The 144,179-nt window shown below is 44.4% G+C and overlaps 5 protein-coding genes and 1 non-coding gene across 6 annotated transcripts; 2 read left to right on the top strand and 4 right to left on the bottom strand.

Annotated features, from left to right (window-relative positions):
- The first annotated feature begins 21,877 nt into the window (after positions 1-21,877).
- Positions 21,878-26,203, top strand: LOC127569235 (EEF1A lysine methyltransferase 3-like). Its single transcript, XM_052013710.1, has 3 exons — positions 21,878-22,045; positions 23,713-23,824; positions 25,791-26,203. The coding sequence occupies exons 1-3, from the start codon at positions 21,878-21,880 to the stop codon at positions 26,201-26,203; spliced, it is 693 nt and encodes a 230-aa protein (XP_051869670.1).
- Positions 26,204-65,444: 39,241 nt separating this feature from the next.
- On the bottom strand, positions 65,445-89,838 carry LOC127569157 (EEF1A lysine methyltransferase 3-like). The gene is made up of 5 exons (XM_052013582.1): positions 89,833-89,838; positions 81,161-81,382; positions 80,007-80,118; positions 72,396-72,788; positions 65,445-65,575 (listed from the first exon to the last, which is right to left on the bottom strand). The coding sequence occupies exons 1-5, from the start codon at positions 89,836-89,838 to the stop codon at positions 65,445-65,447; spliced, it is 864 nt and encodes a 287-aa protein (XP_051869542.1).
- Positions 89,839-89,842: 4 nt separating this feature from the next.
- LOC127569090 (EEF1A lysine methyltransferase 3-like) lies at positions 89,843-102,791 on the bottom strand. The gene is made up of 7 exons (XM_052013462.1): positions 102,771-102,791; positions 99,939-100,043; positions 94,752-94,970; positions 93,788-93,899; positions 93,054-93,443; positions 91,311-91,438; positions 89,843-89,962 (listed from the first exon to the last, which is right to left on the bottom strand). The coding sequence occupies exons 1-7, from the start codon at positions 102,789-102,791 to the stop codon at positions 89,843-89,845; spliced, it is 1,095 nt and encodes a 364-aa protein (XP_051869422.1).
- A 2,402-nt stretch (positions 102,792-105,193) lies between these two features.
- LOC127569030 (EEF1A lysine methyltransferase 3-like) lies at positions 105,194-110,458 on the top strand. The gene is made up of 3 exons (XM_052013334.1): positions 105,194-105,325; positions 106,655-106,766; positions 110,061-110,458. The coding sequence occupies exons 1-3, from the start codon at positions 105,194-105,196 to the stop codon at positions 110,456-110,458; spliced, it is 642 nt and encodes a 213-aa protein (XP_051869294.1).
- Positions 110,459-129,500: 19,042 nt separating this feature from the next.
- Positions 129,501-137,752, bottom strand: LOC127568935 (EEF1A lysine methyltransferase 3-like). The gene is made up of 3 exons (XM_052013238.1): positions 137,628-137,752; positions 132,185-132,296; positions 129,501-129,901 (listed from the first exon to the last, which is right to left on the bottom strand). The coding sequence occupies exons 1-3, from the start codon at positions 137,727-137,729 to the stop codon at positions 129,501-129,503; spliced, it is 615 nt and encodes a 204-aa protein (XP_051869198.1). The 5' UTR covers positions 137,730-137,752.
- Positions 136,446-136,517, bottom strand: trnaf-gaa (transfer RNA phenylalanine (anticodon GAA)). Its single transcript has one exon. It is a non-coding gene; the product is annotated as a tRNA-Phe (tRNA).
- Positions 137,753-144,179: the final 6,427 nt, after the last annotated feature.

The following is a 144,179-nucleotide window of genomic DNA, read 5'->3' as shown; positions in this document are numbered from 1 at the left end:
CTTCTCATTACTACCATCAGGGAGGAGGTACAAGAGCCTGAAGACCCAAACTGAATGATTCAGGAACAGCTTCTTCCCCTCCACCATCAGATTTCCGAACAATCCATGAACCCATGAACACTACCCCTTTATTCCTTTATTTAGCATTATTTATTTATTTTTTCTAATTTATAAATTTTTATGTCTTGCACTGTACCGCTGTCACAAAACAACAAATTTCATGTCATATGTCAGTGATATTAAATCTGATTCTGATTCTGAGTTCAGGAAGGACCATGAGCCGAACACCTGGGAGGATACTTAAGGTCCATGTATTGAGTGCTTTGGTACATATTTCAGATTGGAGTCTTGTCAGGCAATCATGAAGATGGAGGGTGAACTGCTCATCTGCAATCCATCAATGTGTTAAAACTCGTGCACAGACAAAAAGTAATATTTTAAATTACCAATGGAACATTAGCAGAGACACAAGAAACTGCAGATGCTGGAGTCTGGAGCAATAAACAAAATGCTGGAGGAACTCAGCCGGCCAGGCAGCATCTGTGGAGGCAGAGGGATGGTCAACCTTTTGGGTCAAAACCCTGCATCAGGATTGAGAACATGGAAGGAAGATAGTATAAAGAGACAAGAGGGAGGGGTAAGTCATGGGCTGGTAAGTGATAGGTGGAACTAGGTGAAACGGGGAAGGGGGATAGAGTTGAGAGAGAGGGGCTGGTGAGTGATAGGTGGAAACTTCCTCAGCATAGTTTTTTTTACCTAAGGGCAGGTGGAGCCAGGTTGTGGGAGGGGAGGGTAAAGGTAGAGACAGATGCAATAAGGTGATGTGGAACAAGAAAAGGGAGGGATATTGGGCAGAAGGGGAGGGGGAATGGTGAGTGGCCCAGGTGGATAGATGTGTGGGTGATGGACAGATGGAAATGGAATATTAGCCATCATCTTGAGGCTTCTAGTATTCAAAGAGCGGAGCTTATGATGGAGTTGTATAGCTCCCTGGTTAGATGGATTTGGAGAATTCAATTCAATTCTGGATGCAGCCCTTCAGGGGACAGGGTGGGGGGAGGAGAATATACTTGCCCTAGAGCAAAAATAGCACAGACTTAGAAAGGTCACGAACTAAACTAAAACCATTGGATTATTACAAAAAGCTGCATGGTGATTGTTTCCCTGGAGAAGAAGATATTGGAAGTTGATTCCATTGAGAGGGGTCAGTGACTTTTTTGACTGCATGTTGTGTTCAGATGTCAAAGGTGTTGTTCTTGAACACTGCGTTATGGTCGGTTCAAATGTCATCTTGGTACTGGAACTGAAGTATCTGCTATCAAGCTTGTTAAATACAAGCCTTACCAGCTTTCATTGAGGGAAGTTGCACAGCCAGAGCTTATACCAAATATCTCTCTCAATATCTATTTGGAGATATGAATAGGAATGGATACAAAGCATGCAGCCATTTGTACCTGCTCACCGTTTAGTGCAAATAGGGTTGAATTTTTTTACCCCCACCTTCCCACATCCTTTGATTTCCTTATTATTGAAAAATCTATCTATTTCTCCATTGAATATGATCAAAGACTGACCTTTTACTGCCCCATGGGGTAGAGAATCTATGAATGAAGAAAGTTCACCTCAATTCAGTCTTAAATAGCCGCTCTGATTCCCAGTTCTAGAATTCGCAGCCAGGATGAAAATCCTCCCAGAACCTATTCGGTCAAGCCCCTTATGAATTTTACATGTTTTAAAGAAATAGCATTTCATTCTCTAAATTCTGGGAATATAGGACCAGTCCTTTTTGGGGATAATCCATCTATCTCAGGAACACCTTAGACTCCCTTTGAAGCAAGTCTAACATTCCTTAGGTAGGAAGATCTAAATTGTGTATTGTTCTGTAGTTACATTCTTACTTACATTAATGCAGTAAACATTTCTTTACTCATACTACAATTCCTTTATAATAAACATATGATAAACAAATTCAAGCAACATTTTAACAGCAGGTGTAGACCAATCAGCCTCTCGTGCTTGATCTAACTGTTATCCCCCATCCTGAAGGAACCTTTCATCTGTCTTAAATGGATATCCATTTATTTTTAAATAGTGACACCCTTTTCTATATTAGAACCATAGTCAAATGGCCTACCGTACACATGCCGACCTTTTTGCCCATCTACGCTAATCCCATTTTCCCAGATTCATACCATATCTTTCCATGCCTTGCCTATTTGTGTCTATCTAAATGCCCCTTAAACGGAGTGATTGTATCTGATTCCACCATCTGTCGTCGCAATGTGTTCCATATGTCATCCACTCTCTGTGTACATAGAACAGTATAGCACAGGAACAGGCCCTTTGGCCCACGATGTTGTGCCAAATTAATTAAGCTAGTAATTAAAAGCTTACTAAACTAGTCCCTTCTGCCTGCGCAAGTCCATATCCCTCCATTCTCTGCATATTCATGTGCCTATCTAAGAACCTCTCAAACACTTCCATCATATTTGCCTTTACTACCACCCCTGGCAGCTCATTCTAGGCACCCACCACTCTCTGTGTGAAAAAAAAACTTGCCCTGTACATCTCCTTTGAACTTACCCTCTCTCACCTTCAATGCATGCCCTTTAGTATTAGATATTCCGACCCTATGAAAAATATACTGGCTATCTACTTTATCTATGTCCCTCATAATCTTATAAACTTTTATCAGGTCTCCCCTCAGCTTCTGCCTTTCCAGAGAAAACAACACAAGTTTGTCCAAACTCTCCTCATACCACTTGCCCTCTAATCCAGGCAGCATTTTGGAAAACCCCTTCTCCACCCTTTCCAAAATCTCCACATCCTTCCGAGAATGGGGCGATTAAAACTGAATGCAATACTCTAGATGCAGCCTAACCAGAGTTTTATAAAGCTGCAACATACCTTCCTGACTCTTGAACTCAACTGTGTCAAAGACTTTCCCCTCTGATCCCCTTTGTAACTCCTTCCTCTCACCTTAAGCCTATGCCCTATTGTTTTTGATACCCCTACCATGGGAAAAATATTTTGATAATCAAAATAAGATTAATATCTTATCAGAGGTATTAATCTCTAATAATCTTATACCTACATAGACAACACCACAGGTCAGGATTGAACCCAGGTCACTGGAGCTGTGAGGCAGCAGCACTACAAGTTGTGCCACTCTGCCTCCCAAAGTGCAAAGATAATTGTCATTGTTATGTGAAGAAAATACTTAGGACAAATAATTGAATGTTAATTTTTACATCTAGAGAACTAATGTACAAGGAGATATATATTATGTTGCAACAATACAAAACCTCAATTGCACAGCAACATGAGTATTGTGGGCAGTTGTAGGTATCACTTAAGAAAGATGTATTGTCTTGGAGGAAGTGTAGCATAGACTAACTAGAGTGCTATTCAGTCTTGAAGGTTACAAAGTGAAGTTGTACAACCTCCTCTTTTATCACTCAGAATTTAGAAGACCAAGAAATGATTGACTGAAGTGTGGATAAAATGAAAGAGAACTGTTAGTATTGATAAAGAGAAATTTCTTCTCCTGGTTGGGGAGTAGAGAGCTCGGGAGCATTGTGTAAAGTTTGTGCCACACACAGAGAGTGGTAAAAGAAAGTTACAATTCTCTTCTGCAAATACTAGGTTAATTATTTATATAAATGATTTGGATGAAAACGTAAGTTTGTAGATGACACAGAAATTGGCAGAGTTGTGTCCAGCGAGAAAGGTAGTCAAAGGATTCAGCAGGATATTGAACAATTGGGATTATGGGCAGGGAAATGACAGATGGAATTTGATTCAGACAAGTGTGAGGTGTTGCACTTTAGGAGGTCAAATGTAGGAGAAACTTGTACAATTGATGACAGGGCCCTAAGAAGTATTGATTCACAGAGGGATCTTGGGGCAGAAGTCCATAGCTCCCTGAAAGTGGCAACGCAAATAGATAGGGTAGTAAAGAATTTGTGTGACATACTTGCCTTTATCGGTTGGGGCGTTTAGTACAAAAGTTAGGAAATCATGTTGTAGCTGTGTTAAACTTAGATTAGGCCACATTTGGAGTATTTTGTGCAGTTCTGGTTGCCACATTACAGGGTGGATGTAGAGGCTTTGAATAGGTTGAAAAAGAGTTTTACAGGAATGTTGCCTGGATTAGAGTTTTAGCCATAAGGAGAGGTTGGACAAACTTGGATTGTTTTCTCTGGAGCTCCAGAGACTGAGAGGCAACCTGATGGAAGTATATAAAATTATGAGAGTCATAGATAAGGTAGATAGTCAGAGTTTTTTACCCAGGGTGGAAATATCAAATACTGGAGGACATACACTTAAGGTGAGAAGGGGAGCATTTAAAGGAGATGTGTGGGGAAGTTTCTTACTCAGGGAGTTGTAGGTGCCCTGCAATGCACTGCCACGGGTGGTGATGGAGGAAGATATGATTGCAATGTTTGAGAGGCATTTAGACAGGAGATATAGACCATGTGCAGGCAGATGGGATTAGTTTAAATTGGCATCATGGTCATCACAGACCTCATGGGCCAAAGAGCCTGTTCCCGTGTTATAATGTTCTGTGTCCCAATTGTTAAGTTTAAATTTGAATTTGAAAACTTATGTTGAGCAAAGAGATGAGGTCTTGTTCTTCAAACACCCTTTTCCTCAGTGAGATAGACTGTGCTGCCACACTGAAAGCAAAGGTGATTGTCAATTGTCATTGTCAATGTCTGCCTTTGCTTAGAGGTTGATCTGGAGATACAGGAAATGGTTCACACTTTCCAGGGCCTTACTGGAGGGTTTTGATACAGCACTAAAAAAGGTACTCTCTCTTGTAAGAATATTGTTTTGAGAATGGACTTATTTGAAGTTCATCCAACTTTGTCACTGGCTACACATTCATGGCCACCAACTGCATGATTAGCAGCTAACAGTCTAGTCAGTGATACAGATCCTGGCCCTTGCTCCCAACCAGATTGTTGCAGTTGTGGACTGAATTGTGTATTCAATGTTATCCTTACACATTGCCAGTGAAGAAACCAAATGGTTGCAAAGTAAATAGGGCAACACGGTAGCATAGCGGTTAGCGTAACGCTATTACAGCGCCAGCAATCTGGGTTCAATTCCCACCGCTCTCTGTACGTTCTCCCGGCAACTGCATGGGTTTCCTCCGGTTTCTTCCCACATTCCAAAGACGTATGGGTTAGTAGGTTAACATGAGTGTAATTGGGCGGCGCGGGCTCGTTGGGCTGGAAGGGCCTGTTACTGTGCTGTATAAATAAAGTTTTAAAGTTTAAAATATAAACAGAAATTCTCAACCTATCAGACAGCGTCTGAGGAGAGAAAACAGAGTCAATGACCTTTCAGTAGAACTGAGAAAAGTTGGAAACAAAACAAGTTTTAAGTTGCAGACGAAGTTGGGGAGGGGGTGGCGGTGGTAGCCGGTGAGAACTAAAGGGAAGGTCAATGATAGGGTAGAGAGTGGGCACATGGTTTTTCTAACTGAAAGAGGGTGATGGAGGCTAATGAGTAACAAAGGCTAGACGTGGAGGATGTGTGAATCCAAAGGGTAGATGTGGAGGAGATGATTGAAACCTGAAGTTACCATAAGTGCAGAGATAAAAATTAAAGGAAAGGGAAGTGACCTGTTTTGTTTGGTTTTGAAATATTCACAAAGCCTGCTCACAAACAAGAACTATATTTCAACAATGGAATGAATAATAACAGGAGAAAGATAATGGTTGTCTTCTCCCAACAGTGCAATTAAAGCAAAATCAAATTGCTATTTATCAAAGCATAGGCTAGATAAGTATACTGAACAAATACACACTACTCGGGCAGAGCAACATGTAAATATTGTAGATAACAAAACCTGATAGGGTATCATTGATTTAGGCTGCTCACAAAAAAACTTTTAATTACATTAAACGTAATTGAAAGCCCTGATCTGAATAAGAAGTTATATTGTTATAAATTGAGTTGCTTATTGTAAAGTTCCAGTGACAGTCACTGACATGAAATGTTACCTTGGTTTTCTGTCCATAGATTCTGCCTGACCAGCTGAGTGTCTCCAGTATTTTCTGTTTCAATTTGCAGAGTTGATTACATTGGTTGTAAGGTCGGATTGCGGAATGTGCCAAGTGTAGTCCAGCATAGGAAAATTCTTGGAGACTTTTGTTCCCAAACTTCAGAAATAAAATGAATCTCCCAAGCCATTTCTCATTGTGGTAATTATGCAGACATTACAAGCTCAGGCTTCAAGACTGGTGTGCTGCATAGCCAGGCAGACCATTGATAAAGGATCCCTATAGATAGTTCTTGTAAAGCATTGCAAATAAGCTTGCTAACATGAAAAATAATTCCACAATAAAAAATCCAACTGAAAAATGGAAAATCAGATGATACTGCAGGGAGGAGCATTTCCTCAAATTACTGGGGAAAAAAACCTAGAAACCTGATCAAGTAGAGTTGCTAAGGCTTCATGGAGGGAAATCATTTCTGAGAAAAGTGTTAGAGTTCTTTGAGGAAATATCAACCAGAGTGGATCAAGAGGAACCAGTAGATGTTATATAATTTGATCTTTAAGAGGTGTTTGACATGGTTTCACACAAAAGGTTGCTTCACAAAATTGAAGGTAATACATTAGTATGCATAAAGAATTGGCTAATTTGCAGGAAGCAGTGAGTAGGGATAGGGGGTTATTTTCTGAATTGAGATCTGTAGCTATTGGGCTGCTATAGCGCTGGGACAGTAGCTTTTTGCAATAAATATTAGCACACAAATTTGGAAACACATTGGTACTTCTTGTGTCTCCTGTACACTACCTGAGCTAGTAATATCTGCGTATTTGCCACAATATGTATTAATGATTCAGAGGAAGGCCCCCAAATGTACCATCGTCAGGATTGTGCGGGGTACAGAGGTGACTGGGAAGGCAAGCAGTATGCAAGATATAAACAGTTTACAGCAAGACATGAAGAGTGAGCAAGAAGTTGGTAAATGAAGTATAATGTGGGAAAATGTGAAGTTGTTCACTTTGGAGATGTGCAGAAAGCTGTAGCGGAAAAGGGATTTGGGAGTGGGGGAGGTGGTTATCATACCTGAAGCACAGAAAGGGAAAGATAATGGAGTGCTGGATTTTATTTCAAGGGAATTGGAGTATTAAAGCAGGGAAGTCCTACAGCAACTATACAAGGCACCAATGAGACCACATATATAGTACTTAATTACAGTTTTGGTTCCCCTTATTTAAACAAAGATCATGGAAGCAGTTTGGAGAATGTTCACAAGGATGATCCCAGGTATTGTGGGATTGTCTAATGAGTAAAGTGTGAACAGGTTGGGAGTTCAGAAGAATGACAGATCTTACATAAGAACCATATAAGATTCTTAGGGGGCCTAGTGGTTTAAATGCTGAGAGGATATTTCTCCTCAAGGGATCATTTTGGACCGGAGGGCAGAGTCTCAGAATTCCCTATTAAGCCTGAGATGAGGAAGAACTTCTTTTTTCAAAGAGTGGTCAGTCTTTAGAATTCTTTGCACCATGTGATTGAATCTTTAGATATACTCAAAGCTAAGATAGATTTTTAATCAGTAGGGGAAGCAAGGGTTATGGGGAAAGAGTAGTAGGGAAGTTGGATCAGCCTGATCTTATTAAAGGGGGGAGCAAGCTTGAAGGCCCAAATGGCCTAGTCCCGTTCCTATTTTTTTGTAGTCCTATCTGAAATAAAAACAAAAAAATGCTGGTGATACTCAGAAGGCCAAGCAGCATCTATGGAGAAAGAAAAAAGGTTATTGAAGAGCACATGCAGAAAATCTGAAATAACAACAGAAAATATCAGAGATTTGTGATGAAAAGTCATTAACCTGAAACATTTGTTCTATTTCTCTGACCTGCCGATTGACCTGCTGAGTATCTCCAGCATTTCCTATTCAAACCCCAAATTATTGAAAAGTTGGAAGATAGAGTAGTGGAAGGAGGTCCATGAGGATCATATGGGGACTTTTTTTTAAGTATACAGGTAAGACTGTTTAAAGAAATATGTGATACAAAAAAATCTCTGTATTAAAACCACAAGTCAAACTAATTGCAAATGTTAATGCTGGACAAACATTTGACGACAAGGGAAATAGAGAGCCGTGCTGATAGAAGAAGATGTGGGAAGACAGAAGGAGGTTTGAGTGGAGTATAAATACAGGGATGGAGTGGTTTGGCCATGTCACCTGTTTCTGTGCTGACCATCCAGTGTAATCAATGTAGTCTGATGGGCCAAGCTTGAAATCCAAAGGGGAGATAGTTAAAGCGGCTATAAAATAGCAAATATCATCAAGGATTGGCATCATGATAATTACTTAAAATAAAACAGGTTAGTCTGCCACAAATCAGGTTGATGGAAACAAAATACAAGAGGGATGAGGAATACTTTTCACTAATCTTGTTGGTGGAAACTGAGATCTCTCTCAGCAGGGGCAACTGGTTTAGACACCCGGGGTCAGAAGGATCATCATTGGTGCATCTGCCAAGGGCAATAGCACGTTTCTCCATGGGGTATCTCCTTATTAAATTGGCAGTCTGTACCATGGGATTGTAAATTAGTATCTGGGAAAGTTGTAAATCTGTGAATTTCTGGCCAGTTATAAGTACAGGTACCAATGCTAATTATCCTATGCAAAGCAATTATCAAAACTCACTGCTAGGGCCTCAATGGTATCATGAAATGTTTCTCAATTTTGTTACTTAGAACCAAAGAATGTATGTTGCCTATTGTTACCACTGCTCATGCCAACATAGTAGCAAGAAAAATTCTTTTGAGGGTATTCTGTGCTGCAACGCAGCAGATAACTGATAAATGATCTCAAAGGTGGCTGTAAGAACTGCAGAGTTGGGATTGACAAAGGAACAAATGACAATTTCAGCAGCAGCTGAGCTGAACTGAGCCAAAGACATGTTATGGAAGACAAAGTACGTGGTCTTGGTGATAGAGTGGATGCTATCTCTCCAAGACAGAAAGGAGATTGTTAGCCAAGAGCCCAAGAGGGAGGGAGTAGAGTCGGTGGGTAGGAAATGAAGATTCCAAGCATTTATTAGAAATATTAGCTGCTGGACAGGAATTGGACAGATATTTTAATGCTGATATTTAAAGAATCAAGTTGGTCAAGTTGTCATTCAAGTTCAGGGATGCCAGACTTGGAAACTACATGAATCCTAATGCACTGTGCATGATGGAGTAAGCTGTATGAAAGATATAAGAAATAGAAGTGGGGTAGGCCATTTGGCCCCCTGTATCTGCTGTACCATCAATTAGATCATGGTTGATCTTTCACCTCAATGCCACTTTCCTGTACTAACCCACATATCCATTGATTATATTAATATCCAAAAGTCTATCAGTCTCTATCATTAACATACTCAGTAACTAAGCCTCCACAGCTCTCTTGGGCAAAGAATTCCAAAGACCATCTAGGTGAAGAAGTTTCTTCTCATCTGAATAGCTGACCTCTTACTTTGAGTGTGTGACCCACCTGGTTCTAGACAGTCAGATTAAGGGAAACATCATTTGTCCCTGTCATGCTGTATAAGAATTTTATATGTTTCAATGGGCTCACTGTTGTGGAGGGTGCAAAGGAAGGAAGTTAGGGAGAATCACACTTGTGAGGAGGTTCAGAAAACAGATCAGATGAGGGTGATACATGTGTTGGGAAGAGGATCATATGGTTGGGAAGGAGGTGTTGGGTGAGATGATCACTTAGGGAGGGTCAGGAGGGGTAGGGGCTTGGAGAATGGAAAGAGGATTGTGTCGGGGAAGATCAGGTAGATGATGGGGTACAGCATGCATAATAATGGAGATTGGCAGATAGAGTCTGAGAAAGATATAGCATGGAAACAGGCCCTTTGGCCTATTGAGTCCACACTGACCATCAAACCATCCATTTTTATGCTAATCCTGCACTAATCCCATTTTATTTTCTCCCCACATTGCTATCGATGCCCCATAGGTTCTACCCCTTATTTACACACTGGGGGAAATTTATAGTGGCCAATTAATCCATCAACCCACATGCTTTTGGAATGTGGGAGGAACCCAGATCTCCTTGAGGAAACCCACATGGTCACAGGAAGGGCATGCAAACTCCATACAGACAGCACCTGAGGTAAGGATTGAACCTGGTGCTGTGAGGAAGTACCTCTACAAGCTGCCACACCATGCCACACCTAACTAAGGGGATGTGGCTTTGCTGTTGCTGTTTTTTGAAGGTGGCATAGACTGCAAACATGTGGTAGTAAGGAGGGAATGAATGTTTAACTATATGGATGTGTTTTGCCACCTGTTGGGATCCAGGCATTGCTGATAAAGGCAACATTCACTGTCCATCCTTAATTACCCTTGAGAAGGTGATGGTGAACTGCTGCCTTAAATCACTGGTGAAACTCCCAAAAGTGCTGTTTGACAAAGTTCAAGGACATCAAACCAGTGATGATGATGAAGTAACAGGAATATATTTCCAAGTCAGGGTAGGGTACAGCTTGGAGGGAAACATTTAGCTGGTGGTGTTTCCAATCAAGCTTGCTCCTTTAACTTAAATCGTGTCGACCTTACCAAGTATTGTTGGATATGCATGAATTCACAGGAATGGAGAGTAGTCCATCATATTCCTTGCAAGTGGTGAGAAGGTATGGGCACTCAGGAGAAAATCCACTTTCTGAATACCCAGGAATACCCAGTCTCTGACCTGCTCTTATAGCCATTGTATGTACATTTCTGGTTAATACACACCACCAGGTTCAAGAACAGCTACTTCCCTTCAACCTGTTCGGTCCTTGAACCAACTGGCACAACACTAATCACTACAATTTCGCAACACTTTGATCACTTTGCACTAAAATGGACTTTGCTTATTTGTTCTAATTGTGTTCTTTCTTGTAAAAAATTTGTTTATGTTTAGTTTATGTTTTTCTTGTGAATGTTGCTTATATGATGCTATGTGTCTGTGATGCTGCTGCAAGTAAGTTTTTCATTACACCTGTGCATACATGTACTTGTGCATATGACAATAAACTCAACTTTGACTTTCACTTTGAATAGTCACCCCCCCAGGAATTTTATAGTGATGCCATTGCAGGGGAAAGGACAGTTAGATGTTCCCTTGCTGACGATGTTCATTGCCAGGCACTTGTTTGAAATGAGTGTAATTGCTACTTCCCAGCCTAAGCCTGAATGTTGCCCAGGTCTTGTGTGCACGGACTACCTCACTGAATGCAGCTGAAGACTGTGTGATCATCAGTGAATATCTCCATATCTGATGTGGGGAAAGCCATTAATAAACCAATTGATGATAGCTGTGCCCTGATGAACTCCTGCAGAGAGGTACCCATGTTGAAGTCATTGGGGCCCACCAATCAGAACCCTTTTCCTTTGAGCTCCTTATAACCAGGTACATTAAGAGTTTACCGTGGGTAGCATTGCTTAATGAGATAATTCAATGAATACAATTGAAAATTAATGAAGTGCTGATGCTGGAAATTTGGAATAAAAAGCAGTAAATATTGTAACTTCTTAGCAGGTCAGGCTGTTTTCATGAAAGGTCATTGACTTGAAATGTTGACTCTTGTTTTTTTCTCTCTCCACAGATGCTGCTTGACCTGCTGAGTGTTTCAGGTATTTTCTGTTTTTTTTAAGATGCATGAAGGCAATGTTTTTCTTGACATTTAAATACTTGTGGATGATGTGTATGTGTCATCAGTGTGCACTTGTATGCACTTGCAGTGTACATGTACGTCCATATATGCATCTGTGCTCTGAGCTACGCAGCAGAACCTGGTCTCCAATTGTCTCGATCCTCTTTGCCATTGGCCCAAGACCTCACTCTGTCTAAACCATGTGGTAGCTGTTGTGTAACAGCCACACCATGTTAAAAGAATTCACACACAGGAATCTCCCACCCTTCAGATATGGAGTGGAAACATGACATCACCAATCCCTAAGAATTAGAGATGGAGAACTCAGTGCAGACCTGAAGTGGAACCTGTGATCTACCAGCTCTCTGAGACATGCCACCACCCCGGAGTTACATTCCCACTGGGCCATTGGTGGAGCTTTGGCAATATTTGGGATCATTGGACCAAGGATGGTGGGTTGAGTACAATGGTCCCCATGATGTGGCCATACAGTAGATTTCATCATGGTTTTCAAGTTACTTTAATTCATTTATTCTGGTACCAGTTGTGTCAGCGGGAAAGAGCAAGAACACATGAGATGTAAGCAGACCCACCAGTGCTGGTCTTAACCCACTGAGAAATACTTAAGAAGCTCCCACTGACAATAAACCGCAGACACCTTCCTCTATCGTTGCAGGAAATTATTTGTAGTCAAACCTTGCCCATATCTGCAGTCTTTGGTGTCCACAAGCTTTGTTTCTACCCTCCACATCTGCTCCTTTGTTTTCTGGGGATTGTTGTTGTGCGGCATTTTGAGAAGAGGTCAGACTTACTTGGAATACAGACTGAACTGGAAGTAAGCACTGGCATTCTGGGAATATCAGCAGCCTTCCTCTGTGTATTCCAGGGTTAGAATTGAACCCAAGATGTAAAGATGGATTCAGGAAAGTGAAATATTTTGCCTGGCAGATGTTTAATGTTGTACATTATTGTGATTTCTCTAGGCAAAATCCTGTTCCAACCTTTGTAACCAAGCAGTGGCAAGGAGGAAGAATCCTCCAACATTACTTTACCTCACCATATCAATGTACACAGCCAAGTGTACTGACTTAGCTTCCCCTTAAAAGCATCCAGACTATTTACCTCTGCAACTCAAGTTCACCAGATTGATCCGCAGGATTCTGGTGGAGGAGGGGTGTGTATCTCTTGAGATTAGAAGAATGAGAGATGAATTCATTGAAAATCCTGGGCTTGACAGGGTAGATGAAGGGTTAATATTTTCTCTTGGTGGGGTGTGTAGAACCGGGGGTCACAGTCTCAAAATAAGATGCAGGCCATTCAAGACTGAGTGAGATTTCTTCACCCGGAGGGTAGTGAATCTTTGGAATTCTCTGCACAAGGAGGCTGTGGAGGCTCAGTCACTGAGTACATGAAAGACAAAGAACCAAAGGAGAGTTTTGCCTATTAAGGAAATCAAGGGACATCAGGTTAGTGCAGGAAAGTGTCACTGAGGTAGAAGATCAGCCATGGTTTTATTAAATGGTGGAACACCAGAAGAGGGTGAATAGTTTAATATTTTTCTATTGCTTCTGTTTTTATACCAATGACTGGTCTCAATAGAACTGAGTGTCAATGTTCATGAATCCAACTGCAAACTTCAAAGAATTAAATACAAAATATTAGCAAGACAGGTGAAGTTTCAAGTGGAACTTTGAACAGTTTATTGAATACTGGACCAATGCTCTTGAACATATATGCAAACTGGAGACACAAGAGACTGCAGATGCTGGAATCTGGAGCAACAAACAAACTACTGGAGGAAACCTGTGGGTCCAGCAGTATCTGTGGGGGGATTTGTTGACCATTGACGTTTCAGTCTGAGACCCTGCATTGGGACTGAGAGTAGAGCGGGAAGGTAGCTGGTATAAAGAGTAGAGGGGGAGGGGTGAGACAGGGACTGGTAAGTGATAGGTGGACTGAGGAGGGGTGAAGAATGCTGGGCAGACGGAGACAGGTCTGGAAGAGGGAGGGTAGAGCTGGGAGATCGAGGCAGGTGGGTGATAAGTGGAAGCAGACAAAGAAACAAAAGGCAGATGGGGGGAAGGGAGGGTGAAGATGGAGACAGCTGCTTGACAGTGAAAAGTGGGAACACAAAGCAGCTACAAGTGGTGCAAACCGATATGTAAGGTAAGGAGTTATTAAGGGAGAGATGAAGGTCAGATGGAACAAATGGGGCAGGGGATCTGTGGAGCTGTGTGAGTAGGAGGTGTATGCAAACTTTTGACAAATATATCAATGCCTCATGAACACAATCCTTATATTACTCCCAAATTGTTTTAATTTTGTCTGTCTAGTGAGCATAACTGGATATATCTGGACAACATTACCCTCCAGTTTGAAGAGTCACCATGTGTTTTTTTCCCAAGGTTATGTCAATACTGGATGCAACAAAATGATCTTCCAAATTTCAACGTTAGGGACATGTTAGAGACTCTTAGACACATGAATGATAGAAAAATAGGGGGCTATGTTGGAGGGAAGGGTGAGATAGATCTTAGAGCAGGATAAAATGTCGGCACAACATTGTGGGCCAAAGGGCCTGTACTGTGCTGTAGTGTTCTATGTTCTATGTACAATAAGACTTGACTTCACAATCTACCTTGTTATGGCCTTGCACCATATTGTCTACCTGCACTGCACTTTCTCTGTAACTGTGACACTTTACTCGGTACTCTGTTATTGTTTTACCCTGTACTAGCTCAATGTCTGTATAATGAATTGATCTATCTGGACAGTATACAAGACAAGTTTTTCACTGTACCTCGGTACAAGTGACAATAATGAACCAATTCTAAATTCTAATTCTAATTCATTCTCAGTCCCTGATGTGGTTGTAACTGATGCTTTATTATTATCTTAGAGTACAAACATATGACTCTTTTCAACACAACCAAGATTAGTACAGATCCAGTGGAACAGATGTGGATGTGACTCCTGACAACTTTTGGCACTAATCTGGTATTACTATTGACAGCACAGGCTCCAAGCAAGAAGGGTTTACAAGTTACTCCTCCTACTCCTTTTTTCCCTCTAGTGTAGCAGTTAGCATAACACTTCACAGCACCAGTGACCTGGGTTCAATTCCAGCCACTGTCTGTAAAGAGTGTGTACATTCTCCCCTTGTCTGCATGGGTTTCCTCCGGGTACTCCGGTTTCCTCCCACATTCCAAAGATGTACAGGTTAGGAAGTTGTGGGCATGCTATGTTGGTGCCGGAAGCGTGGCGACACATGCGGGCTGCCCCCAGAACACTGTTTTGATGTACATGTGACTAATGATGTTGCGACTAATGTTTGATGTGTGTTTTGATGTACATGTGACTAATAAAGATTTTTTTAAATCTTATCTCTTATAGTGTAACATGTCAAACGTGTCCCAGTGTGCCGGACCCATATCAGCCACAATCGTAGTACCTTATCCCATCTGTCCCATGTTCACTCTATCAGAGAAATGCCCTCATTTCTGCCCACATTTTGCTGCTACCCAGACTAACAATTCTTTCTTTCTCAGGTCTAGTGAGGGGTCCTCAACTGAAACATTATTATTCCTTCCACAGATGCTGCCTGCCCTACTTAGATTTTTCATCATTTTCCACTTCCCATCATTTTTCCCCACACACATATCCAGCCTGCCGGGCAATTCCACAATCTCATCATTAACAATGCATTACACAGGCCTTGTAGCTTAACGCGCTGGTAACTGTCCTCATTAAGCCATTTGAATTCATCCTATCACAGACATTCCCTTTGTTCTACATATTCCTCCCCCCCCCCCCCAAACTTCCCTGAAAACCTATTTGTATCTTTCTTTTACCCGGTTCTGAAGGGTCATAGGCCTGAAACCAAGACTGTTTCTCTTTCCACGGATGCTGCCTTCTTGCTGAGTATTTCTGGCATTTTCTGTTTTTGTCTCTATTTCCAGTATCTGCAGTTTTGTTTCAATTTTCTTTTACAAGCTGGTGTTCTTAGGAAGGTAAAGTTGACTGTAGATTCCACGTATTAGGAAGAGAACGACTATCTTCTGTTTCAAAACTCGTGATCTTTAAGCAGATGTAGCAACGAATGGACGAGTTTAATATCAACCGGCGCTCTGTTAACCTTGGCGGCATCACACAGCCGTCGATGTATGTTATACATTAAACAAAAGCAGGTTGCGTTTGAAATGCACTTGACTCCGTGATGAATGAAATGGCAAATACTGATTTCCTGATTTTCTCTGTTTCAAAATAAATCGAGATTTACGTCTTTAAGAGAGCTTCGTCAACAACCAGGAAAAGGCTCTTCGGTCCACGATGTCTCTGCTGACCATGATGCCAATCCAAACTAATCCCATCTGCCTGCACATGGTCTGTATCTGTCCATTCCCTGCCTGTCCATGTGCCTGTCTAAATGCCTCTTAAGCATTGCTGTTGCATTTGCTTCTACCGTTTCCCTTGCAGCGCTTTCCAGGCACCTACTCGTAAACTACTTACGTTAAGGACAGGTAGGAAGTGTTGTATAACGAAACTACGTGGATATTTCCTGCTTGTGGCCACAATAGTCTTTGTACCACTTCTGACGCTTTGATAATTTGTATTGAGTTGGGGTATTTTGTAAAACGTTTTGCATCACAGTACAAAGATTGAAGTTATAGCACAAACTGCAATCGCACATCAGCCGCTAGAAGGAATATTGGTGTTCACTGCAATAAACGAAACGCTTTTTGTTTTAGTTTCTAGTCTGTAAACCTTTCACCCAAGTATAACCGAGAAGGCATGCAGCAACTCCAGAACTAAAATCGATGTAACTAGCAATGTTATTCTGGGGCGGTTGATTGAAGTAACCGCTTCCGTAATCTTGCTATGGCCGTGTCTTATTCTGGCTACCAGCAACTAGCTCTTGTTCCGCTCCCTTGCTGTGAGTTCGCACCATGCGAGGAATGGCTGATCCCAAAGGTCCTGCTTGACTTGTGTGTAACAGTAGCCGAGTCGGGAATCGCCTGTTAATGATCATTGCACCCGGTGGAAATTAGAATCAAGGAAACCGGCGTGAGGCTCCCGGAGTGGAATATGTTGGCAGAACTCCAGAGGATCCCTTATGCCTCGTTTCACTCTTTTTGAAGGATTCTACATTTTGAAGGAAATGTTGAAGGATGGGCTTTTACTGTTAGATTACCAAAGGACATTACTTTGTTTAAAATATTAGCAACAAAAGATAAAATACTGGTCTGTTTCCTCTGTAAAGTGTGCTTGGTCGAAATTAACTGATCCAGACTCTTGAAGGATTCTTGGCGGGGATGAGGCCAAGTTAGAGATAGTTGCCTAACTGTCTAGTTGCCTTGTAAACGATCATGCGCAGCAATAACTTCTTCGAACCACGGGGAGCAGAGGGTGGAAATCCATTAGCATCTTTGGTGACAGCAAGGTTATAAAAGGTTATATTAGCAAGATGGGCGCGAAACACCAGGCACAATTCAGAAGGACAGCAACATTAGCCCTTAATCCCCGGTGTACTCTAATGAGTTTCGAAATATGCCATTAACCAAGCTGTTATCGTGTCCAACTTTAAAACTTGCTTTGATGTCAATAAAGCTAACGAATAAAAGGGTCTGAAGCTAAAATGCACTTCGCTCTCGATTACTCTAAAGGAAATTACATATACTTAATTTGTTTACCTCTCTTCTCATTTCCAGCTATCCATTTTTGCACAAATGGGCCCGAACAGTTTGCAGACCCAAACGCTGCACCGTCCTGTTCCCTTCTGCAAGATGGGACGTGGAGGACGGAACAGAGTAGCGTGAAGGAAAAAGATCAGACCCAATTCACTCGACTTCAGCTTTTATTCGGAACGTCATTTTTATATTTTTCTTAACTTAAGAACACTCCTCCATAATGTTGTTATATATTCCCAATTTCTCCTGTTTATCTGCCTTCTGAATAATTACAATTCCTCCAATATTATCATTTTAGTGAGCACTCGAAGATCCTCCTGTAGCGGAACCGGCATCTCTGTAACATCTCCAAGGCTAATAAATATTTGAGTCTACATAAGGTAGGTGAATAATTGTGATGAACTGCCTTTGAGCTGAAACGTTAACTCTGTTTCTCTGTCCACAGTTGCTGCCTGGCCTGCTGAGTGTTCCCAACGTTTTCTGCTGATGCTTTGGACAAATGTCACATTTCTTTCCTTTATAATTGAAACAAATGTGTCGTGTCTATCATTCGATATTGACAACGCTCTCCCTGTACCGCCAGTACTTCGGTCTATTGAACAAAGTGCCCTGCAGCTCATATATCATGATTTGACTAATGACTGTCACAGAACGTAACTCAGCTGCACCCACATCAGCTGATTGCCGATATAGACAATGTCTAGAGGCGCCGGGTTTTCAACGTAGATTTGAAAGACTTCCACGAAGTTACTTGCACAATCGCTTTCTCCAGAATTGAGGGAATCATGATGATAATCGCTGCGGTGACGGCTCACCTTCCGACAGGTAAGGCATTGGGACTGTTGCGATTCTCTTGGTTAACTAATACTGACACCACTGATTTTTCAAATCTCTTATTTCATATTTTAACTTGTCTGGCGATTGTTTTCCTGCAGCTGTCGAGGGCCTGTACTGAAGCTCCCCATTCAGTGTCAGAACTGACCATATAAGAACAGAAGAAAAAGGAGCAGGGGTCGACCGTTCAGCCCCTCATCCCTGCCCTGCTATTCCATATGATCAAGTCTGATCTGCACCAGGCCTCATCTCTTTTATGACAGTTTCCCAGGGCCCTGAATTTCCCAGTCTTTCAAGAACGTATCTACACCCTCTTTAAATGCCTTTAGTGATGTAGCTTCGACAGCCTCTGGGGCAAAGAGATTTACCGCAATCTGCGAGAAGTTCCTCTGCACCTCAGTCTCAAATGACCGTCTCCTTCTCTTAGAACTATGTTCGAGATCCTCCTATGACTGGACATCTACCCTGTCATGTCCACCTTAGGATCTTATATGTTTCAATAAGACAACCCCTCATTTTTTTTAAACGCCGATGAATACGTGTCCCTTTTTCTAGCCGATCAAAATAGGACATCCCAGGAATTAGCCTAGTCAATCTCTTTTGGACTGCCTCCAAAAAGGGGATCAAAACTGTATGCACAGAGCAAATGAACAGCAGAAACTAAATGGCCCTCAGCAAGGAAGTTCTTGGAGTTTAGATTCTGAAACCTCCTCATTCCACATCCAATAATGAAGGCTCACACAATGGTTTTGCGCAGAAGCAGAACCTCGGGGTTGGTACCAGCATGTTGGAATGTTATCCATAGAGGTGTAGACCCTACATGCTTTCAGGACCGAACATCAACACCACCCCCCCCCCCCCAAACGCCCCCCACCCCCGCCCCGCGAGTAAACAGCCATGGGGCGCAATGGTTAGCGCTAGGGCCTTCGGTGGAGTAGCGAAGTTGGGAGCGGTTAAAACAATGCACAGCCAAATAGCCTGGCGAAACAATGTGTTCAAATGTAATTCTTTGACTAGGAGCACCGAGTTCTGTACTTTCCTTTCTCGTTGTGTAGCACGGAATGCTTATCAATTCGCTACAATTCGTGTTGCCAATTTGTTTCTCTATGACCTTCTTCATACAAAAGACTCAAGGCAAGATGCCCCGCCTTTTACCTCGGTTCCACATCTGACTGACCATGTCTACTGGTGGGCCCGGCTATCGTATGTGCATCATTAGATCGCAGATCTTGCAGAGAAGAACACGGCCATCTTGGAGTACCAGACCTATCGCGTTTTATTTGTTTGACACCAGTACAATAACAACGTAAGACCTCAGGTCATGTTAATTCCCATTATTTGTCATTTTGTAGATAAATCATAATAGTTAATTAACTTGTGATTTTGTGACTGTGTCATCAGAGACGAGCTGCGGAGAGGTTGCAAACGAAAACACTGCAAAAACATTCAATTGAAAGACAAAGTTGACCTTTGAGGGATAGTTTGGAAGTTGGATTAAGGTTGGGTGGGGGAGCAGTGGTGGATAGCGTTTGGGATTTGCATCATTACTGGAGTGTTTCATGTTCCTTAATATGACCATAGATCTATAAGAACAAGCGGGGAATGTCTGAAAATTATACTAATATCAACAAATCAAATGGAAATAATTGCATTCGGTGGTATCCAAGGATACCAGCTATAAACTTCCTATAAACCAGAACCAACCAAAGTAGGAAGCAATAGTCCTGCTGTTCCCATCCATACTCTTTCTAGTTGTCTGTGTACATTCCCTTCAAAGTGTCACCGTATTACAGTCGGTGAAATCTGGAAACAAAAGCTGAGCGTGGGGATTTTCACCAATCTGGTAATAGTAACATATGATGCAGAAGCAGGAACAGGCCAGTGGGCCTGTCGAGTGTGCACCGCCGTTAAATAAATCATGGCTTCATGGCCTCAACTCGACTTTCCACCCTCTCCCCTTCCGCTTGGTCTTTTGCACTTTAAATGTCCATCCATCTCACACTCCAATATATTCAGTAACTCCATCGCCACACTCTCTGAAGCAGAAAATTCCAAAGGTTCAGGACTCTCTGAGTGAATAAATTCTTCCCCTTTTTTCCCCTGACACTATGCCTCCTACATCCAGGTACCCCCATTAGGGGAAACATCCGCTCAGCATCCACTCCATTACTCCCCCCCCCCCCCTCAGAATCTTCTATGTTTCAGTCGGATTGTCTCTCGTTCTAAACTCAAATGAGCGCTGTCCAACTTGTTCAACCATTCTTCATGTCTCGGTTCCTTCAATCCAGGAATCAAACCAGTGAAACTTCGCTATACTACCTCCAAGAAAATAAATCGTTCTTTCAATATAGAGACCAAAACCGTACGCAGCACTCCAGCTACCTTGTAAAGTGGCATCAAAATACCCCTACTTTTCCAGTCGTGCCCCTTGAAATAAAACCCAGTGTTGCATAAGACGTCGTAATTATTTGCTCTGCCCGCATATTCTGGTTCATGTAGTGGGGCCACCAGTTCCCTTTGCACCGCAACATTTTGTACCCTCTTTCCATATAAACAATGATCTGCTTTTTCATTCTTCCTTAAAAATGGATAAGTTCATATTTTCCCTTCTGTCAGCTTCTCGTCTACTCACTTAACGAATCTATATCCTATTTTATGGAAATCGTCAGCAACATTCCGAGATGTTCTCGTGGTATAAAGGCAGAAGCCTGTTATTGTGAGTTATTGTTGTTCGTTAAAGTGATAGCTCGCCCACGCGAGGGGTTCAGACTTTGACTCAGAAGAGTGTGGATATCAGCCCCGCCGCTCAATCAGAACAATTAGAGATAGGGTGTTGCAGTTTGAAATATTTCTCTTTACAATATTTTTATTAAATCCATGAAAAAAAATACATAGTACATGCATCAAAAAAGAAAGTAAAAATACTACTGAATACATTGTAATAAGTCGTACTTAGGATTACAATACTCTAAATCAATAATCACGTATGGTAGTTAGTTAATAAGGAAAGAAAAAATTGAAATATTTTATTACAAAAAAAATCTACCCCCACTACCAAAACCCGAAGCTGTTAGATAGAAGAAACAGCAAGGAAAAACCTTGAAAAAACGTAACAGTGTCAGCCAATATCTGCATTTTAGTCCCCAAATCAGAGATTTTGAAAATAATTCAAAAAGGGTCCCCACAGGGTTTGAAAGTCTAGGTTAGATTCAAAAACTGAACAACGAATCTTCTCTAGATTCAAGTATGACATAACATCCCGTAACCATTGAACATGCGTAGGTGGAGTAGCTTCCTTCCATTTAAGCAATACTGCTCTCCTGGCTATAAGAGATATTTCTTAACATACTTAAAGTATATCCACTGTTGAGAGTCGAGCTGCTTTCTACAAAAGTGCGGACGACTTTTATTCTCGATCATACATAACATTCTTCCATAAACCCACACCACTAAAACATGATAACCTTGCATATTGCTTTTTGCAAAACTGTTAGTCCAATGTGCCTAAACTGCTAGAGCGACTATGTATCATTGGCCGTGAGGAAACTTGCTGCTTGCGGAAGACTAGAAGGGGGCTATATAAACGTCAGTTCAAACATTTTCAGGAAATCACTTGTGCTAATTCCCCGCTGGGAGCGAATCCCATTGCAGCTCCCTAAGGATCATCGGGTGAAATTCGGGGATTATAAAGATGACAGCAATCCGGCGATTGGAGCCCTCCAACGACGGCACCTCAAAGGAGGGAGTTTCTGATTCCACAATCATTTTTGAGAACAAATACGAGTTCTGCGGATACAATTTAAAGATCGCTCGTTTCATCAATGCTAACCTGGGCTTTTCTGCCTATGTCTGGGAAGCTGTAAGTCAACTAATTAACTGGAGCGAGGCAAAGACGGCGTTTCACATGCGTTGTATTTGCCAGAGAGAGGGAGGTCAAAAAGCAAAACAAAATGCAGACGCCGAACACCTGAAATAAAAAATAGAAAGTACTGTAAACACTTGACAAGTCAGGCAACGTCTGTGAAGGAAGAAACATTAGAATGTGTAGGCAGAACTCCATTTCAGGAAGATGGATTTTCGCCTGAGATGACATCTGTTAAATCTGTTTCTCTCTCCACAGATGCTGCCCGGCCTCCAGGGTATCGCTAGCATTTACTGCCTTTGTTATGTATTGGATAGAGGGAACGCGCGTTGTACTTTGTCCCTGCACCCCGCTGAAGTTCGTAATCTTGCCCCATCGCTGAAACAACAAAAGGGGTCCCGGGATATATCACCAATCCGGCGCGTCCGCTCTCTGTCTGGCTGCAGCCTGCTTTAGTCTCACATATTTAAAACAAAGCAGTGGATATTTTTGCGGCCCCAACTCTTGGGTTTAGGTGGGGATGGAAGCTCAGAGTGGGTGGTTAAATAAGGATTGTCAGCTCAATGTTTTATCCCCTTCATCGGCTGTAGGTTCCTGAGCCCTGACCTCAGTAGCAGCTACTCCTTCTCCCTCAGTGGTCATTATACGCGAGGAGTATGCAGAGGGGCGGTGAGCAATATTGCTCAATGCACCCGACCATTGCCGAGAGTGGACGAAAGTCATTCAATGGTTTTGCCACTGTGGCTGGAACGGTACAAACCGACATCAAAAGAGGGAGTTTATAGTACTTTAAGATCGGTACCACTACCAGCGCTGCATTTATACGCATGTCGTTGCTGCACCTGTGCTATGGACATACAGGCCACCCCCGGGTTACGAACAGAGACACACGAGACCGCAGATGCCGGAACCTGGAGCAACAAACACTCTGCTGGAGGGAATCAGCGGGTCGAGCAGCATCTGTGGGAGGAAAGGAATTGTCGACAATTCGGGTCCAAACCCTGCATCAGCACAATTCCTTTCCTCCCACAGATGCTGCTCGACCCGCTGATTCCCTCCAGCAGATTATTTGAAGCACCGGGTTACGAACGCCTGACTTATGGACACCCCTACATTCAACGAGCTTCCATAATATTATTAAATTCAAAAGTCCGACGTTATTTCTTACGTGTGGTAAATCTAGTCTCCCCTCTCTTTCCACTTCTAGTAATTGTTTTTACTTCTTGTCTGTCCTATATGTTTCTGATGCCATCCATTACACTACTGTGGAGTGTAGTTACCATATCGACTGATTTTTGTATTTTTCCGATTTACGGACAAAATCGACTGATGGACATCTGTAAAAACCGAACCCATTAGTTACCCAGAGCGACCTGTGTAGATAAGTAAACTGATTGGACTGCGGGTAGTTACTGGTTGGGTGATCCATTGGGGCGGCGGTTCAAGCCTCTTTCGAGGGCCAGTTGCCTCTGCACAAGAAAGCGCAATCAACCCGACCGAGTGCTTACTTTAATCTCTTGAGAGAGCTCGAATGGCGACAGTGCGCTGTCGAGTCCTATGTCTCTATAGAGATATTTTGTTGACTTGTCCTGCCCCTTGTTAACAGTAGCCGCCGGTGTCGCATCTGTTCCTGAATGAGCCTATTCCGTGTTCCACTATTTTAGGGAGTCGCTCTTTGCCGGTACTTTGAGAAGCAGAACGCCAGTTTTACTGGGAAGAGAGTGATTGAGCTGGGATCGGGCACTGGAATCGTCGGGATTTTAACAACCTTACTTGGTAAGTGAAAGGCAGGGAAATGAGCTGAAATCCAGTGCCTCCTGATATTAATAAGGAATCCGGATAATAATGACAAGCGTAAAGGATATCGGGAAGGGGTGTTATTGTCCGGGAGTGCCGAAGAACGTTGATTGAGCTGCTTCGCCGCTGGTAAACGTGGTTAGTCAGAAAACGTAATAAAGCTTGAAGGATGCCGCCCTCACCTGGATCTTTGCCTCTCCTCTCCTATACAACAAGATCGATTGTCTATGTCCAAGAGCAGTTCTCCAGGCGTCCTGCCCAGGCTAAAATTCAAACAACGCTAACCTAGACTACTTAGCCAGTTTTTTTTCTCTTGTTATGAATATGACCACTTATTGCAAATTAGATACTGAGCGGACTCTAATTAGAGGTCTATACTAGAGAAATAAAGGACTGCAGATGCTGGAACCTAGATGAAAAACACGACGATGCTGGAGGAACTCAGCAGGCCAGGCAGCATCCGTGGAGAAAAGCAGGCGGTCAATGTTTCAGGACAGCACCCTTCTTCAGGACTGAAGATAGGAAAAGGGTAGCCAAATATATAGGAGGGAAAAGCAGAGCAGTGATAGGTGGACAAAAGAGAGGAGGTGGGGTGGGCACAGGGTGGTGCTAGGTAGGTGCAGGTAAGAGATAGTGATAGGCAGGTGCGGGGGAGGAGGGGCGAGCAGATCCACCGGAGGATGGGTCAGAGAGGGAGAAAAAGAGGCCAGGAAAGGGAAGAAGAGAAGAAGTATGGGGGGTGGGGTTGTGGGGAAGGGGAATGGGGATTACCTAAAGTTGGAGAATGTGGTCCCCAACTGGGTCGAGAGAGCGCGCACCCACATCTCTGCCATTTCCCGCACCTCAGCTCTCAGCCCCACCCACACCCCCAGACTCAACAGGGATAGGTCCTCCTTGTCCTCATATTTCATCCCATTCTCCGCCACGTCTGCCATCTCCAACGGCACCCCACCACCAAGTATATCTTCCCCTCCACACCCCTTTCTGCCTTTTGTAGGGACGGCGCTCTCTGCGACTCCCTCGTTCACTCTTCCCCACCCCCACCCATCCCGTTCCCTCCCGGGAACTTTCCACTGCCCCCGCCATACATACAACACCTGCCCCTACACTACCTCCATCCAGGGACCCAAACAGTCCTTTCAGGTGAGACAGAGATTCACCTGCACCTCCCTTAATATCATCTACTGCATCCAGTGCTCCAAGTGTGGCCTCCTCTACATTGGTGAGACCAAACGCAGACTTGGCGACCGTTTTGCAGAACACCTGCACTACGTCGGTAACGGCGACCTGCACCTTCCCGTTACCAGTCACGTCAACTCCCCATCCCACACTATCACAGATATGTCAGTCCTCAGCCTCCTCCACTGCCAGGAGAATTCCAAGTGGAAAATGGAGGAACAGCACCTCATTTTCTGTCCTGGAACCTTGCAGCCTGAAGGTGTGAATATTGAATCCTACCACTTTAGGTAATCCCCACCCCTTCCCCACCGCCCCCACCATGCTTCTTCTCTTCTTCTCATTCCTAGCCTCCTTTTTTTCTCTCTTCTTACCTTTGACCCATCCCCCGGTGGATCTGCTCTCCTCGCCTCCCCTGCACCTGCCTATAACTATCTCTTACCTGCATCTACCAATCACCACCCTGTGCCCACCCCACCTCCCCTCTCTGCTTTTCCTTCCTATATATTGGACTCCCACCTTTCCTATCTTCAGTCCTGAAGAAGGGTCCTGACCCAAAACGTTGACCGCCTGCTTTTCTCCATAGATGCTACCTGGTCTAATTGGAGGTCAACCAGATTGCCAAACTATTTGGCCTTTCTGCTCATTTTAAGATAGTAAATTACCCCATTATTTCCCGAAATAAGATTCAACACTGCCCAGCGTTGTGTATATTATCCTCTCTGTAATCGAGGATAATGGATTTTTCACACTCTCTCTTTCTGGTCAGGTGGAGAGGTCACCATGACGGATAAGCCGAACATCCTGAAGCAAATAGAAAACAATGTCTCCATCAACATCCCCTCTGCTTGCAGGCACCGTGTAAAGGTCCGTGCCCTGACCTGGGGTGAAGACCACACAAGCTTTCCTACTGATTATGACTTCATCCTGGGTTCTGATATTGTTTATAGCTCAGTTAGCTATCCGGCACTCATGGAAACATTGCGACATCTCGCCAACCAAGGAGCTACAATTTACCTCTCTTCTGAATTACGAAAGAGGAATGGTTCTCCCTCCTTTCACAAGGAGGTTCTACCTCAGCATTTTAATTGCCAGGTGGTTGACAGGCTAGATGATAAAAATATCATTGTGTATAAAATGACCAAAATTAGTACAAATCCTGGGGTTGGATGCTTAATTTAAGTTAAAAAAAACTCTGCTTCTCTCATCTTCTTCCAACTTCTTGCTTTTAAAAATCAATATAACTCATATTCACTGAAGGACCCTGTTCAATTTATTTGTTTATGGTATTGTTCTCTTTTTGCCATTTAACAACACCAGATGTTGATTGGTCTCGATGTCTTGGCCAAGTGTTTGTTTGTTCTGTATGGTAATTCGAGTTAAAACACACAGTAACATCCAGAGCAGTTACTCAGGATCTGTCGGGAGCAGTCAAGTGGCCAGGAAACAGATGATTGTAGCCACGTGTCCTAATACTACTCCAAGTGAGTCCACTCCCAATTTATGTGATTGACTCCAGCTGCATTTTCCCTGCGGCTCTTAATGATTAGTTTGGGGATTCCCATTATTGTTAATATCGATAAGTAATATTCCAGAGGTGGTTCTCCTGGTTAAACGAGTTCCTACAGTTACGACCAATTGATTTCTCCTGCGGTAGTCAGTCTGTTCTCATTCTACACATCATTTTCCCAGTTGGATGTATTGGATTGTTTTACCAATCTTGTTTTATTGTTAACACGAACTGTGACATTTGAACAATTAACATGAAGTATTCATCCTTCTTTACAATGCTTCAACAATGACTTTCCTTCAATCGCAAGGTCAGAAGTAGGGGTGTTTGCTGATCATTGCGCCATGTTCAGCACTATTCATGATTCCTGAGACAATGAAGCAGTCCACATCAAAACAGAGTGAGACCTGGACGATGTTGAGGTCTGGGCTGATCAGTGGCAAGTAACATTCGGCAGCATGTGCAGCCAATGATGACATTCAGCAAGAGGAAATCCAAACATCACCCCCTGATATCCAATGGCATTACCATCACTGAATCCCCTACTATCAATATCCTGGGGGTTACCATTGAACAGAAACTAAACTGGAGTAGTCACGTACACAATGTGGCTGCAAGCGCAGGCCAGAGGCTAGGAATCCTGCGGTGAGTAACTCACCTCCTAACTCCCCAAAGTCTGTCACCATCTGCAAGGTTCAAGTCAGGAGATTGATGGAATATTCTTCACTTGCCTGGATGAGCACAGCTTCAACAACATTCAACACCATACAGGACATAACAGCCCACTTAAAAGGGACCCATCCACAACCATTCGCCCACTCCACATCCGACGCACAGTAGCAGCAGTTTATACCATCTCCAGGATGCACTGCAGCAACTCACCAAGACTCCTCAGACAGCACCTTCCAAACCCACGGCCTCTACCAGCCAGAAGGACAAGGGCAGCAAAAGCATGGCGATGCCACCAACTGCAAGTTGCCCTACAAGCCAATCACCATCCTGACTTTTAAATATATCACCATTCCTTCACGGTCACTGGGTCAAAATTCTGACAATCCCTCCCTAATAGTATTGTGGACGTATCCACACCCCAAGGACAGCAACAGTTCAAGAAGGCAGCTCACTGCCAGTTTTTCAAGGACAGTTAGGAATGGGCAATTAAATGCTGGCTCAGCCTGCAAAGCCCACATCAATGAATTAAAAAAAACAAAGGGGAGCAGATGAAGTTAACTGCCGTCTTCATTTTCCTATGTCCTACCGTTAGAGTCAGTCCTCATTTATGAGGGAGGATGGGGAAGGAAGAGAGTGGTTGGGAATCTCCCTTATCTATCCCAACATTTGTCCTGAAAATTACGGTAGAAACTATGTTTATGGTTAAAATTGTTATGATATTGTGCGTATGGCAATGTTATATTCAAAATGCTCTTGAAAAATAAAAAGGTAGCAACTATTGTTGAATTGTCTAGTGCTTTAAACTGACCCCAGCTGGTCAGAACCCGATGTAATACTTCCAACTGTAATGCACAGGAGAGTTCGGCCCTGCACATATTCCCGTTAAAGTGAGAATGTGTATACCAGCTCTCGAATAATAAACATCATTACAGTTCCATAGTTCGCTCATGTGGGCAGGGGTGCTGTTCATGGGTTTGATCATTAAGGGCCCGGGAAGAGGTAAATGCCGGCTCCAAAGCGGCTTCGATTTCAAGGCGGACGTTCTCCAATACTGACAGGCAGTAGGAAGGGGGATGACTATCACTCTGCTTCCCACTCCCTGACGTAGTTTGTTATTGTTCTTGTCGGCTACTTTACCTCTTGCCTCAGCTTAGTCATTCAGCGATTGACACACAACAGGACAAGGATACATTACTGTGCCCTTGAATTATGTAGCAACTTCTTTCTGACTTCTCTATTTCATTCATAGCAGGTTACATCTTCCAACAGCCTTCCCCTTTCCATCACTTCTCATCCTGTACATCTTGCCCGAACTTAAAAAAACCCCTACTAATTTCCACCCGACCGTCGCTTCATCTATCTGTCCCTACCCTTCCCCGCTCTTCCTTTAAAGAAAAGTCAAAGTCGAGTTTATCGTCATATGCACAAGCATATGTATGCACAGGTGCCATGAGAAACTTAATTGCCGCAGCATCAGAGGCACATAGTATCAGATACACAACATTCAAAAGAAAAAGGTAAATTATTCAAGAAACAACACAGTTAGAACAACATTCTAATGTCCATTGTAGTGCAACATTGTCAAAGTGGTCATAGTGTTGTTAAACTGAGGTAGTGATTAGGGTCGTGCTGGTTGGTTCAAGAACCGAATGGTTGAAGAGAAGTAACTGTTCTTGAACCTGGCGGTGTGGGACTTCAGACTTCTGTACCTCCTGCCCGATGGTAGCTGTGAGACGATGGCATGGCCCGGACTGTGGGATCTTTGATGATGGATATTTCCCTCTTGAGACAGAGCCTCATGTAGGTACTACCAATGGAGGGATGTGCCACTGATGCATTTGGCTGAGTCCTCTACTCTCTGCAGAGGTAGATTGGTCATCAGTTTGCAGTACACGTTGTAGTGTGAAAGGTCATGTCTGTCGTGTGACGCCATCGAGTACTGGTCAAAAGCGACATCACCCTCAATCAAGGTCTGGCTCCACCCACTCGTTAGTACAGTCTTGACAATTGGTTCCCGTACACACCTTTGGTACCTGGCCATGACCTATTGGACCTGTTGAAGGACCTGAGCTGGCTCCACCCAGCTCTCCAGCACTATAAAGAATGCCACATGTGCGTGGCTCTCTCTCTTTTGATTGCTGCAGGAGTCAAAATCACACTGAGGGAGAATTGGTAAGAGTGTGCAATTCCACAGGGGTTTAGGAGCATCCTAAGTAGATTCCCGGTAACATAGAGCCGATGCTTGTCCAGATTCAGGGGGTTCAGGCACCATATTGTATTTGCCCTGATCGTTTGTAACTAGCTTGCTCTGTGTGTGTGTGTGTGTGTGTGTGTGTGTGTGTGTGTGTGTGTGTGTGTGTGTGTGTGTGTGTGTGTGTGTGTGTGTGTGAGTGTGTGTGTGGTGTGTGCACTTCACCCCCGTTGCGACTCCCCCCACGTTTTGCGATTACCCATGTGTGTGTGTGTGTGTGCGTGTGTGTGTGTGTGTGTGTGTGTGTGTGTGTGTGTGCATCAGTTCCCGTTCATTCTGTTCCCACGTTTGTCTTTGTGAATAAATCGTTTTCCAAAATCCATGGACTGTGTCCAGTGTCCTCTACCTTTGAGGCCCCAAAGAACCTTTTCTCACAACATTTGGCGCTGCGAGCAGGGTCCCAAAGGTCTTGGCTGGACACCGACGCAGGTAGGATGTTCTGGTACAAGGGAAAGAAGGCAAGTGTAGGCACTGAGGAGAGGATTCCTGGGTGGACCAACGAAAGTGAGGGACTTAGGAGCTTGGCCGGCATGCTGGCAGACCACGGTAAGCCAGTGGACTGAGCTGAGCAGTTAGATCCACGTGGTAAGAAACTGGGGCACCACATGGTGGCCCTCCTCCAGAAGTTGGTGTTCCCCAGAGCCAAAGGGGTGCCTTCTGGCTCCTGGCATCCCTCCTGAGATGCCAGGTTGAGATTACTAGCCAGTTGCAGAGTACATGTCTACAGAGGGAAAAGGAGATAGAGACACTCTGGCAGCGATGCTGTGCACTGCAGGAAGCAGTTCAGTCTGCCCAGACCTGGGCCAACGACCTCGAGGCCAGGGGTTCTGAGGTCACCTGCCGGCTGATTCAAGTGCAGTAGGTGCAAGCTGCCCACAGGTCTGGCTGGTAGCCAGACCCATTTAAAATCCGAGCCTTGGTCCAGTGAGGCGACAAGCTGGATGCATGGCTGGGGGATGGGGACATATGGATAGACAATGATGAGGAGAGAGTACCCAAAGAGCCCAAGCCCCATCATACTCGTCCCCTGCCCTACGCACCCGAGCCCCTGAAGGCTCGACCAGTCACCACGCAATCCCAGGTCCGCCACAGAAGGGAAGGGAGTCAGGATGGGACCTCCTGAGACCACGGAGACCCAGGACTTCTCTGTTAAGGAGCTCACCCAGCTGGTGGATCGGTACCGCCAGCGGTTGGGCAAACAGCTCGCCGCATGTCTGTTCTGGCTGTGGGATGAGGGAGCCCCCAACATGAGCCTCTCTCACCAGGAAGCAAGCACCCTGAGGAGCTTGTCGGACCAACAAAGCATTAATAGCCTGCGGGCACCACCGGGAGGCATCAGGGACACAGCTACCCTGTGGGATCGGGTAGTGGCCGCCGTGAGGGCCCGGTACCCTGCCGTCCTCGAGTGGGATCTGTATGGGCAACCACAGTGGAGCACAGTTAGTGAGGGTACCAGGGTCATCAGGGAATGGGCACTAGTGACTGGCATTTACACAGGGACGGGTGACCTCGAGCTGTTAGAGAATACCACAGTGACCAGGTACCTGGTCGCCACCGCGTGCCCCTACCTGAGGTCAGTGGTCCTGCCCCTCATGGGACCGACTAGCAGGAAGACCATATGGGACGCCATCACTCTCCTGGAAGGGCTAGAGTACATGGAGCGGGGGAGCACCCACACAGATCCATAGAGTGGAGACGAGGACTGGGGACACCACCTCTCGTCTCACGCACAAACAGTTGTACCTGGGCCTGTTGCGCACAGGGGTTGACCATGCTGGCATAGATGGGGTCCCGACCTCCGCTCTCCATGCACGATGGAAGGAGCTCTGTGGGGAGAAGCACGGCCAGGGGAAGACCCATGAACACCCTGGGGCCAAGTCCAACATGGGGATACCCTCAACTGCCGGACCACGTGGGCTGCCCCCGCAAACACCGATACTGCCTCCTCCCCTCCCCCACCTGAAGCAGCCTTATCTGCCCAGGCTCAGCTCCGGGACCTGCTGCGACAGGAAATGTCCCACTTCCACCAGCAGGAACCTTCAACCACGGGGTGGCAGCCCCCCACCCCCCTCCCATAGGATGAAGGCCAGGGTCCCCAGCGCATCTGCTCCATCACCCTCCCATGTCCGGGTGACCTGAGGCCACACATACCCATAGCAGTACACTGGGGAAAAGGGAACATGCAGAGGTGGATGGCACTCATCGACACGGGTGCCCAGCACACCATCATCCCAGGGAACCCCGCTGCATGGAAGGGGGCACAGATGCAGAGAGAGGGGTCGGGGGGGTTCCCTTTTACTCGCGAAGGAAGTCAGGGTCTGCATGGCCATCGGGAACCAACCTCCCCGAACTGTAACTGTTTTAATCGCAGACTCCACTGAATGCATATTGGGGATTAATGGCTTAAAGTGACAGTCCCCAAACACCAACCGAGGCAAGTTCACTTTTGGAGTCACCCAGGCTACAGTGGTAGTCGGGGCGGCCAAGTGGGAACCGGTTGTTATTCCCCCTCCCTCCAAAGTCATTTGCAGTCGGCAGTATAGGATGCCGGGGGGACACCAAGACATCACAGAGGCCATCCAAACTCTGCTGCAGGAGGGAGTCATTAGACCCGCAGCCTCCCCTTTTAATAGCCCCATCTGGCCCGTCCTAAAAAAGAACAGGACGTGGCGCGTGACAGTGGACACTTGAACAAGGCTGCCCCCCCTCGCGTCCACGGTACCCAACATATTCACTTTGTGGAAGATATCTCGGGGCGCCCAGACAAACCGTGGTATGCTGTTGTTGATCTGGCTAATGCATTTTTCTCCATCCCCCTCCACCAGACCTCCCAGGACCAATTTGCATTCACCTAGGACGGGAGACAATACACATTTCAACGTCTACCACAAGGCTACATTCACAGGTCCACGATACGCCATGGGTTAATCTCCCGGGACTTGCAAGCCATTCAACTTCCCCCAGGGGTGTCAGTCGCCCATTATATAGATGACATACTTTTGCAGGGGCCTTCAGAGGCTATTGTCTCAGAGGCTCCTGATATGCCAATATCCTCCCTCAGAGAGCAGGGCTGGATCATTGATATGGAAAAGATACAAGGCCCAGCCCAGAATGTATTGTTCCTCGGAATCCAATGGCACGCAGGCAAGAGGGACATTCCTAAAAGTTTTTTTATTATAATTTATAAGTTTTTTTAATAAATTCTCATCGGGAATGGGGGGGTCAGGACTGTGCAGGCATGTGACGTCAGCAGGTAACGTGCGGGCAGTTTAAAAAGCAGGTAGAAAATAAAACTTTGGAGGTTTCATTGGTTTCGTTTCAGCAGGCGTTGGGACTTCGGAACAGATAAGTTTTTTTTATAAGCTTTTTTTATTATAATATATAAGTTTTTTTTAATAAATTCTCATCGGGAATAGTGGGGGCAGGACTGCAAAGGCGCGTGATGTCAGCAGGTAATGCACGGGCAGTTTAAAAAGCAAACTGCCATATCCAGCGGGCAGCGTTGGAGTGGGCAGCGGAGTGAGAGGGAGCAGAGTGATTGGGCTTTGGCTCAAGGGGCTTAGGCATAAAGGGGCGAGCAAAGGTAGGTGACTTGAGGAAAGGAAGGAGTATGAGTGCAGTTTCCTGTACTCGGTGTCAGATGTGGGAGTTTCCAGAGTCTCCCTACCTCCAGGAAGGCTACATCTGCAGCTGGTGTGTTGAGCTGCAGCTCCTAAGGGACCATGTTAGGGAACTGGAGATGCAGCTCGATGACCTTCATCTGATCAGGGAGAATGAGGAGGTGATAGAAAGGAGTTATAGGCAGGTCATCTCACCGGGGCCACAGGAGTCAGGCAAGTGGGTCACAGTCAGGAGGGGGAAGGGGAAGAGTCAGGTACTAGAGAGTATCCCTGTGGCTGTACCCCTTGACAATAAGTACTCCTGCGTGAGTACTGTTGGGGGAGACAGCCGACCTGGGGGAAGCAACAGTGGCGGTGTTTCTGGCACAGAGTCCGGCCTTGTGGCTCAGAAGGGTAAGGAAGGAGAGAGGAGGGTACTAGTGATAGGGGACTCTGTAGTTAGGTGGGCAGACAGGCGATTCTGTGGATGCAGGAAAGAAACTCAGAATGTAGTTTGCCTCCCAGGTGCCAGAGTCTGGGATGTTTTGGATCGCATCCAAGATATCCTGCAGAGGGAGGGAGAACAGCCAGAGGTCGTGGTACATATTGGTACCAACAACATAGGTAGGGAAAGGGATGAGGTCCTGAGAAAAGACTATAGGGAGTTAGGAAGGAAGTTGAGAAGCAGGACCACAAAGGTAGTAATTTCAGGATTACTGCCTGTGCTAAGCGACAGTGGGTATTGGAACAGAATGAGGAGGAGGTTAAATGCGTGGCTGAGGGTTTGGAGTAAGGAGCAGGGATTCAGATTTCTGGATCATTGGGGCCTCTTTTGGGGCAGGTATGACCTGTTCAAAGAGGACGGGTTGCACTTGAATCCCAGGGGGACCAATATCCTGACGGGGAGGTTTGCTAAGGCTACTGGGGGGACTTTAAACTAAAATTGTTGGGGGGTGGGATCTGAACTGGAGAGACTGGGGAAGAGGTGTTTGGCTCTCAAATAGAGAAAGCTTGTAGTAGGTACGAGAGGGAGGACAGGCAGGTGATAGAGAAGGGACATGCTCAGACCGGTTTGAAATGTGTCTATTTTAAAGCAAGGAGTATTGTGAACATGGCGGATGAGCTTAGAGCTTGGAACAATACTTGGAGCTATGATGTGGTGGCCATTACAGAGGCTTGGATGGCCTGGGGACTGGAATGGTTGCTTCAAGTGCCGGGTTTTAGATGTTTCAGAAAGGACAGGGAGGGAGCCAAAAGAGGTGGGGGAGTGGCACTGTTGATCAGAGATAGTGTCACGGCTGCAGAAAAGGTGGACGTCATGGAGGGACTGTCTACAGAGTCTCTGTCGGTGGAGGTTAGGAACAGGAAAGGGTTATAGGCCGCCCAATAGTAACAGGGATATTGAGGAGCAGATAGGGAAGCACATCCTAGAAAGGTGTGATAATAACTGAGTTGTTGTGATGGGAGATTTTAATTTCCCAAATATTGATTGGCATCTCCAGACAGTGAAGGGTTCAGATGGGGTGGAGTTTGTTAAGTGTGTTCAGGAAGGATTCTTGACACAATCCTTGTAGATAGGCCTACAAGAGGAGAGGCTGTGCTTGATTTGGTATTGGGAAATGAACCTGGTCAGGTGTCAGATCTCTCGGGGGTGAGCATTTTGGAGATAGTGATCATAATTCTATCTCCTTTATGATGGCACTGGAGAGAGAAAGGAACAGACAGACTAGAAAGGTGTTTGCTTGGAGTAAAGGGAATTATGAGGCCCTCAGGCAGGAAATTGGAATTATTAAATTGGGAACATATGTTCTCAGGGAAAAGTACGGAATTAATGTGGCAAATATTCAGGGGATATTTGTGTGGAGTTCTGCATAGGCATCCAATGAGACAGGGGAGTCAAGAGAGGATACAGGAACCATGGTGTACAAAGGCTATAATAGATCTAGTCAAAAGGAAAAGAAAAGCTTGCCAAAGGTTCAGAGAGCTAGGTAATGTTAGAGATCTGGAAGAGTATAAGGCTAACAGAAAGGAGCTTAAGAAGGAAATTAGGACAGCCAGGAGGGGACATGAGAAGGCCTTGGTGGGCAGGATTAAGGAAAACCCCAAGGCATTCTACAAGTATGTGAAGAGCAAGAGGATAAGAAGCAAAAGAATAGGGCCTATCAAGTGCAGCAGTGGGAAAGTGTGTATGGATCTGGAAGAAATAGCAGAGGTACTTAATGAATACTTTACATCAGTATTCACTACAGAAAAAGATCTGGGGGATTGTAGTGATGAACTACAGCAGGCTGAAAAGCTTGAGCATGTAGATATTAGGAAAGAGGAGGTGCTGAAACTTTTGGAAAGCATCAAGTTGGATAAGTCTCCGGGACTGAATGAGACGTACCCCAGGCTGCTTTGGGAGGTGAGGGAAAAGATTGCGGAGCCTTTGACGATGATCTTTGCATCATCGATGGAGACAGGTGAGGTTCCAGAAGATTGGAGGGTTGTGGATGTTGTTCCCTTATTCAAGAAAGGGAGTAGAGATAGCCCAGGGAATTATTGACCAGTGAGTCTTCCCTCAGTGGTTGGTAAGCTGATGGAGAAGATCCTGAGAGGCAGGATTTATGAACATTTGGAGAGGTGTAATATGATTAGGAATAGTCAGCATGGCTTTGTCAAGGGCAGGTCCTGCCTTACGAGCCTGATTGAATTTTTTGAGGATGTGACTAAACACATTGATGAAGGGAGAGCAGTAGATGTAGTGTATATGGATTTCAGCAAGGCATTTGATAAGGTGCCCCATGCAAAGCTTATTGAGAAAGTAAGGAGGCATGGGATCCAAGGGGACATTGCAATGTGGGTCCAGAACTGGCTGGCCCACAGAAGGCAATGTGTGGTTGTTGAAGGGTCGTATTCTGCATGGAGGTCGGTGACCAGTGGTGTACCTCAGGGATCTGTTCTGGGACTCTTACTCTTTGTGATTTTTATAAACAACCTGGATGAGGAAGTGGAGGGATGGGTTAGTAAGTTTGCAGATGACACAAAGGTCAGAAGTGTTGTGGATAGTATAGAGGGCTGTCAGAGATTACAGTGGGACATAGATAGGATGCAAAGTTGGGCTGAGAAGTGGCAGATGCAATTCAACCCAGATAAGTGTGAAGTGGTTCATTTTGGTAGGTCAAATATGATGGCAGAATATAGTATTAATGGAGGATCAGAGGGATCTTGGGGTCCGAGTCCATAGGACGCTCAAAGCAATTGCACAGGTTGACTCTGTGGTTAAGAAGGCATATGATGTATTGTCCTTCATCAATCATGGAATTGAATTTAGGAGCCAAGAGGTATTGTTGCAGCTATATAGGACCCTGGTCAGACCCCACTTGGAGTACTGTGCTCAGTTCTGGTCGCCTCACTACAGGAAGGTTGTGGAAGCCATAGAAAGGGTGCAGAGGAGATTTACAAGGATGCTGCCTGGAATGTGGAGTATGCCGCCTGGAATGTGGAGTATGCCTTATGAAAGCAGGTTGAGGGAACTCAGCCTTTTCTCCTTGGAGCGACTGAGGATGAGGGGGGACCTGATAGAGGTATATAAGATGATGAGAGGCATTGATCACGTGGATAGTCAGAGGCTTTTCCCCAGGGCAGAAATGGTGGCCACAAGAGGACATAGGTTTAAGGTGCTGGGGAGTAGGTATAGAGGAGATGTCGGGGTAAGTTTTTCACTCAGAGAGTGGTGAGTCTGTGGAATGGGCTGCCGGCAATGGTGGTGGAGGCGGATATGATAGGGTCTTTTAAGAGACTGTTGGATAGGTACACGGAGCTGAGAAAAACAGAGGGCTATGGGTAAGCCTAGTAATTTCTAGGGTAGGGACATGTTCAGCACAGCTTTGTGGGCTGAAGGGCCTGAATTATGTTGTAGGTTTTCTATGCTTCTATGCACGGAACAAGATTTTAAATTTTGTTGTCCCCACTAGCAAGACAGACACCCAGAGTTTCGTGGGCCTCCTTGGCTATTGGCGGCAACACATACCCAACCTTACCATACTCCTGAGACCCCTCCATAAGATCTCCCGCAAGAAAGCCGCCTTCTCCTGGGGGCCTGAACAGCAGGCTGCCTTTGAAGCAGCCAAACAAGCGGTGAAGCAAGCCCTGCCCTTTGCCCCCTCTCCCCCACCAGGAAGGGGTCCCCTTCGAGTTATAGGTCTCCACTGGAGAGTCAGTTGCCGAGTGGAGCCTCTGGCAGAAGGTCCAGGGGCGCAGAGTCCCATTTGGCTTCTGGACCAAATCATTGCCTGAGGCTGCCACCCGCTACAGCCCCTTCGAGCACCAGCTGCTTGACTGCTACCTGGCGCTCCTCGCAACCAAGCACCAAACTGGTACCGACCCCGTAGTCCTTCGCCCCCACCTGCCCATAATGCCAACTCCACACACAAAGAGGGCCGAGCCCAGAGGTCCTTGATAGTGAGTTGGAAGTGGTACATCGCAGACTGGGCCGAACTCGATCCGGAAGCGGTCAGCAGTCTCCACGAACAGGTCATGTCCTTCTCCCAGTCCCAGGACTACCCCTGGACATACCTGAGATCCAGCCCTCCCCCATGTCCTGGGGCCAACCGTTCGACCCCCTCGACCCCGAACAAAAACTGCATGCCTGGTTCACGAACGGCTCCAGCGGCTGGAAAAACAGGAAACAGTATTGGAAGCTTCATCCCGCCACGGGGAAAACATTGACAAAAGAGGGAGCGGGTGGGTCCAGCCAATTGGCCAAACTAGTGGCGGTAGCACTCACCCTACAGAACACCACCAGGCCAGTACACATCTATACCAACTTGGGCAGTGGCCAATGGTATGGCGGTGTGGATGGCATGGTGGAACGAAACGGGGTGGGAATTCATGGATGTCCCCTCTGGGGACAGGGACACTGGCGTTTTATCTGGGATCAGGCCGCCCAAAGACAGATTTCAGTCCACCATGTTGATGCTCATACCCACAAAAATACCCAAGAGGCCATACATAATGCAGCCGTGGACCAGGCTGCCCAGATATGCTGAGCTACTGCCTCCCCGGAGGAACCTGACCTCAGCGCCTTAGCCACATGGGTACACTACAAGAGCGGTCACCTAGGGGCTGATAGTACGCGGTGCTGGGCAGAGCAGTTCGGGGTCACTGTCACAGTGGACCAGTGCAAGACCACCGTCGTAAACTGCCCCATCTGCCAGCAAGTGAAACCATGAGGCTGGCCGGCGGGTCCACCGGGTCACATTCGCTGCGGTATGAGAGCGGGTCGCGTGTGGCAGATAGACTATATCGGACTGCTCCCACGCCACAATAAAAAGCAATACGCCCTGATGATGGTGGATACATACTCGGGTGTCCTGGTAGCAGTGCCCTGTGAGAGGGCCGACCAGAACAGCACCATCAAAGGATTGCAGTACCTCTCCTCCATCTATGGAGTCCCATGGGAGGTACAATCCAATCAGGGCTCACACTTCGCGGGGGCTAAGGTACAGAACTGGGCAGCTGAGGCGGGGATCTCGTGGCTGTTCCATATCTCCTACCATCCCCAGGCATTGGGCCTGACAGAAGGAATGAACAGCCTGCTGAGGGAAACAATGTGCATGCTAACACCCTCCCACGCACTGCAGGGGTGGTTGAGCATGCTGCAGCAGGCCGTCGACCAGCTGAATACCCAGCCCACTGGCCAATGGGGGGGGGGTCCCATTATCCCGCCATCTGGCACACTCCCCACCACCCGACTTACAAAACCCCGAACCCACCGAGACTGAAGACTCAGGGAGAGTGTGGGTCTGACAGCCACGAAGTCCCCCTCAGAAGGGAGAAGTCGTTGTGCATGGTCCCAGGGACACCTGTTGGGTCGCGATTCCAGGTCGAACTAACCTATCCTGTCTTCATACCTAACACCTGACCCGCCGAGAATGAGTTTGTTCCTCAAACCCCCACCCACCCCCTACAGGATGATGGCACTACTCCTGTCACTCTTTCTGCTCACTGCGACGATCGGCATCGGAACGCCTGCTAACACCTTCTTCCAAATCACTTACGAATTCGCCAACGCCTCCAACTAATCAGACTGCTGGATTTGCGACCGAACCCCAGCACACGCTGGTGAAGCTCTACCATTTACAGTGATTTCCCTCGATGATCTCCAAATGAACTGCATACACATACTTTTTGCGCCTGTTGGGTTCAGTATATTGGTTTGGGGGGGGGGGGGCCCGATAGCAGTCCCCCGCCACTCCCCTCACCACTACAGGACATTCCTTCCAGCAATTCCCGATGGGGTGGGTGTTTCAGGAGCTGGCATTTCCCTTCCTACAATTTGACCTCCACCTGAATCCCAACCCTCAGAGTCATCCCGCAGCCACTGAGTAAGCGGAGAGAATGCTGGTGCAGACTCCAGAAGGACCACAGTTCCACTTTTTCAGTCGGCCATAGTGATTGTGAGCGAAACTGGTACCCAGGGACCTCAGTGACCACCGCCGGCGGCGCTGCTGAGCTGGGGGCTCCCTGGACTTTGAACGGGACCCATTGGATTTGTGACCACCGTGCCTACCCGCGGCTCCCCACAAGCTGGCACGGTTGCTGTTTTCCAGTGTTTGTGGTGCCCTATATCCACGGTCTCAATGACATTGGGGAGCACCCGGCATACAGCAGCCACCGGGACAAGAGGGCCATCACAGAGGCAGAGAGGTTCTGGATGATAGCCTTTCCCACATATAGCCTGGCCTGACTGTCCCATGAAGTCATCCGGATGACCAGCATGCTCCAGATGATGGCTGGTGAAATGAAAATGTCACTGCAATGTACCAAGGATGCCCTGACGAGGACAGCAGCGGAGCTGGCTGCCGTCAATTTGGTAGCCCTGCAGAATTGGATGGCCCTGGACTACCTACTCACTGTGGACAGTGGCACCTGTGCAGTGACTGGCAAGGAGTGCTGTACCTTTATCCCCGATGAGTCCAGCAACATCACCAACCTGGCTGCTCACATTCAGGACTCAGTGGCTAAAATTCAGAAAGCAAGGGACCAGCTCCTCCAGCGCAACACCTCATGGGGAAACTGGTGGTCGTTTGTGTCACTGGGAGGATGATGGCAACTGTCATCCACTGGGCCACCACCCTCATTTTAATTGTTATAGTTATTTGTATTTTGTGCTGTGCTTATCAGATTATTGGAACCACTTCTGCCTTACATTAGTTCCGCATACTGACACATATTTTTTGGCTTAGTTATAGCTATTCCCATGATTGGCAAATGGTGTAACTTTTGAGGGATGGAATGTAGTGTGAAAGGTCATGGCTGTCATGTGACACCATCAAGTACTGGTTGAAAGTGACACCACCATCAATCAAGGTCTGGCACCACCCACTTATTAGTACACACAATTGGTTCCCATACACACCTTTGGTACCTGGCCATGACCTATTGGACCTGTCGAAGGACCTGAGCTGGCTCCACCCAGCTCTCCAGCACTATAAAGAATGCCACATGTGCGTGGCTCTCTCTCTTTTGATTGCTGCAGGAGTCAAAATCATGCTGAGGGACGATTGGTAAGAGTGTGCACTTCCACAGGGGTTTAGGAGCATCCTAAGTAGAATCCCGGTAGCATAGAGCCGATGCTTGTCCAGATTCAGGGGGTTCAGGCACCATATTGTATTTGCCCTGATCATTTGTAACTAGTTTGCTCTGTGTGTGTGTGTGTGTGTGTGTGTGTGTGTGTGTGTGTGTGGTGTGTGTACTTCACCCCCATTGCAACTCCCCCCACGTTTCGTGATCACCCGTGTGCGTGTGTGTGCATCCATTCCCGTTCATTCTGTTCCTGCATTTGTCTTTGTGAATAAATCATTTTCCAAAATCCATGGACTGTGTCCAGAGTCCTCTACCTTTGAGACCCCAAAGAACCTTTTCTCACAACATACATCCACCGACTTTCACAGTTTCCTTGTTCCTTGTATACATTTCTGCTCACCCTGCTTCCGGTGAGGACTCCAGTCTTCCAGTTTCTCTGCACAAGACAGAGTTTCAGTATGTGGCCCTTTTCTCTCAATCCTCAAGCATGTATGATTGGGTCTTCCACCATCCCTGTTCCATCTCCCACACTTCTGGACTCAATCTTGCCCCCAACAGCTACAATTAGTGTAGGACTTCACCAGATTATCCTCTACCAGTCCTTAATGTCCGACACCTCTAATGTGATACTCTCAAGGTGTATAAACTGCCTCCTCACCCCAACATTCCTGAAGGACTTTTCTCTTCGTGTCGTCTGCTTCACTCTTCCACTCACACCAGAAGGCGCGATGTACCCAGCTGAAGGATATGGTGATGTCTCCCGAATCTAATTTCTGCATTGGAACAGTAGCCTAATGCAGAAACAAATCTTCCCTCTCGGGTCGTCAAAGCTCGTTCCACGTTCAGCAGCACTTTTAGTTGTACTTTCTGATTTTATATTAACACAGAAACAGGTCATTCGGCCCATCATGTCCATGTCAGTTCTCGGGGGCTGGGCATTAGTCTCATTCCTCGTGCTTCCCTGTACTCCTGCAACTAATTTTTTCTCCCACGCGCTCTTCTTTTTTGCCCCCCAACTATACCACAGCTGAATTACTGTGGCCAACTAACCTACCAACATGCCATTGGGTTGTGGCAGGGAACCCACACAGTCACAGAGAGAATGTGCAAACCCTACAGAGGCAGCATCAAAGGTCAAGGTCGAAGCCGGGTACCTGGTACCGTGCTATCAATTTAATGCATCACATATGCCAATCACACTAGGAAACTGAAACACAGATTACTTGGCCGCTTTGCAGAATACCTCCATTTAATCCACGTTTGACCCGAGCTACCAACCTGTCGCTTTAATTCCTCATCTCAGACCCATTGCTATCTCGGCCCTCCGCCACTGTTACAATGAAGTTCAACACAGGCTCAAGGAACTTCCGCCTTGCCACATCACATCCTCTGGACCGACACTGAATTCAGCTAATGACTAATTCCAGCAATGTTATTACGGATTTCCACCATTATTTTTGTATTCTTTTCATAATTTCAGATTACTTGCTGTGCACTTATTCCTCCTCTGATGATGTCACCCTATTCATCATACAATGTGGCCTCCCATCCCCTCAATCACGGATCTTTCCTTTTCGTTCCTCCTCCTCTCCTCCCTTACAATGCATCTTACACCATGCGTACTGCCTACAGTTCTGGTCGCCCAGCTATAGGAAGGATGCCATTAAACTGGAAAGGGGGTAAAAAAAAAACAGAAGGATGTTTCCGGGAATGGAGGGTTTGAATTATAAGGAGAGGCTGGATAGGCTGGGAGTTTTTTCCCTGGGATGAAGGAGGCTGAGAGTGACCTTATAGAGGTTTATAAAGTCATGAAGGCCATAGATAAGGTGATAGCCACAGGGTAAGGTAGTCTAAAACTAGAGCGCATGGGTTTAAAGTGGGAGGGGAAAATTTAGAAGGGACCTGAGGGGTAAGTTTTTCCACCAGAAGGTGGTGGGTATATGGAATGAGCTGCCAGAGGAAGTGGTAGAGGCAGGTACATTTAAAATGTTTATAAGACATTTGGAGAAGTACGTGGATAGGAAATGTTCAGAGATATATGGGCCAAACGTAGTCAAATGGGATTAGCTCATTTAGGCAATTTGGTTGGCATGAATGAGTTGGGCCAAATAGTCTGTTTTCAGTGCTGTTTAGCTCTATGACTCTATAACCTGTTTATCCTTAGCTTTTGCCAGTTCAGATGAAAGTTCATCCACCTGAATTTTTAATTCTATATCTCGGCACACACCCTCTTTGCCCCAATGACCATCTTCTGCTTTCATTTATCCTCACTTGCTTTGATCACTCTATTGAATCCACATGGATTCATTTGGGATTACATGGGTAAATGGTCGGCCCAACTACACCATGCAGGCGTCTTTGGTACGGTAGAGTTGCCTTTCCTCTTCTGTAACACTCTACTCCTTCCTTCCTCCCTTTAAATGTATCCATGTGATTCATTTCTACCACTCTCAGAGGTAGGGAGTTCCACATTCCCAGAATTGTTTGGATGAAGAGGTTTCTTGGATTTCTTGACTGCCTTCCATTGATAGCTTCTAGTTATACTTTTCCCCACAAATGAAAACATTCACCCTGCAGAGAGAAATTAGTTATTTCAAAGAAGGCATGAATTTAGGTGAGGTAAAGGGAGGAGGGTAGATGGGGATACCAGTACACTAATCACTAATTGCTGCACTGCAAGTTAGCAAGGCCTTGAAGAAAGTAATCCAAGCACTAGGGTTAATGAATAGAAAGATATAACTGAAAACTGGTGAAGTTATGCTAAACCGAGATCAAACCTTGGTTAAGGCATTCTTGGAATTCTGAGTGCAGTAATGGTCATCATTATTTGGGTAAATGATATTTTTTTCTGAACTCCACACTCCACGTTAGACTTCTTGGCAACTGTTTTATATTCATGATGCTCTCGCAGATGGAAAAAAATCTCTCAGCATAGATAGGTCAATTATTACTAGAAAGGTACGTGCCCAGGCGAGGTAGAGGAACCAAAGAACCTTGGAGTTCCTTTCTCTGCAGACAGATGTTTTCACTTGTGGAAAACAGTGCAATAAAAGACCATCTATATTCAACATTATGCTCGAAACACATACATGTATTGTCCGGACCAAGAAATCACATAAGGAATTCAGGAGAACCTTCTTTACGCCAAGAGTGGTGGGAATGTGGAACTCTCTACCTATGCCAAAATATTTGATACTGTATCATCCACAGCTATAGAAATATTTCTTGTATTCTGATGTTTAGATTATTGAGGCAGCAATGGTCCAAGCGCTGACCCATGTGGACCATTCACCTTCTTTCTCTGTTGATATCTAAACTTTACCTCCACTCTCTATTTTCTGCCTGAAGTTAGGTTCATTGACCTAAAACATTAACTCTGTTTCTCCTTTCTGTCATGCTGAGTATTTCCAGCATCCTTTGTTTTCATTCCAGGTTTCCAGCACTTCCAGTTTTTTTTTTGCTTTTTAAAGTACTATTTTATCCATTGTGCTACTTGTCCTCTCACATCCCGTTCGCTGTTCTTTGTCCCTTAGGGAACACCTTATCTAGAGTCTTTTAAAAGCCTAGATAAGTTACATCAACTACATTACCATATCCGACCGCACCGGTACCTCCTCAAAAGATTCAGTAAGTCTGGTCGAGGAGGATGTTCCTTTTGAAATCCATGTTATTCACTGTTATACGTTTAAGTTGCTAGCTGTTCTATTTTTTCTCATCGTAGAGATTTCATTATTACTCCCCATCATCATGTTAAGCTGGCTGATCTTTAATTCTCCGGACATGTTTTATCGTTCTTTTCAATATAGCTATTACATTAAGATTTTCCAGTACTCTAAGACAACACCTTTTCTAACAAATTACCAGTTGTCTGCAGTAATGTGTCTACTACCTCTTCCTTAGATACTTGTATTGCGTATGAATACAATCCATCTGGACCGGGGGTGTTATCCTCTAAGTCTCATTACCTTATTTAATGCACACCCTTTTTCAATTTTATATATTCGAGCCTCGGTCCACTATCTTATCCATCTATTCTATATCCCGATGAATACATCAGAAAACAAGGATTTAATATTTCTGCCATCTCCCGTGGCTTGTACTGACTGCCCCTAACAGGCCTATTTGCATCTCAACCTTTCCTTATTGTTACAATGACATAATAAGAAAATATTTTCCTCTTTTGTTTTATGAAATACCTTTCCCATACTCTCTCCCCATACATTTAATTTAGTCCATTTAATATTAAGTTGTTAATATTCCCTATTATAATTTTTACTCATTCTCCTAATATTTTCCCTTCCTGCCCTCTTCCGCTGTAGTCTGCAGACTACGACTGTCACGCCTAATGCGACCAAACCTTTACTATCGTTGTTGTCTATGTCTTCATTACCGGCGCATCTTGTATTTTCTACTGCCATCGTATTAATTTTACTTTGATCTGAAACTTATTTAATAGGAAAATACTATTGGATGGGAAAATACATCACAGCCGCTCCAAAGTGCAAGCCGTTCCAACTTAAAGATAGAGACAAATTCTGACGGCGGACCAGCCGACAGGTGGCAAACGAACACTGGAAGAAACATTATTTCCTTGACGTAAATCCTTGTGCGAAATTTCCAAACAAATCGGGTTCCTAAGTGAGAGTTCGCCTGTCCGTTTCGGCGGATGGAAAATATCCTATGATGTTTGAAAGGTCTGCTGGCGGTCCGGCTAACATAATCCCTCAAATAACCGCAGCAAAAAAAAACACAACAGTTGGATGCGTTGCAGATGGAATCTTGCTGCATGCAGTTGGTCCGGGAATGGACCTGATTGGTAAGATTGTGTGGTCTTCCAGGTAGGTTGAAAACTATCATCTGATTAGATTATTATTTGACATGATACGACCGTGATAAAATTAAACTGCAAACAAACGAGTTACACTCACCCAGCACAAAAAGATTATTGGTTCTCCCTCAGCTGGTGAATTTTGAAGTTCAAGAAGTATCGAGCCTGTGACCAGAATTAACAACTTTAACTGAAATAGCGCCGATTAACGCGACAAAATATCAGAGACGATTCATATGAGCTACCTTTAATACAAGCCCCACAGAGGGCGATATTTGGATTGTTATCAAGTTTGATCAGAGAGGTGGGGTTGAAGGAGCACTTATTGTGAGGCCGAGGCGCGGAGAGGGTTGGCAGAGAACTCCCGAACAAATGACGTGGATTATTGAAAGCTTTGAAGAATACATTTGGAAGCTACAGTGATATTCTGTGTCAGATTCTGTCTTGATTTCAGACAATTGCGCAAAACAACACAATCTGCAACATTCCATGTGCGCGTAATAAGATTTTAAAAAACTCGTAGATAATTCAAACTTACTCAGAAGCAAATTTTAAAGAGCATTTTGGACGGGGAGAGTTGATAGCAGGATATCAATATATTTGGACCTGGACTGCAATTGCTACGGTTGTATGGCGTATTCACTGCACAATTGGCTAGGTCTGGGTTGAAGATTCTTTGACGGTTGCCTGGCTGGAAAAGATTGTAAGTTCAGAGAGGATCGACGCCATTAAGAAATCAGAGCATGCGAATGGAGTTTGTAAAATAGATGACTATAAAATGAATTAGATACATCAAGTGGTTATGGGATCAGCCGACCTTAGCTTTCCTAAGTTTCTCTGGGATCGATGAAACACACACAGGACATTCTCCGTCGAACGCTGTTGAGAAAGCCGGGCCTCTTCGATACCAATTTGGACCGGCAGAACCATAAGTTGCTGTATGACTGATAACTGGATATTCTCGGTGCTCTTTGTTTCATTTTGCAAATTCCAATTTTTCTGCGTAATATAAATCCTGTGAGGTGGTGAGTCCGTGGTTTGATTTTTCTTGCCAGTTGGTGACGATTCCATGTTAAAGAAACAGCCGAGAATATTGTTTCTGTGACGTTTCGAAGGTCTCGAAGGGAGTGCACGCTGGCCGAATAATTAACCGGCGTGCTGTAATCGGACGCTACACCCGTGTAATGGTGGGGTACGTCTACATAGCCACACTGTGGCCCTTTCTTCAATCTGCCATTTTCGGTACTCTTTATGTGCTGCCCGTGTCCATCCCGGGAACAACGCACGCCATTACACGGCTATTGCTGTGCTTCTGTGTTTTGTGATTGTTCGCGTTTGTTAAAAGTATGCAGACTTGGACTGTGTTTATCAGTAACGATTTTAATAGCAGGGTGTTTCTGCAAGAGGCCGGTACGGTGGAGTGTCTCGTAGGTGACCATTCCTGGAGAACAAATATTAATCAACATCTGCACCGCGTGGATGGCTAGCGGCGATTCCGCAGTTAACCACAAGAGTACGTTGCGGACATGAGAGCCTTTGCACTGTGCCGCGGAGGTACAGAACGCACGATAGTTTGGGTGCGTTTGATCCGCCTCAACCCTAGGCGCAACATTGAGTGAAGAGGTGTTGAGCTGAAGATGCGTCGGGTCAGTTCATGACCTGGCCTCGCAGCTTTACGCTAACTGTGACTGGAGCATCTAACGCCGCCCCATTCATTTGATTGGAGTGCTACCCTTCAATGCGATGGTGTTTTCTAATTGATTTTAATTAATTTCCACACTTAAACCCGTTTAAGTGCATTTATCAATGTTTTAATCAGTACATTTTTATTTAAAATTATTTCATTTTTCCAACTTCTTTTCATTGTCTCCGCGACGTTTGAAATCAGTGAAATGCCTTTTGTTCGTGGGACCTTGCTTTCCACCAGCGGCAGCCGATGCCGTCGTTCACAGAGCCCCCGGTCTCGCCAGGAACTGCCGCAGCGACATCGCCTGTGCATTGGGAGCCACGCAGCTGCAGAATGTTCTTGTGGCTGCTGCAAGCTCTTATATTGTAATAGCAGGCCGAGTAGGCGTTTTCCCTGAAATGAGCGCTCTCGAATCCTGTTTAGAGCAATACAGCATGTATGCAGACCCTTCGTCCAACCGGTCCATGCCGATCACTGTGCCCACCCAGCTAGTCCCAATTTCCTGCGTTCGGCCCATATCGCTCTAAGCCCCGCCCTTCCATCTACCTATTCAAGTGCTTCTTATATGAAACTATTGTACCTACCTCAACTTCTGGCAGCTCGTCGAAAAAGTTGCCCCTCAGGTTCCCTTTAAATCTTTCCCCTCTCACCTTAAATCTGTGTCCCTAGTTTTGGACTCCCCTACCCTGGGGAAAAAACTGTTACCGTTCACCTTATAATTATTAATTTTAAACATTTCTATAAGGTCGCTCCTCATTCTCCTACATTCCAAGGAATAAATACCTAGCCTGGCCAACCTCCTTTCTGCACTCTTTCCAATTTAACCATGTCCTTCCTATAACAGGGTGACCAAAACTGTACACAGTGCTCCAAGTGCAGCCTCACCAACGACTTATACAACTGCGCCATAATGTCCCAATTCATATACTCAGTATCCTGACTGATGAAGGCCAACATGCTGAACGCCTTTTTCACCACCCATCTCCATTCTGAAAAACAACCTTCAACTACAACTCTCTGCTTCTTACCTCTGAGCCAATTTTGAATCCAGCTAACTAGTTCTCCCTGGATTCCATGGGACTTATCCTTCCAGACCAGCCTACCATGAGGGACCTTGTTGAAGGCCTTGCTGAAGTCCAAATGGACAACATCCACTGCCCTACCCTGATCTACCTTTTGGTTACCTCTTCAAAAAAACTCACAAAGATTCTTCAAGCATGACCTTCCATGAACAAAGCCATGTTGACACCCCCCACCCCACCCCACATCAGACCCTGCCTCTCCAAATGCTGGTAGATTCTGTCTCTCAGTAACTTCCCCACTACTGATGGCAAGCTGTCTGGCCTGTAGTTCCCTGGCTTGCCCTTGCTACCCTTCTTAAACAATGGACCAACATTAGCCACCTTCCAGTTTTCAAGAACGTCACCAGTGGCTAATGATGAGGCAAATATCTCTGCAAGGGCCTCCCGAATTCTTCTCTTTCCTCCCACAAAGTCTGAAGATGCACTCGGTCAGGTCCAGAGGATTTATCCAGCATAATGCACTGTAAGGCTGTAAATACTTCCTCCCTGGTAATGTGAATGTTCTCCAAAACATCTCATCTAGTTTCCCCTATCTCTTGAGCAACCACGATTTTCTGCTCAGTAAACACCGAGGAGAAATATTCGTTAAAAAAAATCCCACCCATCTCCTATAGCTTGAAATGTTTCTCACATCCAGATATGAGAATTGAACTTAAGATTATGACACAGAGCAAGAAGAAACATGTACTCGGAACTATTCGCATATTATTCAGGAATTAAGATAGATATAGACTCAAATAAAAAAGATTAAAAACAAGATGTTTGATGTGTGCGCACTGATTAGTGAATTTGAAACCAGTTGATGCCATCCCATCTAAAGCATATAATTCATTACTAATACCTTGGTCTGAGCAACTCCCCATGATTGGTAGAATCTCCGTGGCCATTATGGGCAAGTCTTGTAAAACTCTGGTCTGTCATTAGAGGTACAAAAACATCAATGTCCTTCAATACTTCAATGTAAGAGCAGTTTCGTATATGAACCTCAAAATCTCCCTTACTGATGACAACATTTTGTATATAATTAACACACAGTCTATTCGTGAAAGTCTGTAGATGCTTGTTGTCAAAATCTATGTAAAAAGTTACAATGCTGTATTTGTCTATCAGTTTAATTAAGTTGATGATGCATTGAAAAGATGCTTCAGGAAGTATTTTGAGTGACACATGATCAGTCGTTCATCTGGAAAAGACAATCGCAAATGACCCCTGCTGTTAGCTTGTTTATATTTAAAATCAAAACAATAAACTAATAATTTCTGACCAGTAAAAATTTTTCCCTAACCCCCGTGACGTTCGACCTGGCCCATCTATCGTGGGTTTATGGTAATTATGGACAGAGACATCATACAAGGAGTGGCCAATTGCATTGAAGAACCATCATTAAGGGAAGGAAAGGAAGTAAAAAGCTTGGATTGTTGCTCATTTTTAAACATTTTACAGAAAGAAAAATGAACGTTTGGACATGCAAATTGGAAGCAGGAAACTTTAGGTAAACTTCAGTAAAAAAATTGTCATTATTTTAAAAGCAGTGGAATGTTATCGTGAAGTGGAATGACAGTGGCCAAGGCTGTGAAGGCGAGTCAGTAGTAATTATGAATCTGTACACAAACTAAAAACTCAGATAGATCTAATTCAACATATGTTATTGTTTTCCTGCTCTTACAGTGAGAATAGTACCCACAGAGAGAGACATTAACAGGGAGAGTGAACGTTTACATGCAAAATGCGTACTCTCGAATCATGTTTCCCATATCTAAACGTGAGGACTGACGATCAGGACATCGAACAAATATAAACTGGTACTAGGTGGAACAGACTGCTGACCGGAGCCCGTGAAAACCAGGGGAGATGTCTGTTGATTACAACTCGAGTAATTGGACTTTGATCAGCAGCAGTCGACGGACCCCAGAGTAACCACCTTTTCAAAAAATAAGACCGCAGTATCAATAGCAAGGGCCAGTTATTACCTGCGCACATTGACTTCAGTCAATGGAAGGGGGTGTACAGGGCGAGCACAAAAGAACATAAAATATACATTTGGCACTAGCCAGTGTCACGAACCAGCAACAAAAGAAACACACTGAGCATGATTTAGTGTTAAAAACTATTTTATTAATCACTACTTATGATAATACGTAAAATAAAAGTAAAAATGTTAGTATGTTAGAATTCAAAAATGTTAAATCTCGAACGTTAACCCCAAAACTAAACTCATCGTGTGTGTGTGTGTGACAAAGTCCAAAACTCCCAGTTCTGGAATGGTTCTTAAAGTTCAGTTCCGCAAGCCATAAGGTGAAACATGAGCAAGGGCTTCTTCAACAACCACCGTTGTCTGAAGATAAGATGTAGATGTAGAAAAACATAGAGAGAGTACATACGAAATCCAAATGTTCCACGATGGACCCCAAACGACACTCCAGTGTTTACTCGGTAGTGACTTCCTCACCCCGAAAAGCATCCGAACCGTGGTCGTCCACACACAAATACCTGTTTCCTTCTACAGGTCAACAACAAAGTGAACTCCACCGGATTACTTCCAACTTCCATACATGGATTTCAGTGGCAAACACAGTTATTGTTTCTCATCCATCGATCAAGAAAACAAGCAGGCTGGTGTCTCTCTCCCTTCTCTCTCTCTCCTTCTTCTTCTGACTTCTTCAACAACGTCATTACGTCCTTTATCTTCTATTGACGTAAGCACGCCCCACACACACATACACACACACTCTCTATCTTAAAGGGACTTTCACTGAGTCCATAACACCTCCCACCTAAAAAAAAATTTTCCCAAGAAAATTTTAACCGTGCATACAGTTAGTAATGTTAATAATTATCATGCTACACAACTACAGACCATCAGATTAGTACAGATACATGTTTCCCATTTAACATCGGGAAAGACAATCAGCAATCACATTATCTTTGCCTTTAATGTGAGTTATCATGAGTTCAAACTCTTGCAAAATTAAACTCCAGTTTAACAGCCTTCTGTTCTTGTTTTTGACTCGGCTCAGAAACACCAATGGGTTATGATCTGTATACACAGTCAATGGTTTCTGAGCGGTGCAAACATATACACTGAAATGTTGCAAGGCTAAAACAAGTGACAGTAATTCTTTCTCTATGGTGGAATAATTCTTTTGATGCTCAGTAAATTTCTTTGAAAAGTAAGCTACAGGATGGTCAATATCATCAAGGTCACCCTTCTGCAACAACACAGCTCCTGCAGCTTCATCACTGGCATCTACTGCTAATGAAAATGGCTTTTCAAAGTCAGGTGTTTTGAGCACAGGATGGTAGCATAAAATGGCTTTCAGCTTATCAAATGCTTCTTGACAAGAATCTGTCCAAACAAACTTTACTCCCTTCTTCAGAAGATTAGTTAGGGGAAGAGCAATATCAGCAAAATTTTTACAAAATTTTCGATAATATCCAACCATTCCCAAAAATCTTCTAACAGTCCTCGTACCTGTGGGAATAGGGAACTCAGATATCGCTTGAACTTTTGCCTGAACAGGAGCTTGCTTGCCTTGACCTACAACATAACCAAGATACGTCACAGTGGCATGGCCAAATTCACTTTTAGCCAAGTTAACTGTAAGGTTAGCCTTGGAAAGTCTTTCAAACAACCTTTCTAACGCAGAGATGTGATCCTCCCATGTATCATTCCCAGTCACTAAGTCATCAATGTAGGCATCTGTATGTTTTAACCCATGAATCACTGAATTAATCATTCTTTGAAATGTTGCCGGAGCATTTTTCATTCCAAATGGTAAAACATTGTATTCATACAATCCAGAAGGGGTTACAAAGGCTGAAATTTCCCTTCCTCTATCTGTTAATGGAACACACCAGTACCCTTTTAGTAGGTCAATCTTTGTAAGAAATTTTGCCTTTCCCACTCTGTCTATGCAATCATCCACCCTAGGAATAGGGTAAGCATCTGACTTTGTTACAGCATTCACTTTCCTGTAATCTGTGCAAAATCTAACAGTTCCATCAGGTTTAGGTACAATAACACAGGGCGAACTCCAATTTGAAGTAGAATGTCTAATAATATCATTTTCCAACATGTATTTTATTTCCTGATCAACAAGTTTACTTTTTTCCACATTCATTCGATATGGGTGTTGTTTGATTGGTTTTGCATCCCCAACATCAACATCATGGGTAATTATCGATGTTCTGTTTGGAACATCTGGGAACAGATTTTTAAATTTTAAAATTAATTCTCTCATCTGTTGTTTTTGTGAAACTTGTAAATGGTCCAACTTCGTTTCAAGGTTCTCCAGGATATTTTGGTTTTTTTAGTTTCGATGGAACAATATTTGGTCTAAATTGGCCTTCCTCAACATCAACATCAGGCATTCTAGAAACAACCTTTACATCATCCACCAAGGCCACAACTGAATCCCTCTCATAATAAGGTTTTAGCATGTTTACATGACAGAGTTGTGTTTTCTTGCGTCTATCTGGTGTTTTGATTATATATGTTAGATCAGTCACTCGAGATTCAATAACATAGGGTCCAGAAAAACGAGATTGCAAGGGATTATTTTGGCTAGGGAAAAATACCAACACCTTTTGCCCCACTGTGAATGTCCTAGGCCGAGCACGTCTATCAAAATATGTCTTCATTCTTATCTGGCTTGTTTTCAGATTCTCTCTCGCTAGCTGGCAGACTCTCTCCAACCGAGTTTTAAATTTTTGGACATAGTCCAACAGACTCAAGTGCACTTCCTCATTAACCCATTGCTCTCTTAACAACTCCAAAGGTCCTCTCACCCTATGTCCAAATACAAGCTCAAACGGACTAAATCCTATTGACTCCTGGATTGATTCTCTAACGGCAAACAAAAGTAAATGAATACCTTCGTCCCAATCCTTGGTGTTTTCAAAGCAATAAGTCTTCAGCATATTTTTGAGAGTAGAATAAAATCTCTCCAGAGCTCCTTGAGATTCTGGGTGATATGCAGATGATACAATCTGCTTTGCTCCCAGCTCATAGACTATTTGTTGAAAAATTTTTGACATAAAATTACTACCTTGATCAGATTGGATTTCTTTTGGTAAACCAAACAAGGTAAAAAATTTTACAAGAGCCTTTGACACCGTCTTGGCCTTAATATTTCTAAGGGGTATTGCCTCTGGAAATCTAGAAGTGGCACACATGATGGCTAACAAATACTGATTTCCAGTCTTAGACTTTGGTAATGGACCAACACAGTCCACAAACACCTTCGAAAAGGGTTCACCAAAAGCAGGAATTGGTTTCAAAGGAGCCACAGGGGGTTTTTGATTTGGTTTACCTACCATCTGACATGTGTGGCAGGTTCGACAAAACATCACCACATCTTTTCTCAAACCAGGCCAATAGAATTGTTTCAAGATCTTCCCTACAGTTTTATTCACACCAAAATGACCACCCAAAGGCATACTATGGGCCAGGTTTAAAATCTCATCCCTATAAACTTTTGGAACAACAACCTGATGAATAACTTCCCATTCCTCAGTAACAGGAACATGAGGAGGTCTCCATTTCCTCATTAACACTCCATTTTTGACATAGTATCCAGTTGGCACCTTTTCAATCTCCTCACATGAGAGTGCTTTTTCTTTCAATTCTGTCAACTCAGGGTCCTTTGTCTGTTCCACCATAAAATCCTTCCTTGACAAAGACAAATCTTTAAATTCAGGCTCACTATAAGGATGTTGATCCTCCAGTGAAGACAGAAAAGTCTCAGATAAGGCATCATAATTTTCTTCCTGTTTAGGACTGTCACAAGGAACCACATCAGACTGCATCGGACTGTCTGTCTTGGTTAATTCTCTAGCTCTAGCTCGAGTCACCGCACATGATGGGTAAACATCTGGATCATTCTCAGACTCATCAATCCTTGGTTTGGTTGTTAACCGTACCACAGGAACAATTTCTCCATCTGCAAGGTCATTTCCCAATAACAAAGAAACTCCTTCCACTGGCAAACTAGGTCTTATCCCTATCTCGACTGGTCCTTCTACGAACTTTGACTTTAAAATCACCCTGTGAAAAGGGACAGACATGGTCTCACCTGTAACGCCTCGTACTAGATTTACTTCACCAGTGTCACTTTCTTCTCCAAAATTTAAAACACTGTCCAGCAAGAGAGATTGACTAGCCCCAGTATCTCTAAGAATTTTCACTGGCACCTGGGGTGACTCATCATTCAGTGAAACAAAACCCTCTGATACATACGAACGGAATTCTTTTCTCACCTCCTCCAACTTTTCCGCTTTTCCCTCTTGCAAGGACTGATCTTTAACAGCATCTCCTAAACCGTTTTGATTTTTAATTGCCTGAAAGCAAGCATTGGGCCCAGCTTCCTTCTTTTTCTTCAAAAGGGCACAATTAGATATCACGTGGCCAGGTTTCCTACAGTAATAACAAGTACGCTCAACAGGTTTCTCCAGCCCTGGCTTCTTTTCATCTTTTCCTTTTTGATTACCTCCCAATTTAATCTCCGCTTTACCTGGATTGTCCTTGTAACTCTCTTGAAAGGTTTTAGGTTGTCCCCATTTGGATTTATGGGTTAAAGCATAATCATCTGCCAACCTAGCAGTTTCTTGTAAAGTTTCCACTGCCTTTTCATTTAAATATGTTGTTAATTCAGCTGGAACACATCTTTTAAAGTCTTCCACTAGTATCAATTCTGTCAATTTATCATAATCCCCATCTACATTTTTAGCCAGGCACCATCGTTCAAAACATATTCTCTTTCCATTGGCAAATTCCATATAAGTCTGATCTGCAGATTTCCTCAAGTCTCTAAATTTTTGTCTATAAGCTTCAGGGACCAATTCATAGGCCTTCAAAATAGCTTATTTTACCTTGGTATAATCAGCTGCATCCTCAGCAGACAAAGCAGAATAAGCTTTTTGAGCTTTACCTTTAATCACACTCTGTACCATAAGAGCCCATCCTTTCCTTGGCCAGTTTGAACTCACAGCAACCTTTTCAAAATGTTGGAAATACTGATCAACCTGGTCTTCTTCAAAAGGAGGGACTAATCGAACCTCCCTGCTGGCTGAAAAACCATCTTCAGAATCAGATTCCGAACTCCTACGCTTCATTTGTAACTCATGCTGCCTCTGTTTCTCCTTCTCCTCACTATCCAGCTCCATCCTCTTCAATTCCATCTGCTTCATTGCTAGATCAGCCTCTATCTTCATCTGAGTTATCTTTTGTTCGGCCTCTAATTTCTCTCGTTCGGCTTCTATCTTTAACTGGGTTTGCTCTCGTTCGGCCTCTAATTTCTTTTGCTCTCGTTCAGCTTCTAATTTATTTTGCTCTCGTTCAGCCTCTATCTTTGCCAGCTGCACCTGTGCCTCAGAAATTGCTATTTCACTGCCAGGAAACTGTTTTAACACTTCCTTCTCAAACACCTTCTTTTCCACATAATGGCCAGCTATCAGTCTCTGAATATCTGCCTTTCTCATAGACTGCTTTACTTCTGTAAGGTTTAACCTTGTAGCAATCTTTATCAAATCATCCTTTTTCGCCACCTCCAATCCCTTTTGGGTTGGTGACTCCAAAAATGCCTTAATATCCATTGCTGCTGGTTTCCACACACACAAGCCAATTAAAAAGAATTTATCAGACCTCCCTCAAAAATCTTTGGATTGAATCCCGAACAAATCTTGTCAATCTGGGGAACGATCCCAGACGACACTGTTTAATCTTTGGATTGGATCCCGGACGAATCTCGTTAACCTTGGGAACTATCCCGGGACCCCCCAATTTTGTCACGAACCAGCAACAAAAGAAACACACTGAGCATGATTTAGTGTTAAAAACTATTTTATTAATCACTACTTATGATAATACGTAAAATAAAAGTAAAAATGTTAGTATGTTAGAATTCAAAAATGTTAAACCTCGAACGTTAACCCCAAAACTAAACTCTTTGTGTGTGTGTGTGACAAAGTCCAAAACTCCCAGTTCTGGAATGGTTCTTAAAGTTCAGTTCCGCAAGCCATAAGGTGAAACATGAGCAAGGGCTTCTTCAACAACCACCGTTGTCTGAAGATAAGATGTAGATGTAGAAAAACATAGAGAGAGTACATACGAAATCCAAATGTTCCACGATGGAACCCAAACGACACTTCAGTGTTTACTCGGTAGTGACTTCCTCACCCCGAAAAGCATCCAAACCGTGGTCGTCCACACACAAATACCTGTTTCCTTCTACAGGTCAGCAACAAAGTGAACTCCACCGGATTACTTCCAACTTCCATACATGGATTTCAGTGGCAAACACAGTTATTGTTTCTCATCCATCGATCGAGAAAACAAGCAGGCTGGTGTCTCTCTCCCTTCTCTCTCTCTCCTTCTTCTTCTGACTTCTTCAACAACGTCATTACGTCCTTTATCTTCTATTGACGTAAGCACGCCCCACACTCTCTATCTTAAAGGGACTTTCACACTCTCTATCTTAAAGGGACTTTCACTGAGTCCATAACACCAGCAAAGATGGAAAATGTTACCTGTGCGTCATTTACCGCATGTGGAAGCAACTTATTATAAACAGTATTACCCCTTTATCATCAAATATAAAGACCGAATTTTATACCAAAATGTTCATATGGGACTTAATATAAACGGAGGAGTGTTCTCCACAACGAAAGTCAACGTGAAAGTAATTGATCATTAATAATTTGGAAGGCGAGCAAAAGCGCGGAGAGGAGCAAACTAGAAAATGCTATTCACCCAACTTTTCAAAGAATTAGTAAAACTCGCGAATCTCCCAAGTTAAAAACAAGCCATTCTCTCCTCTCAGAGCAAGGAGAAACTAATCCTCATCAGCTGGGAGTTTTTTGGTTACTTTGTAAATACAATTTTCATTGTTTGAGTAAATTAATTCGCAGTTAAACCTCTTTGGTAAAATCTCCTTGTGAAAATTCACGGCCCCGACCCTACAGTTCAGGTTAGAAGACAAATATATTATAGTCTTTTCGTTACAGAGGTGCAGCAGTGTTTTCATGAGACTGGAAAACTGTGTTGGGCTGTACACAATATCGGAGCCAAGAATGACGTCGAAGTCTGCTGGGTAGTTGTCCTGATCAGTGCCCCAAACCAGGGTACCGACCTTGACCCTGTGTTGGGCGTGAGACGGGATGTTAGTAGAAACGTTGTACTCGATTTGCTTCAAAACGTATGGTCTGTCTGTTAGAGTGACATCTCCGCCTGAAAAAAGAAGTAAACTAATTGGTACTCTATGATTCTACCCAGCACGAGTTGCAACATATATTAAGGGAATACAAAGTGTATAAGTTTGGTCCCGCGACCATTCTGTCCAGCGTGTCCTTGAATCATAGACTCAGGCGTGAAGAAGGCGGAGTATGAAGCACATGTCCTAAAGGGATAATCTGAATGAGTTCACCCATACGCGCCTGCCAATTATACTCTGGCGGTTTAAGGGGGATGGTATAACACCCGTTTAAAAGAAGGGCACTCTTCGCCCTTCTTAATATGCATTGGATGCAATGAATATTTCGCAATAAGATTAGGTGAAATTTTATTTGCATATAAGATTCCATTTACAAATAGGATCCCCCCCCCACACACACACACACACACACAGAACCGCGCACACACACATGGAACTACACGCACACGTTCACACACACACACATACACACACACACACACACACACACACACACACACACACACACACACACACACAGTACCTACCCCCATACATAGAACCACACACAGATACCGACACAACCCCCTCTGCCTTCCCGCACACACACACATAGAACCACACTCACATGCCGACCCCAACACACAGAACCACACACACACACACACACACACACACACACACACACACACACACACACACACAAACACACTATCCTCCTGCCTTGTGGATGGTCCGCATTTTTCCGTCCACTTCTGTGCAGCCCTAGATCTGAGAACGCGTTCTCTCTTATGTTGTGTCGGCCTTCATCGCCGCCGAGTTCAATATGCAAGCCAAGTTGTCTGCCAATGTCTGCAGCAGCCACGGTGCACTTCCTGTTGAGGACTAACTTTAAGTAGTGCAGATTACATTGAGTATAAAAATCGGCAAGTCATGTTGCAGCTGTATGAAACTTCAGTTAGGCCACATTGAGAATACCGTGCACAGTTCTGGACGCTGCATTGTAGGTAGAACGTGGAGGCTTTAGAGAGGGTACAGAAGAGGTTCACCAGGATGTTGGATTAGCTATAAACAGAGGTTGGAGTGACTTGGGATGTTTTCTCTCGAGCGTCTGGGGCTGAGGAGAAACCTAATAGGTTTGCAAAATTATGGGAGGCATGGAGAGGGTAATAGTCAGAATCTTTTTTCCCCAGGGTGGATATGTCAAATACTGCAGGGTACAGAGCATAGCTTTAAGATGAGAGGGAGAAAGTTTACGGGAGATTTACGAGGCAAGATATTTTACACAGAGTGTGGTAGGCGCTGGAAAGCGCTGCCAGGGCAGGTGATGGAAGAAGATACGATAGCAACGTTTAGTCTGGCACATGGACAGGGAGAGAATGGGGGGAGACAGACCCTGCACAGGCAGATGGGAATAGTTTAATCTGCAATCGTGGTTGGTCCCGATATGATGGGCCGAAGGGCCTGTTCCTGCGCTGTACTGTTTTGTGTGCTACCTACCTTTGCGTTCACAGTATTCACATGATGTACATCCGCTCAATAACTTGTTCTATTTAGTGCTTAATTATTTTAAGGATTTTATTTTCTATTTTAAAAATGTAATTACTTGCTTCATTCCTATTGTTTTTAAATTACTGGCTACCGGCTTCAACAATGTAAATTAATACGTGGCCTGAAGTTTTCAGAAACAGCGAAAGGCACGAATTATCCGTGCACCGCAATTCCACGACTGTTGTTGTGGCTTCTCGATTTTACACAACACACAGCCTCTCGCCCCTATCTCAGGCACCTTGTTATTGAGATAATAGCCTCAGTCCTATTTAGGATTAAAGGAATACTCGGCGTCAATACCGGTTTTAGGGAAAAGTACCCCGAAAATAGGAATAAGCAGTGTGAATTGTAATCACAGTGGTAACCCGGCCCAACAGTCCCTTTCAATATTTGGTGTTAGATTTTGTTTACTGAACATTCAATGAGCGACGAGTTTGGGGGTGGGGGGTGGGGGGTGGAGGTTTCAGAGTGCAACCAAACTGACGAATAAATTCTTCGTTCATGGTTTATTTCGGGGGGAAAAGATACCTAGTTGACATAATACAAATTTTGTAAGAAACCATGATGATATTCGCTGGTACAAACTGTATATTTGCAAATTTTATGAATGAAGTATATTCTTGGAAAAAGATATTACTGTTAACGTGGTAATGATGGGGTCAATTTATAAATGACCATTACAATTGTGCTTTGGGCACGAAGTCTAATAATCAGGTATACGAGCAACAAGTAGTACTAGCACAACAAATAATTGTAATGATTTACACTATGAATGGATTTAAGTGCAATGAATATTAATCCTCTGCAACAATAGGTTATATATTAGTTGTAGCAATACTTGCCAGAAGCAGTAATTACAGACCTCAGCGCTATAAATAATAGAGCTGAGCGAATTGTAACTATTGGGGTAAGTACACTAGATGATAATTACAGTTTCCGCATAACCCAGTACCTAGATACTTTGAATAGAATTGAAGCTGGATGTATAGTAATTCTGGTAGGAGTATTGCATTAGGAAGATTACCACAGATATAGCCAATTTGCATAGTTGAGATAGATATTTATTTCACATATGACCATAGAAATTAACTTAGAACTATGAACATATGCATTAGGAATACCGACTATCGGGACATTCGCTCTGATCTGTAATTATAGAAGGGACTAATATCAATATGAAATGTAACGGACGTTGGTCCTCCCCGCACATGTGTTTAAAGTACTTGTAACATTAAATGGGAGGATAAGTTAACCTACCAAGCAGAACTGCCAAAATCCCCACAATTCCCGTGCCAGATCCGAGTTCAAGTATCTTCTTCCCGGTAAAATTCATCTTCTCGTCTTGAAAGTGTTGACAAAGTTCGATGCCCTCGAAAAAGGAACGAGTCTTTGTTAATGGTGGTCAATTTACAGGACGCGCCAGCCTCTGGGACATTGTAGGTACAGCTGGTTGGTGAGGGCTTTATTGAAAGGCGCTATGCGCAGGTCTGCGAGGTGTTGTTCACTTACGATCTCAGGGGGAAATGAGGATCTTCGGCAAATCATAGCAAGAAGATTATGAAGGAAAACTCCCGACCGAAATTCGCTATTCGTCCCTTCCCAACCAACACCACCCCTCTTCACCAACCCATGCCTCTTTCCAGTGTCCTAAATCAAAATGTATCCATCTTGCCTTGACAGTGTGAAGATTCCTGAATAAAGAGAAAGCGAACGGAATTAAATCACTTCGTTGATTGACTGCATATTGATCTGTGTTATCAATTGATTTCCTTCTACAGATTAAAATTGACGTTGCTCGTTTATACTCGATGACAAAGGTCGCTTTATATTGAGTTTCAGAATGTAGACTGACAAGGTTGGCTTATAGGTTACTTGTCCATAGAGGCTGTTTTGCATTGGAGTATCACTGAGTGACTTCGCTGGACACTACCGGGAGCATTTATTGTCAATCACCTTGCTGTGGATAAGGTCACATTCGGTCAGGCTATGCACAAGTTCATTAAATTTCCGTATTTGTCAACTAAATAAAGACGTAACATATTTAAGCTATCTTGGTGGGGCCATTGATTATTGCACTAGATTCTGAAATACTGCGAGACAGGATTGCTTAGTGTCGAACTTCATATATCTCCGCCTGAAGCCCTTCACTACGGCTAAAGTACTGTAATTCAGACTGATACCTCAACAGTAGTCACAGTCCCTCCGCAGCTTGCAATTTATAGCGCCTTTAATGGAATTCCGAGGCATTCATGGGGTGACATTACAAAGAAGAATTGGGAAGGTTGAGATGGTGGAGTCGCGGGGTGATGCCTGAGAGTGGAGTCCCAGTATCAAGACCTCAGGACCCAGGCGCCTGAAGGCACATCCTCCAATTGGGGAAGTGATAATAAACACAGGCCAAAATGAAAGAGCGCAGAGAACTCGGAGGTTTTGTAGGGCTAGAGGATATAGAAGAGATAACCAGGATCCAGGCAACAAAGGGATTTGAAAGCAAGGCCACAAAAATAACTGTAAGGACAATTAGGAGGAAGATTCCCTTTGCATTCGAGGGTTGATATAATTATCGCCAGTAATCCTCTTGAAAGAAGGGTAGGAAGCTGTCCTGACAGTGTTTATGACGCTCAATAGCAGGAGACACCTCAGATGCGATTAAAATTATATAACAGTTGAAAATGTAATAATTTAAGAAAGTCCAAACCATTATAGTTATTATTCCCCTGAGACCCATTTTGCCGAACTAAATGACCTAACGTCGCCCTCCAATAAGGACCCATTCTGCCTCGGAATCAAAGCAGGCGCTCACTCCTCCCAATCTGTACTAGCGCAGTGACAAAGTGCAGAGGAGTTTCAATATGTCCGCGGTATCGTTTGATCTTCAAATAATAAATTAGCAATGAGCCGCTCGACTTACAGGTTCCCAGACATAAGCAGAAACGCCCAAAGAAGAGTTTTTAAACATTACAATTTTTAAAGTGTGTCCACTAAATTCATATATTTTTTCCTGGCACCAGGGTTTTTTGTCATCGATGTCGCTCATCCTCGCCGATTTTCGACGCACCCTCCAAACAAGTGGATTTTCCCGGCCACAGGAGCGTCTGTCAGTCAGCCCCAGGCACGCTCCCTCTCCGTGGTTTTGATCTGGGATGAACGAAGGACGTTAAAGAAAACGCCGATGTGGGTAGCTAAAAGCTCATTTAATTTAAATTCTCAAATATCGCAGGAAGAAAAAAAATAGACGGGAGTTACTGTACCTTCAGAATTGATACTGCAATCAAATAGAATCCTTCACAGAATTCAGTACAAGCCCAACACTGAATCCCAACAAGGTGCAGCAGTTACACTTTTTGTACATAAACTATTATCTATAAAAATGGAATGATACTACAAAATTAACGGAGCGATAAAGGAATCGAGGGTAGGAAAATTGTATGGAGGCAAAATATCAGCCACGATCTTATTCAATGGCGGACGACACGAGAGGGCCAATAACCTGATCTTGTGTTTCATATGCAAACCTTCTTATGCAAGGTGAACATACAAGAGTTAAATGAACACCAACTGCGGGACCAATCCTCCTACCTTGCTATCAAAATTACCTTCGCACCTATTGAGTTGTCAAGGTGTATATGTGACCCGTGATCTTATGTGACCTTTTTGAGCATTTTGCCTGTCCTCATATGCTACATGACGGGCGATAACTGATATTTCTAATATTAAACTCACTACTGCTGGCATTCCAACGATACAAAGGAGTTACACTGCATCAATATCGTTGGGCGGTACAGTGGCGCGGCTGGAGAGCTGCAGCCTCGCAGCTCCAGTGACTTGGGTTCAATCCTGCCCGCCAGTACCGTCTGCGTGGAGTTTGCACCTTCTCCCTGTGATCGCGTGGATTTCCTCCCACATCCCCAGAATATACGGGTCGGTAGGTTAATTGGCCGCCGTAAATTGCCCCAAGTGTGCAGCTAAGTGGTGGAATCTGGGAAGAGTTTGATGGATTGTGGGAGAATGACATTGGTTAGGGTAAGATTAATGTAAAAATGGGTTGTCGTTAGTCGGTGCGGACTCGTTGGTCTGGTCCATGCAGTGTCCTCATGATTCTGTGACTCTAGTACCGTAATAATAAGCATCAATTCTTCCTCAACTTGATCCACTTGCCGAACGAATTATATAGACTCGAATGGGGCCATGATCCAAAACCTGGTATGCTTAGGATTTGCTCCCTATTCATCATAATACATTATTATTAATGAATCCTTAATATTTTAGCTTTATTACTTACGGAAATTGTGACGGCTCAGAAATCCCAAGATCTTTTAAACTTTAAACTTTATTTAAACAGTAGGTTAACAGGCCCTTCCGGCCCAACGAGCCCGCGCAGCCCAATTACACCCATGTTAACCTACTAACCCGTATGTCTTTGGAATGTGGGAGGAAACCGGAGCACGCGGAGGAAACCCACACAGTCACGGGGAGAACGTACAAACTCCTTACAGACAGCGGCCGGAATTGAACCCCGATCGCTGGCGCTGTAGTAGTTTAAAGCAGATGCTTTTTTTCTGATATTCGGATAGATCAGCAAAAAGCACTGAAGCACAATAGCAGTTAACATTGATAAAGACGTAAAACTCACATTAAGCTGCTCTGTTACGGCAATGATCTTGAAATGTCTTTGCTTCCGCTCTCATTGAAGGAGCGTGCGGTGAACGTGCTCAGGGCTTTAACCTGCCAAAATCTCGCAAGAGTTAATGTTGATCAGCCTTGATCTCATTTAGCCAATCACTCATCCGTTTCGAGAAGAGAAGAGGCATGTGAAACAGTTTCACATCAATTCCACATGTGATTTCAGTGGGATCGGGGCACTATTTAATCAATTGTGTCCCAAGAAATAAGCCCATTATTCATCGAGTGAGTTTGGATCTCAGAGAAAAGTTGGTGTCTCCTAATAGAGATTCTCGGGCCTTTAACTTTCCCTTCACACTCTTGAGCTGCATTGGTCACACGTACTGGAGTCCCGTTGCCCCGAATTAAAAATGAAAATAATTGTAAGAATTTTGTCAGCCTGTAGACTTCTAGTTGTCATCCGCCTCCTTATTAAATAATCCAATAATTAACATAAGTAACTTTAATATTTCAATTATCCTATTTTTAAGTATGCTGGGTGCTTTTCTATTATATATGAGAAGGGGATTGTTGTGGTATGGTATAACACTGGGTTGCGGTTAGCATTGAAGAAGGGTTTAGGTAAACGGGAAATGCATTGAACTTCTGGCACCATGTATTCGTGGGAAAGGAATGCATTGCAGATGGAACCATCACTGCTTAAACAGAAAACAATATCTTTACCCGAGACTTTTAGCCCGGCATGTTGTCCATCGTAGCCAATTAAAATGTCAAATCAGAAAAGTGGGAAGACGTATTTTTTAAACAAATAGGGTTATGAATTCTGTCATTTGCCATGATACTGGTAAGTGATTTGGATCACGTTGTAATCAAAACTAACCAGTTCATTGCGAGGGCTGCATGAGGCATAGAGGCGGAAATATAGTAAATATATATTCCACCGAGCGTTAACGTCCTAGTCAATGAAATGAAATCACGGCAGCTTTATCCCATTTTCCGGGACTTCCCTATCTAGAAATCTGGAAAACTGGGCCTCGAAATTGGCAAATTGGTAAATTGATTTATTATTGTCACATGTACCGAGATACAGTGAAAAACTTCGTTTTGCGTGCCATCCATAAAGATCATTTCATCACATCAGTACAGTGAGGTAAGACAAGGGAAAGGCAATAACAGAATATAGTGTTACAGTTACAGAGAAAGTGCAGTGCAGGCAGATAATAAGGTGCAAGGCATGAAGAGATAGATTGTGAGGTCAAGAGTGAATTTTTATCGTACCAGGGAACCGTTCGATAGACATAACAACGGGATAGAAGCTGTCCTTGAGCCCGGTGGTACGTGCTTTCAGGCTTTTGTATCTTCTGAATCCCTCATCTCATTTTCACGCTGGGTTTCAAGGTAATCAGGAAGATTAAATCTACGAGCTATTAGTTGATGTTTAACAAATAACTCGAATTACGTAGAATAACAATAGAAATTACTGTAACATTGATAGTACGCCTCATTGTTCCGCCCACAGTTTGCGAGAGAGGCAAAGACATTCTTCCACGTTAAGATCACCAAGCACTGTTTTCTGCACTAAATGTTATCCGGCTCTAGTACAGGTTGTTCTGGATTTTACGTTTCAATACCAAGGACATATTCCACTAAACGATCATTTTGTTCGTTCTAATTATGCATGTCTGTAATTAGCACAGATTGTAAAGTCTCTGATCCTGTTACGAATCGTTCTAGCACTACGGACTGATACCGGTGAAAGCAGGGATATGTCATGGCCACATGTTAGCCACAGTGTCTGGCCCAAAGAGGGTCCACGTCTGGCGCTTTATGGATGTCGGCGAAATCTCCGCGAGGATTCCCCCGTCAAAAGCGGCCGAAAGGGGGCCCTCGAGATCCAGGCATCACCCGCTCAAAGCCGCCAGATGGATAACTCTGCGGATTTTCTTTCTTTTTCTTCGGAGCAAGAAGAGATAGGGGCCCGCATACCCTCCTAACTGTGAGACAGAAGGCAGGCGCGGAGCTCGGTACTTCCAGTGCCCCTGCTTGTTTCAAAACCAATCCTCTGCAGGAGTTATCATTCGCCAAACTTGTCTGCGGTGAACAGACTCAGCGGGATCTCTCTGCTGTTTGAGAACAAATCAGAGTATCCACCAAATACCACAAAGGCGAGAGCCATCGCACCCTTCAATACTAATCGCCCGCAGTCCGATTTTCTTCAGGCCATTGAGTGCATGGTGAATATCCGCCTACCGGCTGGTATATAGACATCCAGTCATGGCAGAAACAGACCGGTGTGACCTGCGGTCTCCCAGCTTCCTTCGTCAACACCCGTGTAACTGATTTTTTTCCAACTGAGGCAAGAGTGAAGGATGAAGGGGAAAAATCCAACTCCTCTCCCACCCTAACCAAAATCTGACTCCTCAAACTCAGGGCGAGGAAGAAACACGGGGCCTTCCACAGAAGTTAGTCGTGATAGGAAAGTAGGCACAGGAGAAGGTCACTCGGCCCCTCAAGCCCTCCCTGCATTCAGAATCATCATTACTGATCTACCCCAGGCTTCATGTCCTCAGTTACACGGGTGTTGACGAAGAACGCTGGGAGACTGCAGGTCACACACCGATCTGTTTCTGTCAGCTCCCCAGAGCCCTCAGTCCTCCTAACTTTCAAAATAAAATGCCATCGTTAAACGTCTGATGATAGCTTCTACAACCCTCCTGGGTAGAGAATTCTAGAGATTCACCACTTTTTCTCAACAAATTATTAACTCCACAAAAACAAGATGAGTAACTCTTGGAACGAGGAGTTCTAGACTGCACATGCCATGAATCAAAAGGTGCAGGTGTGCATACTGTGGCGTGTGGAAAATGATCTTCCTACGTGGACTGTTTTGTAAATGAGAGGGTAAATGAGCGCAGTTGCCTCCATCGTGAACTACAGCGGTTCAAGAGTATGAAGCAATCGCCACATTCCATTTATTTTGCATCACTGTCTTCGCGCTGGTCTGATTCCTGCTCACATTACAATTGTCTTGCGCTGTCTGGGTGCACAGACTGAAATCCCGACGTGCCAAACACGTTTCTTTAGCGATCGTAAACGGGAAGGTTCGCCGCCAGTCAGCAGAGAGAAAGAGTGGGGACAGGGCTAGATGTTTCCACATTTGAGAATGGGAATCGGCTTCAGAAGGATCAAATATAACATCCAGTCAGCCGCCGAGATAAATTAGCATAACTATAAACTTAGCAGCTAAATTATGAACAATAGTTAACTTCTACTTGATTGGTGTATTGGTGGTGTTACACAAGAGACATCCTCCACGTCAGTCACCGTGTGGCGCAACACTGCACAAAAGATGTCAACGAAATGTTGTGCGGTGTTACCTTAATTTTGGCGTCAAGTTTTGGAGGAAGGCGCCATCCTTCACCGGCGGTACCTTCCATCAAACCGGTGGAAGACGTGAGTAACAAAGCGTTGAATTGCTCGAAATATATTGATGCAAACTCGCAGAACTTGTTTCTGGTAAGGAAGCTTTATTCATGTATAAGATAAGATATCTTTATTAGTCACATGTACATCGAAACACACAGTGAAATGCATCTTTTGCATAGAAAGTTCTGGGGGGAGCCCGCAAGTGTCACCACGCTTCCGGCGCCAACATAGCATGTCCACAACTTCCTAACCCGTACGTCTTTGGAATGTGGGAGGAAACCGGAGCACCCAGAGGAAACCCATGCAGACACGGGGAGAACGTACTAACTCCTTACAGACAGTGGCCGGAATTGAACCCGGTTCGCTGGCGCTGTGATAGCGTTACGCTAACCGCTACACTACCGTGATAAAGGTGTACCTTTGCTATATTTGGATTAGATGGTTGGTTGCTGACTAAGTTATTGAATCTAGTGTGTTGAAAAAATGCATTAGGTACAGTTAAAGTGCAACAGTGCATGAGTAGATTTTAGTTCCAAAGTACAGTTTCACAGACCGCAAGATCCAGTCCATGGAAAAGGAGAGAAGCAGCCCTGGCGCTCAGCTGGACAGTCAAAGAAAAAGCAACTGAAATTCCAGCGTGAAGACTGAAAGTGGAGCACAGTCCGAGAGAGAAGTGGGCCGAGGATTGTAAGAAGGGGTGTGGGTGGGTTGCAGACAGAGCACATGTAGGGAGACGGACAGACAGGACAGACTAGTAAATGATAGGATGCGAATTGAAACACCATGCATTTAGCTTGTGTGCCATGTAGAACAGGGATGAAGGGATTATCTCTTTGTGCTATCAACTGCTGTGCGGCTCACCATCAACCTCTTAAAGGCAATTAGGGCTGGACATTAAACGCTGGACATCCCCAAAGTGAATAAAAGCCCGAAATTAAGCCTCTAGTTTTGAAGGAAAGCTTTGATGTTACCGGATCTTCATTTATCCTCAGCATAGCAACGTTTCTGATCCTTACGCCGACGTTATGGACAACACGCGACGGAAAGGACATGCGAAGCACAAGATTTCAGTTGAAATTACCAAGTCTGAATTTTATTCGCGAAATAACACGATTATTGAAGGGGGGGGGGGGAGTGCATTGTTCCTGAATTTAAGATATTCCCGTTGCTTATAGCAATGATCAGTATTGCCATTCACCGGAGTGCATTGTTCCTGAATTTAAGATATTCCCGTTGCATAGCAATGATCAGTATTGCCATTCACCGGAGTATCCGGAGCCTAACTGAAACTTAGTTAACTTTGCAAAACACAGTCAAAAGACGTACCCCTTTACTAGCAGTTAGTTTTAACAGCGCTCACTTTAGTGCGGCGTCCTGCAACACGTAAATTGCCAGATTTTTGAAGGCCAATTTCCATCCCAATTCAGCCGCCCTCTTATAACTATGGGGTCATCATCAAAAATTAGAAACATAGAAACGTAGAAAAGAGAAGGGGTGGGCCATCCGGCCCTTCCATGTGATCATGGCCGATCAACCACTTCTGTAACTTGTTCGCGCCTTCCCACTGTACGCCTTGGTCCCTCAAGCATTAAAGGATTATATCTTCCTTCTTCTTGAATGTAATTAATGACTTAGCTTCCATTGTTTTGTGTGCCAAATGGTGTAATCAATTCCCAGATAATCAGTCTTAAAGGGAAAAAAAAGCACAGAGACATAAATCAAAAAGTTAAATTGGTTATAAACGTTGATTGCGTTCAGGCCTTGTTTAAGGTGCGCACAGGGATGGCCAATGTTTAACAATGAGGAATGCATCATGTCTGATGTATTGAAGCCGGGTTCGTTTTATTTTCCCAAGCGTTGATGAGTTGCACTGATGGTAATGCGCGATAGAGGGCGCAGTTAACGCCAAAAGAAAACCTGGGTCATCTGGCGTTTCCTTTGCATCAAATCGTTGTTTTCGTCTCTTCCAAGGGTCAGGCTCGGAGAGTGTGGAGGCAACCATAATATTCGTACCAGTAGGGCACCAAGGCCCGATTAAAGCAGATATGGACAGATCAATTAATATTTTGTTTTTCTGAGTCCTAACCAACCCCGCCCCTGCCCCAATTCCATATTAAGCATTACAAAATGAGGAAAGTCGAACATAACATACCCCAAGTGCTTCCCGGTTAATCAGCTAGGTTCAAGTTACAATCAATGTTTCAATTTTGGCAATGTAAGGACAAGTTAACACAGGCTGAGTTGCTGCTCCTTAATACAATTGTTAGCGACGGGAACTGGTAACACAGTGTAAACGCTGCTCTTCATTTGTGTCCTGCTAAGATGTACTTGGATCTAGGGGACCCAGACCCTGTCTATTCCATCTGCCTTTTCCGCCTTCCTTATTTGGTTCCATGCACCACCTTCCTTTCCGATCAGATTCCATCATGTGCAGCCATTTGTTGACTCCGCCTATGACCTTCCAGCCTCTGTTACTATTTCAACATTTCCCTCCTCCGTCTGCCAGTCACTCCGCCTCACCTGGATCCAACTATCACTTGCCAGCTCTTGCCTCACCCCACCCCCTCACATATTTATACTGGCTATCTTTCCTCTACTCTTTCAGTCCAGATGAAGGGTCTCAACCCGAAACGTTGATGTCTACAAATGCTGCCCGACCCGCCGAGTTCCTCCAGCCGCTCGTTTGTTTGCTCCCATCTATTCCCAATACACCACTGAATGAGCCATTAAGATAGAAGGACCCACGCCAGCTCTTAACAGAGCAATCCCATCAGTCCCAGTCCCAGTCCCAGTCCCCTCCCTCCCTCCCTCCCTCCTTATTGCTGATCAACCCCCCCCCCGCCCCCTTTGCTTCTTTTGCCACGTATTAAGAGGCATTTTATAGTAGCCAATTAACCTGCCGGTGTGGCCTTGGGGGGATGAAACCCGAGCACCCGGCGGAATCCCACGCGGTCACGGGGAGAACGTGCAAATTCCACAAAGACAACGGCGGAGTTGGAAGTGTGTGCCACCGCTGCTGCTACCCTCGGGGCAATTGAGGAATGTACCATCAGGATGTAACAACCAGAGAAACCGGGTTTGAGCTTGTTCTTGCTCCATATTTACGGGTAGATCCAATTTCTTGATTTCTTTGATCTATCTCAGCTCACCGTGATTTCGAAGGGAAACAATTCTGCAGAAGCACCGAGATCCTGCTTGGGTGATTTAATCCGGTTCGAGGCATAAAAAACAAGTCACTGAAACAGGTATCAGGTTAAGAAAACTGGATACATTTTAGACATCAGGAGGCTACTGCAATGGAGGAAGATAGTGCCTGCACCCATTGAGAGTTCCATGCTCCACCTTCACTTCCGATCAGATTCCATTCTCTGCAGTCCTTTGGTGCCTCCGCCTCTGACCTCCCAGCCTCCGTCACTATTTCCCCACTCTTCCCTCCTCCGACTTTTTTGGAGGCTTCGGACCGGATTAATTGCGTGGTTCCCCAGTAGTGCCGCATTTTCTAACGTCTGCCTCCATGAAAAGTCGAAGCACAAACTGGGAAAGATGTTATCCCTTCGATATAATAAGTTGAAAAGCAAAACCAAAATCCTGAAGATGCTAGAAATCTGAAATTAAACAAAAAGATAATTGCCGGAAATAATCTGCAAGTCACCCAGCGGCTGTGGGGAGAGAATCTCGGTTTGCCTTTGGCCCCTCCACCTGAAACATTAACTCCGTTTCTCTCTCCATGGAATATGCGTTAAAGCTGGCCTGGGTCAGGATTGATCAAGATATCATTACGATAAAATGACCGACATACTTGACCCATTATCCGGCAAATTAGACAACGCTGATCACGAACCCATCGATGCCCAGCTGCAGGTTCGAGATAAGCAAACAGGTGTCCCAGAAACGTGGAGCGGGGCAGAACGGGCTATTGCCAAATAATATAACCGACAGTAACTGCACTCAAAATCATCGGTGGAAGCAGATGTATTGCTATCAACTGAGCACAGGGCCTCTAGTTGGCCTCGCCCACCACACGTATTCTCCTCGCATTGTTGGTGAACGTGAGCAATTTTGGATTTGTGTTTCGTCGCTGAGGAGTGAGGGCGTGTGTGCAGTGTGAGCGTGCCAGGCAAAGAGGATGGCGTTTTGGAACCGGGTATAATGGACACAGATATGGATTTTGCTCAGCTTTCACGAAAAACATGTGAGCCCAAATTATAATAAAAAGAACTTTAATCTGGCATGCATAATTTACTTCAAAATCTTTTCGTTTACGCAAGCAATGCTTTGCAGCAATATGAAAAGATTAGTAACTGGTGTGTTCCTTTGCGTTTCTTGTCGTGTTTCTCTGTAAGTCAGTGAAGGTATTTTCCAAATGTCAAAACATCCATGCTCATCTGAGTTCTGTTGCTTATCCTCAGGATTTTCCATGTGCAATGTTAAACCGCACTGAAACACATTTTTCTGCGTCATTTTAATTTTCGCTTTGGAAGTTCGAGGATATTTTACCCAAGAGAAACAAAGGACTGCAGATGCTGGAATCTCGATGAAAAACACAATGATACTGGAGGAACTCAGCAGGCCAGGCAGCATCCGCGGAGAAAAGCAGGCGGTCAACTTTTCGGGTCAGGACCCTTCTTCCCCAATGTTTTTCAGCAGCAACATTAAGGCGTGGGGAACCACGGCCAACAACTGGCGCCGAGCTACAGATGGGTGAACTGACCGACAAATAGCCCCATAGTCCTTGACATCCTTACTGATTGTATCCTAATATATATATAAGGAATCTATTCACACGGCTCTCTAGGCAAAGCGTTCCAAAGGCTCGCAACCTTCTGAGATAAGAAATGTTTCCCCACTCAGTCTGAAATGAGTGCCCTCTTATTCTGAGACCATAGCCTCTGGTTTGGACCTCCCATGAGACGCAACATACTCTTAATATTTATTCTGCCTCATCCCCAAAGGCGATATTTCAATAATATCGCCTTTCTTCTTCTAAACTCCAATCAGTAGAGTCTCAGCCCGATTAATCTTTCATTTCCTTGCATGCCTACCCTAGTGTGTCAAACACAGAATACTCTGACATCTAAAACAATAGAACTGAACTAAACATTTAAATCCTGCTAGTCTTCCTTGTTCGTTAACGGGCATGTGTCTATAGCAAACACAGGCGTCGAACTTATTTAAGTTTTAATTGCAAACAAAGGTAAACGTTTCTTGTAGTTAGGTTTCCATATAAATCACAGAGGTAAAACCTTTGTAATAGCGGCTGCAGTAAAGCATCTTCGAGCACTACATTATGTTTAAGATATTAGTTTAAATTGATGGGCTTGCTACATATGAACTACGCGTTATGAAGCGAGCAGCAGTGATATTCGATTGAGATCTTCTATTTCTTACCGTGCCCTGTACCAATTTTAGTCAACTTGTACACAGCTATGCATTTAGGTTCTAATCTGGTAACGACCTCGCAGTTAAAGTAGTCAGGCAGGATCACATCATGGAAAGGGATGGACCCATTCCCGGTTCGGAGTTCAGAGGAAAGGTAAATCGTGGTCCCTTGGTTGCAGAGGTAACGCAGTGTTTCTAAAAGCGCGGGATAACAAACTGAGCTGTAGACAATGTCGGAGCCCAGAATAAAATCATAGTCGGTGGGGAATTTAGTCTGATCTTCTCCCCAAGTCAGCGGGCGAACTTTTAAACGATGTCTGCATGCAAAAGGGACGTTGATTGAAATATTGCTGTTTATTTGCTTCAAGGTATCCGGTTTGTCTGTAATGGTAACATGTCCACCTGAGAACAAAAGAAGATGTCGATGTTTAATTCATGGTTGTCCTCGGAAAACGTCGGTTCTTACATTGTGTTTATGGAGACAAAATATTACGGCCGCCGATTCGGATGTGTATCACTGTAAACTCCCGTTGCACCCCCCCCCCCCCCCACCAAACCCCAGATTCTGCCGATGAGGGCACCTCTTTTGAAGGAATTGACGAAAGCGTAGGAGCAAGGGAAACGAGAGGGTTAGAAGCATAGGGTCAAAGAAGCATACAGCACAAAAACGTGTCCTCAGTTCACCTCGTCGGGACCTTCCATGATCCCTGTCTACGCTAATCCCATTTGCCCACATAAGGCCCGTATCCCTCTATTCCTTTCGTATTCAAGTATCTGTCCAAATGCCTTGTAAACGTTGTTATAGTATTTGCTTTACTGCCTACTCTGGCAGCTCGTTCCAGATATTCACCACACTCATTACCCATCACATCTCCTTTATATTTCTCCCCTTTCTCCTTAAACCTGTGCCCTCTTGTTCTAGATTTCCCTGCCCTGGGAGAAAGATTCTGACTATATACGATCTCTGACCGTCAATTTTGTAAACTTCTATAAGGTCTTCCTTCCACCTCCTACGTTCCAGTGAGAACAAACCCACCCTATCCAATTTTTCCTTATAACTACAGCCCTCCATTCCAGGCAACATCCTGGTGAATCTCTTTTGCACTCTCTCTATTGCTGCCACATCCTGTCTATTGTGTGGCGACCAGAACTCTAAATGTGGTCGAACCAATATTTTGTACAACTGCCTCATCATGTCCCAACTCTTATATGCAATGCCTCAGCACATGAAGGCAAGCATACCTAATGCCTTTTTCACTACCCTAACAACCGGTGTCACCAATTTCAGGGAGCAATGGACTTGCACCCCAAGGTCTCTTTGTACATCAATGTTCCTAAAGTCCCTGCCAGTTAATCTCCATGTCCTACCAGAATTTGACCTCATAGCGTGCATTTACTCGCATTTGTCTGAATTAAATTCCATCTGCCACTGCTCCATCTAACTCTGTAGCTGAACTATGCCATGCTTTATCTTTAACCAACCTTCTTTATTATCTACGACACCAATTTTTGTGTCACCTGCAAATTTACCAATCATACCCCCTATATCCTCATCCAAATCACTTATATATATATTGCAAACAACAAAGGTCCCAACACCAATCCCTGTGGTACACCACGTTATAGATTTCCAGTGAGAGAAACACCACCCACCACTGCGTTCTGTCTCCTACTACCCAACCAATTTTGGATCCAGTTCACCAACACACCCCGGATCCCCTGTGCACTAACCTTCTATACCAACCTACCATTCCGGACCTTGTCCAAAGGGTTCCTCCACAGACAATTCAATCACTTGCCTGTCCTCATTCTCTAATATAAAGTCAAGTGTAGACCCTTCCCTCGTGGGACTCCCTACATACTGCTTCAGAAAGCCCTCTTGAATTCATTTTACAAATCCCTCCCCATCTGAGCCTCTTGCACTAATGCAATCCCAGTCAATATGGAAATTTAAATCACCTAGAACTACAACTCTATTATTTTTATACCCCCCTGCTATCTGCCTACACATCTGTTCTTCTATTTGGAGGTTTCTAGTATAATCCCATCAAAGTGACTTCCCCTTGCTTATTCTTAAATTCTATCCATGTAGCTTCATTGGCTGATCTTTCCAGGATATTCTCCATAAGTACAGTTGTAATGGTCTCCCTGATGAGCAGTGCACTGCCCAGCGCTTTTTGCACCCCCCTCCCCCGGTCATGCCTCAAACTTCTATACCCTGGAATACTGAGCTGCCATTCCCTCAAACATGTTTCCATGATTGCAACAATATCGTACTCCCATGTGCTGATCCATGTTCTCAGCACATCTGTCTTATCTGTGAGACTCCTTGCATTAAATTAAGCCTCTCATGCTTCCCTTTCTGTCTCTGCCCACTCTTCCCACTGGACTTGCCTGTTCTATTTCCTGCGTATGAGTCAACCTATCTACCTGCTGCACCATCATTCCAAATCCCACGCCGCCACACTGGTTTAAACCCTGATGAGTAGCACTAACAAACCTCCCTGTGAGGATATTGGTCCCCCTCCAGTTCAGGTGCAACCCTTCCTTCTTATACAGGTTCGACACACTGGCTGAGAAAGTTCGACCGATTTTGAAAAATAGTTTCAGTTTTGTGAAATGTGTCTTGTTCAGAAGAATGGGAGGTTTTCTTATTGAAATACATACGATCCTAAAGGGGCATGTCAGGGAAGATGAGATGTTTCCACTTGTGGGAGAGAATCAAACATGCGGATATAGTTTCAAGATAAGGGCCTTTATTTAAACCTGAGGTGCAAATCAGGAGGATGAGGAGGATCTCATTGCAACCTACTGGATATTGAAAGGCCTGGATGTAGTGGACGTGGAGAGGATGTTTCCATTTGTGGTGGAGTCTAGCATCCAAGGGCACAGCCTCGGAATAAAGGGACGTCCCTTTAAAACTGGGATAACGAGAAAATTTCTTCAGCCAGTGGGTGATGAACCTGTGGAATTCGTTGCCACAGAGGACTGTGGAGGCCCAGTCACTGGGTGTATATGAGGCAGAGATTTAAGGCAGAAGGTGGGACAATGGGGTTGAAAAATATCCGCCATGATTGAATGGCGGAGCAGACTCGATAGGCCGAATGGCCTGATTCTGCTCTTATATTATGGTCTTATGGTGTATGAATTTCTTCTCGAGGAGTGTGGTAAATCTCTGCTCAAGCCCTCTATCCCGGAGGATCCTGGATCATTGGATGTATTTAAGGACGAGGTAGATCCATTTTTGAAAGATAGGGGAATTGAAAGCCACGTGGGACTGTCACAGAAAAAGATTTGGGGCCGACGGCAGATCAGTCATTGAACAGCTGCAGGTTTGAGAGTCCGGGTGGCCTGTTCCAGCTCCCATTTTGTTGCGTTCTTGAAGTCTCCTGACATTCTACCAGCAGAGGGCGCTATCTGCAAGAACCAACCCAGAGACAACGCAGCCAGCAGAACACCACAGCGATTCGTTCGCTCTGTTAAGGTCTTACATTAATTTTCGATGGTTTCTATTGAAATTTTCTGCTAGCTGCGGTCCTTGACAATGTTGGGTGTTGGGTCTAATTACAGAAGAAAACAGGGAGGAAATTTACACTCGAAATACCTTCACGTTACGAGACCATAAATATTTCTGCAGGATTCTTGAGAAGCTAAGGGTGCAAGGATTGATGCAGCAAGGGCACACATCTGCAAAACAAAGTTCCTCCACCAACCTTCCCCTGCTGGTCAACCATCCTCCAAGATAAAGGTCCAAAGTGAAGCTCTGGAAAGTGTGGACCACTGCCGGTATCTTGGGGAACAGCTCCTTCGCGAGGGCAGATAGTGCGCTATCGCAGCCTTTGATCCATTGAGGAAAGGTGTGTTTGAAGATCAAAGACCTCAGATCCGGGTAAAGCTCGTGGTCTATCAGGCAGTGTAGAAGAATGAGAAGATATCTCAAAGAAACCTTTTGAAACACAGAAACGTGGAAAATAGGAGCTGGAGTAGGCCATCGGCCCCCAAGCCTGCTCCACTGTTCAATACGATTATCCACTTCTATTCTCCGTTCCCACCTTCTCCCCATTTCCTCTGATCCCTTTGGGGTTAAAAAAATACATCTACCTCCTTGAACATATCTAATTACTTGACCTCTACTGTTTTCTGTTGTAGAGAATTCCACAGATTCACTGCGCAATGCGTGAAGGAATCTTCCTGATCATAGTTCTAAATGCCTGGATATGCTGAGGCTGTGATCCCGGTTCCGGACTCTGCTGCCATCAGGAACATCTTCCATGTACCTCGTTTGTTTCGTCCTGTTACAATTTATAAGTTTTTTTTTCAGATCCCTTCTCATTCTTCTATAGTCCCATGAATGCAGGCCTAACCAACCCAATCGCTCCTCATACATCAGTCCTGCCAACCCAGAGTCAGATGAGTAAACCTTTGTTGCACTCCCTCCATGGCAAGAACATCCTTCTTCAGATAAGGAGAATAAAACTGCACAAAAAAGTCCTGTGGGGTCTCACCGGGGTTCTGTACAGCTGCAGTAAGACATCCTTGCTCCTGTACGCAATTCATCTTATCATGAAGCCAACATGCAATTTGCCTTTCCAGCTGAATGCCTACTTTCAGTGACTAGTGCACAAGAACACACAGGGCTTCTTGCACATTCCTTTTTCTCAATCTATCACCTTTCAGATAATATCTTAACTTATTTTTTAGAACCAAAGTGGGTATTCTCACATTTATGCACGTTAAACTGCATCTACCATGCATTTACCCACTTACTTAAAGCCCAAATCACATTGGAACGTCTTTGCATCTTCCTCCCATCTTAGATTCTACCTCAGTCCCAAGCTTTGTCATTACACCCCACAGCTTACTGTCTGCCACCTGGAAAAAGACCCTTTTATTCCGATTATCTGGAAATCAATCAACTAATTCTCAACTCATGCTAGAGTGCTTAGGACACATGGACTACCTACAACATATACCTTCACCAACGTTGTCTCCACAAAATCCTTGAAATCCACCGAGAGTGAGCCAACATTGATGTCCTCTCCCAGGCCCAGATCCATAGTACTGATGTCGCAATTACACTGAAGGGACTTCAATGGGCTGGCTATGTCATTTGTATCCCCGACACCAGACTCTTGAATCCGACATTCAATTCCGAGCTCCATCATTGGAAGAGATTACCAGGTAGAGAAAATAATTCAAGGATGTCCCCAAGGCCTCCTTGAACAGGGGGAACAATCCAACCCTTTCCTGGGGATCCCTGGCCCATACTAGTTCAAAGTGGAGAAGGAGCATTTGGAACACAGTGGGGAATCTTGAGTCTACGGATCAGCGGCCCACAGAACCCCGGTGTAGAGAGCAGAGAGAGTGCACCATTCAGCTACGCCCTTCTTCCCCAACCTCTGTCCGAGTCTGTGGATCCCACATTGACCTCATAAGAACCCTTAAAACTGGAGTGGAAGCAGGTAAAATTTAACATACTTTATGGTAGGCATGGACAGGGTGGGCCGAAGGGCCTGTTTCTGCGCTCTATGACTCTACGATACTATTCAGAAAAAAGACAATACCATTGATATAATCTGAGTATTATAAGATTGGCTGGGAATTCTACGAATCCAGTCAAAATTACAGAAATTTTTCACTCTTAATACTTTCTATTTTTACAGAAATATGTCAACAATTTTCCTTCAAATCAATCTTAACTCATGGTCGATATGCCAGAAAACCAATAATGGCTGGCAAGTGGCCTTCGGCTGATTTCAGTGAGAATTCAGTGACTACAAAGTGAGAAATATTACTTGGTGATTTACTCACACTTATAGATTACCCTTTCCGGTCATTAAAGAATATCATAATGAATGGATTTGGGCCCTTTTGGCTTCATAGTTTCAGCAGTGATTGATCCACAGACCTTAGTAAAGCCCTTGACAATGTCCCATATCGGAGACTGGTTCAAAAGATTATAGCGCATGGGAACCAGGCCAAGTTGGCAAAATGGATCCAAAAGTGGCTTGGCAATAGGAGACAGAGGGTGATGGTAGAGGGTTGTTTTGCAACTGGATGCCTGTGACTCGTGGTGTCCCACAAGGAGCAGAACTAGAACCCTTGTTTGTAATACACCTGAATGTCTTGGATGTGGATGTGAGAGGCAAGATCACTAAGTTCGTAGATGACACGAAGATGGCAGATTGAGATCAGAATCAGACTCAGAATTATTATCATTGACTTAGATGACATGAAATTTGTTGTTTTCTGGCGGCACTGCGGTACAAAGACATAAAATTACTATAAATTACAAAAACAAATAAAGAGTGCAAAACAAAAGGAATAGTGAGGTAGTATTCACGGAACGTTCAGAAATCTGATGGTGGAGGGAAAGAAGCTGTTTCTGAATCGTTGAATGTGGGTCTTCAGGCTCTTGTACCTCCTCCCGGATGGTAGTAAGAGGAAGCGGGCATATCCCAGATGGTGAAGATCCTTAGTGATGGATGCTGCCTTCTTGAAGATGTAATCGATGGCGGGGAGGGTTGTGCCGGTGGTGGAGTTGGCTGAGTCTACAACCCAGATATAGTTTAATCCAGATACATGTGAGGTGATGCATTTTGGGAGCAGTAATAATGCTAGCAACAGAGGGACCTTGGAGTATGTTACTTAGATCCAACATAGGCAACGTGGTTAGGAAGGCATACGGGATACTGGCCTTCATAAGTTGGGGCACTGAATACAGAAGTAGGGAGGTTGTACTCCAACTTTATAAAACGTTGGTCAGACTCCATTTGGAGAACTGCATGCAGTTCTGGTCACCAAGGTATACGAAGGATCTGGTAGCAGTGGGGGGCCTTTTCTCCCTGGAGCAGATGACAAAGGTATATAAAATTATAAAGGATACAAATCGGGTATAATGCAGGGAACTTTTCCCTATATCAGAGGTAGATAAAACTAGAGGAAATAGGGGAAAGATATTCAGAGGAAGTATGAGGGAGACTTTCTTCACGCAAAGTAACTGGAATGGACTGTCTGAGAGCGCGGTGAAGCTGGGCCGCTGACAGCATATAAGTAGTGTCTTAGATGAACACATGAATCACTTAGGCATTGAAGGCTATGGACCAAGTGATAGGCGATGTGATTAATAGGGAAAGTTGCCCACTAGTCAACGTGGATGAGTTGGGGCGAATGGCCTGTTTCTATTCTGTGCGATTCTGATACATTTTCTTGTTTTATAAATGAAATGTGCCCAGATATAAGCAGCATCCTACTACAAGAAAAGTGCCTGTAAGATGAAGATCGGATTCGTTTGGCAAAAGCTTTTACAGACTGCGGCCTTTCTCTTTCCCGAGAGTAATTACGGAATATCTTAGATAATATCGAGAGGATAAGCATATTTATGTTACACGATGTTAGACGCTTCAAGGGCACTTTACATCTTCTGAACTGAAGAAAGGCTTAAAATAGGGAAAGTGAATTATTTCCAAATTACCAATGCCTCGTATGTGCTGGAGGAGTAACCGCATACTTTGTTACTGTCAGGCATGAAATCACTTCTTCCAAGACACAGACAGGTCTCCTTGTTCAGCAATAACATTGGGCTGCATCGTTCCGGTTCGATATAAAGCTGTCACTCACCCAGCAGAGCTGCCAATATCCCCACGATTCCCGTGCCAGATCCCAGCTCAATGACTTTCTTCCCAGTGAAAGTGACGTCTTCTTTCTCAAAATACTGACACAGAGAAATGCCCTGAAAAGATGGAAGACGTGTGCATGAGACCATTAAATAGTGGGAGTGAGTTGAAGCAACTCTTTGCAGGGGCTGAGGAAGGCCCTCGGAACGGGCACGCTGATCACTTCCAAATCTAGTCAAAGTCGTGCAGGGCTGGCTTTCTCACATGCTCCGCTTAAACTGAACCTTCCGCGACACCAGGGAACCTCAAAGGGTCCCACCAATTCAAATAATTTAAATTTTAATCCGCGTAATAATGCAAAGAAAATGTAGCAGCCAATGTAGGTACAATGGGAGATGATTGGCCAGGACAATAGAAATGCGTATGAGAATAATGCAGCGAGATAGTTTATGTCCAACTCAGCGACTTAAGTGTAACTTGAGTTCAACGTCTCATCTCTGTGACCAGGTCTGAGAGTGCTGCATTCTTCACTCGTAGGGACGTAGGGGCAGACGCTCCGGTGACCTCTGAGGAGTGAGGATTGATTCGCTCACCTCCTGCTTCAGATGGAAGGATACTACAGAGTAGGACAGAAGTGAAAATAATATTTCAATGAAATGTTCAAAACAATCGCGCTATCTCGCTCCAACGCTTCGTCAACTAACCCGCCGCGCCATTTGGTTCCCTCGACCGTCTGAAGCCGCGTCTCCGACTCAGCAGTACATCGCAACACTGAGATGGAAGGGCCAGTACGGTGCCGATAGTCCACTCCCCTCTTTTAAAATGATCTCTGTATCGATTGTGATGACTAAATATGATCCTTTTTTTTGTTAAACCGCGAGCATCTTTTTGTTCAAAAATAATGCCAAGCAACAGGCACTTGCTACTTTAAAATGTTCTGTTTAGAATTCGTAGGATGAATGCAAGTTATAGCAGATAACAGGGCGAACTAAGTTAAGACTGAACTTTATCCCTGATATATTTTTAAACCTTTTCCTGGGAAGGGTATTTCATAGTAACTGAAAATAGGATGAAAAAAGGGTAACATATGCTAAACTGATAAGATACAAGGCGTTAGGTTCATTTAGTTGCCCTATACAACCAACGCAATGGACTTACAGCGTCCCAAATATACGAGGAAATGCCCAATCTTGGATCCATCATTCGAGCGATCTTTAAACTAAATCCGCAAAAGTCGAAGTTGTTCCAGCGGATTAAAGTCGTCGAATCATGGTCCTCGTTCTCATCGCTGTCATAGATGGGACGTTGCCGATGCTGTTCAGTCGCCATATTTTTGATGTTCTTCCCTCTAAGTCGACCTTGTGAAACGACGGTGGCGGGCTACGAGCCGAATTTGAGAGAACAGTTAAGCTTTCGCTTATGTATCCAATTCCAAATCTTTGTGATGTGTTAAAACGTCTCACAGCCAATAGTGTGTGGGCAGTTATTGGGCAATCGCATGCAGCAGCCGAAATTGGTGATACGAGGGGTTTATTAATCAGGGAAATAATGTTGACAGAAAACCGGGAGAACAATCTCAACAAACAGGAGTGTTCACGTAAAGGCAGCATTTTTTCCTGCCTATCACTTATAAGACAATTAACTAGTGGACAGTCAACAAAATAACTTTCAGTTACATAGGGGCTCCGATGCTAAAATTTGAAGAATTTGACCCCGAGTCACTGAAGGATTTGTCAGGACATATGATCCATGGTCAAATAAAGGGGTGCATATTAGCGAGCAGAGACAGGCGCAGGTGCAAAGAGGTTTAAGGAAAGAGCTAGTGTATTTTGGAACAATACGTCTACCAGAGACAGAACACTTAACATAGGGGAACGGTAGTGGGTAAAATCAGACGAACGTAGAGAATTGGAAGCTTATAGGGCTGGAAAAAGGTTGCACAGATACTGGACGGGTGGTTGATGTGACGGAGAGAGGGGGATTGCTGTGAGACGATGTTTCTGGTGCCAAGTTATGGGTCATTTGAAAGCACCATTGAATGTGAGATATGTCTTAGCGCGAGTTGGTGTCGGTCAGCTGGTCCAACCGCGGTGGTGAAGGAGACCTGGCGCCTGTTTGGATACGTGCAACAGATTTATGTGGGATTGAGGACGGGCAGGGTACTGGAATAGTGAAATATGCCGAAGGAGATGGGCGGGGGGGGGGGCGGATTTCCGAAGGAGATGAGTTAAACCAGGGCAGAGTCGGCGGATGTCGTGCAAATGGTAATGAGCAGTCTTGGTGGGATGTATGCCATTCAGCACCCACAGCCTTAAGGCTACACACACCTAGCACCGTTTTTAAAAATTCTGATTGAGATTATTGCCATATCTTTCTGAGGGCGCCTCATACAGGTCTCTTACCCTGCCGCATCTATTTGTTTTAATTAAGCCCCTCTCCATTTATTCTCCATCAGTTACTGCGACAAGACAACAGCAGCGATGTGGCAAGGGCCCGAAAGACAAATCAACTACAATATTGAGAAAATTCACCCTTGGCTGGAGTCCCAGGTAACGACGCAAAACACAGTATACATCCGCATGCAAATTTTCCTGTGAAGCAACACGTCACATCTCGTGCTCATTTGCTATTTGGGCCACCAATTTCAAATGGATATAATTTATACAGGGTTTCATGAGCTCAGAATTGATAACTGTCAAACGCTGGCTTCTGTCAAAGTTAAGAATGGAAGGTTATTCAATTACAGGGAAACCCTGCATTTACTGATTTTAACTGTCATATTATTAGATTAGAAGTGAAATGGGAGGCTCCCCCCTCACCTACGAAAGCCTGACGGGGGACTGATTGAGTGCTGGGCAAGAGTAGGACATTCCGTCTGCTGTTCTACTTTCCTTTTCTGGATATTCATATCGTAACTGCGTCCTCCGGTCTGGATTTCACATCCTTCAATACCTTGACCTATTAAAACTCTATCCAAATCAATAACAAATTGTTCAACCACGAGTCTTCAGATTTCTTTTTTTTACAATGGCAGTTCCAAATTTCTACTCGTTTTGTGCGAGGAAATTACTTCGGGACGTCACGTGCGTACGGCCTGGCTTTTATTTTACTGTATGACCCAGTGGCCTGGAATGTTGAACACAGCAGTTTGTCATTTCTCAAATCACCTCAATCACATCAATCTTTTGTATACAAGGGATTCTATTATCAATAGGAATCCTTCATAACCAATATAATTTTCAAGAGGCACGATGTCAAGAACAAAATGCAGTAACCCAAAGCTTTATGTGACCACGATATAAATTATACCTTCCTTGAGATGAAAAGTCAAATTTTCAATCACCCTCTGCACCTGTGGATCAGCTTTTTAGTGATTTCTGCGCTTGGCGCCCCTAGTTGGTCCGCTCCTCAAAAGTCCATTCCCTCTCGCTATTTAGAGAATATGTCTCATATTTGTGCTTGATGGGTCCAACATGGTTGGCTTCACAATTCCTCACCTTGAACACTATTTATCACGGGGTTTCCCCACATATTTTAACGCGCCGAAGTAACTTTCCATTGACGACTATACTTTTCAGTGTGTTCCGTTCGAGAAGCCAATAAATTTGTTGTATTCACGACCATGGATAGATCAGTACCTAGGGGTAATCTAAAGTATCGCCTCAGATATCCACAATACCAAAAAACATTGTGTCTAACATTACTATTTGAAGAGACGATGAAATAATCAATGGCGCTAAATCGAGCCTGGATAACAGTGACGTAAATTTCGCGATCTGAGATGCAGAACAAGTCCAAAAGACTATTTTGTTTCTCTACTATCGAAACAAGCGCAAACGAAATGGAATTCAATGCATTGAAACAATACGCAAATCAAAACAAAACATATTTACCATTTAATTAAATTTGATTTTGGTCTACTTTGTAATTATTTACTGACAACATACTGGTAAACATTGGACTACTCAGTAGTATTTCAAATAATGTTAATCTTGGGAAGCTTAGTATCCTTGAAACAAACGACTAAATCTGATTGCGTTGAACCCGGACCTCGTTGTCTTTAAAATGTTTGAACTGTCTTCACTTTGCTACACGATTCATGAAGCAAGAAGGTCACATTGTATGTGTGCTTTCTGAGTGAGTGAAAAGTTAACGTGGACCAGTCCATCTGCATGCCCCTCCCGCCCCCCAACCCATCTCAGCCACTCCTACCCCATCTCCCACCCTGCCCCCCCCCCCCCCCCCCCCCATGGACCCTGCCCACACCGAATTGCACTGACAAGAATTCAGGCTACGGAAAAATTGCGGGATCCTCTTTGAGTTTAGTATTTCCCAACAGCTCCTTTTATCTATTGGATGTGGTGCAAAGTGAAGGCGTGGCTTTGGCTAACCTAAAAGATAATTATGTGGGGGTTGACCCCCGGGTCAGGATTAACAGGAGTCCTCCTGATTTGCCTGCAATGCCATTAAAACGTGATGAGACAATTTGGTTAAATTGACAGGGTAGATTGAGAAAGTGACTAAGAAAACAAGTATATAGGATCCTTGGTTTTATAAACAGAGCAGAAGGTTATGATTAATCTTTATAAAAAAAAAACAGATTGGGCCACAATTGGAGAATTGCGTCCATTTCTGGGCAAGAAGAGATTGAGTGAGTATATCTGAAAGCATTTGCAGGGTTATGAGGATGGGGCGGGAAGTGCGACTTGCTGGTTCACTCTTACACAGAGCCGACGGACTCGACGAGCCAAATGACTTCTTCCGTGTTGTTCCCACACTGTGATTCTGATCTTATTCATCCATCCCACCTTTCCTCTAGTGCCTGTATCTATTGTTCTTAAAGTTCGAGGTTCAAATTTATTGTCGTGGGTATAGAAACCCAGGGTATAAGTGACACGAAAATTAGCTTTTTGCAGCAGCAGCGCAGTACAGTACAAACATGACAAACATAAGTTAACAGAAACTTAAATTATCATAAATTTTACATGACTCACACGACAAAATAAACAAAAATGAACATTACGACATTCATGCAAGTTGAGGGAGAGGAAATAAAGAAATATAGTCCGAGGTATTGTTGGGGTTTTTCAGGTCCGTTCAAGAACCTGATGGCAGCGGGAAGAAGCTGTTGTTGAACCTTGAGCTGTGGGTCTTCAGGCTCCTGTACCTCCCGCCAGATTACAGCAACAAGAGGGCATGGCCCGGATAATGGGGGTCTTTAATGACGTCCAGAATCTTAGTCCAGAATGCACTCAATGAAGCCCTGTGTAGCAGGCCTCTCAACAACTGAAACTCTCCAATTTGTTGAAAGAACCACATGACATCTTCCCGGTCAAGCTCCCTAAGAATGATATAGATCAACATCTGTTATCCTCCTAAAGTCTGGAGAACAGAAGCCCATTCTCCTCATTGGATGACATTCTTACCTAGGTGTGGATCCAGGGAACCTTTGTTGTATTCACTTTGAAGTAATTGCGTCTTTGCTTACACAAGCAGTAAACGTGTGTGCAGTCGCTATGTGTCACAAGACTTTTTTTGCTTGTATAACGTTTCCTTTATAACTACATCTAGCACATGTTTTGCCTTTCGTATACAAATAATCTTTTATAGATGACCGGATCCCAACATTTACTAGCCTCTCAACGCTAAAAATAAAGCTACTATTCCATTCTTCCTATAAAAGTGGATAAATTCGTACTTCCCCACATCTTTCAACTTCATGTTTTCAAATGTACTACATCCATAGAGTCAGAGAGAGATACAGCACAGAAATAAGCGCTTCAGCCACCAAATCCATACCTACAATCAACCACGGTTTACACTAACTCCACATTAATCCTATTTTATTCCCAGTTTCCCCCAGTATCTACCGCTCGCCTACAAACTCGGGGCAATATGCAAGGGCCAATTAACGCACCAACCTCTGCGTCTTTGGGATGTGGTAGAAAACCGGAGCACCCGGAGGAAACGGAAGCAGCCACAAAGAGAACGTGCAAACTCCACACAGACAGCACCGGAGTCAGGATCAAACCCTGGTCTCTGGCGCTGCGAGGCAGCGGTTCTACTAGACGCTCCCGTGTGCCATCCCCTGCATCTTCTTCATAACTTGGTTTCCCATTGCTTATTTTATTAACAGAAAACTTGGATACATTTTGCACACTTCCACATTTAATCTACTGGAAAAATTTGCAAATAGTCGAGGATTTTATGTGATCCTTATATCACTTAATATTTCCATTCTGCCACCCATAAGCTGATTCATGTGTTCATTGTCTCAGCTTTCTGCCCATAAACAAACATCAATCCATCACATTAACCATAGTTTTTAAGGCATCTTTCTTTTTAACGGACAGTTTCCCGAACCCCGCCTTATACTTCGCGAGTTCTAGCCACTGAAGAGCAGGGACAATTCATGTAATGATAATAATCAAGCGTGACTGACCAATCACTTGTTGTGTAACCTACACTATTTGAAAAATATAATTTCGATAATTGGCATAGGTAATTGTGGTGGAAGAACACAGATAAGCAGAGGCAAGAATAAAGAGAGGTTGAAATTGAATGTAGTTTTCTTATTGTTTCAAAATGATGTAAACGCAAATCACAGAGCATTATAGGCATATTATATGTGTAAAGCAAAGCCTTTGAAGTAAAGTAAAGCTAATGTAGCAAAACATTTCTTTCTATGACAACAAAACAAAGAGAAACTATGCCATTGAACAAAAAGGGCACTTAATTCCACTCGGACTTCGTGAAATTACTTTCTCGCATCTGGGGTGTTGCATTCAATTCTGATTGTCCCATTATGGATAGGATTTAGAGGTTTTGGAATTAAATTAAATTGATTTATTATCGCACATGTACCTAGGTACAATGAAAAACTTGTTTTGCATACGTCCATACAGATCATTTCATTACAACAGTGCATTGAGGTAGTTCAAGGTAAAAACAATAACAGAAAACAGAATAAAGTGTTACAGTTACAGAGAAAGTGCAGTGCAGGCAGACAATAAGGTGCAAGTCCATAACAAGGTGGCTTGAGAGGTCAAGAGTCCATCTTATTGCACTTGTCTTACAACAGCGGGATAGAAACTGATCCTGAGCCTGGTGGTAGGTGCTTTCAGGCGTTTGTATCTTCTCCCTGATGGGAGGGGTAGAAGAGAGAATGTCTGGGCTGTGTGGGGTCTTTGATTATGTTGGCTGCTTTACCGAGGCAGCGACAAGTGTAGATAGAATTCATGGAGGGGAAGATGGCTTGTGTGATGTGCTGAGTTGTGTCCACAACTCTCTATGGTTTCTTGCGATCACAAGCAGAGCAGTTGCGATACCAAGCTGTGATGCATCTGGATGGGATGTTTTCTGTGGTGCATCGATAAAAATTGGTGAGAGTCAACAGGGACATGCCAAATTTCTTTAGTCTCCTCAGGAAGTAGAGGCATTGGTGAGCTTTCCTGGCCATGGTGTCTATATGGTTAGACCAGGACAGGCTATTGGTGATGTCCACTCCTAGGAACTTGAAGCTCTCAATCCTCTCAACTTCAGCACTATTGATGTAAAGAGGAGCATATGCACCGCCCCACCCCCTTTTCTGAAGTCAATGAATAGCTCTTCTGTTTTGCTGACGTTGAGGGAAAGGTTGTTGTCATGACACCATGTCATTAGGCTCTCTATCTCCTTCCTGTACTCTGACTCATCATTATTTGAGATATGGCCACTACAATGGTATCGTCTGCAAACTTGTGGATGGAGTTAGAATCTGGCCACACATTTGTGAGTGTATAGGGAGTAGCGCATGGGGCGGAGGATGGAGCCTTGTGGGGTACCAGTGTTGAGAATAATCATGGCAGAGGTGTTGCTGCCTATCCTTGTTCATTATGATCTGTTGGTCAGGAAGTCAAAAATCCAGTTGCAAAGGGAGGTGTTGAGTCCCAGGTCTTGGAGTTTGGAGATGAGCTTGCTTGGAATTATAGTAATGAAGGTGGAGTTGTAGTCAATAGTCTAGTGTATGTATCTTTACTGTCTAGATACTCCAGAGATAAGTGTAGGGCTAGGGAGATGGTGTCCGCCATAGATCTGTTTTGGCGGTAGGCAATTTGCAGTGGATTGAGGCTGCCTCAGAGACTGGAGTTAATGTGTGCCATTACCAGCCTCTCGAAGCACTTCATGATGGTGGATGTCAGAGCCACCGGGCAGTAGTCAATAAGGCATGTTACCTTGTTTTTCTTAGGTACCAGCATAAATGTAGTCTTCTTAAAGCAGGAGGGAACCTCAGATTGAAACAGAAAGAGGTTGAAAATGTCTGCAAATATCTCTGCCAGCTGATCTGTGCAGGATCAAAGGACACAGCCAGGGACACCTTCCAGGTCAGATGTTTTCCATGGGTTCAGTCTCTGGAACTGATCTTATGTCTGCAACAGTGATTGTGGGTTTAGCTGCATTGGAGGCTGTCCAGTGGAGATGCAGGTGAATTGGAGAAGGTGCAGAAGAGGTTCGCCAAGATGCTGCCTGGTTTAGAGGGCATGTGCTATATGGAGAGGTTGGATAAACGTGTGTTGTCTTCTCTGGTGCCGTGGAGACTGAGGGGAGACCTGATAGAAGTTTATAAGATTATGAGATTGGTAGATAGAGTAGACAGCCGGTAGCTTTTTCCCAGCGTCACAATGTCTAACACCAGAGGACATGTATTTAAGGTGAGGGGGTAATTTCAAAGCAGAAGTGCGGGGCAAGTTTATTTACATAAAGAATGTTGGGTGCCTAGAATGTGCCCCCAGGGTGGTGGTGGAGGCAAATACGATAGAGGCATTAAAGAGGCCCTTAGGCATGTGAATATGCAGAGCATGGAGGGATATGGACAGAATTGATTAGTTTAGTTCGGCGTTTAATTACTAGTTTAATTAGTTCGGCAGAACATCGTGGGCCGAAGGATCTGTTCCTGTGCTGTACTGTTCTCTTGTTCTCTTCTCTTGCATTGATAACAAGTGAACTTGGATAGCGCTCCTATTCCCCCGAATGTGGCGGAATTTTGACAAATGCAAACGCACACCTTCGACATAAACTCGGGGCAAGAATAGGCCTGTATCGGCATGTTAGGATAAACCTGATCAACTTACATTTCCTAGCACCCTAGCCTGAACCCAGTTGCTGCTGGACAAACTATCGACGGCAATCTTAAATATATTCAAGTGCAAAGCACCCACGACCTGCTATGGTTGGGAGGTACAGAGGCTCAGCCCCCTCGGGAAGGAGATTATTGTTCATCGAAATTGGCACGAAATTGCCCAAGTAATGCAGCTCCTCCCTGTCCCCGTTCCGGTCCCAGTGTTCCATGCAATCGAACCCTGCTTTGCCGTGCATTCATGACCATGGCTCTGGCCATGCATTCATCTCCTGCGTTTCCCTACACTACTCCAATTTATATTTAGCTCCATTTCCCTACTAGAAGTTCTTGTTGAATCGCCTTCCACCACCCTTCCTGACAACGCACTCCAGATCATAACTATATGTAAAAACCTATTAATTTATTGACGTCGAATTACTGGCTTAAATCTGGTGAGCCAGAGAAGTGCGTCCGACCCCTAAGTACACACAAACACAGAAAATGCCCATTCATTCCTCGACTCCATCCTGAGTCTATGTCGGAGATATCTGGCCTAATCCTGCTCCCCACATAGCCCTACTTTCCCATACCCCAACCCCTTTCAGCTCCCTTTTGAATGCTTCATTTTTGAGTTCCTTCCACTACTGTTCCTGGCTCTGAATTCCAGGTCTGAAACACATACTGTGTAAACAAAAAGTTTCCCTACATCTCGTTTAATTCTTTGGTCACTCACCTTCATTCTACTATTCGGACGTCCCTGGACTGAACTGGTCCAAAGAGGAGCCGAACGTCTGACCTCCAGTGTATTCCGTCATCCGCGGCGCAGTGCACAGGCGCGGAAGTCGGGAACATGCGACGGCGCGCTGCAGTTTAAATGGTGCTCAAGGTGGTAAGATCCGCCAATGTAATGTAAAAACCAAGACTCTGGTAACTCTTTCATTTATTTATTTTTTAAAGTTCATTGCATACACGGAGTCAGTCTACAAAAAAAATTATTATCAAAAGAATAAGATGTTTACAGAATTTCAGTGGCGCAATGTTAACGGAGCTCCGCGCAACATAGCTACGTTATTTCAACACTTTATTTACAATGCATTGGCGAAAATCCTGTTGACAATTGACCCTTTACAATCGGGATGCAAGAGACATCAGAAACTGGAATCTGGAACAATAAAACAAACTGCATGAGGAACTCAGCGGGTCAGGCAGCATCTGCAGAGGGAAGTGGGCAGTCGACGTTTCAGGTCGAGATCCTTCATCCGGATTGAAAGGGCAGAGGCGAGATAGCCAGAATAAAGAGGCGAGGGGAAGGGGTGGGGTAAGAACAGGCAAGCGATAGGTGAATCCAGGTGAAGAGAGGTGATTGGAAGATGGAGGAGGGATGGGTGGAAATAGCGATAGAGGCTGGGAGATGACAGATGGAGGTGACAAAGGCCAGTATCAGAATCAGTTTTATTATCACTGACTTAGATGTCGTATAATTTGTTGTTTTACTGCAGCAGTACAGTGCAAAGTCATAAAATTACGAGAATTACAAAAATAAGTAGTGCAAAAAAGGAATAACGAGGTAGTGTTCATGGGCCGTTCAGAAATCTGATGGTGGAGGGGAAGAAGCTGTTTCTGAAACCTTGAGTTTTGGGTCTTCAGGCTCCTGTACCTCCTCCCCGATAGTAACGAGAAAAGGTCATGTCCCGGATGGTGAGGGTCCTAAATGATAGATGTCGCCTTCTTGGGGCACTATCCCTTCAAGATGTCCTCGATAGTGGGAAGGGTTATGCCCGTGATGGAGCTGGCTATAACCCCCTGCAGCCTCTTGTGATCCTGTGAATTGGAGCCTCCATACCAGGCTGTGATGCAACCAGCCAGAATGCTCTCCACTGTACATCTATAGAAATTTGTAGGAGTCTTTGGTGACATACCAAATCTCCTCAAGCTCCCAACGAAGTAGAGCCGTTGGCGTGCCTTCTTTGTGATTGCATCAATGTGTTGGATTCAGGATAGATCCTGGCTACAGATCTTTTGCAATAGCAGTGGTTAGGACGGGTTGGTTTGAATATCACACTTTGTCAAATTGCATTTTGCAACAATATTTACATAGTAGGACTTCAAGTCAGAGGTGTACGCTGGGACTTACCAACCGCTTTTGGGCGTGGGACATTAACTCCACATATTAAGCTCGACCTTCCTGATATGCATGTCCTTAATGATTACTGTGGAGGAGAGGAAGCTGTGTCGCCACTGCACCACCCTTCTCCTCTCCACTAGCGCCGCCAGCATCCAGCGCCGCCCACACTCCTTCTGCCAAAATCCACGGGAGCTGGTTTTGGGCGGCTCGTGGACTTTGGCATAAGCATGCCGATTAATGTTGTCCAACAAAAATCCAAGCAAGGGAAGAGAAGTGACGCCAACGCGGCTTAAGACACATGCACTGATTTTATTAACACCGCCCTGTGTGCACACACAATAGGGATAACCGCGCTCGCACTTGGTTTACAGAGGTACACAACCGTTCGGCAACTAATGAGGTAAAACACTCACAAGGAGCATCCGCGTCGGGCCCTATTTATAATTCTACCCAAAAATGCACAAAATGTGAGTACTGGGTTTGCAAGCCTAAAGACCACGTACAAACGAAAGAAAGAAAACTCTCTAGCTCAGATTCTTTACATAATCAAACTAATTGCTTGGACAAACGAGTCAAGTCACCTTTTCTCAATAAACTGATAATTTTAATTAAAGCAGCACACACAGCTTTTATCTTTCTGTTATCGATTTCATAACTGCGCTTAACGGAAGCAAGTTGTTTTTATAACCTCCTTAAAGAATTAATTGTCCCGGTATTATGCATCCGTTATAAATATCAGAAACGTGTTGTGTGCATTTTATATCCTTTATACGAGTGCATTTAAAATTAAACGTTTTACATCGTAATATCACATAAAGAGTTTCAACATTGAGGGGATGCGATTACATTTTATGGAGAGTTTCCAGGAGATCTTGGTGATATTCTGAAGAAATATTTGTTTAAAAGACAAATAAAAGGATCTAGCAAAAATAAAGCTAGCATTAGAAATTGGCAGCACCGGGTTATTATTGAAAGTTCACCTAGTTCACTTCCGTTCTTCAAATATACTCACTGGTCTGATGTATACGTGACTCCAGACCAACGACAGTGCGCTTGGCTCTTATGGCCCTCGGGATTTCTGAACAGGCTCACGAAGCCATTCAGTAGGGACAATTAAGCATGGACAATAAGTACTGGGTTTGCTAGCAATGCTCTCGCTCCACAATAAACAAAACGACTGCTGGTTACTGAACCTAGTAATCGGAGATGGATGAAGAAATATGAGAGGGTTTCTAGATATTAAAGTGATCAGATTTTACTATTCCTGCCTTGTAATGCTTAAAAGTCTTTGACCAAATCAGGGAGCGTTGCAAACAAGAGACGTTGTTTAACAGCTCATGTACGATATAGTTGTGACGCTTGGTAGGCTAGTAAGATAACGGGTCCATCGGCTATGCAGAATGAGCTACGTAACAGCCCGGGCAGTTGTAGGACGCAAGGTTCTGGCTCCACTGAAACGTTCCTTACGTTCATGTTGTTTATTTTATGATGTACATTATACCTGCAAAACTCTAGCAAGTTCAATAGTCATTGTCCACCTTTAGTGCATGAATATGATGCGGCTAGTGATCAGAGATTATTAAGGAGGCAATCACGGAGCGTGAATAGGACTTGCAACACTCGATTGTCACGCAGGGAAAATATGCTCTTGACCAAGACATGAAAATCCTTTCTATCATCAGTACTAGCTATTTAGGAGTTGGGTTTACATTTTAAGGGGGATACTAAATTTTTCTGTGAACGTTCAATGAGAGAATGAACGGGAGGCTGGTTGGAACCCAGGTGTCGCTGCCTCCAAGAAATTATTTTGTTTGGGAACCCATACTAACGAATTGTACAGATTTTGGTCATTTTATACACAACAATGTCCTTGTCCTCCAACTTGTCAGCCACCTGGCATTTAAAGTGCTGAGGTAAAACCTCCTCGTGGAAGGAGGATGAGCGGTTCCTCGCTCGCAATTCTGAAGAGAGGTAAATTGTAGCTCCTTGGTTGGCGAGATATCGCAGTGTTTCCATGAGTGCCGGATAGCTAAGTGAGCTATAGACAATATCAGAACCCAGGATGAAGTCATAATCAGTAGGAAAGCTTGTATGGTCTTCACCCCAGGTCAGGGCACGGACCTTTACACGGTGCCTGCAAGCAGAGGGGATATTGATGGAGACATTGTTTTCTATTTGCTTCAGGATGTTCGGCTTATCCGTCATGGTGACCTCTCCACCTGACGAAAGAAAAACAAAACCCATTCCTATTTTGTTTGAATGCCCTACCTAAGCAACCAACGGCGCCCCTCAAGGAGAACGGTCGCCCAGTGCCGCCCCACACAATGCCGGGGAGAAATATGCCATATGGAAACACAAGAGACTGCAGATCCTAGAAATCTGGAGGAACACACAAAGGAGCTGGAGGAAGTAGTTCCTCCCATTGCATGCATGCGAAACAAGAGGAAACTTAAACCAAATATTACTCTTGGGTACTTTTCCCGATATAGATTCCCCTGATTATTTGGTCTGCGTTGGTTTTTGAAGGAAACACTGTTTCGTTCAGTTCCCAACTTTCACTCACCAAGCAGGGTTGCTAAAATCCCAACAGTCCCTGTGCCTGATCCCAGCTCAATCACTTTCTTCCCTGTGAAATTGATATCTTCCTTCTCAAAGTACCGGCAGAGAGCGATTCCCTGCGAAGATGAACACAAGCAAAATTTAGCATGACGTTAACGAGAAAGTGATCAAATCACTTGGAACAAATACCAACCGTTAAGGAAGATGGCAGGTTAAAGAGGATGTTGTCTACTGATCAGCCCTAGTCAGTTCTGATGAAAGGTCGTTGACTTGAATCTTTGTTTCTCACTCCAAAGATCATGCCCGACCTTCTGAGATCTTCCACCATTTTACTTCAGATCTATACTGCCAGGTCTTGTTCCCTCCTGCAGACGTTGCTTGCTCCCGCAAGCAATAAGGAAACTTAACATGAGCAAATAAGTAGTTACAACCTGCGGCTACACTGACTGCCTGCTGGTCCCTCCTCGTCAAGGCTACACAATGACCTTGTCTTAAACTGCATGTATTATGGAGATAAGGCTGACATCCGTCCATTTAGGGCGGGAAAATAAAATTCATCAACTCCAAGAAGAAAGGGAAATATTTCAGTCGCAGGGAGAATTATTTACTCAGCTTCACCGAGTCTCAAATGCTTATTCGAACTTAAGCTTTAAGGTAATAGGTGGCGGCCAAGTATGCGTGAGAAATGCATGTTCCACACCAGCCGAGAGCGTCCCTTGGACAGGACGTTCTAACCGTGCTAGTCCATTTGATTATTTTTTTCTGATAAAAGGATTGCAAACCCCGTGCAGAAGAAAGGATTACTTGCAATAAAACAAAAAATGCCGGAAACACCCAGCCCGTCAGGCAGCACCTGTGGAAAGAGGTGCGGAACACTTCAGCAGAAAGGAAGGGGTCACTTCGTTTCCATAAATAAGCAAATTGCGAGAGATGGGCTTTTCACTTGTCGGGTTATTCAGAGAACTTACAGCCTCCCAGACATAAGCAGACACTCCCATGTTATCGTCCATAATTCGAGCGATCTTTAACCTGTATCCGCAAAACTGAAAGTTGCTATAGGTGATGTAGCTGGATCGGGAGTAACGCTCTTCTTTTGGTTCATTGTCAGCGGAATTGTTCGGAGATTCAGGGCTGTCGTCATCCTGTCCAATATTCCGCTGCAACTGCCCCGATGGACTGTCTGTGACCTGCGATGGGTGGAAGTGTTATGCTGAGGCAGCGTTTATAAAGTCCGGCGAAGCTCGCAAAGTTCCTGGCAACCACTCGGATGACGTCTGATGCTGTGCAATGCAGCGATCAAGTGACCAGTGATCAAGAAACAAGTGACCAGCTAGTTGCACAGAACACCGGAACATCTCGGATACAAAAGTTCAAGTAACACAATCAGCTCATTGTGACCGACGGAGATAGCTGCCTCTGGCTTCACAACACAGAACATAGAACACAGAAAAGTACAATACAGGAACAGGCCCTTCGGCCCACAACATCTGTGCCGAACATGATGCCAAATTAAACTAATTGCGTCTGGCTGCACGTGATCCGTATCCCTCCATTCCCTGCGTGCTCGAGTGTCTGTCTGAATGCCTCTTAAAAATCACCATCCCGGTGCTTCTACCGCCACCACTGGCGGCGCGTTACAGGCACCCACCACTCTCTGTGTAAAAAAAAAGTGCCCCGCACATTTCCTTTAAAAATTCCCCTTCCCACCTTAAAGCTACTGTATGCCTTCTAGTATTTGATATTTCTACCCTGGGAAAGAGAATCTGAATATTAACCCTATCTATGCCTCTCATAACTTTATAAACTGCTATCAGGTCTCCCCTCAGCGTCCGACGCTCCAGCGAAAACAACCCACGTTTGACCAACCTCTCCTTATTGATAATATTCTTTAATCCTGGCAATATCGTAGTGAATCTCCTCTGCACCCTCTCCAAAGCCTCCACATCCTTCTTATAATGTGTCGACCAGAACTGCACACAATACCCCAAATACGGCCTACATGAAGTTTTATACAGCTGCAACATGACTTCCTGACTCTTATACTCAATGCCCTACCGATGAAGGCAAACATGCCGTACGCCTTCTCTACCACTTCCTGTCTACTTGTGTTGCCGCGTTTATGAACTTGAACCCCTAGATCTTCAATTTTAAAAATCCCTGTCCCGCGGGAGGGTGCTGACCAAGTTGTGTCCCCGGTTTCTGCATCACCTTGATCCTCTTTAGGCAACTAATCCAGTTGCCAGAGGCAGTATTACATCGTCAGGGACCATTCCAACCCAACTTTATTCTCCCATCTCCAGCACCACACCACTCCCACCGCACGCCGCATTCCAGTTCAACGGCGCGGGGGGTGGGGGGGGGGGCGGGGCGGTAACTGACCTGTACCCTTCATTTTAACACCGCTCGCTTTCCAGGTGGAACAGAGACTTACTTGCAATATATTCAATTACACGCTGCTCACGTTGTGGCCTTCCCTGTGCGCTGGGCAGACCAAAAACTGCCCCGCACCCATCCATTAGCTTTAAGCGTGATCTACGGCTCCCGATCACCTTATTTCTGTGCCCCATTCCCACTCTGGCCGTTCTTCACTTGTTCTGTCTCTCCTCTCTCTCACTCAGTCCAGTGTTAGGTCGGCTACAGAAACCATGCCTTATCTTCTGACGGCACCTTATAGCCTCCAGCCTCAACAATGGGCTCAACAGTTTCAGATAACGAACTTCCCCGGTATTTATATTTCCATTGAAATTTTCCAACATTTAATATATTTATTTTATAATTTCTGTTTCATCTCCTCTGGAAAGGCTACAGGTCAAGTGCCGATGACTGAGATTTGTATAGATGAGTACTTCATGGTCAGCATGGACAGGGTGGGCCGAAGGACCTGATTCTGTGCTATGTGACTCTATGACTCAATATTTTGTTTTTGTACGTCCTATTATCGCCCTCTTTCTCCTTGCACTATCATCTTTATTGCCATATAATCTATCCAGCAACCCATCTCTTTCCCTCTCCTCCCATCCCTTTTTCTATCTGCATTTAAAAATTATTTATCTCATTTGGGCAGTTCTGATGAAAGGTCCTGGAATTGAAATGCTAACACTGTTTTACTGGAATATTAACACCAATTCCTACCAAGCTCACTCTAACCTTGCCTAACAATAAAGTAGCGTCAAAATCATTGTTAGAAAAGTACATGATTAATTCAGCAATGTTTAGTTGTGACGCGGATGGTTTATATGGATGTTCCTTTAAGAGAACTGATCGTGTGATGATAACGTCAACTAATTTATATGAAGTGCAGCTATCTTGCACCTTAGACAGACTTTGCTAAAATTAAAGAGCATTTTTGCTGATTGTTAATATATGAAATGCATATTTATTGTTTCACTTTAAAATGCTTGGAGCTTCAGTGCAGTACAAGAACATTGCACTGGCAATGATGGGGCAGCATCCCATTAGCAGCCATCAAAAATAGTCTTTGGGATCTTAACCATGGAGGCGCAAAGGTCAGCGGTTGGCACAGAGCACAGATCAGACGGACATGATATAGCACGGTCCTGGTCGGCATTTAAGGAACAGGCCCAAAGCTCACAGGCAGCGGTGAGGTGTGAACGAACAGCACAGACTGGCATCCACAATGGGAGTGAATTTGTGAATCAGACCAGTAAATAGAGCATTGAGGTAGAGCTCTTTGACAGCTCCATTTTGGAGATTTTAGTAATAGGTGAGGATTCTGAAACTCACCAGAACTGGACTTCAAAGGCAATGTATTGAGGAAAATGTAAAATCCAGTGAAGCAGCAAGGAAAGATATGGAAGTTTAAGAATGTAAAAATGCAATCACAAGAATGATCTGTTAATGAGAAAGGAAAAACTCGGTTGTATTGGACCAGATCTCTGCACACATGGAGCATGAAGATATTGAACTGTCAAAAACCACGGGTCAGGTGCAAAATTCTGGTCAAGTCAACGATGCAGAATTGGGTGAAAAGGCAAATGGAAAGAATCAGAGATTTCTGCAAAAGCTGCGACTTTCAGAAGGCAAGGAAGTCGAATGAACAATAACATGAAATCAATGACGTTATCAGTTTTCTTCAATCACGCAGGATAAGAAAATAGATTGAGAAAGGACAAGATAGCATTGAATGACCTCAGGACAATAGGGATTTATCCCCATAAGGCTTGTCAAATGAGATGTCTGTACAAAACACTGAAGTCAGTATTGGAAATGACGAATGTCATGAATCTATTGCAGGCATTCTTGACCCGGGGAGAGAAGGAGCGAGGTAGTGTCAGAATAGGGCACACTATATTTCATAGCTGTGGGATATGTTGTTGTAATGATGGTGTAGTTCGATTCCGTCCGAGACATGAAAAACTGGTCTTCTAAGTTATTCGCTATCTTGTCTTGAGTTCGTCAAAGTCAATACAAACAAATCAGGGAACCTGCGTAAAGGAGCATTGCAACAAATTATTTGTTTTATCGAAGGTCCTGTAGTTATGTGGATGAAGGTTACTTTACGTAAAATTACAATCGATTTGCGTTATGCTTTATTTCACTGGCCATTGAGATAAAAATAAATGTGGAGACATTCACTTGGAGTCCCATTGTTTCACTTTGGAGTTATGCCGCTAAGTACCACGCAATATGGGTACAAACACCAACGTAAGACACCGGAGAATCAGCTACAGTTCAATACAAATGTAACAATTGATGGTGAAGGCTCTGACATACAGTGCCAATCACAACCTACACTTGTATTTTTAAAGCGGGCTTAAGTAGAACAATGTTATTAAAATATGTCGAAGCGTAGTTGTCAAACGAAAAACGAAGAGCGATATTACTTTCTGCTGGAAGATCATATGTTCCGAAGAGAGTCTGAGTGATGTAAGTCAGAACAGGTGAGAAATACAGCAAGGGCGTGATGAAACAAAAAAATCTACTCTCCCGAGGCCAATGATAATGAAACCAATGTGCACCAAGAAATCAGGAAAATAATATTGCATTGTTCTCAAGCAGTCTCGGAAAGGAGCATATACAGCATTAGACTGCGTAACACAGGGCTCAGCACCAGGTTCAATCGAGTCAAATACCCAAATTAGAACAGGCCAGATTACACTGTGAGTGTCATATGGATATATGAGATTTTATTCAGATCCACGTCTGGGAATAAGGAATGGCCAATTTTTCCCAGCATCATAAGATTGAGATCGCATTCTCAATTTTACTCCATTAAATCCCATTAGAAATATGCACGGTAACATTGTAAGGCATGTTATTCTTAACAACCGAAGCCGACGCACATGTTTTGCCAGAAGTTATCCAAGCAGGCATGCAGAAACACAATGTGCTAAGTATCAACGGAAAATGAAGGCATACATCTCCAGTGGTGTTTGCCAAATATTTCTTTTGGGAATTGTTCTAAGCGATTCGGGAATCTCGTGTTTCCTTAAAACTCCAGAGTATGTCGAAGACTTGTAAGCAAAAGCAAGCAAAACTGTGGGTATTGCATTGTCAGGTAAACGCCGGACAGCCTGTTGCCTGGCATGTCGGGAGACAGACCGAAAAATGATGCGGTACCAACCTAGCGAAGCTGCAAAATATTTACATAAAGAATGTTGGGTGCCTAGAATGTGCCCCCAGGGTGGTGGTGGAGGCAAATACGATAGAGGCATTAAAGAGGCCCTTAGGCATGTAAATATGCGGAGCATGGAGGGATATGGATTCGTGCAGCAATGAGTAGTAAACTGTCCAACGTTAGAACTATCGCCTGAGGAGTTATTCTGCCGTGAGTTATCAACAACACTGAGGTCGGTGCTGATCTTTGTCTTTTCCTGAATATGCGCGTATTAGACATGAGTGTGGATAGTCGCTATAGTCAGCAGTGAGGGCAGGAAAACTGTGGGGAGGAGGGGTAGGATGTGGACCTGGGGTAATGTTCATTCTAAGGTGTGGAAAGAGCAGTGTAAACACGTGTCGCCTGATACGGTGGGACTTGGGAGATCCGGAAGAATAATACATTGGAAGAAAGAACCAGATTCCAGTGGTGATGCCTTTGATCGGAGCAGCATTTGGCCGGGTTTGGCATCAAGTCATCCTGGTAAAACTGAAACCAATGGGCAAAAGGGAAAACATTCCAGTGGTTGGAGTCATACCTCACGCAAGGGGAGGTGGTCGTGCCGTCGGAAGTCGAAGAACATCACTGCAGGGGTTCCTTGGGGCAGTGTCGAAGGCCCAACCATACTGTGGAACCAGAGGATCTGGAATATAAATACGGTGAGTACAGAATATCCACAGAGAGTAGTCCTTAATGGGTCCCAGTGTGCAAAGTTGCACAATGCCTCTGCAACACATAAACAGCGAGGAGTCCTGACAAAGAACTCCTAACCTTGCGTGATAAGATGGGTAAGTTGTAAAGAAACTGACAGTGTTGAATAGCTCAAGTATGAGTTTGTATATTGGATTTTAATAAGGAAGCCTACATGACAAAGAGGAGAGTGGTATTTTTGCTCTATGAATCAGTCAGCTTGGTCAACTGATTACTCATAGTGTTGGAGAATCAATGATAGAAAGTCTTAACATCAATAAATACTGGTCCCCACTGACATGTTCCTTGGCCTTAAAAGTACTATGATCAGTGAACTATATAGGACATGTACAACTCGTCTCATTCACTGGTGCCCTACCCTCGTTTCCCAGCTATTTTGGGCCCGCTATTTTAATGTTATCTTCATCATCCATCATAATTAATGGGACTTCTTTTTCATTACTGCAATCCTTCAATTCCCCTATTTGCTAGGTCCACTGATACCATTCGTGTGCTTTGCATAGACTCTCATTCACCTTATTTAAACAAGTTATCATTCTTTCTTAATTTTCCTTTGCCTTTCTTGAGATTTTTTCATAGTTTTTGCAATTTGTGTTACGGTATTTTGCAGTTATCATATTGTAGTTCTTGCAGCTCACTTGTCTGGATTCCACTCCCACCCCCACTACCCTCCCCCGTCCCCCCCCCCCATTCCAAAACAAAGACAAAGATCAGGTGTGATATTTAAATTGCATTGCAAAAATACTATTTCTTTTAAAGCACTCAACAGAGGTAGTACGATGGCAGGGACCTTAGGAGCATTGATTTGCAGAAGGATGGGGTGCAGGTCCTTAGCTCCCTGAAAGTGGCATATGACATAGGCCTTCATCAGTCGGGGCACTGTGTATAAAAGTTGGGAAGTCATGTTGCAAATGGATAAAACTTTGATTGGGCCACATTTGGAACATTGTGTGCTGTTCTAGTCGTCGCATTGCAGGAAGGATGTGGAGGCTTTGGAGAGGGTGCAGAAGAGGTTCACCAGAATATCAAAAGCAACTGCTGGAGGAACTCAGCAGGTCTGTAGAGGCAGATTATGCCTGACCGAGATCGAGAGCCTGCATCAGCACTGAGACTGCAGAGGGGAGATAGCCCGAATACTGTGGTGAGAACGAAGAATGAGGCAGGGTCTGGCAGACGATAGGTGGAAGGATGGGCAGATGGATCCAGGTGGGGGAACGGGAAGGGTGGAGTTGGGAGTCAGTAGCTGATGAGTGATAGATAGAGACAGGTAAAGAGAGGGGAAAATGAGCAGATGGAGCCAGGTCGCGGGAGGGGAGGGTGGAGGTAGAGACAGATGATTGAAGTTGATAAGAGGAGACGGAAGAGACCGCAGCTGCTGGAATCTGGTATGTAAGGAAGGTGATAAGTGGAACCAGGTAGGAGAGGGGAACAAAACTGGGTGATGGAGGCGGGGGTTGGAAAGGGGGGGGGTCAGTTGAGAGACCCTGGGTAGATCAGAAGGAGAGAGAAAAGAACACATGGGGTACAGATTACTCGAAAGTGGAGACCAGTAGCTCTGAGCTCGGATCTTCTGAGACCATGAAAGAAAGATCAGGACGCGGACTGTCCAGTCGGAGGTTCCCACTTAACACAGTAGAGACCAGCCACTCGGTAACTGACAGGAGCTTTCGTGGAGAATGAGCTGAAAGAACGTCTCACCAAAACAAAAGTCACATTGAACTGCAGTCTCAACGCGTCATGTTATTATTGGCCAATATTTTGTGGTGAAGATTTTGACAGGTCCAAGGCTGAGCCTAAAGTTCGCGGCGCAGTCTTCTGCCGAAGTTGTGTCGGGGTGGGAGTCACCGGGCTGGAACACGGTGCGTCCATGCTGTCTCCGGAAACAAGGAGTTATCTGCGGTGCGTTTCCCTTATTCTTACCTAATTTTGAATGTTAGTCTTTCGCACCCTCCCTCCCACATTGCTCGATGTCGGGAATAGCAAATAAAAGCACATCTACGTGCACAGGAGCCTCCATGTCACAGTAGTACTATTAGTCCTTCATTATATTATATTATTACTATCATTATTAATAATAAAACAATTCTTAGTGGAGTTTTAATTATTTTATGGTTAGTGCCGCTAGCTCTATAAAATTCTTAAAATTCAAAATGTATTGGTCCTGGTATTAGAGTATATTAATAGATGCTGATCGGATTTAAAGTTTTAGTTTCATGTTTTAATAAGGAACTACTGTTTGCATTTGTAGACCGCCTCTTCACGATTTACCCCCAATAAAGTGCTTTTGCTTGTAGTCATTATTGCCGTGTTGGAAAGAAGGGAGGGAAGTTGAGCACAGCAAGCTCCCACAAACGGCACAATGATAAGATCCAGATAAGTGTTTCTCCTTTTTTCCCCAGAAAGGTAACAACATTTAAGTAGAAGCAGTGTGTAACAGCAGCTCGGCAAGCCGGCTTCAGCCCTTTTCTCTCAAGGCTGATCCTGTCCCTCCAATCCATTTCCCACGAGATCTCCGTGTCTCTTGATCAGTGTCCAAAGATCCACCCTTCTTATATTTCATGTTTTTGCACCATAGAAGGACGTCATTCGGCTCGGCTCCGAGCAACCCCATTAGACCCATTCCCCCACTTATTTCCCCATAACCTGTTCTCTCACATACCCATGAAGAACTGCACGCCATCCCCGTCCCTATTCTCCAACTAGCCACCTACACTAGGCGAAGTTTATAGGAACCAATTAAGGTCTCCGTCTAGAATGTACACAACAGCTAGTCACCCACGGCCAAACCTTGCAGAAAATTTCTAAGATTTTACTGCATCCTTCTGGACTCAATATCGAATTATCCATCTGTAGGTAACTCACACTTTCCTCTGCCTACATCAGAACTGGCAATTTCTGCCGATCACAATTGTTGACTCCGTTTTTCCCTTTTTGTACAGTCTCTCCTGCTGGATACGTCATATTAGGAACGCATTAGACAGACAAATAAGGGTAAACTTGACCTTGACTGCTACTTAACAGCCACGTTGAGTCATCTGGTCTCAACCCATCAGAGGTATTGCTGTTGTTCTATCCAATCTCCCACCCCACAATTACCCACCTTCTCTACTACCCAAAACTAACCTGTTTTCTCTCTTCCCAGTTCTGATGAAGGATCCCGGACCTGAAGCGTTATCTGTTTCTCCTTCCATGGACACTGCCTGTCCTGCCGAGTATTTCCGATAGGCTCTGTTTTTATTTCAGATTTCCAGCATCTGCAGTTTATTTTATTTTATTTCCATTTCTGTCCTAATGTGCGACCCCTTCTCCTGAGATGATGCCCCGCCCCAGTTCCGGAATCTCACGTCTGCGGAAACGCCATCGTTATATCCACCCTGTTGATCTCCCCCTCAGGTCATTCTCTGTGGCATTGTAACAAACTTCAATCTTCTAATATCCAGTCCATTGAGGATAAATATTGGCGCCGGCAACTGCCGTTCATCTCTAAATTTATACCACAGGGCACAAGAAAAATAGGAGCCAGAGTAGGCCACTCTGCCCCTCAAGCCTCCTCGCCATTCACTATGATCGTGGCTTATCTATCCCAGGCCTCAACTTCTCTGTATCAGCTCCACAGAGTCCTCAGTCTTTCGATCTTTCAAAAATGAATCTACCTTCACTTTAAATACTTCTAATGATCCAGCTTCCACAACTTTCCGGGATAGAGAATTCCAGAGATTCACTACCCTATGTGAGAATGCATTTCTCGGGATATTTTGCCACCCAAGAGAGCAGAGGGAACCTCGGTAGACTATTTCATCCAAAGTCAATACATCCTGTATTTTTGTTCTCAAGTGTCGGAATGAGCCGACCTAAAAGTGAACAAAAAACAGTCAGTTGGAGGAACTCGGCGGGCCGAGCAGCATCCGTAGGGAGGGAAAGGAATTGTCGACGTTTAGGGTCGACAATTTCTTTGCATCAGGATTGAGAGTGGAGAGGGAAGATAGCCAGTATAAAGAGGAGGGGGTGGGAGAGACAGCGGCTGTAGACGATAGGTGGACCGAGAAAGCATGAAGGTTGACGGGCAGATGGAGCCGGGTAGGCGAGGGGTGCAGTTGAGAGACAGAGGCAAGTTGGTGATAGCAGGCAAAGAAAAAAGTGAACTCTTTTCATCAGTTGCGGCTGAACTATTTTGAGCTATATGGAATTAGTATTAGAATTCATATTGAAACTAATACTTTGGACTATTATCATTAGATATTACTATTTTAATGGTATTATACAGCATAGTTTTATTAGTAGTAGATTTATTAGAATTGATTGCGTCATTATTGTTATTGTTGAAATAATTACCAGTAAATGTCCCTTTACTTTAGGCGACAATTATAATGGCTGGTGAACAACTGTTTATAACAAAGATCTTGCCTCACAGTTATCAGAGTTATCACTTAGGGGCTGCGAGTATGTGTGCTGGAGCACCCTTTAAGAAAGGCATCAATATAGGTGCTGATACATAACCATCTTTGAACGAGATAGAGGGAATGGAACAATGAGAAAGAACTTCAATATTGGAAATCAAATTTTGAATTTGGTTGTTTCCAAAGATCAACTTCCGGTAGAAGCATATGTGGTCATGATGGAAAAATGTTCTTTAAATGTGACACATTAGGCCAATGTTATTACTACTACTCATGTACTCAGCATGGTATCACGTCAATCAGCTGTAACCGATGGAGTTCGATCTTCACAAAGTGTCCGACGGGCACTTTGTAACGTAACTGTAATCTTCATATCACCACTAGGCAAGATGACAACTTGTTCTAATTTCTATGATCAATAAATCTGCTGAATTTAGAAATTTATTTCACTTGCCAGCTGTATCAATGTAACACAGCAGACACAATGTTTTACCGCGTGTCCCTTTGCGCTATTCTGCGGTTTAAGACTAATAATCCACCACGATTCTGCATCAGAGTTCTCCCGTCTCTCTTTACCAGGGATTAAAATTTAGCGACTTCTCCGAGGACTGAAACCTGTACGTATCTATCCGGGACCGGAGTCAATCTGCTTGTGGATCACAGAGCCTGTTGAAAATCAGAGAGGATGAGCAGCGCCGAGGACACAAGCTTCTCGTTCGAGATGGAAGAGAAACTGTATGAATTCAGTGGACATCCTTTAAAGATCACGACGTTTAAGGGAGCCGATCTCGGCGTTTCTGCTTTCGTCTGGGAACCTGTAAGTCTCGCAGCCTGTGTGAATTTTCACCTATTTTGCAACTCACTGGCATAGATGTACGAAATATTTACCAGTACTCTGGTTAACAGACCGATACTGTACCCAAAATACCTCCCTACCACCCCACCAACTCCTTTCCAGCTAAAGTGCTGTTCACAGCCTTATACTTATCCATGACACTGGAACTAGGCCTGGGCTGAACGTTGCCTCATACAAAATAATTTCCCAGGAATCATTAATAGGTAACGAGAGCCCAGTAGAGCAGTATCGCTCCTTCCTGTACAGGTTCTGTTCCGTTTCATCAAATGGATCTTCACCTTCCACGTTCTTCCTTCAACCCACGTTCATTTCCCCAACATGTCAATGCGCTGTGTCAATTAACATATACTTCACGTCGTAATTCCGTGCGATCCTGCTCTTACTCCTTTTCTACTGCGTCAGGGCTACAGCAACCGGGGGTCTTTACCCTCCACTTACAATCCTCTTCGCCGCCTATGAAATCATTCTGGACTCTCAAATGAAAATGCAAACCACGTTCTCCGGCCCAAAGTCACGGCAGGGGTAAGAATGCTCGGCAGGAAGTGACTATCACTCCTGGGCAAAGCCCGCTGGATTTCTGAAACAGCTGGGGAATAACGGCGGCTATTTATTAATATGAACTTCATCTATTACTCTGCTTGAGTTGAGAGCTGGGCACTGTATAATATTGTTCAAGTCAGTTCGCCTCAGAACGAAATCTAAAGTGACAACGTGCGCATATCTCAGACACAGATCCTTGCCAACAGATAGGTTTTTCTTAATGCGGCTTTCTATGATTTCTGAAGATTTTGCGTCTCTGGTCAACATCAGTGCGCTAGGTTACATTGTGCAAGGGTGTATCCTGATTCACTTTCACTGCTTTGGTAACTCTGCAGTGCAGCGACTGCAGAGATATGAGGAGATGGGTTATGTGGGGCAAGAGAAGGCAGAAACAATGGGCCCACCAGGGCAGAGATGCTTTTGGATCTTGGGTAAGAGATAAAAGTGGGAAGTGCGGGCTGGGGAACTATCAGGTTGGAGGATGCGTGAGAGATCTCCTGATGTACGAGACCTGTGACAGTGCAGGAGATGGTGGCCTGGTGCTCGTTGGTGATCAATCCTGATGCAGGGTTTTGACCCGACACGTCGACAATTTGCTTTCCTACCACAAAATTCCTTCAGCAGCTCGCTTGTTGCGCCAGATTCCAGCATCTCCAGTTCTCTCGTGTCTCTGTTCCCCCTCGTGCTTCCTGAACCTTGCAAATGGATCGGCATTAACGGGTGTGTGCATGTGTGTGTGTTTTATTTCAGGGACTTGTACTCTGTCGCTACTTCGAGAACGAAAAGATTAATTTTACAGGGAAGAAGATGATTGAGCTGGGATCTGGAACGGGGATAGTGGGCATCTTAGCAGCCCTGTTGGGTAAGTTAATTCATGCCATCGTTTTCACTGCAGCGACAAAGCTAACATTGCAAATAATATCGTCAATTATACATGCATTTGAATAAGTGAAGGTCCCGTATTGTATTCAAGATTACAGATCTGCTTAGGTCTCCAATATACATTTACCTTATATGTTGCGCTGTCAGTGGACATCCTCTTGTTAAAATACCTGCACTCGTGGTATATTTTTTATTCATTTTGCGGAATATTGACGTCCGTTTTGAGTGTGTGCCTGCCTGTTATTCACTGGACCTGGTTCTATAAAGGGAAAGTGTAAGCAGGAGTAGGAAAAATACAATCAGGGAATTAATGGAAGGCGCCATCGATATACGGTAAGCGGGGGGTGGGGGGTGTGGTGGGGGGGGTGGTTACTAAACATGGGCTGCTCATAGACTCACTGTTATTCTGGAGGCCATTGATTTTGGGAATGGAAAGAAGGTTTAGAAAGAATAGTCTTACTTGATCTACGTACAATTCAATAGCTCGCCATAACCAGCACTAAAGGATACAAGGATCATTGTAGAAGTCGTTTAGGCATAATAAAATAATAATCATATTATCTCTGTAACATAAAACCATTACAGAGTGACCCACGAAGCATTACATGAATAAGATTAAATGGTTAAATTTATGTAAATTCACACGAGGAGAAGAGGCTGCTCGTGGACTAATGATCCAATTTTAGACGTCAGCACCCCCTTGCATCCTTATCTATGGAACGTGTCCTCTGGATTAGCCAGTAGCGTGTTGGACCCTCCTAAAAGATTGGCTTTATATTCAAAAAATGATGGACTGTTTCAGTCATAGTGAAGTTATTTTCTCCTTGTAAACTTCGATGCGGTTACTACAAAATCACAGAGTGGTTACAGAACGCAAGGCAGCAGTACAGCCTATTTCCGCCCCAGGTCTAAATACGAGCAAATCCAACTAGTCGAACTCGCCTGCACTGCAAATTCATTCATTGTACAGCTCCACTTTGAAAGTTACAATTGCATCTGCATTTACAAATGTATTCCAGACCCGAATGTTGTTAAAAAGAACCAATTTTGGTTCTTTTGCCAGTCACGTCATTATACATCCTGTAGTTCTTGACCCCTCCGTCATTAGCACCAATTTCTGTTTCTACGTGATTCAAAATACATCCATCAGATTCCCCCCACAAGATCCTCTGTGCCAAGGAGAACAATCCCACCTTCTCAAGTTTGCTCATTTATCTGAAGTCTCTGGAATCATAAATTTCTTCTGCACCCACTGAAAAGCCTTCATATTATTCTTAAGGCGTGGCACCCCGAACTGGACATGATACTCCAGCCATGACCGAGACAATGTTTCGTTAAGGTGCATCGTGATTTCCTTGCTCCTGCACTCTAAGCCCAAAATTCTGTAGCCTTTTAACCACTCTCAACTTGCTCTGCCACTTTCATATATATACACAGATCTCGTTGTTCTTGTGCACTTTTTAGACTTGTGCCCTCCAGTTTGTACTGGCACTCCTCCGTATAAATTACCTCTTTCACTCTTCCCACCAAAGTGCAACACTTCACATCTCTTAACAATAAGTGTCATCTGCCGCCTATCTGCTCTTTCCTCCAGCTTGTCTATATCCCACTGAAATCCTCACAGTTCACTACGCCTCTATGTTTTGTGTTATCTGCTGATTTGGAAATCGCGCCCAGTACACCCACATATTTAATGTATATTAAGAGAAGTACTGCCCTCTGGGAACACGTCTCACTCATCCGAAAAACAACCTTCTACTGCTGTTTCTCATTACTGAGCCAATTTTCTATCCATGCTATGAGAGTTCCTTTCATGCCTTGACCTTCAATCTTGAAGGGAAGCCTGCCATTTGGCTATATGCCAGTCCACACCCAGTACATCGTCCGTTTACTTCATCGACCTAACATGGTTTATAAAATGCTATATTAACTAAATAGCTAATTGAAATACCTAAGCCCATTTATTCTGTTTACTTGATATAAAAGACGATTATGTAAAGCTTAGTTGTTAAAAACGTTGACAAACTGGGCACATGATTCTTGTTTAACAAACTTGCCTCGAAACCTCTATCCCAGAGAATTCTGTACTCATGCAGGGACGCTGGAAATAACCAGACTCAATTTGCAAAGGTACATTTAAGCTCAATTGATTGAGCCCGGTTCCATCTCCTTAAACCAACAACACCCACATCACCTCCCTCGCCCCACAATATCTCCACTGACAGACTACTGAACCTCTAATATTACATCGCATTTCTTTTAAAGTCATAGAAATGCACAGCACCGCAACAGGCCCTTTATCTACTCCGCACCAAACATCAAGCAACCATTTAGATTAATCCTCCACAAATGCCACATTCCCGTCAACTCCTACTAGATTCTACCACTCACCTACGCACTAGCAGCAATTTACAGCGGCTAGCTAACCTGCCAACCTACACATCTTTGGGACGTTGGACAAACCGGAGCACCCGGAGGTTACAGGGAGAACGTGCATACTCCACACACGGGTTACTAGTGCTGTGAAGCAACGGCTCTACATGCTGCATCGGTGTGCGCCCTGAATATCTGCACACCAGTCATTGCTGAAAATATCACGTTAAACTGATGCAAAATATATTTGGACAACAAAGTGACCCCTTGCATTGAAAGGGGACAGCAATAGCCTTTGTTGTTCCCTGAGATAATTGAATTTGTAAACAGAACCTGATTTTGGGAAGCTCGCTTTTATCTTTCTATTCAACCTTCATTGCAGCCAATGGTTGTTGAACAGGCAAGCTATGAGTGAAGTGATTTATTGGTGATTTATTCGGCAAAAGATACTAAAGCCTGAAAGCACCTACCATTCGGCTCAAAGGGGGGTTCTATCCCGCCTTTAATGAACGGACCTCTTGTACGATAAAATGGACTCTTGACCTCACAATCTACCTCGTTATGGCCTTGCTCCTCACTGTTGGCGTGCACTGCACTTCCTCTGTAACACTATATTCTGCACTCTGTTATTATTTTCCCTTGTACTACCTCAATGCTCTGATGTGATGAAATGATCTGTATGGATGACATGCAATACAATGTTTTTCACTGTGCTTCGGTACGTGGGACAATAATAAACTAATTAGGACATGTGCTTCCTCTACTACTGACTGGCTTTCTGGCTTGAGGTTATTCGGGGTTGCATTCTGCATAAATTTTGCTCACCCTGGCAAGAATTATTACCCTAGCCTGTACTGGCTGGAACCAAAGAATAAAGTTGTTTGATGTGTTCTTTCATCAGGCGGAGATGTCACTCTGACGGACAGACCATACGTCTTGAAACAAATTGAATACAACGTCTCTGCCAACATCCCACTCAACTTCAGGCACCGTTCGAAAATAAGCGCTCTCGCCTGGGGTGCTGATCAGAACATCTATCCATCTGACTTTGATGTTATTCTTGGATCGGACATCGTGTACAACCCTACCCACTTTCCAGATCTTTTACAGACACTTCTGCATCTTTGCAACGAGAAAACTATAGTTTACATGTGTTCAAACATGGTTGCCAGAGAGGGAGCCACCAATTTTCACCAGGAACTCTTGCAGGAGCAGTTTAATAGCGAGTTAATTCACACAAGCGGTAGCAACTGTATTTACAAACTGACCAAAAAAACACCCTCAGGAGAAAGGGATTAGTTTCTGATACAAGGGTGGAAAAACAGCCTAACAGCAACGTGAAAATCTGATAAAAACAGAAAATACTGGGAACACTCAGCAGGTCAGGCAGCATTTGTGGAAAGAGAAACAGAGTTAACTGTTATGTGTCGCTCTCCACAGATGCTTCCCGATCTGCTGAGTGTTTCCAGCATTTTCTGTTCTTATTTTAGAATCCCAGTAAATGCAGTCTTTTTTTCAACGTGGAAATTTATTGCGTGTACTAACGTTTTGGAAGGATCATTCAAATGAAAGTTGTGTCTGTTCTCTGTTTTCCTAATTCCTTCCGGCTCAGTCATAATCTGGCGGTTCATGCTGGCGCTTTACATCAATTTGCATAATATATAAACTTTCCTTTGGAGATGATCACACTGGTGCAGGTTTATGCAAGTGAAAGAAGGTGACTTTTGGTGCCACGCAAATGCTCACGTACAATTTCTGGACAGACAGACATTTTAAATGGTCACCTTGCCTTATTGCAATATTAATGCCAAATTGCACTATGCAATTGGCTCCGTTTCACATCGCTCAATGAAACCCATTCTTTTTGCTACCAAAAGCCTTTTAAAGAACTGGGGGAACACCCATCGTTTGGAAGTGCACAGAAAAATTCCTGACGCATTTCAAAATGTTTCAACTGACAGATATAAACTAAATCCAAATGTCCTTCTTACTCTCAGCGATCCTTCTCCTCCTCCATCTCTCGCCAATCCGACCTTTACGCTTCCCTCTGATTTAAATATTAATATCTTATTCAGCGCAGACATGGTGAGCTGAAGGGCCTGTTCCTGTATTGTACTGTTCTGTGTTCTATGTTCTGTTTCCTGCATTGCAAAGTATGATGCAAAAATATCACATTTTAGAAACCCTCGGGTACTCCTTTATGATTGGAGTTCCATTTCTTTGGGCTAAAATAAATGCCGATTGCTACTAATTCCCTCGAAATTTGACTACAATTTGGTTTGAGTTATAAGAAGCACTGACTGATGGTACAAATGAAAAGCTAATCGGGTGCCTTCAGTAAAGATGCCCACACTAACAGCCAGCACAGTATGTAACAGAAGGAGGTTCCCGTTTTCTTTTACTGTTATTCTGTGCGCGATCACCCGGTTCATTGCCTCAGATGAACGCTGGAGACGCGCAATGCGTGCAACTTCCTTGGGAATTATATTTTTGCTGCCCGGTTCTATTCCCTCTATTCAGTAGATATGAGTGTTATATTTCCAAGCACTGGAATATTCTTTTCACTGGCAAAAGCATATCACAACACAAGCAAACATTGTGCGTTAGCAGAGTATATGGAATAAATTCAGTCTAATGCGCACTTATGTTAGCTGTAAATGTTAATTACGTTGCACTGCAAATAATAAATCTTAAACTATTGCAGTATGGATCGGTCTTACGTGTTTGTTTTATGGAAATTATTGGACCACTGTAAAGAATATAATGAGATCTAGAATTCTCGTCATTAAGATGTCAAACGAAGTGCATCATAACCCAACATACTGAAAACATTTCAGATTAGTCAACAGAGTCCTAAAATGCTACAAGCATTGTCACAATGCGTTATCCATACAGTGTTTACTGGGCAGTTGATCACTATTACTGATGTTGATAACAGTAGACTAGCTCTGTACTTTAGCAATAACCAGTAGTCATGTGTCCCCACCACAATGGGGAGAGGGAAGATAATAAAATGGAATTGGCGTGGGATTAGTATTGAGAGTTGACATGGATTCGATGGGTCAAAGAGTCTGTTTTCGCGCTGCGTGATATTATGGAATACGGCCGATGTACAGGTCAATGAGATGTCATGTTGATATGAACTTGCAGAGACTTAATAATTCTTAGGGTGTTGTTGACATGAGTAAGGACGTGGTTAGTAGCCAAAATGTGGCTGGTGATTTCCACTGACATTGAGATTTTCATGACAATTTTCAATTATTTAGAATGAAGTAATAGAGGGTAGTATTTCCAAATGCGTTGACGGCAATGAATTAAATGGTGCAATACCTGGTACAACTAGCAACATTAGCGAAGTTGCATTGATAGAGTCAGGGAGTACCCAAAACTTAGTGGACGGTGTTTCAATGTGGGGAAAGAAATGTGAGGCCATTCACTTCCAATCAAGAGAAAAAAAATGGAAAGAAGTGTTTTCTAACTGGTTACTGCGACTATGGATCCAGGTAGACAAACAATCAAAATTATTGCAGATGCACAATAAAATCTGATCGACCAAAATGGAGCAAAGCAAAAATGTCTTCAGCCAGCTAGAGTTATGGTAGTTATAACATAAAACTCTCGTTACTTTCAGTTTGCAATATTGAATTCCGTTCTGTGTACTGCACCTCGGCAGGTAGAAGAACATACTTGCTTTAGAGTAGGTGCAATGCACGCTCACCAGAATGGGGAGGACAGAGAAAAGCTATTTCCTGTCAGATTTTGGAATGATAAGAATGGAAGGATAAGAAATAAGAAAGACAGAATCGATCGGGGTTCGAATCCCGTCGCTGTCTGTGAGGAGTTTGTACATTCTCCCGTGTCTGCGTGGGTTTCCTCCGGGTGCTCCGGTTTCCTCCCACATTCCAAAAGACGGACGGGTAGGTTAATTTGGGTTTAAAATGGGCGGCGCGGACTCGCTGGGCCGGAAGGGCCTGTTACCACGCTGTAAATAAAATTTAATTTAATTTAAAATTTAATTGAAAATTTAATTCAATTAAAAATATCCAATCACGAAAGCGTCGCCGAGATTAGGCCTGCAATCCCCTGAGTAAGAATACTAAATGAGTTATTTTTGTTAACAGGCATTAATGAAATATGTTCAGATTCAGATTAGTTTATTGTGTATACACCAGGGTGCAATGAGATTCCTTGCTGGCCTGAAGCTCCCAAGGTAAACATCATACATGGTAATAACAAGTACAACGATAAATACAACGATGAGTGCAAAACAACAGAATGGTGCAAAGATGATGAATGGTGCAATCTGAAGTGAGGACGGAGAAAGGCTCCTTTCTGTCAAATGTTGAAGTGGATGGGAGACGAGAATAAAGAATACAGAGTAAGTAAGGATAATATAAGAATTAATCAAAACAGAAGACGTTGGAAATACTCAGCAACTTCGACAGAATCTGTGAAGAATAGCCAAAGTGTATTTCAGGTCGAAGTCTTCTCATTGGAAAGGTTGTCGACTTGAAATGTGTATTTACAAAATCTTCTGTTTTTATTTCAAATTTCCAAAATAATATTTTGTTTTTTCTTACGTCATAGGGGGCCATTCGGCCCTCGGAGCTATTCCAGCCCTTGGGCCGTCCCATTAATCTCATAAAATGGATGTAAGGTACAGGTGAAGACGTGTCGAGTCTGCAGGATCAGACATACATAGAGTCATAGAGCAACACGGAATGGATACAGGCCCTTCAACCCAACCAGTCCATGCCAACCACTGTGCTCACCCAGCTAGTCCCAATTTCCTGCGTTCCGCTCATATTCCTTCAAGCCCCTCCCCTCCGTCTACTTATCCAAGTGCTTCTAAAATAATAATACTGTACCTGCCTCAACCACTTCTTCTGGCAGCTCATTCCATATACTCACCACCCCTGTGTTAAAAAGTTGCTCCTCAGGTCATTTTAAATCTTTCCCCTCTCACCCTAAATCTAAGCCCCCTAGTTTTGGACTTCCTTACTCTGGGGGAAAAGACTGTTACTGTCCACCTTATCTATGCCTCTCATAATTTTAAACATTTCTATAAGGTCGCCCCTCATTCTCCTACATTCCAAGGAATAAAGACCTAGTGTGACCAGCCTGTCCCTGTAACTCAGGCCCTCTGGTCATGGCAATAACCTCATAAATCTTTACCGCACTCTTTCTGGTTTAACCACATCTTTCCTATAACAAGGTGGCCAAAACTGTTCACAGTACTCCAGGTGCGGCCTCGCCAATGACTTGCACAATGGCAACATAATGTCCCCACTCCTATACTCAATGTCCTGATACAAGTGATCCCTCTGCACCATGGTAAAACAGAGAGGAAATTGTTGAGAAAAAGCTCCAGTCGTGAGTGAAGATTTCTAAGGGAGAATTCAGGTCAGTGAGAAATTAGAGAGGATGGGATTACTTCGTATGCTTCAGCCTCACCAATCGACTTCGTGGAGCCTGGGATGGTCCAGTTTTCAGTACCTGATGGATTTGCCTATAACCTCAGTGGATTTTGGATTTTTAGTTGAATTATTTTCTGGATTTGACTTTGATCTTTATGCAGCCTTTAGACTGTTTTGTCAGTGGTCACTGGATTTAGTTTCACAGTGTTTGCTCACTGGATTTAGATTCTTGGTATATGAAGTCCCAGGATATGGTGCAAAAATGGGCAGTCTCTGGATTTATTTGCTACGTGTAGTTAGTCATTGGATTTGGTCTTAGAAGGAGTGCTAGCTGGCACCATTTCTTCATTCCACTGAACCAAATTTTCATTTTTTCTCAACTCTCAATGTTTTTCAACAGTTTTCATTTGCTATAAACAGAAAATGCTGCAAATGTTCAGCAGGTCAGGCGGCATCAGTGGAAAGAGGAACAGAGTTAATGTTTCAGGTCAAAAACACTTCATCAGAATAGTGCCATTGTTGTGAAACAGATTCGGGGTCTCAGAAGGTGAGAACTCTGAACACAGTCTTAGAGATAAATGATTTATTTGCAAAAGACAAACGTGGAGAAAGGATAACAGGAATAACACACACACACACACAGTTGATAGCGAATGTGGGAAAATCGCAACAGGGTAAAATACACACACACCCACACACAAAACAAACCAGGTACAGACAATCAAGGAAAAACCATACGATACCCGCCACCCCTTGACTCAGTGCAGGCACAGCTCTATGCTACCAGGGATACCAACTAAGATGCTCCCAACCCTTTTAACAGTGCACACCTTACCAACAATTTCTCCAGCGCCGTTCCATGGTTCCTTAGCCTGGGATGAAGCAGGGTGATCCCTCGGGGCAGGCAAAAGAGGGCGAGCCAAGCACATGTGGCACTCTTTATTGTGCTGGAGGGCTAGGGGTGTCCAGCCCAGGTAATTTAAAAAGGCCAATGGCCCAGTGCCAGCAAAGACTAATTGATCACAAAGGCCAATGGCCTAAGGCTAAGTACAAAGGTGCTTAAAGGAACCAGTGCACAGGTGTACACTGATGGGTGGGGTGGAGCCAAACCTTGATTGGCAGTGGTGTTTCTTTTGACCAGGTAATGGGCAGTGCTGTCATGTGACAGCCATGACCCTTCACAATACAATCCACCCCTTGGAAGTCACACCATAAGCCAATCATGGTAATAACTATTACTAAGCCTGAAACTATGTGTCAGTGTACAGTACTAATGAAAGGCAGACGTGCTTTTGATAACCTGGCATGCACAGCATAATATACAGACAGCAATGACAATGAGAATGAGAGCAGTTGCCCAGTGGATGACAGTTGCCCACCATCCCCCCAGAGACCCAAATGGCCACCAGTTTCCCCATGAGGTGTCGTGATGGAGGAGCTCGTCCCTCGCTTTTTGAATTTTAGCCACGGGGTCCCGAATGTGAGCAGCCAAGTGGGTGATGTTCCTTGACCCATCAGGGATCAACATGCAACAATCCTTAACAATCACTGCACAGGTACCACTATCCGCAGCAAGTAGGTAATCCAGGTCTATTCGATTCTGCAGGGTGACCATTCTGACGACCGTCAGCTCTGCTGCCGCCTGCATCAGGGTGTCTTCTGTGTGTTGCTGTGCCACTGCCATTTTGTTGGCCAGTGCCTCAAGCACGCTGGCCATCAGGATGATCTCATGGGACAATCGGGCCATGCAAATACATGGGAAAGGCTATCATCCAAAACCTCTCCACCTCTGTGACAGCCCTCTTGTCCCGGTGGCCGCTGTATGCTGGGTGCTCCCCAAGGTCATCTAGGACGTGGATATAGGGCACCACAAATGCTGGAAAGCAGCAACCATACCAGCTCCTGGGGAGCCATGGGTAGGCACAGTGGCCGCAAATCCAGTGGGTCCAATTCAAAGTCCAGGGAGCCCTCAGCTTAGCGGCACCATCGGCAGTGGTCACTGGGGCACCCGGTTACCAGTTTCGCTTGCAGTCACTGTGGCTGACTGAAAGGGTGGAACTGTGCTCATTTGGGAGCCTGCACCAGCATTGCTTAGGCTTGCTCACCAGCTGTGGAACAACCCTGGAAGTTGGGACTTGGGTGGAGTTCAAATTTTAGGGAGGGAAATACCAGTTCCTGAAACACCCACCCCATCGGGGAATCGCTGGAAGAGATATTATGTAGTGGTGAGGGGAGTGGTGAGGGACTGCCATTCGCCCCCCCCCCAAACAGATATGCCAAAACCCACAGGAGCGAAAAGTCCGTGTAAACAGTTCATTTGAAAGTCATCTAGCGGGATCAGCTTAAGTGGCAGAGCTTCATTGACGTGTGCTGGTGTTTGCACGCAAATCCGGCAGTTGGATCTATTAGTGGTGCTGGCAAATTCGTAAGTGACTCTGAGGAAGGTGTTGGCAGACGTCCCGATGCCGATCCTGGCGGTGAACAGAGGGGATGACTGGAGTAACGCCATTGCCCTGTAGGGGGTGGAGGGGGGGAGGTTTTAAGGAACGTGCTCATTCTTGTAGGGTCAGGTGTTGGGTATGAAGACAGGACAGGTTAGTGTGACCCGGAATCATGACCCAACGGGTGTCCCCAGGACCATGCGCGTCAACTTCTCCCTTCTAAGGGGGACCCTGTGGCTGTCGTACCCATACTCAGGGAGAGTATGGTCTCGGGGTGGTTTGGTCTCTTCCAAGTCCGGAGGTGGGGAGTGTGCCAGATGGTGGGACAGTGGGGACCCCCCTTGGCCAGTGGGCCATGTATTCAGCTGGTCAACGGCCTGCTGCAGCACGCTCAACCACCCCTGCAGTGTGCGGGAGGGCGTTAGTGTGCATACTTTCTCTTCAGTAGGTTGTTCATTCTCTCAATCAGGCCTGATGCCTGTGGGTGGTAGGGTATACGGAACAGCCACATGATCCCTGCCTCAGCAGCCCAGTGATGTACTTTAGCCCCTGTAAAGTGTGAGCCCTGATCAGATTGTACCTCCCACAGGACTACATAGTGGAGGAGAGGTGCTGCAATCCTTTGATAGTGCAATTTTGGTCGCCCCCTCACAGGCCACCGCCACCAGGACACTGGAGTATGTATCCACTATCATCAGGGCATACTGTTTTTTGTTTTGGCAGGGGAGCATTCCGATGTAGTCAATCTGCCATGCGCGACCCGCTCCCGTGCCATGGCGAATGTGACCCCGTGGCCCTGCTGGCCAAGCTCGTGGCCTCACTTGCTGGCAGATAGGGCAGTTAGCGACAGTGGTCTTGCATTGATCCAATGTCAGAATGATCCCAAATTGCTCTGCCCAACGCAGTGTACCCTAGATGCCCACTTTTGCAATGTGCCCACGCAGCTAATGCACTGAGGTTGTTTTATCTGGGGAGGCAGTGGCACAGCATATTTAGGCAGCCTGGTCCACAGTGGCATTGTGTATAGCCTCCTCTGTATTTTTGTGGGTATGAACATCCACCTGGTGGACCAAAATCTGTCTGTGGGTTGCCTGATCCCAAATAAAATGCCAGTGTTCCTGTCCCCAGAGGTGGTGACCATGAATTACCCACCCCATTTCATGCCACCAGGCCATCCACACCACCATACCATTGGTCACTGCCCAAGAGTCGGTATAAATGTGGACCGTCCCGGTGGTGTCCCACAGGGTGAGCGTTACTGCCATCAGCTCGGCAAGTTGACTGGACCCATCCGCTCCCTCTTTGGTCAAAGTTTTCCCCTATGGCGGGATGAAGTGCTGCCACTTTCCAGTATTGCTTCCCCCCTTTCCAGCAGCTGGAGCCGTCTGTGAACCATGCATGCAATTTTTTTCAGGGTCGAAGGAGTTGAAGGGTTGGCCCCAGGACACAGGGGAGGGCTGGATTTTGGGTATGTCTGGGGCTGGGTCCTGGGACTGTGGGAAGGACATGACCTGCTCATGGAGGCGGCTGACCCCTTCCGGACTGGGTTCGGCTCGGTCGGCGCTATACCATTTCCACTTCCCTATAGAGGACCTCTGGGCACGGCCCTCTTTGTGGGTGGAATCGGGGGACTTGACCCAACGCATTATAGGCAGGTGGGGGTGAAGGACAACAGGGTCGGTGCTAGTTTGGTGTTTGGTGGTGAGGAGCACCAGATAGCAGGCAAGCAGCTGGCGCTCAAAGGGACCGTAGCGAGCTGTGGCCTCAGGCAGAGATTTGGTCCAAAAGCCGAGCGGGACTCTGCGTCCTTGGATCTTCTGCCAGAGGCTCCATTTGGTGACCATCTCACTGGCCGAGACCCGTAACTCAAAGGGGATACCTGCTTGGCGGGGAGCAAGTAGCAGTGCTTGCTCAACAGCTTGCTTTGCTGTTTCAAAAGCAACCTGTTGTTCGAGTCCCCATGAGAATGTGGCTTTCTTACGGGAGATTCTATAGAGTGGTCTAAAGAGCATGGTGAGGTGGGGTATATGCTGCCACCAATAGACTAGGAGGCCCATGTAGCTCTGGGTGTCAGTTTTATTCGAAGGGACGGCAAAATTAAAAATTTTATTCCTGGCAGCCTCTGGAATATGTCACCGGCCTGAGTGCCATTGAATCCTCCTCAGGACATTCTGGCTGGGGCCCTGTACCTTATCCATATTAATAGCCAAGCCCCATTCTCTGAGGGAGGAGATTAGCATATCAAGAGCCTCTGAGACAATGGTGTCACACGGCCCTTGTAGGAGGATGTTGTCGATGTAATAGGCAGTTGACACCTCTGGGGGGAGTTGAATGCCTTGCAAATCACGGGAGATTAAACCGTGACAAATGGTGGAGCTGTGAACATTGCCTTGGGGTAGATGGCTAAATGTATATTGTCTCCCATCTCAGGTGAATACAAACTGATATTGGGAACGTTGATGGAGGGGGATGGAAAAGAATGCATTGGCCAAATCCACAACTGCATACGAAGGCTTGTCTGGGTGCCCTGCAATATCCTCCACTAGAGTGACTATGTCGGGCACGGCAGCAGCAAGAGGGGGGCAGAATTGTTGAGGTGTCTGTAGTCCACCGCCATGCGCCACATCCCATTCTTTTGTAGGATGGGCCAGACGGGACTGTTGAACAGAGAGGCTGCAGGTCTGATGACGCCCTCCCGCAGCAGGGCTTGGACAGCCTCAGTGATATCTTGGTGTTCCCCCCAGCACTCTGTACTGTTGGCTACAGATGACCTTGGTGGGGGGGGGGGGGGGGGGGGGTGCGGGAACAACAACTGGTTTCCAATTGGCTGCCCCAACTACAACTGTAGCCCATGCAACTCCGAACGTAAACTTGTCCTGGTTTGTATGAAGGGACTGTCCCTTTAAAACATTGATCCCTAGGATGCACTCAGGCGAGGCCGCTATTAAAACTGTTACGGGTCGAGCAGGTTGGTTCCCAATGGCCTTAGGGATCGTGACCTCCCTCACAGGCAAAAGGGAAACCCCCAACTCCTCTATCTGCATTTGTGTCCCTTTCCACCCGGCGGGGTTGCCCAGGATGGTGGTGTGTTGGGCACCTGTGTCGACGAGTGCCATCCACATCTGTATGTTCCCCTTTCTCCAATGTATCGCTGGGCAGGGCGGGGTGGGGGGAGCCATGGAACAAATGCGCCAGAGACCCCGGCCTTCATCCTATGGGAGGGGGGTGGAGGTCTGCCACCCCTTGGGTGAGGGTTCCTGCTGGAGATGAGACACTTCCTGTCTCAGCAGGTCCCGGAGCTCAGCCTTAAGGGCAGGAGAGACTGTTTCGAGTGGGGGGAGGGGCAGAGGCAGTTCCAGTGTCAGTGGGGGCAGCCCACGTGGTCTGGCGGTTGGGGGCACCCCGTGTTGGGCTTGGTCCCGGCGTGGTTGTGGGTTTTCCCCTGGTCAGATTTCCCCCCAAAGAGATCTTTCCACCGCATGTAAAGGGTGGAGGTCGGGACCCCATCTATACTGGTGTGGTCCACCCCTGCGCGCAGCAGGTCCAGGTACTGATTGCGCATGAAACAAGAGGTTGTGTCTCCAGCCCTCGTCTTTGTCCTACGGACCTGGACGGGCGCCCCCCACTGCATGTACTCTAGCCCTACCAGGAGGGTGATGGCATCCCGTACGGTCTTCCCACTAGCCAGTCTCATGAGGGGCAGGACCACTGGCCTCAACTCGGGGCACATGGTGGCGACCAGGTATCCTACTAGCGCGCTGGTCACCCTGGTATTTTCTAAAAACTCACGATCGCCGGCCCTCTCATAACTGCTGGTCACCAGTGCCCAATTGCTGGCCCGGTGCCAGCAAGGACTAATCGATCACAAAGGCCAATGGTCCAAGGCTAAGTACAAAGGTGCTTAAAGGAACCAATGGTCAGGTGTGCACTGATGGGTGGGGTGGAGCCAAACCTTGATTGGCAGTGGTGTGTCTTTCGACCAGGTAATGGGCAGTGCTGTCATGTGACAACCACAACCCTCCACAATACAGCCATAAAGTATGATTTGGTCATCGTGACGCAGAGCAGAGTGATCCCACTTCCTGTGGAAGCTCTTCAGTCATACTACTCATCAGCTTAAGCCTGGAGGTTGTAGTGGTTCTGCTACATGCAGGTACGCATTGTTGCATTATTTGAGAAATTGAACCTAGAACTAACCACCATAGAAATCAAGAATGTTGATACTTCTGACCTTATATTAGAGGTATGACGCTTGAGGAACACCTGCTGCAATTTTCTGAGTGTGGGGTAATTGGTCTTCAGAAACAATCCCATCAAGGTGGACTACGTAGGCTACCTAAGGCTCGATCAGGCTACATAAAGCTTGACGTTCAACACCATCATCCCCTCAGAACATTGTCAGGCTCAAAGACATGGGCCTCTGTAGGTTCCTATGCAATTGGATCCTTGTCTTCCTCACTGGGAGACTACAATCAGTACAGATTGGAGACCCCATCTCCGCCTCACTGATCATCAACACAGGCGCACCTCAGGGCTGCGTACTTAGCCCCCTGCTATACTCTCTCTATACCTACTACTGTGTGGCTAAGCATAGCTCCAACGCCAACTATGAATCCACTGGTGACACCACTGTTGTGGCAGACTCACAGATGTTGACGAAGAGGCGAACAGGAGTGAGGTAGGTCAGCTGGTTGAGTGGTGTTGACAACCTAGCGTTCAACGTCAGCAAAACCGAGGAACTGATTGTAGACTTTGAGAAGGGGAAGTCAAGCAAACAAACAGCAGTCCTCATTGAAAGATCTGCGATGGAAAGGGTGAGCAGTTTCAAGTTCCTGGTTGTTAACGTCTCGGAGGTGTTGTGAAACAGGTTTGTGGTCTCAGAGGCAAGGAATCTGAACACAGAGTTAGAGATACATGATTTATTTACAAAAGACAAACGTGAGGAAAGGGTAACGGGAATAAACCACACACATGTGCACAGTTTATAGTGAGCATGGGAAAATCACAACTGGGGTAAAATACACACAAACACACACACACACAAAACGAACTAGGTACAGACAATCAAGGAAAAACAAAACGATACCCACCACCCCTTGACTCAGTGCAGGCACAGCTCTATGCTACCAGAGACACTAACTAAAATGCTGCAACCCCTTTTAACAGTGAACACCTCACCAACGACTTCTCCAGCTGGAGCAAAGCAGGGTCATCCCTCAGAGACAAAAGAGAGAGAGAGAGCCGAGCACATGTGGAACTCTTTATAGTGCTGGAGGGCTGGGGGGGGTGGGGGGGCGGGGGGTCCAGCCCAGGTAATTTAAAAAGGCCAATGGCCTGGTGCCAGCAAGGACTAATCGATCACAAAGGCCAGTGGTCAGGTGTGCACTGATGGGTGGGGCGGCGCCAGGCCAAACCTTAATTGGCAGTGCTGTGTCTTCCCACCAGGTAGGAGCAGTGCTGTCATCCTACCAGGTAGGGGCAGTGCTGTCATGTGACAGCCACAACCCTCCATAATACAGGAAGATCTCTCCTGGGCCCCACACATAGCTGCAACCATGAGGAAGGCGCATCAATATCTGTATTTCTTAGAGGCTTGAGATTCAGCATGACATCAAAGGCTCTGACAAACCTCCACAGATGTACAGTGGAAAGCATTCTGACTGGTTGCATCAGGGCCTGGTGTGGAAACTCCAGTGCATAGGAATGCAAGGGGCTAGCCAGTTCCATCACGGGTACAGATCTCCCCACCATCAAGGACATCTACAAGAGGCGATGTCTCAGGATGGTGGCATCCATCATTAAGGACCCCAACCATCCGGGCCATGCCCTCTTCTCAATGCTGCCATCAGGCAGGAGGTACAGGAGCCTGAAGACCCACATCTCAAGGTTCAACAACAGCTTCTTCCCCACTGCCACCAGGTTCTTGAACCGACCTGAAAAAACCTAATTCTACCTCTGACTATATTTCATTTTTCACTCTTTCTACTTGCATTAATGTCATTATGCTTATGTTGTTTACTTTGTTGTGTAAGTTATGTGTAATTTATATTAATTTGTTTATGTTAATTTATGTTTGTTGTGTTTGTAATGCACTGTGCCACTGCTGCTGCTGCAAAAAGCTAATTTTCATGACATTTATACCCTGGGTATGTATACCTCTGATAATAAACTTGAACTTGCAGCCAATGGAGATCTTCTCTGCTAATCAGTGTTGACTTCAGATTTACTCAGATTCATTGCTACCACATTCGGTCGATTCTGCTTCGATGCCAAGGAGATTCTTCAAAAATCCATGTTGTGGGCCAAGGCAATAATGTCTCCGGCCGAGGATACTGATGGAAGCCAAATTGGGCACTCTGGCCAGTCACAGGCCACTAGTGGCAAGTTTTTTATATTTATATTTGATAGCACAGTCAACAATACCTTCCATCAATTTCCCAAGGACTGAGGGTAGTATTTAATTTTATTGCTCCTCATTTAGTGGACTGGGAATGCCTGAGCATTTTTCCAATCTGTTTTGTAGAAGCAGTATTAATTCTGGAATACTACCCTGCAACATCACAGCCAGCGTTTGCATCGCACAGCTTTTCCAGTTGAATTCTCTGCAGTCCCACATTGGATTCTCTATTGCAAGATAAAGCTTTTCATTCTATCTTTAGTACATCAACAGTTCAAACTCCCTAGTTGTCATCATGAGGTTTGAAGGCAGCTCTTCAGGTATTCACCATCATAAGCAGTATGTTACTGAGCCCCACTAAACACTGGTGGACTATCACAAATATGTAACTGGATTGGTAGAAATTGACTAAGAGAAAAAAACAGATAATAAACAGATCTTTTCACAATGCCAAGTAATGGATATTAATGGAATAGGTAATTTGGCCACTTGAGTCTGTTTTGATCAAGACCGATCAGTCTCTCAGCTCTAATTTTACCTGGGTCCATTTCCTGCAACAATCATGCCAACAAAATCTGCCAGTCTCAGTTCTGAGGTTTTCAATTGGCTTAACCCCAGTGATAATTGGAAGAGGAGTGTTTGGAAGAAGAGATTGCCAGATTCTCACAACCAGTTGAATGCAGGTGTGATTTCTGGCATCAATCCTGAATGATGTAGCCCCACATTAAAAACCACATCCATTCGTTCTGGATTTCTTCTTTACCCTCTCAGCTCCTTTAATCATCTTCACAAGATCACAAGACTAAGGAGGAGAAGTATGCCATTCGGCCCATCAAGTCTGCTCCATGAGCTAAACTAATACTATTCCTATCTATCCCCAATTTCCGGCCTTATCCCCATATCCCTTGATACCTTGACTAATTAGATACCTATCAATCTCCTCCTTAAACGCCCCCAATGATTGGGCCTCCACAGCTGTACGTGGCAAAGAATTCCATAATTTCATTACCCTCTGGCTAAAGAAATTTCTCCTCATTTCTGTTTTAAACTGGTACCCTCTAATTCTAAGATTGTGCCCTCTAGTCCTGGACTAACCCACCAAGGGAAACAGCTTAACCACATCTACTCTGTCCAGTCCTTTCAATATTCGAAATGTTTCTATGGGGTCCCCTCTCATTCTTCTGTACTCCAATGAATACAATCCAAGAGCCGACAAACACTCATCGTAAGTGAGACCTTTCATTCTGGGAATCATCCTCGTAAATCTTCTCTGAACCCTCTCCAACATCAGTGCATCCTTCCAAAGATAAGGGGCCCAAAACTGCACACAGTACTCCAAATGAGGCCTCACCAGTGCCCCACAGAGCCTCATCAACACTTCTTTACTTTTATACATTATACCTCTCGAAATGAATCCTATCATAGCATTTGCTTTCCTTACTGCCGATCCAACCTGGTGATTAACCTTTAGGGTATCCGGCACGAGGACCCCCAAGTCCCTTTTTACTTCTGTACTTTGAATTTTCTCCCCATCTAGATAATAATCTGCCCATTTATTTCTTTTTCCAAAGTGCACAACAGCACATTTCTCCACATTGAATCTCATCTGCCATTTCTTTGCCCATTCTCCTAAACTATCTAAGTCTCTCTGCAACCTTCCTGTTTCTTCAATACTCCCTACTCCTCCACCTATCTTGGTGTCATCTGCAAGCTTAGCCACAAAACCATTTACTCCATCATCCAAATCATTAATGTACAAAGTAAAAAGAAGCGGCCCCAATACCGACCCCTGCGGAACACCACTAGTAACTGGTAGCCAACCAGAACAGGATCCTTTTATTCCCACCCAGCCTACCAGCCAATGCTCCACCCATTCCAATATCCTACCTGAAATTCCATGACCTCTCATCTTATTAATCAGCCTCTTATGTGGCACCTTGTCGAAGGCCTTTTGACAGCCTAAATACACAACATCCACAGCCTCTCCCTTATCCACCCTACCTGAGATTTCCTCAAAAAACTCCAATAGGTTGGTCAGGCAGGATCTTCCCTTCACAAAACCATGTTGGCTTGGACCTATCTTGCCTTGCACCTCTAGGTATTCCATAAGCTCATCCTTGAAGATCGATTCCAATAACTTTCCCACCACTGACATCAGACTAATAGGTCTGTAATTTCCTTTATGCTGCCTCCCACCTTTCTTATACAGCAGAACTACATTTGCGACCCTCCAGTCCTCCGGAACCATGCTGGAGTCTATTGATTCCTGGAAAATTATCACCAATGCCTCCCGCAATCTCTGAAGCCACCACCTTCAGAAACCGGGGTGCACCTCATCTGGTCTGGGAGACTTATCTGTCTTTAGTCCATTTAGCTTCCCTAGCACCTTCTCTCTACTAATCTTAACTGAACTCAGCTCTATCCCCTGAGACCCCTGACTATCCGGTATATTGCTGATGTCCTCCACAGTGAAGACTGATGCAAAATACTCATTTAGTTCCTCTGCCATCTCTTTGTTATCCATTATAATCTCTCCCGCACCATTTTCAATTGGTCCTATATCAACCCGTGTCTCTCTTTTACTCTTCATATATTTAAAAAAACTCTTAGTATCTTTTTGAATGTTATCTGCCAACTTCCTTTCATAATTCATCTTTTCTTTCCTAATCAGCTTCTTAGTTTCTTTCTGTAAGTTTCTAAAAGTTTCCCAGTCTTCTGTTTTCCCACTAATTTTTGCTTCCTTGTATGCCCTCCCTTTTGCTTTTATTTTAGCCTTCACCTCTCTTGTTATCCACATTTGTGCCATTTTTCCATTCATAATCTTTTTTCTTGGAATATATCTATCCTGCATTTTCCTTATTTCTTGTAGAAATTCCACCCATTTCTGCTCTGCCATCCCTCTAACTAGCTTACTTTTCCAATCAATTTGGGCCAGTTCCTCTCTCATGCCACTGTAATTTCCTTTGTTCCACTGAAATATTGACACATCTGATATCAGCTTCTCCTATTCAAATTTGAAACTGAACTCAATCATATTGTGATCGCTAGTTCCTAATGGTTCCTTTACCTTTAGTTCCCTAATCACTTCCGGTTCGTTACACAACACCCAATCCAAAACAGCCAATGCCCTGGTGGGCTCATCAGCAAGTTGCTCCAAAAAGCCATCCCGTAGACACTCCACAAACTCGATCTCCTGAGATTTTCTGCCTTCCTGACTTTCCCAATCCACCTTCATGTTAAAATCCCCCATAATTATCTTGACGTTGCCTCTCTGACATGCTTTTCTATTTCTAGCTGTAATTTATAGTCCACATCCTGGCTGTTGTTAGGGGACCTATATATAACAGTTATTATTGTCCTTTTACCCTTGCCATTTCTTAGCTCCACCCATAAGGATTCCACTTCTTCTGACCTTACGTCCCTTCTTTCTATTGATTTTATATCATTACTAACAATCAGGGCCACACCACCCCCTCTGCCTACCCGCCTACCTTTCCTATACACTGTGTACTCCTGGACATTTAGTTCCCAATCACATCCGTCATTAAGCCACGACTCGGTGATTGCCACAATGTCATTATTTTTTAATCTGTACCTGTGCCACTAGGTCATCCACTTTATTTCCAATGCTACGTGCATTTAAATATAGTACATTTAGACCAGTATCTGCTACTGATTTCACTGTATTTCTATTGTTCAGCAAATTATCCTGTCTTTTCACCTGCCTGTCCTTCTTTCCATCTTCACTGCACACTGTCTTGGACTTGCTCCTATATACCTCTTCCTCTATCCTAACATCCTGGTTTCCTTCCCTCTGCCAAATTAGTTTAAACTCTCCCCTACAGCTATATTAAATATTCCCGCCAGGATATTGAACCCCTTGGAGTTCAGGTGTAACCCATCCTTTGAGAATAGGTCATACCTCTCCCAAAAAAGGTCCCAATGATCCAAGAATTTGAAGCCCTGTCCCCTGCACCAGTCACTCAGCTACGCATTCATCTGCCAGATCTTTCTATTCTTACTTTCATTAGCACGTGGCACAGGTAGCAATCCTGAAATCACCAGCCTGGAGTTCCTGCTTCTCAACCTTCTTCCTAGCTCCTTGTAATCTTCCTTCAGGACCTCCTCTCTTTTTCTACCTATGTCATTGGTACCTACATGTACCAAGACTTCTGGATGATCACCCTCTCCCCTCAGAATATTCTGGACCTGGCCCGAGACATCCCATACCCTTGCAATTATATCACCTCAGTATTTTGTTTTACATTTGAGGGGAAGCAAGCCCAGTCTGCAAATGCCCTCACAATGTAATCATTTTAGGAGAAAAAAAAGTAAAATGACAAATTAATACGTGTAACTCTCTGCCCTTGCTGTCTGAACTGCTGCGTATTCTAGATCTAAAATGAAAAAAGATAGATTTCTAGAATCTTCTGTTTTTTTTCTTTTTAGTTTCTATCATCTGCTGTTCTTATTTACTTTTCAATTACTCCTTTAAGCACTACCATTTTATTCCTGTGAATTTCTGTTGCACCTGCTCCAAGCCCAATATTTTTGTTCTTGAGTCTAGAGCACAGAACTGAAAGTAATGGTCCAAATATGGTCTAAAGGGAACTATATGACTATAACATAATATTCACACCTTTGTATCCCTGACCTGTTGAGATGAAAACTATGATTCATTTAATTATTTCCCTACGTAAACCCTAAATATCTCTGCACGTTTAACCTCGCGATTTAAATGTCTATCTGTCATATGACCAAATTGGATTTTGATATGGAACATACGTAATATACCTGAGATCATCGTATTCTATATACCGATTCAATGAGTCTGCTCTCCGATAATGGAAAACAAAACGATGGACTCTTTTTGGAAAAAGTGCGAAGTAACAATTATTTATTCTACGCTACCAGGTTCATTCACACAATGGAAGATGTTCAACAGTTTGCATTGCAGGTATCATTAATACAGATGTTGGGATATCCCCATCCGGGGTATAATTGAATTACACCGCGTCATTGTCTTAAAAAAAACAGACCCACACCCACGCACACACTTAATACTCGATGTTTCCTTCTAATTTAATTTCCGGCTCTCAAAGAAAATAAAACGGTCCCCATTGGAAATACAAGACTTTTATCTACTGACAATGGCCCCTTGGACGAACATGAGAATGGTCATGAAAATACTAACGTGGCTCATTCTTTTTTTAAAAAAATAAAACACCTTTATAGAGTTAAACCTGTTCCACCTGCGTCTCCGCAGACGCACGGAGTGGAAGAGTACTAGGCGAGTGTTCACTGAGCTGTGCAGTTGCCAAGAGAATGCCAATTACCGTTAACTAAATCCATGATCAGCTATTTGACCAGGGCAATTTTACTGGAGGTAACTGATTGGCTTTTCAATTCCACTTTCAAAAAAGGCGTTCAAACTCCTAAAAATTAAACGAATATAATAGCTTGTAGTTTTTAATTCGCGGGAGTTATGAATGGGTGGAATTAAATACTCGATAATTAAAGCAACACACAAAGGAGCTGGAGGAACTCAGCGGGTCAGGCAGTACCTAAGGTGGGAATTTCCCCCCACAGACGCTGACTAACCTGCTGAGTTCCTCCAGCTCTTTTGTGTTGCTCCAGATTTCCAGCATCTGCAGTCTCTTGCGACTCGAATATTAAAGATCCTTTTCCAATGTTAAACACAAATGAAATCCCCTCGCGAGCTATTTAGTGAGAATTATTAGCCTATTATTAGAAGATCTACACCTTGATATGGAACAGAATAATTTCTACTTCGATATCTTATATTGTTGCTGTAATTCGGTCATGTCAACGTTTGGGTATGCACTTGCCTTTGGGTGAGAGGACAGCCTATTCGGTACTAGAAACATGAAACCCATAAAGCCCTCTACGGGTTGTTTTAATTGTATTAACGTTCACTTACAGAAAAATGAATTGTTTAAATGTATTAATAAAATGTGCCAGTAAAAAATATTTGGGAGAACCTGAACAACGAAAAGGAATAGAACAGAGGGGAAAGTTACTTTGGAGAAAATAATGGTGAAGTTTGGGAGCTTCCTGTCTCTACGTCAGAAAGCGGTGCTCATTGACTGAGGCTTTTTGGTCACTTTGTAAATGCAGTTACTTCCGTTTCTATGAATGACCTCGCTGTTAAACTGCTCTGGCACCAGCTCCTCGTGGAATTTGACCGACCCCTCTCTATACTTCATATCAGAAGACAAGTAAATGACCGTATTGGAGCTGCAGAGATCTTGCAGTGTCTGTAAAAGGAAAGGAAATTGAATTGGGCTGTACACGATATCCGAGCCCAGGATGAAATCAAAATCGTTTGGGTAGTTTTTCTGATCAGTCCCCCAAACCAGGGAGCTGATTTTTATCCGGTGTCTGGAGCCGAGAGGAATGTTGGCAGAGACATTGTACTCGATTTGCTTCAAAACGTGTGGTTTGTCCGTCAGAGTGACATCCCCGCCTTGCAAAATAATAACATCAAAAACATCATTATTGATAGTGTTTTTCTGTAGAGTTACTACTCATAACTTTATAACACAATACCTCTATAGATGTTGTGCCTATATTGGTATTATTCTCATTGGGACATTTGAAGTGAACGTCTGCAATATAAAATATTATCATATTTTAACTGCAATCATTCACCGAGTTGTTAGCTGATGACTGCCAGTACGGTAACGATGTCACCATTGACACTTGATTATGAGGAGACATTGTTATTGATGATGAAATTGGTAGAACAATTAATTTGAATGCCCTGAGCTGAGAAGGGGAAATTCATCTCGAGTTGCTACTCCTGAGAGTTCAACATATGAGAAACGGCCACCATGGTCCCCATGAACAATGATCACTTAGGACAGTGATTGCACGAATATGCAGTGGAAGGGTAACCAGACGTGAGTCATAATTACGAGCGTATGCTAAACAGGTGCACAACGAACAGCAGCCAGAAGAGTGTGTTGTCTGCGATGCCAATAGAATATTAGTTTTAAGCTCTGTGAATGATAGCTATAGGATCAACTGCCATTAACAGTCAATATAAAGTATTCACTATGAAGAGCACATGGATAAATATGGGACGGTCAAAGCAAGCCAATTATAAGTATTCTGGATTGAATTTTTGAGGAAAATATTAATGTGGCAGATGGGTGAAGACCTATGGGTTTTATTTGCATTAACTTCCAGACTACACTGGTTAGCTCCACGTATGACAATATGCAAAAATAAGTGGATTGAATACAATGTATTTTTGTAGGAAAGGCAATTGGTGCAAGAGATCGATAATTATGGAAGACGGGGCGTTTCTCGTGTTGATTCCCAGGAATTTCTGATGGCGCTTCAACTTTTCACTAACTCGGATGAGTCACATTATCCAAGTTTGTGGATGACATAAAGTCATGTGACCTGATAAACAATGTAACTGGATTAACCGAGCTGGCACGACTGTGGGAGATTCATTTCGGAGGGGGGAGGGGCACCAATGGAAAAGAAGAAAATAACAACTCTCGTCAGGCATTATCTGTGAAGAGAGAAACAGTTAATATTTCAGGCGGTATGATACCAACACGAGCGCAAGAAAGATAGACGAGGATATTGTAGTAAAATCTTGAAACTATGAACTAAAAGAGAGTTTTAACAATCACTAAAGACTCGTGAACAGGTTCCAATAAAACATTAAAAGGCTTCTGGAATATTCGCCTGTACATCAAGGCGGGAGTACGAAGGATCAGAAATTATGCTGCAATGGCAGGGATTAGGTTAGGCTGGTTCCAGTGCTTGACACTTTAAGAAAGGTATTTTAACCTTTGAGAGGTTAGTGCCAGTTAGAGCTGGATAGTGCCAGCTCTGTCACAGGCACAACCCTCCCCACTATCGAGGACATCTTCAAGAGGACCCTCACCATCTGGAATACGCTCTCTTCTGGCTACTCGGATCGGGGAGGAGGTACAGGAGCCTGAAGACCCACACTCAATGATTCAGGAACAGCTTCTTCCCCTCCGTCATCAGATTTCTGAATGGTCCGTGAACCCATGAACACTACCTCGTTATTCCTCTTTTCCACTATTTATTTATTTTTGAAACTTATAGTAATTTTGTATCTTTGCACTATACTGCTGCGGCAAAACAACAAATTTCACGTCATTTAAGTCAGTGATAATAAATCTGATTCTGATTCTGTAATGTCGTGGTTTAAAGGGTCGGATTATTGAACAGTCTAGGATTAAACACTCTTGAATGCAGAAGATTAAGAGGTGAACTATTCGATGTGTTAACGGTAAGGGACGAAATGAAGCCAATATTTAAGACGGAGCAAACACCGAAAAGGAAGAGAAGAGGGAAAGGTTATTAAATATGATCCTTGAAAATGTAGTGAACAGAGGGACCTCATCCGGCTGAATAATAAATCGCTATCTCTCCCTGTCCATGTGACAGAAACTGGTGTTCATTGCATGGGAGTTTATGGGCAGTGGTGACCCACAGGATACGGATGTCGGGAATCTCAGTGTTGAGAATGCCACAGGGTTAAAATGATTAGATTCCCTCTTGTTGGAGATGGTCATTGCTTACTTGCCACTTATCAGACCTTGCCTAATTAGCAGATTATTTCCAGGACGGTGAATAAATTGACGGACACTGCGAATGGTCCCTATTACAGAAAGTAGCGGGCGACGTGACCGCGGGGAAGTCGCTAAAATTAGCAACTGAAGAGCTAAGTACAGTTCATAGGAAAAAATTAACCTACCCAGCAACGTTGCCAGAATCCCCACGATCCCGCTTCCCGACCCAAGTTCAAGAAGCTTCTTCCCAGTAAAGTTAAACTTCTCGGCCTCAAAGTACTGACAAAGAGCAAGACCCTGAAAAAGAAACGCATGAAAATAAGTTTCTACACGGCTGACAGAAGAAAGGGATATGAGGGAAGGGATGGATAGGGTAGGTGGGGAGAACTTCCGTGTGCGAAGGTCAGCGCAACCTTCTGAATCCCGCAGGACAGTCGGTTTAATGGGACTGGGATCTTAGAGAATGAAGGAGACGAGAGAAATGTAATAGAAACCATGAAACGTTTACGAATATCTCAATACAACGTTTGCAGCTTCGTTCACTGAGAGAACAGGGTGAAAATCACAGGGGAAAGACTTTTAAAAGTGTAAGAACAAAGCACTGTAAATATACTGCATTAGAGCATGAGACAAAGGCGGTACATTTGGAAAAGTGACGGGATGAGTTGGGTGGAATCAGGGACCCATTTCACCCGGAGATATCTGAAGGAGACAAAGAACTTCGCTGGTTAACAGCGCTTTGGACATGTTGTATCGATGGAATGTAAAGGTTGTTCTGAACAGAAGGCGGGAGCTTATTGTGAGCTCCCGCAATACAGGCTGTCCCCGGGTTACGAACGCCGACTTATAGACACCCCTACATACGAACAGGCTCTCATAATATTATTAAATTCAAATGTCCGGTGTATGTACGTTTGTTCGTTCTTACAAACGGCAGAACTTGTTCTCTCTCTCTCTCCCTCCCCACTTTTGACAATTGTTGTAGAATCATAGAGTACTACAGTACAGAAACAGGCTCTTCGGCCCATCTAGTCCATGCCACCTGATCTCCTGCCTAGTCCCATCCACCCGCACCCAAAACATATCCCTCCAAACCCTTCCCACTCATGCACCTATTCAAATGTTTCTTAAACGTTATAACTGAACCCGCATCTGCCACTTCCACTGGCAGCTCGTTCCACACTCGCACCACCCTCTAATTGAAGAAGTTTCCCCTCAGATTCCCCTTATATATTTCACCTTTCACCCTAAACCCATGTCCTCTAGTACTAGTCTCACACAACCTTAAGGGGAAAAGCATTCACCCGATCTTTACCCCTCATAATTTGGTATACCTCTCTAAGATCTCCCCTCATTCTCCTGCACTCCAGGGATTAAGTTTTAATTTATGCAACCTTTCCCAATAACTCAAGTCCTCGAATCGGGGCAACATCCTTATAAATTTTCTCTGCACGCTTTCAAGCTTGTTAATATCGTTCCTGTAGGTAGGTGACCAGAACTGCACACAATACTCCAAATTCGGCCTCACCAACGCCTTGTACAACTTCAACAATGGCGTCCAGTTCCTGGACTCAATGCCCTAATTTATGAAGGCCAAAAGCTCTCTTTATGACCCTATCTCCCCATGACACCACTTTCAAAGAACTATGGATCTGTATTACCACATACCTCAAAGCCCTACTATTCACAGTGGAAGTCCTGGTTTGTCCTCCCAAAGTGCAACACCTGACACTTGTCTGCATTAAATTCCATCTGCCACTTTTCAGCCCATTTTCCTAGCTGGTCAAGATCACACTGCAAGCTTTGATAGCATTCCTTGCTGTCCACTATGCCTGCAATCTTTATGTCATCCACGAATTTACTGATCCAATTTACCACCTTTTCATCTAAAACATTAATATCGATGATAAACAAGAACAAGCCCAGTACATCTCCCTGCGGCACACCACTAGACACAGGCCTCCAGTCAGAAAGACAACCATCTACTACCACTCTCTGGCTTCTCCCGCTAAACCAATGTTGAATCCAATTGACTACCTCATCCTGAATGCCAAGTAACTTAACCTTCTGAACCAGCTTCCCATGCAGGACTTTGTCAAGGGTCTTGCTAAAGTCCGTGTAGACAACGTCTACCGCCTTTCCCTCATCCCCTTCTTAGTAAAGTCCTCGAAAATCTCTATAAGATTGGTTAGCCATGACCTACCACGCACAAAGCCATATTCTTTCTTATCGGTCTTATGTGGTTTTGATACCATTGATTACGATAATGTGGAGATATGGATAACATATTGTGCATTGTGACTTACAGGCAAAATCAGTTTAGAGACGTATGTAGAAAAGGAACCCGTTCGTTACCCGGGGACGGACTGTATTGGGCTTTATGTAGTTTCGTGGCAAGAGCGGCTTAGCTGGTGAATGCCTGCCACTAGCGTAGAACCCACTTATCTCCGAGTTAGTAGGAACATGAATCATATTCCACTATAAGACCTGAGAATGTAACTCAGTGAGTCTGATTCCATGGTGCTAAAAGTTGTTTCTCTATAGCTAATGCAGGCGGTTGCAATGTTTATTCAAAGCGGACCACGGAGTTCTCCCGGCCAACGTTCACTTCTCAGCTTTCATTACTAAGATATCCCTGGCATTTCTCATTTCAGCATGTGAGACTTGCCTTTCACGCAACGATGTTTGCGTATCAGAAATACTTATCGTTTGCAGAGTGTTTTGCATGTCATCTAGCCTTGCAAGGCTCCATATTCGGCAAATACATTCCTTTTCTCGCCACCAAACTCTGAAGCTGTCTTCCTTTGTTTTGCAAATTATCTTTACACATTGTGCTATGCAGACTGGAATTTCCCCCCAGGGGAAAGGTCAGAAACTTGGCAATTCTTCATACATCCAATGCACAACGTTGTTGCACTGAGTAACAACGGTGCAGTCTGAAGATTTTGCAACGTTGCTGCACTGAGTAACAATGGTGCAGTCTGAAGATTTTGCAGAGCAATCGTGGTGCCCGTGGAGTCGCGGTCACACACAGTTTTAAACAGTTTGATCTCATTGCTCTAGCTGGGTGGGTACCGTGGTCAGCATGGACCTGTTGGGCCGAAGGGCCTATATCCGTGCAGTATTGTTCTACGACTCTGTAATTTATATTGTATGTTCAAGGAAAGTATCAAGGGAAGCATTGTACAGTATATGGCTTCTTTACCACCTTATCTTCCTATTATTCCAGCTGCGATAATCTGCGTATATACATTCCCATGTCCTAAATTGTTTTTCTCCAATTCTCGGTAAATCAGCATTTATTGTGTTTTCTTTATCTCGTTTGCCTTCTTTATCTTACACTTCCCTGCACTGATTTCCATTTCCCACTCTCATACCCATCCAACCAGTCTTCGTCAACTTCCGCAGTCTACAACATACTTCCTCACCATCGACCACAGGCCAATCTTTTGTATCATCTGAAAACTTCTTAGGCATAGCTCCCATGCTGAAGTGCACATCATTGATATATACATCAGGGGAAAGAACTGAACTAGGCAGAACACTGTTGCAGATAGCTGTGCAGTTACTAAAACCTACTTTCCACAACTGAGCTACACCCAATTTGCTATGGCGTCTTGGGTTCCACGAACGTTCCCTGACGATGTTATGTGACACCATGTGAAACACCTTGATGAAATGAGTATAACCCGATCATCATTGAGCCTTTTCATTTAACGTGGACGGGGACTGGGATGAACGTCCCTTACTGTCCACGCCAGCTGTCCTTTTTAACCTAAATAATGACGCATATTGTATCTCAGGTTGCTTTTTTACCAGTAATTTTCCTGATACCAAGGTTAGACTGAATTCTCTATCATCTTTCTCTCTCTCTCTCTATCCCTTTCTAAACAATAGTAATATGGGCGCTGCCTTCAGTCTTTCAGCGCCAAAAGAAAAGGGATGCGTTTCTTTTGGTGATTTATCTATTTTCAATGATCGTAAACTCCTCAATACTTCCCGTTTCTCTATTTCCCTCATCCACCTCGCTGCTTTGTCACCGATTTTCCTTCAAGCGGCTGTTTCCAGTTCACTTTTGCTGAACCAGACTTCAACCCAGTGAAACTAGCCTTTCGTGAATTGAGAACTTTTATTCCTGATCAATCTTTGACATTGAGAGGTACCGTATGGGACCGAGAATCGCAACCCATCCCCATCGGGCACCCGTTTTTAAACGAATCCTACCCCAACCTATTTTATTCTCCCCCAAGATTCTGCCACCCACCCAATACGAGAAGCAAGTTACCAATTAACCCAACAACCCGCACAATTTTGGAAGATGGATAGGGAAGGTTTAGAGGGATATGGGCCAAACGCAGCCCATAAGGTATGGGAGCAGAAATAGGCTATTCGGCCCATCAAGTCTGCTTCAGCGTAAATCACGCATTCAGACAGGGGGTTCTAAAGTATCAAACCCGGGACTGAACCAGGGACCTTTAGATCTTCAGTCTAACGCTCTCCCAACTGAGCTATTTCGGCTACCACCTAGGCAAAAAGGGACTAGCTCAGGTAGGCGAGCTGGGCCGAAAGACCTGTTTCCTTGCTGTATAACTGTGACTCTAAACCGGAGCACGTCGAGGAAACCCACGCGGTCACAAGAACAACTTGCAAACTCCACGCTAACAGCACCGGAGGTCAGGATTGAAACTAGAGCTGTGCCACTATTCTGCTCTTTGTCTTCTCCACAACCGTGCCAATTCCAACTGAATTATAGCCACTGCCAGCGAAGTGTTTCCCCGTTGATAATCCTTCCAGCTCTCCGGGGCTATTCCAACATGTCCATCATCTGTTGGGCTTGCTGGGTGTTGATTATTTGAAAACGTATATAGTTCAGTCCATTCTAGGAAGTCCTCGGTGTCTCTCCCTGGTGCGCCTGAATGCACCTCAGTTGCACTATGCTGGCGTTAGGCACTGAAACGCTATTTCAAGGATCTCAAGGACCTCCACACAGAGGAACATCTCTCTACATCGAGGGGCTGATACTACACTGCCTCAAAATCAGATCATACTCTGGAGGTAGTATCCTTACGATTTGTACACGCTTCCAATCCAATCCAGCGCGGCCAAAAACTCCATGGTAATTTGCAAAGCCGGTGCGTCTTTCACAAGGATGTTACCAGTCCTGGAGGGCTTGAGATATAAGGAGAGGTAGGATAGGCTGGGACTTTTCTCCCTGGAGTATAGGAGGGTGACCTTGTAGAGGTATATAAAACCATGAGGGGCATAGATGAGGTAGATGGCCACAGTCTTTTCCCAGGGTCGGGGAGTCAACATTGGTTTAAGGTGAAAAGGCGCTTGAGGGGCAAGTTTTTCCACACAGAGGGTGATGGGTATATGGAACCAACTGCTGGAAGAAGCTGTAGAGGCGGATGCAATTACCATGTTTAAAAGGCACTTGCACAGGTGCGTGGATAGGAAGGGTTCTGAGGGATATGGGCCAAACGCAAGCAAAAGGGACTAGCTTGGATAGACATCTCGGTCGGCATGGACGAGATGGGCCGAAGGGCCTGTTTCCATACTGTATAACTCTATGACTTTGTGTGTCAGGACTTTTTAACGAAAATCAACGTAACGGGAAATGAGACTTACAGGTCCCCAGACATAAGCAGAAACGCCCAGAAAAGATTCCTTAAACAGACTAATCTTTACAGTGTGTCCACCAAATTGGTAGTCTTTCTCCTCCAGCGACATATTTTTATCTTTGGTGCTGGACATCTTTGCCGATCACGAAGGGGATTCCTCTCAGTTTCGAGTTCACGAGTCTGTTCCAAGAGTTTATCTGGGATTAAAGAAAGATGTTAACTAGTCCCGCGATGCAGAAAAGCAGCGCGTCATTTAATTGTGCGTTAAATCGCGCGATATTACTGCAAAGTACTTTAAAATGGGTTGCACTACAAATAAGTTAAATCACCGAATCAGCACACACGCACACACGCACAACCTCGATCCACTTTATTCCCCCCTCCCCCCCCCCCCCCCCCCCTTTCTATCTCGCCTTTGCTTTGGATCGGTGGATTACACCTCCCGCCCCCGGCATTAGTTTACAACAGGGAGAAATGCCACTTCCTTTTGACTTCCCGGTTGACAATGAACATGTGCCGGGGACGGGAGGCGTAATCCACCGATCCAAAGCGAAGGCGAGATGGAAAGGGGGAAAAAGTAAAGTGATTCGAGGCTGTGTGCGTGTGTCTGTATGTGGAGTGGGATTATAGATTTCAGATCGACAAATTGCACGTCAAATGCCGCGAACGATTAGATAACTAGAGGACAGTGAAGGACTGCTTTTCTTCGGAGACACAAGAGACTGCAGATGCTGGAATCTGCGGCAACAAATAAGACGCTGGAGGAACTCAGCGGGTCAGGCGGCATCTGTGGAGGGAAATGGACAGTCGACTTTGGGGCCCGTTTCCCTCCACAGATGCTACCTGACCCGCTGAGTTCCTCCAGTATCTGGTTTGTTGTTTTTCTTTATTCGTATTTTTCTTTCCAGACATCCGGTTTCAGGGATTTTTTTTCTGCGGATGTATAGCTGGGTTAGCTCACTGGGATTAAATCCCACTGTGTGAGTTTCGGTTGGGCTCAGTTTAAAAACTAGTATGAAAAGTTGTTAATTCTACTGCTCAGCTGTGTCTTTCTTAGGGGAAGAAAGTGATGTAAATGTCACTCCATACAGCACGAAGAATAGAAGCAGGAGCCTGTTCCAGCCCTCATCCCTGTCACGCCAGTTCTATTCCCCTTACTTTCCCCACATCTCGTGTGGGTTTCCTCCCACGTTACAAAGATGCTCTGATAGGTTCAATTGCCCGCTGTAAATTGCCCCCAAGTATAGGTTAATGACAAAAAAAAAGAATTAAAGGGCAGTTGATGGGCATGTGCGAAGGGGAAACGGGGAGAAAGGGAAAGACACTGATGGGACTATTCCTCTAAGAGCTGGTATGGACCCGTTGGGCCAAATGGCCTTTCTTCGAAAGAAAAGCAGAAAATTATGGAAGCCCGCTGCATCTGCGGAGAGAAAATCAAGGCAGCGTTTAAGGTCGAAGACCCTTCGGCAGGACTTGGAAAGAGGAAACAAGTTTTAAATTGCAGAGAAGATGGAGGGCGGTGCATAAGGCAAACATAATATCTCTGATAGAGCGACGCCAGGTTTGTCGTGGTAATGAGTTATTTATGATTTTGTTTTATATTTATTCAAGGGATGTGGGGTTCACAGCCTGAGCCAGCATTTAATTGCCCATCTCTAACTGCCCTTTAAGAAATTGGTAGCGACCTGCCTTCTTGAAGCGCTGAAGGCCTTGAGGTGTGGTTATATCAACAATGCTGTAAGGTAGAGAGTTCTTGGATGTTGAGCAGCCACGGTGAAGGAACGGGGACACACTTCCAAATCAGGGTAGTGTGTGGCCTGGAGAGCAACTTCCGGGTGGTGCTGCTCTTCTGCTTCTGCTACCCTTCCGGCCGGTAGAGGTCATGGGTTTGGAAGGTGCTGTCTAAGGGGTCTTGGTGAGTTGCTGCAGTGCATCCTGGAGATGGTACAGACTGCCGCTACTGTGCAGTTGATAGGTTAGTGGGAGGTTGGAGAGAGAACACACGTGGTGTGTTTCCATGCTGGATTTCTCTGTGACTTTATGATTCTAAACAAAGTAATGGAAAGGCTGTGAAATGCAGAGCTGAAGGAAATGTTTAGCATATCATATGGTAGTTATGAAGAGAGAAAAATCAAACCTATAATACATAGGGATTGCCTGCAGCAGACTTGGTTAGTTCTGATACAAATAGAGAAAGCAAATTACTTGACCTTCTTGAACTTGATTGAGTCCAGAAGGCTGTGGGGTGCCCCGAGGCACTGCTCCTCAAGCTTCCGTTGGGCGTCATTACAACAGTGCAAGAAGCCACAGAACAATAGGGCAGAGTGGATGAAGAAGTGGCAGGTGATGGGCAGTTCTGTGTTGCCTCTTCAGATGGAAGGCAGATGCTCTGCAAAGGCACCATCACAACTGTGGTTGCTTTCCTAATGTAGGGGAAACCACATTCCAAACACCAAACACAGTGCATTAGATTGGAAGAAGTGCAAGTGAATCACCACTTCACCTGAAAAGACTGTTTGGGTCTCTGGATGGCGGAAAGGGAAGAGGAGAAAGGATGGTATGGCATCTCCTTAGGCACCCTGTACCTCATACCAACTTCAGATTGTTTCTCTCATATATAAGCTGAGAACATAGAACAGTACAGAACAGGAACAGGCCTTTTGGCCCAAAATGTCTGTGCTGACAATGATCCCAAATTAAACTAATACCATCTACCTGCACATGATCCATACCCCTCCATTCCCTGCACGTTCATGTGCCTTTCTAAATGCCTCTTAAATTTTGCTATGGTATCTGCTTCCACGCCACCTCTGGCAGCATGTTCCAAGCACCTAACATTGTCCATGTGGGAAAAAAAAACTTGCTTCTCACATCTCCTTTAAACTTTCCTCCTCTCATCTTGGAATTGGAATTCCAATTGGTTTATTCTCGTCGCATGCACTGAGATATGGTGAAAAATTTAGTTGTGCAAGCCATCCATAAAGATCATGTCAAAACATAAGAATAATGAAGCAGTACAAGGGGAAAGTAATAACAGAATGCAGAATATAGTATTACAGTTACAATTACAGAGACAGTGCAGTGCTGGTAGATAATAAGGTGCAAGGGCCATGTCGAGGTAGATTGTGAGGTCAAGATTTAATGCACAAGAGGTCCGTTCAAGAGTCATATAACAGCGAGATTAAAGCTATGGTATCTAGTATTTAACATTTCCATCCTAGGAAAAAAGACTTGACTACCGTATCTACACCTCTCATAATTTTACATACTTCTATCAGGCTGCTCCTCCACTTCTGACACTCCAGAGAAAACAATCCAAGTTTATCCAACCTCTCCTTATAGGTAATACTCGCCAATGCAGCCAATATCCTGGTGAACCCCTTCTTCACCTTCTCCAAAGCCTCCAGTAATGCTGCAAGCCGACCTGCACACAATGCTCCAAATGAGGCCAAACCAAAGTTTTACACATCTGCAGCATGACTTGTCAACTTTCGCATTCAATGCCCCAACCAATAAAGACAAGCATGTCTTTATTCTTGACTTCTATATATGACCTCTCCACCACCCTATCCACTTGTGTTGCCACCTTCAGGGAGCTATGGACTTGCACCCCAAGATCTCTCTGTTCTAAGGGTCCTGCCATTACCTTTCCACTTGTATTTGTCTTTCCAAAATGCAACGCCTCGGATTAAATTCCATCTGCCATTTCTCCACCCAAATTTCCAACTGATCCATACCCTGCTGCATCCTTTGACAACCTTCCTCATTATACACAACTCCACCCAGTTTCATGTCATCTACCACTTTACTAATCAGACCACCTACATTTTCATCCGAATCATTAATGTATATTACAAACAAAAGAGGTCCCAGCACTGATCCTTGCGGAACATCACTCGTCACAGACCTCCAGTCAGAAAAGCTACCTCTACCCTCCGTCTTCTACGACCACGCCAATTCTGGATCCAATTTACCAACTCACGACGTGACTTAATCTTCCGGACCAGCCTACCATGAGGACCTTGTTCAAATGCTTTACTAAAGTCTGTCCACCCGGGAGAAGTCACCTTACCACGGAACAGTTGGGATGATCAGCAGCCAACCATATTGAAGAACTCCCAGACCGGAAGTGGAAAGCACATTTGGTAAATAACGTCTCAAATATATGACAGAGGTCAAATAAATATTGGAACATTAATGGAATTGCCAGAAGCTGAAGTAAGAACTATTCACTTCCAATCCGCGATAAGTGGCAAATTCAAGCCTTTATAAATAACTTGTTAAGCAAAATTGCCCCTCTCTCAGCGGTAATTCCAAGTTTCGCATCAGCTATGGTATTTCTCAAGTAAAAGGGTTTCTTATCTGTAGTTATATCAATAATAGTTCCATTGCTACAACTTCTAACAAAGCTACCGATAATAAATAATTATTTTTAAAAATTCTTATGGTATTAATAACATCGCTCAGTACTTTTAATAGCACAGTATGTTATTTAAATACTAATATTATGAACACTGAAAGATGATTATTTATAATGTTCTTAACATTGTAATACTTGATATGATAAAAACTATATATATTGCATAATTTTGGAATATCAATTGTGACAGGATTGTGTCAATATCCTTAGATAGGATAATTAAGAAAGTTAAGCCTTTCCTGCAAGGAGCTCAGGGAATACAACGCTGCTTAAGAAAGACATAAAACTCACTTAAAAACACTTCCGTGTTACCGCAGTGAACTCTAACTCCACGTTTCAGTCCACGTTTCCCTCACGTTGATCAGAAGCGCAATGGAAGAGCGCCCCGGGAAGCCCGTGCCCTGGTTTAAACCTGTCAAAATCTCGTCGGAGTGGACGGGCTTTATCGCAAGATGTCAGTTGAAGGCCGATTGGGAGAAGTCTGAAACAGACAGCGCCAGTTGACGAGTTGGTTTTGGTTGGCGGGAGGAGGTGGGGTTGGGTCCAATCGTTATCCTCAAATAAGCTCCGTGAATTAGGGTCCCAGCGTCCGGCCGGTTCTGCACGCACTTTACATCTTAAGCACAGCGAATTGGTTGTTTGGATATCTATCATGGCACTTAATTCTCAGACAAAGGAAATTTCAGAGCAGAAGGAATGAAAAGAGAGTATGGATCGCGGGGGAGGGGGTAATAAATGGTCAACTCTTTATATGCATGAGGAACAAAAACAAGACACAGGTGCTGGAAATCCGAAACAAAAACGAAAGTTGCTGGAAGCGTTCAGCAGGTCAGGCAGCGTCTATGGCGATAGGAACGGTGTCGAGGATCCTTTGTCACAATTGGAAGAGTGGGAAGCAAGTTTTCTTTCCCAGTGCTGATGAAGGGATACTGACCTGAAACGTTAACTCGGGTTCTCTCCTCACAGATACTGCCTGACCTGCTGAGAACTTACAGCAGTCTGTGGACGTGCATGTGGCACCAGTACCAGACTAGGTGCATTTTCAAGTGTCCTGCAATGAGGGGATTGTCCAACATGTTAAGAATTGGCTTCCAATGAAATGTGCAGCAGTAAAGGTGATCTCCCTGCAACATATAGAGTTGGAGAGGGTTTCACTTCCTTACTGGATAGCCTAAAGCCACGGGGTTCGTTTAAGATTGATATGAGGAAAAATGTCTTCACTCAGGTGGTTGTGAGTCTGCAGAATTCTCCACCCCAGTGGCTGATGGTCGTTAAGTATATTCATGGCTAAAGTCAACAGATGTCTGGTCTCTGGGGTCACCAAGCGATACGACAATCAGACTGGACAGTGGGCTGCATGGATCTTGAAGACTGGTGGAGCAGGCTTGGGCGTTCCTATAGCCCACCCCCGTTCCCATTTGAACTTTAAAGGTGCAAGAATTCACTGTGCTTTAAGATAACGGATATAAAAGCAGCCCTTTCTAAATCATTTCCACGGGAAAGTGCAACGTGAAATGTGAAACATTCCTGGCCAGGCGAACACACGGAGAAGTGCCGGACAGCCGTTGGAACGTTCCAGCGGTGGGGCCACTGCTGTAGCAAGAGAGCGAGTTTGCACAAAGCAAAATCTCGAGCGATGGACAAAAGATCAGGGTTTGGTGTTGAAAGGTTGGGGAGAAATAATCTCCTTCCAATAGTCATAGGGCGATAAAGCACCCGAACAGGACCTTCGGCCCACTGTAGTGAGTACGAAGCATCCATTTTTACACAAATCTTATTCTAACCCATTCTGTTCTCTCCGCATTTCCAGAGATTCCTAGGGGTAATTTTACACTGCAAGTTAACCTACCAAACCGCAGGTGTTTGGGTGTGGAGGGATACCGGGGAAACCTCACACAGTCGCAGGGAGCAGTACAAACGCCACATAGACAACGCCTGATGTCAGCATTGAACCCGGGCCTCTGCAAGGCAGTAGCTCCACCAGCTGCGCCACTGCCATGGGATTCCCTGCATCCCGCTCAGGGAATGGGTGTCCAACACTCCATTGGAAGGAACCCATTCCCTCAGCATCAGAACTTTAGTCTCGAGTCCCTGTAGCTGAGTTTGAACCCATGCCTTCAGACTGAGAGATGAGGATTC

This window comes from Pristis pectinata, chromosome 1 (genome assembly GCF_009764475.1).
Source record: "Pristis pectinata isolate sPriPec2 chromosome 1, sPriPec2.1.pri, whole genome shotgun sequence".
Lineage (NCBI taxonomy): Eukaryota > Metazoa > Chordata > Chondrichthyes > Rhinopristiformes > Pristidae > Pristis > Pristis pectinata.
Note: the sequence above shows the minus strand (reverse complement) of the source record. Positions and strands in the feature narration are given on the sequence as shown.

Bases quoted from the DNA above. Each gene is read 5' to 3' on its own strand.
- LOC127569235 (XM_052013710.1), top strand. From the start codon at position 21,878: ATGACAGCAATCCGGCGATTGGAGCCCTCCAACGACGGCACCTCAAAG. The intron at 22,046-23,712 runs GTAAGTCAACTA...CCACTATTTTAG, and splicing joins CTGCCTATGTCTGGGAAGCT to GGAGTCGCTCTTTGCCGGTA. The intron at 23,825-25,790 runs GTAAGTGAAAGG...CTTTCTGGTCAG, and splicing joins GATTTTAACAACCTTACTTG to GTGGAGAGGTCACCATGACG.
- LOC127569157 (XM_052013582.1), bottom strand. The intron at 80,119-81,160 runs GTAAGTCCATTG...CCATCTTTTCAG, and splicing joins CCTCGTATATTTGGGACGCT to GGCATTTCTCTGTGTCAGTA. The intron at 65,576-72,395 runs GTAAGAAATAGA...TCTGTCTCACAG, and splicing joins TAAAATTGGTACAGGGCACG to TTAGGAGGGTATGCGGGCCC.
- LOC127569090 (XM_052013462.1), bottom strand. From the start codon at position 102,791: ATGGCGTGCAGTTCTTCATGG. The intron at 100,044-102,770 runs GTATGTGAGAGA...TTTATATTCCAG, and splicing joins TGGCGTGCAGTTCTTCATGG to ATCCTCTGGTTCCACAGTAT. The intron at 94,971-99,938 runs GTATGACTCCAA...CACCCATCGCAG, and splicing joins ACCACCTCCCCTTGCGTGAG to GTCACAGACAGTCCATCGGG.
- LOC127569030 (XM_052013334.1), top strand. From the start codon at position 105,194: ATGAGCAGCGCCGAGGACACAAGCTTCTCGTTCGAGATGGAAGAGAAA. The intron at 105,326-106,654 runs GTAAGTCTCGCA...GTTTTATTTCAG, and splicing joins CTGCTTTCGTCTGGGAACCT to GGACTTGTACTCTGTCGCTA. The intron at 106,767-110,060 runs GTAAGTTAATTC...TTCTTTCATCAG, and splicing joins CATCTTAGCAGCCCTGTTGG to GCGGAGATGTCACTCTGACG.
- LOC127568935 (XM_052013238.1), bottom strand. From the start codon at position 137,729: ATGTCGCTGGAGGAGAAAGACTACCAATTTGGTGGACACACTGTAAAG. The intron at 132,297-137,627 runs GTAAGTCTCATT...TTTCTTTTTCAG, and splicing joins CTGCTTATGTCTGGGGACCT to GGTCTTGCTCTTTGTCAGTA. The intron at 129,902-132,184 runs GTAGGTTAATTT...TTATTTTGCAAG, and splicing joins GATTCTGGCAACGTTGCTGG to GCGGGGATGTCACTCTGACG.